This window comes from Pyrus communis, chromosome 17 (genome assembly GCF_041283825.1).
Source record: "Pyrus communis isolate YQ-2024b chromosome 17, ASM4128382v1, whole genome shotgun sequence".
Taxonomy (NCBI): Eukaryota; Viridiplantae; Streptophyta; class Magnoliopsida; order Rosales; family Rosaceae; genus Pyrus; species Pyrus communis.
Window position 1 is genome coordinate 1,341,994 of NC_142581.1, and position 132,586 is coordinate 1,474,579.

The 132,586-nt window shown below is 39.0% G+C and overlaps 19 protein-coding genes and 2 pseudogenes across 30 annotated transcripts; 9 read left to right on the plus strand and 12 right to left on the minus strand.

Moving 5' to 3' along the window:
- Positions 1 to 3,046: 3,046 nt before the first annotated feature.
- On the plus strand, positions 3,047 to 5,549 carry LOC137709298 (putative pentatricopeptide repeat-containing protein At3g01580 pseudogene; annotated as a pseudogene).
- Positions 5,550 to 10,244: 4,695 nt separating this feature from the next.
- Positions 10,245 to 14,457, minus strand: LOC137709296 (uncharacterized). The gene is made up of 3 exons (XM_088689082.1): positions 13,383 to 14,457; positions 12,569 to 13,204; positions 10,245 to 11,348 (listed from the first exon to the last, which is right to left on the minus strand). The coding sequence occupies exons 1-3, from the start codon at positions 14,006 to 14,008 to the stop codon at positions 11,066 to 11,068; spliced, it is 1,545 nt and encodes a 514-aa protein (XP_088545208.1). The 5' UTR covers positions 14,009 to 14,457; the 3' UTR covers positions 10,245 to 11,065.
- A 1,352-nt stretch (positions 14,458 to 15,809) lies between these two features.
- Positions 15,810 to 17,508, plus strand: LOC137709295 (putative pentatricopeptide repeat-containing protein At3g01580). The gene is made up of 5 exons (XM_088689410.1): positions 15,810 to 15,881; positions 15,993 to 16,371; positions 16,602 to 16,785; positions 16,940 to 17,016; positions 17,159 to 17,508. The coding sequence occupies exons 1-5, from the start codon at positions 15,810 to 15,812 to the stop codon at positions 17,506 to 17,508; spliced, it is 1,062 nt and encodes a 353-aa protein (XP_088545536.1).
- A 309-nt stretch (positions 17,509 to 17,817) lies between these two features.
- On the minus strand, positions 17,818 to 21,894 carry LOC137708276 (disease resistance protein Roq1-like). The gene is made up of 5 exons (XM_068447319.2): positions 21,154 to 21,894; positions 19,875 to 20,976; positions 19,422 to 19,703; positions 18,680 to 19,243; positions 17,818 to 18,607 (listed from the first exon to the last, which is right to left on the minus strand). The coding sequence occupies exons 1-5, from the start codon at positions 21,888 to 21,890 to the stop codon at positions 17,996 to 17,998; spliced, it is 3,297 nt and encodes a 1,098-aa protein (XP_068303420.2). The 5' UTR covers positions 21,891 to 21,894; the 3' UTR covers positions 17,818 to 17,995.
- Positions 21,895 to 25,445: 3,551 nt separating this feature from the next.
- Positions 25,446 to 30,283, minus strand: LOC137709294 (uncharacterized). Its single transcript, XM_068448380.2, has 2 exons — positions 28,141 to 30,283; positions 25,446 to 28,030 (listed from the first exon to the last, which is right to left on the minus strand). Exons 1-2 carry the CDS (start codon positions 30,169 to 30,171, stop codon positions 27,929 to 27,931), a joined length of 2,133 nt encoding a protein of 710 aa, XP_068304481.2. The 5' UTR covers positions 30,172 to 30,283; the 3' UTR covers positions 25,446 to 27,928.
- On the plus strand, positions 25,659 to 27,993 carry LOC137709403 (putative pentatricopeptide repeat-containing protein At3g01580). The gene has a single exon (XM_068448497.2). It carries the CDS (start codon positions 25,659 to 25,661, stop codon positions 27,783 to 27,785), a length of 2,127 nt encoding a protein of 708 aa, XP_068304598.2. The 3' UTR covers positions 27,786 to 27,993.
- A 1,947-nt stretch (positions 30,284 to 32,230) lies between the features above and the next one.
- On the plus strand, positions 32,231 to 33,708 carry LOC137709293 (ARM repeat superfamily protein). Its single transcript, XM_068448379.2, has 2 exons — positions 32,231 to 32,569; positions 32,780 to 33,708. Exons 1-2 carry the CDS (start codon positions 32,355 to 32,357, stop codon positions 33,576 to 33,578), a joined length of 1,014 nt encoding a protein of 337 aa, XP_068304480.2. The 5' UTR covers positions 32,231 to 32,354; the 3' UTR covers positions 33,579 to 33,708.
- Positions 33,709 to 33,814: 106 nt separating this feature from the next.
- On the minus strand, positions 33,815 to 37,869 carry LOC137708002 (uncharacterized). The gene is made up of 5 exons (XM_068446962.2): positions 37,296 to 37,869; positions 37,081 to 37,166; positions 35,296 to 35,601; positions 35,129 to 35,212; positions 33,815 to 34,493 (listed from the first exon to the last, which is right to left on the minus strand). The coding sequence occupies exons 1-5, from the start codon at positions 37,719 to 37,721 to the stop codon at positions 34,085 to 34,087; spliced, it is 1,311 nt and encodes a 436-aa protein (XP_068303063.2). The 5' UTR covers positions 37,722 to 37,869; the 3' UTR covers positions 33,815 to 34,084.
- A 2,071-nt stretch (positions 37,870 to 39,940) lies between these two features.
- On the minus strand, positions 39,941 to 43,842 carry LOC137708570 (protein kinase PVPK-1). Of its 4 annotated transcripts, none has more exons than XM_088688892.1 (4): positions 43,328 to 43,684; positions 42,586 to 42,790; positions 41,618 to 42,507; positions 39,941 to 40,986 (listed from the first exon to the last, which is right to left on the minus strand). In XM_088688892.1, the coding sequence occupies exons 2-4, from the start codon at positions 42,766 to 42,768 to the stop codon at positions 40,113 to 40,115; spliced, it is 1,947 nt and encodes a 648-aa protein (XP_088545018.1). In that variant the 5' UTR covers positions 42,769 to 42,790; positions 43,328 to 43,684; the 3' UTR covers positions 39,941 to 40,112. The 4 variants fall into 4 exon arrangements, with proteins under 4 accessions (XP_088545018.1, XP_088545017.1, XP_068303781.2 ...); XM_088688891.1 differs by having other exon boundaries at positions 42,586 to 42,803; positions 43,328 to 43,467; XM_068447680.2 differs by having other exon boundaries at positions 41,618 to 42,803; positions 43,328 to 43,842.
- A 3,065-nt stretch (positions 43,843 to 46,907) lies between these two features.
- On the minus strand, positions 46,908 to 49,358 carry LOC137708571 (uncharacterized). The gene is made up of 3 exons (XM_068447682.2): positions 49,192 to 49,358; positions 48,960 to 49,073; positions 46,908 to 47,236 (listed from the first exon to the last, which is right to left on the minus strand). Exons 1-3 carry the CDS (start codon positions 49,234 to 49,236, stop codon positions 47,057 to 47,059), a joined length of 339 nt encoding a protein of 112 aa, XP_068303783.1. The 5' UTR covers positions 49,237 to 49,358; the 3' UTR covers positions 46,908 to 47,056.
- A 1,025-nt stretch (positions 49,359 to 50,383) lies between these two features.
- On the minus strand, positions 50,384 to 52,899 carry LOC137707984 (uncharacterized). Of its 2 annotated transcripts, XM_068446943.2 has the most exons (6): positions 52,606 to 52,899; positions 52,454 to 52,494; positions 52,197 to 52,360; positions 52,017 to 52,116; positions 51,753 to 51,922; positions 50,384 to 51,226 (listed from the first exon to the last, which is right to left on the minus strand). In XM_068446943.2, exons 1-6 carry the CDS (start codon positions 52,740 to 52,742, stop codon positions 50,687 to 50,689), a joined length of 1,152 nt encoding a protein of 383 aa, XP_068303044.2. In that variant the 5' UTR covers positions 52,743 to 52,899; the 3' UTR covers positions 50,384 to 50,686. The 2 variants fall into 2 exon arrangements, with proteins under 2 accessions (XP_068303044.2, XP_088545021.1); XM_088688895.1 differs by lacking the exon at positions 52,454 to 52,494 and having other exon boundaries at positions 52,606 to 52,861.
- Positions 52,900 to 53,400: 501 nt separating this feature from the next.
- On the minus strand, positions 53,401 to 65,574 carry EMB3012 (embryo defective 3012). 2 transcript variants are annotated; one of them, XM_068446624.2, is made up of 36 exons: positions 65,150 to 65,574; positions 64,641 to 64,906; positions 64,366 to 64,526; positions 64,047 to 64,263; positions 63,310 to 63,656; positions 62,795 to 62,974; positions 62,527 to 62,662; positions 62,303 to 62,451; positions 61,906 to 62,017; positions 61,211 to 61,806; positions 60,984 to 61,107; positions 60,604 to 60,881; positions 60,244 to 60,354; positions 59,963 to 60,025; positions 59,665 to 59,856; positions 59,178 to 59,237; positions 58,964 to 59,032; positions 58,601 to 58,747; positions 58,365 to 58,484; positions 57,876 to 57,995; positions 57,540 to 57,695; positions 57,410 to 57,472; positions 57,187 to 57,317; positions 56,660 to 57,074; positions 56,433 to 56,535; positions 56,224 to 56,345; positions 55,945 to 56,016; positions 55,791 to 55,866; positions 55,576 to 55,683; positions 55,299 to 55,440; positions 55,084 to 55,161; positions 54,774 to 54,990; positions 54,561 to 54,627; positions 54,379 to 54,470; positions 54,116 to 54,176; positions 53,401 to 53,983 (listed from the first exon to the last, which is right to left on the minus strand). In XM_068446624.2, the coding sequence occupies exons 1-36, from the start codon at positions 65,455 to 65,457 to the stop codon at positions 53,619 to 53,621; spliced, it is 6,024 nt and encodes a 2,007-aa protein (XP_068302725.2). In that variant the 5' UTR covers positions 65,458 to 65,574; the 3' UTR covers positions 53,401 to 53,618. The 2 variants fall into 2 exon arrangements, with proteins under 2 accessions (XP_068302725.2, XP_088545020.1); XM_088688894.1 differs by having other exon boundaries at positions 55,084 to 55,164.
- A 1,414-nt stretch (positions 65,575 to 66,988) lies between these two features.
- LOC137749490 (ABC transporter B family member 26, chloroplastic) lies at positions 66,989 to 72,428 on the minus strand. Of its 2 annotated transcripts, none has more exons than XM_068489589.2 (20): positions 72,289 to 72,428; positions 71,707 to 71,836; positions 71,205 to 71,594; positions 70,900 to 71,027; positions 70,740 to 70,782; positions 70,594 to 70,638; positions 70,361 to 70,483; positions 70,169 to 70,272; positions 70,010 to 70,064; positions 69,855 to 69,925; positions 69,636 to 69,738; positions 69,167 to 69,377; positions 68,878 to 68,951; positions 68,725 to 68,781; positions 68,568 to 68,642; positions 68,379 to 68,453; positions 68,026 to 68,307; positions 67,893 to 67,957; positions 67,321 to 67,381; positions 66,989 to 67,236 (listed from the first exon to the last, which is right to left on the minus strand). In XM_068489589.2, the coding sequence occupies exons 2-20, from the start codon at positions 71,710 to 71,712 to the stop codon at positions 67,156 to 67,158; spliced, it is 2,049 nt and encodes a 682-aa protein (XP_068345690.2). In that variant the 5' UTR covers positions 71,713 to 71,836; positions 72,289 to 72,428; the 3' UTR covers positions 66,989 to 67,155. The 2 variants fall into 2 exon arrangements, with proteins under 2 accessions (XP_068345690.2, XP_088545420.1); XM_088689294.1 differs by having other exon boundaries at positions 71,268 to 71,594; positions 72,289 to 72,416.
- A 117-nt stretch (positions 72,429 to 72,545) lies between these two features.
- LOC137749492 (large ribosomal subunit protein uL15x) lies at positions 72,546 to 73,237 on the plus strand. The gene has a single exon (XM_068489591.2). It carries the CDS (start codon positions 72,623 to 72,625, stop codon positions 73,070 to 73,072), a length of 450 nt encoding a protein of 149 aa, XP_068345692.2. The 5' UTR covers positions 72,546 to 72,622; the 3' UTR covers positions 73,073 to 73,237.
- A 1,584-nt stretch (positions 73,238 to 74,821) lies between these two features.
- On the plus strand, positions 74,822 to 77,986 carry LOC137708524 (uncharacterized; annotated as a pseudogene). Its single transcript, XR_015958657.1, has 6 exons — positions 74,822 to 75,075; positions 75,184 to 75,264; positions 75,384 to 75,483; positions 75,765 to 76,623; positions 76,764 to 76,900; positions 77,083 to 77,986. The product of XR_015958657.1 is annotated as an uncharacterized LOC137708524 (transcript).
- Positions 77,987 to 79,652: 1,666 nt separating this feature from the next.
- LOC137708855 (F-box protein At5g51370-like) lies at positions 79,653 to 81,436 on the plus strand. The gene has a single exon (XM_068448012.2). The coding sequence runs from the start codon at positions 79,792 to 79,794 to the stop codon at positions 81,223 to 81,225; it is 1,434 nt and encodes a 477-aa protein (XP_068304113.2). The 5' UTR covers positions 79,653 to 79,791; the 3' UTR covers positions 81,226 to 81,436.
- Positions 81,437 to 89,680: 8,244 nt separating this feature from the next.
- On the minus strand, positions 89,681 to 90,603 carry LOC137709517 (cyclin-dependent kinase inhibitor SMR3-like protein). The gene has a single exon (XM_068448602.2). It carries the CDS (start codon positions 90,274 to 90,276, stop codon positions 89,944 to 89,946), a length of 333 nt encoding a protein of 110 aa, XP_068304703.1. The 5' UTR covers positions 90,277 to 90,603; the 3' UTR covers positions 89,681 to 89,943.
- Positions 90,604 to 97,220: 6,617 nt separating this feature from the next.
- LOC137709290 (uncharacterized) lies at positions 97,221 to 118,512 on the plus strand. Its single transcript, XM_088689630.1, is given in 34 exon segments — positions 97,221 to 97,380; positions 97,383 to 97,703; positions 97,852 to 98,367; positions 98,457 to 98,579; positions 98,680 to 98,835; positions 98,919 to 100,199; positions 100,289 to 100,411; positions 100,511 to 100,666; positions 100,751 to 102,202; positions 102,409 to 102,537; positions 102,632 to 102,787; positions 102,873 to 104,243; positions 104,461 to 104,589; positions 104,685 to 104,840; positions 104,930 to 105,454; positions 105,538 to 106,989; positions 107,212 to 107,340; positions 107,439 to 107,594; positions 107,684 to 108,208; positions 108,432 to 108,560; positions 108,656 to 108,808; positions 108,897 to 110,723; positions 110,849 to 111,124; positions 111,206 to 111,694; positions 111,776 to 111,904; positions 111,999 to 112,154; positions 112,243 to 112,605; positions 112,708 to 113,001; positions 113,080 to 114,483; positions 114,592 to 114,762; positions 114,841 to 117,057; positions 117,153 to 117,275; positions 117,365 to 117,601; positions 117,792 to 118,512. Coding segments are annotated over 34 exon segments (17,283 nt in total). The 5' UTR covers positions 97,221 to 97,353; the 3' UTR covers positions 118,224 to 118,512.
- Positions 118,513 to 119,120: 608 nt separating this feature from the next.
- LOC137707773 (pescadillo homolog) lies at positions 119,121 to 122,929 on the minus strand. The gene is made up of 13 exons (XM_068446692.2): positions 122,748 to 122,929; positions 122,538 to 122,623; positions 122,119 to 122,367; positions 121,898 to 122,020; positions 121,692 to 121,776; positions 121,488 to 121,598; positions 121,283 to 121,376; positions 120,919 to 121,202; positions 120,617 to 120,724; positions 120,341 to 120,462; positions 119,861 to 120,074; positions 119,521 to 119,730; positions 119,121 to 119,409 (listed from the first exon to the last, which is right to left on the minus strand). Exons 1-13 carry the CDS (start codon positions 122,796 to 122,798, stop codon positions 119,332 to 119,334), a joined length of 1,815 nt encoding a protein of 604 aa, XP_068302793.2. The 5' UTR covers positions 122,799 to 122,929; the 3' UTR covers positions 119,121 to 119,331.
- A 791-nt stretch (positions 122,930 to 123,720) lies between these two features.
- On the plus strand, positions 123,721 to 128,204 carry LOC137749475 (uncharacterized). 2 transcript variants are annotated; one of them, XR_015958478.1, is made up of 17 exons: positions 123,721 to 123,988; positions 124,085 to 124,188; positions 124,296 to 124,404; positions 124,509 to 124,573; positions 124,950 to 124,988; positions 125,269 to 125,365; positions 125,482 to 125,578; positions 125,671 to 125,734; positions 125,805 to 125,881; positions 125,977 to 126,055; positions 126,367 to 126,446; positions 126,717 to 126,801; positions 126,895 to 126,963; positions 127,038 to 127,105; positions 127,188 to 127,236; positions 127,485 to 127,977; positions 128,071 to 128,204. XR_015958478.1 is itself a non-coding variant. In XM_068489574.2 (16 exons), the coding sequence occupies exons 1-16, from the start codon at positions 123,922 to 123,924 to the stop codon at positions 127,872 to 127,874; spliced, it is 1,539 nt and encodes a 512-aa protein (XP_068345675.2). In that variant the 5' UTR covers positions 123,721 to 123,921; the 3' UTR covers positions 127,875 to 128,002. The 2 variants fall into 2 exon arrangements, 1 of the variants encoding a protein (XP_068345675.2); XM_068489574.2 differs by lacking the exon at positions 128,071 to 128,204 and having other exon boundaries at positions 127,485 to 128,002.
- LOC137749474 (protein MAIN-LIKE 1) lies at positions 127,328 to 131,225 on the minus strand. Of its 4 annotated transcripts, none has more exons than XM_068489571.2 (7): positions 131,022 to 131,225; positions 129,990 to 130,387; positions 129,643 to 129,898; positions 128,953 to 129,545; positions 128,451 to 128,868; positions 128,197 to 128,370; positions 127,328 to 127,820 (listed from the first exon to the last, which is right to left on the minus strand). In XM_068489571.2, the coding sequence occupies exons 2-5, from the start codon at positions 130,383 to 130,385 to the stop codon at positions 128,500 to 128,502; spliced, it is 1,614 nt and encodes a 537-aa protein (XP_068345672.2). In that variant the 5' UTR covers positions 130,386 to 130,387; positions 131,022 to 131,225; the 3' UTR covers positions 127,328 to 127,820; positions 128,197 to 128,370; positions 128,451 to 128,499. The 4 variants fall into 4 exon arrangements, with proteins under 4 accessions (XP_068345672.2, XP_068345671.2, XP_068345670.2 ...); XM_068489570.2 differs by having other exon boundaries at positions 127,328 to 127,941; XM_068489569.2 differs by having other exon boundaries at positions 127,328 to 127,955.
- Between the last annotated feature and the right edge of the window lie 1,361 nt (positions 131,226 to 132,586).

Consider the following 132,586-nt stretch of genomic DNA (forward strand, 5'->3'; position numbering starts at 1 on the left):
TGGTCTTGGTGGTTGTGGTAGGGGTGATAGCCTCGGCATTGTTGGCTGCTCCTCTCTTGTTCTTGGGCTTCACATTTTTTCCATGCCATTTGTGTCCTTCTGGGAACCCAATGATGTAATAACAACGATCCACCAAGTGTTCATCTCCATCACAGTAAGTGCATTTGAGTGACTTACGTGAAAATGTGTTGGAGGTCTTGCTATTGGATGAGGATGATGCATAAGTTCGCTGGACGTGCATCGCATGCGAGGATGTCTCCATATCGCGACGACTAGCCACATCCATCTGCCGTTCATGTTGAAGAATAAGGCCATGGACTCTGCGTGTATCAGGTAGTGGACTCATCATCAGAATCAAGCCTCGTACAGTTGCATAGGATTCGTTCAATCCCATCAGAAACTGCATAACTCTTTCTTTCTCTTCCCGTTCAGCAAGTCCTCTCAAACCTGTGCAAGTGCAATCTAATGGATCATGATATGACGATAACTCATCCCATAAGGCCTTCATCTTTGTGTAATAGGCAGAAACAGAGAGCTGCCCTTGATGATTTTCAACAATTTCTTGTCGAATCTGGTAGATCCTCGAGTCACTACTCTGTGAGAATCTGTCTCTGAGATCGCTCCAAACTGCAGCAGCAGTTTCGGTGTACATGATGCTGCCGGCTATGTCTGAGTGGACTGAATTCACAATCCATAATGTAACCATGTCATTGCATCTTTTCCAGGCCGCATAATTTGCGTCCAGTGATGAGGGAGCCTTGATGGTTCCATCAATGAACCCAATCTTGTTCTTTGCGCTGAGACCCATGCGCATGGCACGGCTCCATTGCCCGTAGTTGTTTCCATCAAGAGTTTTGGAAACCAGGACAAGTCCAGTGTGATCTGAGTGATGAATGATGTATGGGTCTGAGAACTCCATGAGATTCTCATCTGATTTATTGTTTTTGGGTTTGACTGGTTCTGTCATGTTATGGTCAATGGTATTTGTGGGTGAGCTGTAGAGATTACGGAAAGTTGAAGGTGAAGGAGCAAGAAAACTACTTGGGCGAAGGTGAATGTGAAAATATTGAGGGTGGCAATGAGACTGAAAATGGCTGTGGAGATTATTGTGTTTGTGGTGGCGGAAGCATGAAAGAGTCACCGGAATTGGTGCTCTGAAATAGAAGAAGGATGTGTCATGCCCATACTGCAGTTCTCGGTTTGTTCCGGACCAGGAAGGGATGGCTCTGATGCCATCTTGAGTTTAATATTTTGTTATATATTTCATTCACTGCTGCAATGGTTTTATATACATCTCACACACACACACGCATGCAATAAACTACAGACATGAAACAGGCGTGCTTGCTGCCCATATTGTAAAGCATCAGAGCACATGATCTGACACCATGTGCTAGTCTGCTGCTGTACAACCTTACTGTGCTGTCTGATTCTTTCCTTTAACAAAATGCCTGATCGTTTCCGACTAAAGAAAGGAAGTCTTCCTATGATCCTATCCTTTTCCTATATACATCCAGATATCCCCAAAATTCCTCAGCGTGGGCGGCATTTTCTATCCCCATATACGTACAAATATCCCCACGATTCCATAATGTAGGCGGCAGTTTCTATCCCTACATAAGTACAGATATCCCCAAGATTCTCCAATGCAGGCGACATTTTCTATCCCTATATACGTGCAGATATCTCCAAAATTCCTCAACGTAGAGGCATTTTTAAAGCTTTTGCATTGGTCAATGATGTCAATAACGCGTGAGTGCTTTTCTTCCCACATTTTAATTTGTCAGAAGCCATACAAAAAATAAAATAAAAACCCTAAGATTCTCTTTCCCGTCCCTCCCACCTCTCTTTCGTATTCTCAATCTCCATGTTGTAATGGAGGTGTGAAACAACTCTTATATAAGGGTTTGGAAGATCCCAATTTGAGGTAATCGCATACAAACCCATTATATTTACTTGAGTAAATATGAATTAAAAGTTTTAATTTGTTACGTAAATTTAGGTTTTCAAGTAGAATAATGCTAAGAATACAAAAATTTTAAATTAAATTTGCAAATCAAATTATCTATCATCAATAGATAACAAACACGTTAATCAACACTTAAGTGATAATCCAATCATTAACAACCACATTATTTGGTTCACAAAATTAAGTTTAAAATTTTGGTCTCCCTAGCATTATCCTTTCAAGTGAAAATCAATTCAATGAGTATTTTTCTTCTTTACGATTCTTATATAGTTTGGACCGCTAAAATATTACATTATTGTGATTAAATAGGGAAAAATACAAATTAAAAATGAATGTGTAACACATTGAAACACAAGAGCTCAAGGGGATCGGATCATATAGATATCCCTTCAACACAACATAGGTGCAAATTCTGACATCACCACAGCCCACTTGGTTCTTTCGCTCCTTATTGAGCTGACGGAAATGATTGAAGTACGACATGAGAGAGTTTGAGAACCATAAAAAATTAAAGAACAAAAACAAATAAAGAACGAAAGTAAAACTCGGCGACAAGTTTTATGTATCTGTTTCTTCCAATATATTTGGATTATTTTGCTTTCTTCAGTGTTGGCCAGTAACCTTCCAAAGAGGTTTTATTGTTTTGGGGGAAACTTCTGCCCGACTTTAACCCTACTTACCCAAACTTTGGATCATGTTTGACTTTACCCTTGCAACTTCAACCTGGCTTTAAGCTCCTAAAGCTTTCAGATCCATAACTTATTTATAAGTAAGCATCCATTCTTATCCTTTTACATTTGAGGGTTTTAGAGCAAGAGTTTTTGGATTTTAACTCAATTGAAGTTTTGGCTTGAATAAAAAAACTTCGTGAGTATTAGTTTATGAACTTGTTGTAATACAGAGCAATAGTTGTTTTGGCTAATTCCATTAAAAAATTTATTCAACCTAAAGAGTTCAGAGGGACAAAAAAAAGAGAAGAAAATTATAAAGAAGTTAGCCAAAAGTAATAAATTCAGAACCAACACCCACGGATTTGCCAAAATTCAAAAACTATTTGCTACAATTTTCTTTATGTTTAAAATTGAGATAAAAACATACCACACAAGTGAAAAAGCGAAGAAAGACGACTTGATTGGATTTGACAGAGGCAACTTATAGCCACAACCACTAACGAAACTCGATCTGGTTTTATGACGTCTATTGCTATGTGGAGATTGTGAGATTCTTTTGGGTAACCAAGTTGTTGTTCTGCATGAAAAGCAGGGAAGTCCTTGCTCATCTGTTCGCATCATGTAACAGCGGCAAATTAGTGGCGCAATTGCACTCTCAAACCCTCAAAGCCGGCCTTTCCCAAGACAGCTTCTTTGCCACAAAACTCAACGCTCTCTACGCTAAATATGATTCCCTCGGTCATGCCCGCAAGATGTTCGACGAAACGCCCCACAGAACTGTATATCTCTGGAACGCCACGCTCAGGAGCTACTGTAGAGAGAATCAATGGGAGGAGACCTTGTGTCTATTCCGTAAAATGATGTCTCACTCAAGAGACAATGATGAAAAGCTCGATAATTTCACCATTCCCATTGCTCTCAAGGCGTGTGCAAGGTTAAGGGCGCTTGCGTGTGGAAAAATAATACATGGGTTTCTGAAGAAACATGAAAAAGGTAGCATTGGTTATGTTTGTGGGTTCTGCGTTGATTGAATTGTATTCCAAATGTGGAGAAATGAGCGAGGCTGTAAAAGTGTTTGACGAGTTTTCGCAACCGGATGTGTTTTTGTGGACTTCTATGGTTACTGGATACGAGCAGAATGGTGATCCTGAAGAAGCATTGGAGTTTTTCTACCGAATGATGATGGATGCGAGCATTACTCCTGACCGAGTGACGCTTGTTAGTGCTGTTTCAGCTTGTGCTCAGTTATCAAATTTTGCAATTGGAAGTTGTGTGCATGGTGTTTCTATTAGGAAGGGATTCGACTCTGATTTATCCTTGGCTAATGCGTTACTAAATCTCTATGCAAAGGCGGGTTCTGTCAAAACTGCCGCTAGGTTGTTCACGAAGATGACAGAAAAAATGTGGTTTCTTGGAGCTCCATGATTGCCTGTTACACTCATAATGGGGATGTAATAGAAGCGCTAAATCTTTTCAACGAAATGATTGATATGAGAATCGAACCCAATTCTGTGACGCTGCTAAGTGCATTGCAAGCATGTGCACCGGCAGGTAATTTAGAAGAAGGTAAGAAGATCCATGAAATAGCTACTAGGAAGTGGTTCGAGTTAGATATCAAGGTAGCTACGGCCCTGATTGATATGTACATGAAGTGCTCTGCACCCGTAAAAGCAGGTGATCTCTTCAGTAGAATGCCAAAGAAAGATGTGGTTTCGTGGGCTGCCTTGTTAAGCGGGTATGCTCATAACGGAATGGCATACAGGTCAATTGGGGTCTTCCGTGACATGCTGTCAGACCACACTCAGCCTGATCTCGTTGCTATGGTCAAGCTTCTTACAGCCAGTTCGGAATTAGGGATTCTTCAACAAGCTCTTTGCCTCCATGCTTATGTGATTAAACGCGCCTTCAAAAATAACATCTTTGTTGGAGCTTCACTCATGGAGTTATACTCGAAATGCGGCAGCATAGACAATGCTGTCCTATTATTTGAAGGGATAACAGACAAAGATGTTGTTATCTGGAGCGCAATGATTGCAGGTTATGGAGTTCATGGACAAGGAGAATAAGCTATAAATGTATTTGATCGGATGGTTAAGCACTCAGCTGTGAAGCCTAATGATGTAACATTTCTCTCGATTTTATCTGCGTGTAGCCATTTGGGTTTGGTTGAAGAAGGCATCGAGATATTCAACATGATGTTGCATGAATACCAATGTAAGCCCGGACCTGAGCACTATGGGATAATTGTTGATCTTCTTGGCCGGACAGGAGAGCTGGACAAGGCAATGGAAATTGTTGAGACAATGCCCAATCCAGCTGCACCACATGTTTGGGGAGCCTTTCTTGGTGCAGGATTCATAACAACACAAAGCTTGGAGAGGTTGCAGCAAAGAGTCTTTTTCGGTTGGATCCTAATCATGCAGGGTATTACATCCTGCTCTCAAATATATATGCCATGGATAACAAATGGGAAAATGTGACAAATTCAGAACTTCGATAAAGGAGAAGGGGTTAAAGAAGATGTCCGGGCAGAGCGTTGTCAAGGTAGGGAGTGACGTCCGTAGTTTTGTTGCCGGAGATAGATTGCACCTTGATTCTGATCAGATTTATGGAGTGCTAGGAAAATTAGAGGCGAAAATGAGAGAGGAAGGTTATATTCCCAATATCGATCTCCTGCTACACGACATGGCGGATGCTGTCTAGATTTGAAGTGTTCAGAAATTTCTTGTCAGGAAAGTTCCGACCCACATGAAAGGCGTAATGATATGGACAGACTCTAGGACTCTGATATTTTTCTTTCAAATTACTTATCAATTTCATGTAAATGTGAAGTAGTTACTTGTATCAATGAGCAGTGGCTTCTTTTCCAGAAGCAAGGACAAATTCTACATACAGATTCTTGAAGGCAATCATCACTGTCATCAGCAGAGGACCCATAATCGCTCTCTGTAATTTGATCCAAAAAACGCAATTCAAACGCCATTACGATCACTCTAATTAACATAAATGCAAGCATTAATTCACAAGAATAAGGTTTAGAAAAGAAGAAAATTACTTCCAACATGGAGGGGAAAAGAGCAATGCCCCCAAGTGTGCTAGGGCCAGTGAGGTAGGCGTTCTGTCCCGGAACCTCATCTTGGATAGCTGCTGTGCCGTATTCCAACAGAATCTGATGAACCGCCGTCACAAAAACTGCCTCGACATATCTACCTTTCATGGCCAGCTGCAGCACAGCCGGAATGGACAAGAACCAAGCCGGTGTAATTTGCAAAACAGCGCTCATAAGAGCGAGGGATGTAGGTATGTAGAGGAAATGAATCTGGTAGAATCGAAACAAAAATTACATCAGCCCCCATTCCAAGAATGTGACCCTTACAGACGCAACTTGCGTTTGTGGTACAATTGCTTATAAAGCACTACACGCTCATCCTCACTAGCCGATGTGGTACTCAACAACTTGGCTCAAATCTAAACCACTAAAACCACCAATCTCCATCTTGGCGTGATTCAAGCCATAATGTCTCACGATCCAAATGCAAATAGAGCTCCACCTTGACCACGGGCACCAAATTCCAAATGAGCTCGCTCTTCAACTTCAACAAGCATTGCCTAAGGTCTAATACCAATTGTTGTAAAAACAGATACAAAACTAATACGAAAATGTTAGAGAGAAGAGATACTGCTCTTTGACGACTTCCAGTTCCAGCTCTTTGTCTCTATCTCGATCTAGGTCTCAGTCAGAATTGGCGGTGGTTGTGGGCGGTGCGACGTCGAAGGAGGGCGCGAGAAGAGGGAGAGAAGAAAGAAGAGAGAGAAAAAAAAAATCTCTCTTTTGTGACTTGAAGTAAGCCTTTAAAACTAAAGACAATTCCTTAAAAGCGGTGGGTTATAAAAAGGATGTGATATTCACACATTATTTTTTACTTCTTTCACATCTTTTTTGTATTTAGCTGTCTATTTGAATTGAAGAAGATCAACGAACATAAATTAACAAAAAATGTGTGAGAAGTAAAAAAGAATGTATGGATAACACACCCTTATAAAAATTGGTCTAGACGATCATCTAAGCGAAGCTTAGGAACTGAACGGTGGCTGACCGTCGCGATCAGTTCTTAATCGGTCGAAAATTGGTAAACGTATTAGGCGGACGTCCGAGCAAGATTAGGCGGGTGTAGGCGGTAATATGCATGCCTAGACGCCCGTCGGTTAAGTCTCCTGAATCTGGGGTAAAAGATATTGCAGACTCGGGAGGAAAAAGATGGACCTGTGGGGACCACATCTTCTTTTTCAATTTAAATGGACTGGCATTATTTTTTCATGGTCCCACCATCTCCACTTTGGTTGCATGTTTCTTGACATTCCTGTATCTAATAACCTCATTTATAATCTTGAAAAATGCTAAGAAGCTTAAATATAAAAAATAAATTTACAAATTAAATAATAAGTTATCGATAAGAAATGACACAGTCGCGAAGAATAATATAACTCGGTTATATTTTAAATAAGCAAATATATTTTAGAAATGTTATCAATGACATAAATCACTGCAAAACCAAACCGTAGCACACAAATCATCACTGCTAAAACAGCTAAAATATCACGAGTTTACAAACATTGGGATAAAATCCACAGTTATTCATTGATAAATATCATTACAATAAGTTGATTTTTGTTGGATGGCGATGCAGCCATCCAACTACAATGTTCCGCCCAATGTTGGATTTTCAAAGGCGAAGAAACTCCTGACAGTCTCCTTTTTGGCCTTGCTGCAGTTGCTGCTACTACTGTGTTACCACTTGGAAGTTGGATGCTCAGATTTTCCGTGCATGCTGCGACTCTTGCCCGACCATTCTCGAAGACAATCACCGCATAAACTTCAATCTGAAATCACAAATTTGCATGCAAAACACGCATTGAGACATCACAATCCTCACAAATTTGAGTTTAACTCCACTACCATTCTTTCAACACCAATTTAGAACGAAACTTCACTACATCACTTTAAGATAATAAGAGTTTTTATCACAAATGGTCTTTGAAATTAACCCACAAGACCAAGATGGTCTCTGAAATTGAAAATCGATCAAAATAGTACTTGAAAATAGGTGTCGCAAATCAATGTGGTCATTCCATCATAATTCTGTTATGTGCTAATGTGGTTTAATAATTAATTAAGAAAGTTGTGAAAACATCTTTTTGCACATTGAGATTATCTCAAAGCAGAGCTTGTCATTCTCCGCATCATCAAGATCATTGGGGAGTGCCCAACAAGCTCTCCAAGATTAAGATTGAGGATGTCAATAGCCCAAATATTAATTGTAGAGCCACAAAAGTCGTCATCAAGGGTGGTCTCGATTCTAGTCAAATTCAATGAAGGGTGTTGAAGGTTGTAAAGATTGATGTCCTGCGAATTTTCTTTTTCAGAGAAGAGACACTGAAGGATACCATAGATAGAGGTAGAGGAGTATCAGTTGGGATCGAAGATGATTACGGGATCAAATCTCTGGGTTGACAACTTTTTAATTAATTATTAAATTATTAATATTTCTAATTCATTTTTTATTGAGTTAGTGTGTCACATTAGCACATAAGAAAATATTTGACAAAATTACGATGACATGATCACTTTGATTTGTTACATCTATTTTAGGACTACATTGATCGATTTGCAATTTTCGGAACCATATTGATGGTGTGGGTCAATTTCAGAGACTATTTGTGGTAAAAGGAAAAGAAAAAAAAAAAAGACTTGTGAGACCATTTATGTGTCAAATCAACACATGACAGAATTGGGACGGAATAACCAATTTGATTTGCGACGCCTATTTACAAGGATTACATTGATCGATTCAATTTCAAGGACCATCTGAATGATGTGGACCAATTTCATGAACTATTTGTGATATAAACCCATATATATTTTATAAAAGGCCTAAGTCCTCATGGTGATAGGGTATTTGCAAGATAGCCTCCATGATAAATAAATTCGGATTTAAACCTTTGTGATGAAGTTCGTTAAGATTTTAGTCCAAAAAACAAATTTCCGTTATCTCTGTTAACCCCAAAAGCAAAACTTCGTATTTCTATTAAGTTCTGAACTGCCTTTATTGTGGCTCAATAGAAATGCTCCCATTTTTTGTTTTTTGTTTTTTCGCTTTTTAATAGAAATGCCCCAACTAAAAATGTAATTCTATACTGATCCCTAGTGGTTTGTTTATTCCTAAGTTGTTTGCGTGCATGTTTTGGAGAGGAAGGAGGCTCTGCATCTGTCTGTAATGGCCAGGCCCTCCATCTCCTTCTCTATGATCTCATTTCTGTTTCTACATAATGTGAGATGACATCGAAGAACCAGTAAGGCCCCTTTTAACAATTAAAAATCAAGTCCCTCTTTCTATTCAAAACACACATGGAAAAAGAGGGGCAATGATTACTGATTGAAGAAGATTTTTTCAACCACGAGTGAATTTCCAGTGAGTCATAAACATGAGAAGGAACACCAGTGAAAGGAGGAACACGATGAAAATGCACGAAAGTAACAAATGATGAAGGGGAGCAAAACCCAACGGCACATAATGAGTTAAATGTAGTGAAATGCAGGGAAATGTATGAACCGTAAATGTAGAGACGCATGATTCCTAATCCCTTAAGAAAAGGGAAGCTTAATGGAGAAATTAACGAAAATTTGGATTTTTGGCTTAATTCCTAGTGGACTTCACCACAAGGGTTTAAATCCTTCTTTTTTTTCTTTTTTTTCTTTTTTTTAACCACAGAAACCATCTCAAAATACCACGATGATCATTTATCAAATTAGGCTTTATAAAATGTTAGTTCAGTTCAGAATTACTGAACAAAGGCATATGGGATCCTGAATCCAGTATCCAGTACCGAACTTTTCAGTTCGAGATGTTTTCGGTCTGGTTTCGGGACTTCTCAGTACCGAACAATTTATCGTGCCAATAACTTATTTATAAATAAGTGTTCATTCTTATCCTATTATATTTATACAGCTCGTCACATAAAGAGAGAAAACACGCCCCACAAGTGAAAAAACGAAGAAAACTGACTTGATTGGATTCGACACAGGCAACTAGCCGCAACAAGTGTGACTCCTAACGAGATTCCATCTGGTTTTATGAAGTGTATTGTTACGTGGAAATTGTGAGGTTCTTCTGCATGAAAAGGAGGGAAGTCCTTGCTAATCTGTTTGAGTCATGTAACAGCGGCAAATCAGTGGCGCAATCGCACTCTCAAACCCTCAAAGCCGGCCTTTCCCAAGACAGCTTATTTGCCACAAAACTCAACGCTCTCTACGCAAAATATGAGTCCGTCAGTCATGCTGGTAAGGTGTTAGACAAAACTCCCCACAGAATTGTCTATCTCTTGAATGCCCATGCTGAGGAGCTACTTTAGAGAGGATCGATGGGAAGAGACCTTGTGGTTATTCCGTAACATGATGTATGAGTCAAGAGGCAATGATGGAAAACCCAATAATTTCACCATTCCCATGCCTTGAAGGCGTGTGCGAGGTTAAGGGCGCTGGTGTGTGGAAAAATAATACATGGGCTTGTGAAGAAACATGAGAAGGTAGCAATGAAATTATAAGCTTTTTAAACATGTATCAATGACATAAATCACTCCAAAACCAAACTGTAGCACACAATTCATCACTACCATGACAGCTGACACCTTCCTAATCACACAAGTTTACAAACATGGGAATAAAATTCACAGTTCAAAACACTCTTAAATATCATTACAAACAAGTAAATTTTTGTTGGATGCAGCCATCCAACTACCATGATCCTTAAGCGCCCAATGTTGGATTTTCAAAAGCGAAGAAACCCCAGAAAGGCTCCTTTTTGGCCTTGCTGCTGCTGTGTTACCACTTGGAAGTTGGTTACTCAGATTTTCCCGTGCATTTTCCCTTTACCTTCCTCCGTGATTTGATTTTTCTCACAACAGCCACCCCAAACCGACAACCATCACCCACACTCAACCTCGGCAGACACCCACCATACTCCGCTGCTGTACGATCTCTTCCTTGTAGCTGCCGCACCATATTTAAATCGGGATCATATCGATCCCTTCATAACCAAATCAACAAAATTGTTGATCTCACTCTTGTATGTCAGACTAATTAAGCTCCAGTCATCTGTTGGACTTGATCTCGCAGCAGTTTCCGGAGCCATGGCCGCGATTTTGAAACCCCACGCAGACATATAGTGAGGAAGTTGGGTTTTGGGTTGGGACACTTGGTTTGTTTTAGGAGAAGACAGAAGATTTAACAGTGTTTGGTTAGGTTAAAGGAACGGACAGGTGTCGCATATTTAGAAGAGCCAGAGAGGGGCTACAAGGGTATTTGGGTGCAGAAAACTTGGACTCAAAAAAGGTAATCATTTAACCAAAAAAAAAAAAAAAGTGCTGCCTAGGCTATGGGAAAGCAGTCACAATTCAGATGGGGCGGCCTTTCAATAATAAACACGAAAAAAAATATAATAAAAATAATGAACTGTTGCAGACGCGACATGGGATTCCAACCGAGTGCTTGACATGTTTGTAAGTCTCTGGTTTTTGTTAGTCCGATGATAATGAACTGTTGCAGACGCGACATGGGATTCCAACCGAGTGCTTGACATGTTTGTAAGTCTCTGGTTTTTGTTAGTTGGATGATGTCCCCAGCAACATTCTTGATGAACAATCCTTCCCGCCTGCAAATTGAAAGTCCAAATTATGCAAACAGATGATTCATCATGCAACAGGTATGAAATAATTCATCATGACTTTGGCTGATTAGTGAGACTCCCAAATGTTGGATCTTATTGGACTTAACTAATTATGATAAAGTTAAATATATGTTAAATAAAGAATTAATTACACTTAATATTTGAATCAAACACTTCCTCAATTTTTTCATCAATCGTCCATGGCTTCCTCACGTAGTTCTTCGACTACTTCTTTACACAGTTCTTGTTATTTACCTGAGATATATGTAGACTCAATGGTTGTTCTCCAACTCTTCTATTTTTACAAGACAAATGTGATTCATAGTGTGGTAATGAATTAGGGTTTGCTATATTTATTCCATTTGGTATCGGAGCCAATAATATTGGCTTGTCATTAATCCGTTAAAGGCTGATGCTTATCTAATTACTAATCATTATATTGTTCTTCTAATATGATCCTGGAATTGGATTCCTATGGCTATTATCATTGTGGTGTGGTTTCCTCAGTATTTGCAGCTAAAGGATGTTCGTGACAAACGCAAAGGTATATATATATATATATGTGTGTGTGAGTGTGTGTGTGTGTGTTGTTATATCGCTAATATCTTTCGGCTTCTTCAGAATCAGTACTCTGATGAAACTTCCCAAAAAATAAACCCATGTCTTCACCAAAGTGGGACTTTAAAGGGATTCTTTGGTTGTGGTTTATACATATAGCTTATAAATGAATAACGGTTGCAACTTAATCTTTGGTTAGGCATGATGACATATAGACATAGCTCATATCAAAGGTTATTGAAATTGACAATTTTTGAAGGAGATCCTATCATGGTAGATTATTCTTAGAACGAATGTTTATATCATTTTTCACCAAATATGAATTATTAGGAAATTTTATTCAAGGAGTTTCTTAAATGAAATTGTGATTAGTTTCTTAGATGATTAGTCTATTACACGAAACTAATCTTTCCAAAGAAAGACATAATGAGTGGTTCAAACAACTTTCTGGATAAACAATAATTCACGCCTGCCAATTGAAAACCCAAATCATGCAAACAGAGGATTCATCATGCAACAGCAAGATTCATAGGAACTAAATGCCTTATTCATCATGACTTTGGCTGATTCGTGAGACTCCCAAAAGCTAATTATACAAGATGTTGCAAGCAATTAAATTTTGTAAAAGAGGAAATTTGAATTTATACCCGACCGCCGTGGTTTTAAGATTCCGGCCACTCAATTCTGCACAAGCCTTAAGATCCTTTCTCCACTGCTCGACTTCATTTGGATCTTCATCCCTTTCATGCTTCTGAAATGCTTCCCCAAAACTACCACGCTGTTTCCTCACTTCAGAAGGGTCAACGTCGTAGAATAGTGGATAGACTACTTTCCCCTCTCTCTCTCTCATGATCTTCGACAGCTCCCTCAAGCACCATCGGGACTCCACGTACCTCTTCGAGAAGATGACGATGGCGATCCTCGACCCTTCGATTTCTCGGTCAAGCTCCCTCTGTATATTTCCCCCCCTTCTGAGCTGGTAGTCTACAAACGTGTAGATGTCGGCGTTGCTTAACGCAATCGAGAGGTGGTCTGTGAAGGTTTTGCTTGTGTCCTCGCCTCTAAAGCTCAGGAACACCTCGTACTTCCAACGGTTTGCATGGGCGGAGCTGCTGATATTCACTACTTTCAAAAAAAAACATGAAAAAAAAATAATAAAAATAGTGAACTGTTGCAGACGCGACAAGGTATCCCAATCGAGTGCTTGACATGTTTGTAAGTCTCTGGTTTTTGTTAGTACGATGATGTCTCCAACAACATTCTGGATGAACAATCCTTCACGCCTGCAAATTGAAAGTCCAAATTATGAAAACAGATGATTCATCATGCAACAGCAAGATTCATATGAACCAAATGCCTTATTCATCATGACTTTGGCTGACTCGTGAGACTCCCTAAAGCTAATTATAAAAGATGTTGCAAGCAATTAAATTTTGTAAAAGAGGAAATTTGAATTTATACCCGTCCGCCGTGGTTTTAAGATTCCGGCCACCCAAATCTGCACAAGCCTTAAGATCCTTTCTCCACTGCTCGACTTCATTTGGATTTTCCTCCCTTTCATGCTTCTGAAATGCTTCCCCAAAACTATCATTCTGTTTCCTCACTTGAGAAGGCTCAACGTCGTAGAATATTGGATAGACTACTTTCCCCTCTTGGTCTTCTCGGCACCTCATGATCTTCGACAGCTCCCTCAGGCACCATCGGGACTCTGCGTACCTCTTCGAGAAGATGACGACAACGATCATTGACCGTTCGATTTCTCGGTCAAGTTCGCTCTGTATCTTTTCCCCCCTTCTGAGCTGGTAGTCTACAAACGTGCGGATGTCGGCATTGTGTAACGCAATCGAGAGGTGGTCTGTGAACCCAGTGCGTGTGTCCTCGCCCCTAAAGCTCAGGAACACATCGTACTTCCAGCGGTTTGCATGGGCGGAGCTCCAGTTATACACTGATTTCAAGAAAAGGGAAAAAAGAAAAAGAAAAATGAAAAGTAGCGGTGGATTCTTGCACAGCTCGTACTTCCAGCGGTTTGAACGCCGAGAGGAAGACGAAGGGGCGGCTGTTGCATGGGTGGATCTGCTGATATTCATTGATTTCAAGTACAGAAGTGAAACTCCTGATCGTTTCAGTCTAAAGAAAACAAGTATCTCCCAAGATTCCCCAGTGAAACTCCTGATTATTCTTTTGGATCACTGGAAGATGTGAGATTGATTTGCAAAAGCAAACCCTCGTATATCTGAAACTCATCTCAAACAGATGCAAAACTGAAATCGAAAATAGTAGAGAGAGGAGATACTGCTCTTTAATGACTTCCAGTTCCAGCTCCTTGTCTCTATCTCGATCTCGATCTCGGTCTCAGTCAGATTTGGCGGTGAAAGGAAGATGGGGCTGCAGGGGAGAGGGAAAAGGAGAAAAATAATGAAGAAACAAATGGAGAGAAGATGCAAAGCTGCCGCTGAGAAGGAAAAAGAAGAACGAAAGGAGGAAAGAATATGCTAGCTAGGGTTTGTGGTAAGAAGGCTTTTCTTAACATGGGCTTGAAGTTTAGCTTTTAAGATGTTTGGGTTTAGAAATTGGGCTTGAAATTGGGTAAAAATTTAAATACCTAACATAAATAAATAAAATTAATATATATTTAGTTTGGTTCTGTTTCAGAATCATTGAAACTAAAATCAAACCAAATGATTTCGGTTTAGTTTGGCTTTTTTTATTCGTTTTTTAAGTTTCGGTTTGGTGTTCAATTTGATTTTTCATTTTGTTTTCGGTTTTTTTAACCCATCCTCAGTTCACGACCTTGTTCTATTTTAAGGGTGGTGTACATGTTGGTTCAATTGATGTTGGTGGACTTCATGGGTTCATTAACAAACATGACAAGGCTGCATTGGACATGGCACATGTTTGTGGGTTCTGCATTTATTGAATTGTATTTTAAATGCGGACAAATGAGCCAGAGTTTGGCAATCAATGCTCCAATTAGAACAAAATATGAGGACCAATTCTAACATTAACAAAACATAATAATAGTAATATGTCACTTATGCGATATGCTAACATTAAATTCTAATCAGAATGATTCGCATGTGACGAGTTTATCGTCACGTAACGTTTTTATATTGCATGTATAATTTATTGTGAGACGTCACGTGACGAATACCCCTTCAATTTAAGAGCTTTGCAAAACCTTAGCATTGAATGGAAAAATGTCCAACCAGTGATGGAGATGATTTGTTGGAACTAAATAGACTATAAAACAGGTAAGGGTCATAGCCTAGTGATTTATGCATTCGTTGAATGGTCCAATTTCATGAATCTAAATTATGTACTCTTTTCATTACTCAAGCAAAATAGAACAAAGATTGACTCTTAATTCATAAAATTGGTATCTTAACTTTGATAAAATGCGGAGCATTTGTCCTTCACATATTCATAACAAACAAAGCACGTAACATGAGTTTCACTTGTTTAATTTTGACGAAAATTCTCATGCAAATGCTACACTTTTTATAAAACTCTAATACCAATTCCACACACCTCGTCAAAGAGAGAAAGAAACACGCCGCACGAGTGAAGGAAAAAATAAATAAATAAAATTCCCTGACTTGGTTGGAGTCGACACAGGCAACTTAGAGGCACAACAAGTGTTACTGCTAACGAAACTCAATCTGGTCTTAGGACGTCTATTGTTACGTGGAGATTGTGAGATTCTTTTGGGTAACCAAGTTGTTCTTCCGCATGAAAAGTAGGCGAGTCCTTGCTAATCTGCTGCATCATGTAACAGCGGCAAATCAGTGGCGCAGTTGCACTCTCAAACCCTCAAAGCCGGCCTTTCCCAAGACAGCTTCTTTGCCACAAAACTCAACGCTCTCTACGCAAAATATGAGTCCCTCGGTCATGCCCGCAAGGTGTTTGACGAAACGCCCCACAGAACTGTCTATCTCTGGAACTCCACGCTCAGGAGCTACTGTAGAGAGAATCGATGGGAAGAGACCTTGTGTCTATTTCGTAACATGATGTCTGAGTCAAGAGGTAATTGATGAAAAGCCTCATAATTTCACCATTCCCATTGCTCTGAAGGCTTGTGCGAGGTTAAAGGCGCTGGCATGTGGAAAAATAATACATGGGTTTGTGAAGAAACACGAGAAGGTTGCATTGGATATGTTTGTGGGTTCTGCATTAATTGAATTATATTCAAAATGCGGACAAATCGGCGAGGCTGTGAAAGTGTTTGACGAGTTTTTGCACCCTGATGTGTTTTTGTGGACTTCTATGGTTACTGGATATGAAGAAGCATTGGAGTTTTTCTCCCGAATGGTGATGGTGGGGCGCATTAATCCTGACCGAGTGACCCTTGTTAGTGCTGTTTCAGCTTGTGCTCAGTTATCAAATTTTAGAATTGGAAGTTGTGTGCATGGTGTTTCTATTAGGAACGGGTTCAACTCTGATTTATCTTTAGGTAATGCATTGCTAAATCTCTAAGCAAAGACGGGTTCTGTCAAAACTGCCGCTAGGTTGTTCATGAAGATGCCGGAAAAAGATGTGGTTTCTTGGAGCTCCATGATTGCCTGTTACACTCATAACAGGGATGTAATAAAAGCGTTAAATCTTTTCAACGAAATGATTGACATGAGAATCGAACCTAATTAGTGACTCTGGTAAGTGCATTACAAGCATGTGCACTGGCAGGTAATTTAGAAGAAGGTAAGAAGATCCATGAAATCGCTACTAGGAAGTGTTTCGAGTTAGATATAAAGGTAGCTACAGCCTTGATTGATATGTGCATGAAGTGCTCTGCACCTGAAAAAGCAGGTGAGCTCTTCAATAGAATGCCAAAGAAAGATGTGGTTTCGTGGGCCGCCTTGTTAAGCAGGTATGCTTATAACGGAATGGCATTCAAGTCAATTGGGGTCTTTCGCGACATGCTATCAGACCAAACTCTGCCTCCATGCTTATGTGATTAAACAAGCGTTCAAGAATAACATCTTTGTTGGAGCTTCACTCATAGAGTTATACTCGAAATGCAGCAGCATAGACAATGCTGTCCTATTATTTGAAGGGATAACAGGCAAAGATGTTGTTATCTGGAGCGCGATGATTGCAGGTTATGGAGTTCATGGACAAGGAGAAGAAGCTTTAAAAGTATTTGATCGGATGGTTAAGCACTCAGACCATGTTGCATGAATACCAACTTAAGCCTGGACCTGAGCACTACGGGATAATTGTTGATCTTCTTGGCCGGACAGGAGAGCTGGACAAGGCAATGGAAATCATTGAGACAATGCCCAATCCAACTGTACCGCATGCTTGGGGAGCCTTGCTTGGTGCATGCCTGATTCATAACAACACAAAGCTTGGAGAGGTTGCAGCAAAGTCTCTTTTTTCGGCAGGGTACTACATCCTGCTCTCGAAAATATATGCCATGGATAACAAATGGGAAAATGTGACAAATCTTAGAACTTTGATAAGGGAGAAGGGGTTAAAGATGATGTCCGGGCAGAGCGTTGTCGAGGTGGGGAGTGACATCTGTAGTTTTGTTGCCGGAGATAGATTGCACCTTGATTCCGATCAGATTTATGGAGTGCTAGGAAAATAAGAGGTGGAAATGAGAGAGGAAGGTTATGTTCCCAATGTCGATCTCCTGCTACACGACATGGCGGATGCTGTCTAGATTTGAAAATTTTCCATACTGAATTTGCAGGGTATGATTAGTAACAATTAGAGTTAACCACATACATCAAACAACTAGGATTAATTATAGGAGAGAAAATGAGGGCAACAATGGGAGTGGACGAAGGGTGAAAGGGGAAATTGGTTTCAAAGAAATGGGGTAGGGAGACCGAGAGAGGGATAAACACGACACACACTTGCACGTAAATTTCTCTAATGTCACTAATGAATCAAATAAGAAATCATTAATTTATTTTATAAGAAAATAAGCTACTTATATGTTTAATTAAGAACTTGTTCGGCATTGCTTCGCTAAAAACGCTTCGGCTAAAAGTTCTTTTATTATACCCACATTGAAACTCTTATTAAAAATTCAAGTACTTTCTAAATAAGACACTTTGAAATGGTTTCTTTCATTTCCCAATTGTTTCTTCTTCATCGTCAAAGCTTTCAATATTGGGATCAGATAACCTTAACTCTGCATCGTCGTCAAAGTCCTCCTCAACAGACTCATATGGTGTAGTCTGATAGTCCTCTTCCTCATCAGTATCTTCATCAGACTCATATGACACACGCTTATAGTCCACTTCTATCAGATCTTCAAATACAGTTTCCCATTTTACGATATCCACTCCTGTTTTCTTCACCTTAATTTGATGATCATCCTCTGTTTCAATAAAGTCTGCAAGCACACGAACCCTGTCGCCACCTTTCAGATTGAGCTTCTTGTTTGTAAGATTTCCCAGCCAAAGATAACATTCATGGGAAGCAGTTACGGTGGTCACCATTGGCCAAATGTGAAAACATGTTCGCTGGGTACGATTAACAACATGAAGGCATAGGGACCCAGTACAGTCTGAGTTGTCCGAAGAATAGATGATGCACACAGCCAACCCTCCCTTATAATCAAAATTAGTCGGCACTTCAATTTCGACAGTTTCATCAGCTCGCGCAACATAGGGTAACCGGCGAGGAATATCATTTACAGAGAGAGAAAGTCCACCAATTACATCCCCCTTCCATTTCTACAACACGAGGTGCAAAGTAAGTATAAGCAACAATATGAAAATCAGAGAGGGAGAGCGAAAGTTCCATACCAATAGGATGTTCTCCTTAAAAGTAGCAGTGAGACTGGTGCACCCTTCCATATGAAGGGTACGCATGTTGCACAAGAAGTTATCCAGGTTTGGAATAACTTTGAGTTTGCGGCAGTCTTTCATTTGCAAGTATATCATTTGCGACATCTCTGGAAGCTCGGGCATTATTTCCAGTTCAGTGCAGTAATTTGCTTCCAGTGTATGCATACTTGGCGGCAAATCTGGGATTGCCTCAAGGCTTGTGCAATGATTTAGATACAAAGATGTAAGCTGGGAAAGGCCACTGAGGATGGGTAGCCTATGAAAACCATTTCCATCTAGTAATAAACTGCATAAAGAAGATAGACTCCGAAGGCTTGCAACAATGGCATCATCCGTTATATTGCAGTCTCTAAGATCTAAATACTCAAGCATCTTCAGTTGTGCAAGTAAATGGTAACCCTCAGACACACTCTTACAGCTGTTGAGGCCCAAACTCTCGAGATGTGGGAGTTTTGAAAGGTCAGGTAATTGAGTCAGGTTACGGGAATGATCGAGATAAAGAAACTTCAACTTCTTCGGCAACTGTTTGGCAAAAAGATAGAACAAAAATCATAATCCATATTAGAGAGAGAGAGAGAGAGAGAGAGAGAGAGAGAGAGAGAGAGAATGACTGTCGACTGATGTTGGTATTTACAAAACACGGGCGAGGGAAGGATTAATAATTTGGTTGAAGTTACGACAATTATATGTAGTATTGTACCTGATCGGAATCCACCCAAACTCGGACAAGCTTGCTGTTGCTCAAGTCAATAAGAAGTAAGTTTCGTAAATCAAAATCTTTGGGTATGACCTCTAGAGGAAATCCCTGCCAAAGCAATACTCTTAACTCCTTGGAAAGATGACGGTAGCGTCCAATGAGCTTTACATAATTGAGTTGGAGAAATTTCAGATGCCGCATCTTCTTAAATGCTTTTGTGCGGAAGGGATGCTCATCTGATTTTTCTGGCAACACTAAAGTTAGCCCTCTAATCGCTTCCGTTCCCTGTTGGGGGAAAACAATAACAAATCTAATTCAAGCAAAGCCATGACTATCTGTGAATGAACTACAAATGCAGCGTATACAATGCATTAGATGTGGGATATGCATATGCTTCTGTTCATTTACATACATTCAACATAACATTTTTTTATTGGGATTTGGGAAAGTACTTACAGATTCGTCTCTTAACACGCTTGTTACGTCTACACGACGCCACAATCGACTACGTTTTCCAGGTTCCATAGCACATTCTGCCCGCACAATTTCTCTTCCCATGTCTCGAATCAAATCATGCATCCTAAATTTTGGTGAATCAAAATCTAGAAGACACCGATCTTGAATGGTTTTGATTTCTGATTCTACACAAAAGCCACTGCAACTATCCAATATTGCCATGACATGAGTTCCATGCCAGTTAATAAAGAAATGAGATATGTCAAGGAACACACCTTTCACATGATCATCACTTAGCCCGTCATAGCTTAATCTAAGTGTTTCATGAATTTTTCCATGTGGAATATTTCTCAATTTATCCAATGTACTTTTCCATATGCTTTTACTCTTTTTCGTAGCCAACAAACGGCCTACGACTTTAAGAGCTAGCGGCAATCCTCCACAATAATCAACAACACCTCTTGCAAGTTCAATATATTCTTTATCAGGACAATGATTTCCAAACGCATGCCAACTAAGGAGCTCAAGAGCTTCTTCATCCGTCATCGTTTGTGCCTTATATTTTTTTTCCACCTTCTGTATATTCAGCACTTGTTCATCTCTTGCTATTAAAATAATCCTACTTCCTGGACCAAACGAGTCATGTTCTATCGCCAATTCATCTAATTGGTCCGCATCATTTATGTCATCAACTACGATGAGAACCTTCACGCTTCCAAGTCTTTTCTCTATCTCCTTGGTCCCTTCGGCAACACTACTTATTTTAATGTCAGGCCATTTCAAAATATCTCGAAGAAGTTGTTCTTGCAGACTAACCATATTTTTCTTTTTACTCCTCACCTCCTCAAGGTAACATTGACCATGGAAACTATGATGGTATGTGCTATAAATGGTTCTAGCAAGCGTTGTTTTACCTATGCCGCCCATACCCCAAATTCCAATTATTTGAACATCATGTGAACCTCCAACATCTAAGTATTTAGTACTGAATTCTTCAACGCGAAAAGCTATACCAACTGAGTGCTTGGCTTCTTTTAAGTCGCTGGTTTTTCGTAGTCCGTTGATGTCCCCAACAACTTTCTGGATAAATTCTCCTTCACGCCTGCCAATTGGAAATCCAAATTATGCAAACAGATGATTAATCATGCAACAGCATGATTCATATGAACTAAATGCCTTATGCACCACGACTTGGCTGATTTGTGAGTGTCCCAAAAGCTAATTGTACAAGATGTTGCAAGCGATTAAATTTTGTAAAAGAGGAAATTTGAAATGATACCTGTCGGCAGTGGTTTCAAGATTCCGGCCAACCAAATCTGCAGAAGCCTTAAGATCCTTTCTCCACTGTTCGACCTCATTTGGGTCTTCATCCCTTTCATGCTTCTGAAATGCTTCCCCAATACTACCGCTCTGTTTCCTCACTTTCGAAGGGTCAACGTCGTAGAATATAGGATAGACTACTTTCCCCTCTTGATCTTCTCGGCACCTCATGATCATCGACAGCTCCCTCAGGCACCATCGGGACTCCGCGTAACTCTTTGAGAAGACGACGACCGCGATCCTCGATCCTTCGATTTGTCGGTCAATTTCTCTCTGTATATTCTCCCCCTTTTTGAGCTTGTAGTCTATGACCGTGGTGATTCCGGCACTGCGTAACGCAATGGAGAGGTGGTCTGTGAACCTAGTGCGTGTGTCCTCGCCTCTAAAGCTCAGGAACACGTCGTACTTCCAGCAGTTTGAACGCCGAGAGGAAGACGAACCGGCGGCGGCGGTTGCAAGGGCGAGGCTGCTGGTATTCATTGATTTCAAGCAAAGAAGTGAAACTCCTGATCGCTTCAGTCTAAAGAAAACAAGTGTCTCCCAAGATTCCCAGCGAAACTCCTGATTATTGTTTTGGATCGCTGGAAGATGTGAGAGCAAAAAATAATGAAGATAGAAGAGGGAGAGACGCAAGATGCGGCTGCGTAAGAAATGATAGGAGGGAGAAAATAATTGCAAGAAGGATTTTCTTAACATGGGCTTGATTGATTAAGTCTAATCTACCAATATATTATATTTAAGGCTAAATAGTCAGGCCTTGAGATTTGCATATCACATTATTTTAGTTTCTGAGATAAATCAATAGAAGTGGTTCATGAGGTTGTCCACCATTCATCATTTTGGTCATTTCGTTAAAAAGTGTCCCGAAGCTCTTGGGCGAAATTTTGGTCAATTTTCAAAGTCGTAATTCAATCGTTTCTTAATCAAATTCGACCCATAATATATCAAAATGAAGATAGGAAAATGAAGAATAAGATTATACCCATTTGGAAGCCCAATGGTTGCCGGAGATGGCTGGAAAATAACCTCAAACTTTAAATGTTCATAACTTCTTCAATACTCAACTAAATCCAGTGATTCAAAAACAAAAATCATACTTCTCGACGAGACAACGAGAATGATATCTTTTTTGATGGATAATTCGCCGTGTTTTAGCCGGAAAACGGCTCAAAAGTGGCTAACACGAGACCAAGACAGCCACTTTCGAGCCGTTTTTCGGCCAAACGATGGCAAGTTAGCCATAGAAAACCATGCTCTTCGTCTCGTCAATAAGTATGATTTTCATTTTTGAATCACTTGATTTCGTTGAGTATTGAAGAAGTTGTGAACGTTTAAAGTTTACCCAGTTTCCGGTGAGTTTTCCAGTTTTTTCTCGCACCAGTCAATTTTGAGGCTATTTTCCTACCATCTCCTTCAACCATTGGGCTTCCAAATAGGTATAATCTTATTCTACAATTTCCTATCTTCATTTTGATATATTATTGGTCGAATTTGGTTAAGAAACGATTAAATTACGAAGTTTTGAAAATTGCCCAAACTTCAAGTCAAGAGCTTCGGACCATTTAACAGAGTTTTTAATGGAATGACCAAAATGATGGTGGACAATCTCAGAGACCACTTTTATTAATTTGAATTCTCAAAAAAATAAATGATGTGTTACGCAAATCTCACAAACTATTTTGCCTATTTAGCCTATATTTAATATGCCTTATTATTCTTATAGGCTGTCATTGTCGACGGCAACGCGATCATTATTCAAAGCATATAATCAGTTTTTAATTAAGGTGGATTACCGTTCTTATTGGTTTGAAACATTCAAACTATTAAAATATAGTTTTGAATAATTGCTAGTGGACGTATTAAACGAGAGTGCGAGAGGCACGATAACGGTTCTTATTGAAAAATTTGGATTAGGATCCTCTCCTGATCTAAGGATGAGGATTTTCCTGATCAAGGAGTGTGGGTCGTTGGATGAATATCCAACGACTACAAACATGGAGTCCTTTTAAAGTTATAATAATTTTAACTATTGGATTTTCATCCAACGGCCCATATTCCTTGAACAGGAAGATCCTCATCCTTAGATCAGGAGAGGATCCTGATCCGAAAAATTTAATCCATAACACATGATGCAAAATTAAATACATATTCATATAGGCCATGAAATTTATAAATCAAGACGTGCTCAGTTATCAAATTTATTAAAAATTTCTAAGTACCTCATTATTTTGTTTGGATTGATCAGTTGACCCGATTAAAATGCCCAACCTACTTGAGAACCTGCATTTACATCGAATATGAGAACTTGGCTAGGTCCCGTCCATGTACTTAGCACAACTATCCATTAATGGTCATATATAATGTAATGGCATTGAACGACCATATTTGACCATCAATAAATGATTGCAATAAGTACTTCAATCCCTAGCTAATATTATTAAACTCGAATTGCAACGTTTACATCGAAAGTTAGAGTATTAAACAATCCTTGCTCCACGGCTACCTAGTGTCTCCATTAAAATTGAAAGAAGGCTAGATGTGCTCTTAGCAAATGTCCCCAATAAAGGGGATTATTATTGGCACTCCAAAATCTCATTTTGCACTCCAAACTTTCTATAATTAGAAAGAAAAATATATTTGTGAGGCGTGTATAATGAGATTATTGGAGTGCTAATAACAGTTCCCTAAATAAATAAATAAAATTCATATATATTCGGTTTGGTTTTAGAATCATTGAAACCGAAACCAGACCAAATGATTTTAGTTCGATTTGATTTTTTGTTCAGTATGTTTTTTAGGTTTCAATTCGGTGTTCCGTTCATTTTTTTCCCTGTATTTAATCCACCCTTAGTTCACGACCTTATTCTATTTTAAAGGGTGGTGTACAGGTTGGTTCAACTGATGTTGATGGACGTCATGGGTTTATGAACAAACATGACAAGGTTGCACTGGACATAGACAAGGTTGCATTGGACATGGCACATGTTTGTGGGTTTTGCATTGATTGAAGTATTTTAAATGCAGACAGATGAGCCAGAGTTTGGCAATCAATAATCCAATTAGGACAAAGTCCGAGGACCAATTCTAACATTAACAAAACATAATAATAGTAATATGCCACTTATTTGATATGCTAACATTCAAATCTGATCATAATGATTCACATGTGACGAGTTCATAATCACGTAATGTTTTAATATTGTACGTATAATTTTTTGAGAGACATCACGCGACGAAAGGCCTTTCAGTTTAAGAGCTTCGCAAAACTTTTAGCATAGAATGGAAAAATGACCAACCAATGTTGGAGATGATTTGTTGGCAGGAACTAAATATAACTATAAAGCAGGTAAAAGGCAGTAGCCTAGTGAAGTGCGTGCTACTGCTTTTTACTAGATTTTTTCGTAATAAGAGAAAAGGAAAACCAATGAAAATGATTTGAAAACTTTGAGTTTTAATAATAAGGATAAAATAAATGGTAAAGTGAATAGTATCAAGTTTGATTTTTTAGTATAAAAATATGGTTTTTCATTAAAGTGAACAATACTATGTGATTTTCGTTAAAACTCCCTAAAAAAATGAGCGGTGGAAAGAGGATGAGAGCCTACGGACCCTAATGAGCTTGACCACTGGTTTGATTGATGACTAAGAATTAACATCTCTTTTTTTGTGACCTGAAACACAATTAGGTTTGATATAAGTTAATAAAAGAAAGTATGAACCTAAGAATTTGTAGTGGAAAATACAAAAGATTCTTAATATACCAAAGAAATAACGTATCAGTCATGAGTTGTACGTTGTTTTGTATTTATCATTGATAGATTAATCATCGTCATCGTCAATGTTATCATCAAACTCATATGATATAGTATGATAATCCTCCTCAATGGGCTTTGTATAGTACACGTTCATAATGCACCTTATTCACTCCTAAATGAAAAAACTATAGGAAAACAAAAATCGGTAGAAAGTGAGAGAATTAGTGAAAAAAAAAAAAAGTGGTATTTTGGTAGAATGATTCTATGGTATGTATGTTCACATAGCTATGAATTATACATATTACAAGTTGACTTTGTACAAATATTTAAGTGATTCATGTATTTGCTGAATGGTCTAAATTCATCGTACTTTTTCTACCTCCTCAAGTGAAACAAAACAAAGATAGACTCGTAATTCATAAAATTCGTATCTTAATTTGATAAAATGTGGAGCATTTGTCCTTTATATATTCATAACAAAAGAAGCATGTAACATGTGTTTCACTTGCTTAATTTGACGGAAGTTCTCATGCAAACGCGATGCATTTTATAAAATTCTAATACCAATTCTATACATCTCATCGAAGAAAACCGACTTGATTGGATTCGACGCAGGCAACTTATAGGCACAAGTGTGACTGCTAACGAAATTCGATCTGGTTTTATGAGATCGTGAGATTCTTTTGGGGTAACCAAGTGAGTCTTCTGCATGAAAAGGAGGGGCGTCCTTGCTAATCTGCTTGCATCATGTAACAGCGCGAAATCAGTGGCGCAATTGCACTCTCAAACCCTCAAAGCCGGCCTTTCCCAAGACAGCTTCTTTGCCGCAAAACTCAACGCTATCTACGCAAAATATGAGTCCCTCGGTCATGCCCGCAAGGTGTTCGACGAAACGCCCCACAGAACTGTCTATCTCTGGAACGCCATGCTCAGGAGCTACTGTAGAGAGGACCGATGGGAGGAGACATTGTGTCTATTTCGTAGCATGATGTCTGAGTCAAGAGGTAATGAGGAAAAGCCTGATAATTTCACCATTCCCATTGCTATGAAGGCGTGTGCGAGGTTAAGGGCGCTAGCGTGTGGAAAAATAATACATGGGTTTGTGAAGAAACATGAGAAGGTTGCATTGGATATGTTTGTAGGTTCTGCATTGGTTGAATTGTATTCCAAATGCGGAGAAATGGGCGAGGCTGTGAAAGCGTTTGACGAGTTTCCACAACCGGATGTGTTTTTGTGGACTTCTATGGTTACTGGATATGAGCAGAATGGTGATCCTGAAGAAGCATTGGAGTTTTTCTCCCGAATGGTGATGGTGGGGCGCATTAATCCTGACCGAGTGACGCTTGTTAGTGCTGTTTCGGCTAGTGCTCAGTTATCAAATTTTAGAATTGGAAGTTGCGTGCATGGTGTTTCTATTAGGAACGGGTTCAACTCTAATTTATCTTTAGGTAATGCGTTGCTAAATCTATATGCAAAGACGGGTTCTGTCAAAACTGCCGCTAGGTTGTTCATGAAGATGCCGGAAAAAGATGTGGTTTCCTGGAGCTCCATGATTGCGTGTTACACTCATAATGGGGATGTAATAGAAGCGTTAAATCTTTTCAACGAAATGATTGATATGAGAACCGAACCTAATTCAGTGACTCTGGTAAGTGCATTGCAAGCATGTGCGCTGGCAGGTAATTTAGAGGAAGGTAAGAAGATCCACGAAATTGCTACTAGGAAGTGTTTCGAGTTAGATATCAAGGTAGCTACAGCCCTGATTGATATGTACATGAAGTGCTCTGCACCCGAAAAAGCAGTTGATCTCTTCAATAGAATGCCAGAGAAAGATGTGGTTTCGTGGGCTGCCTTGTTGAGTGGGTATGCTCATAACGGAATGGCATACAAGTCTATTGGGGTCTTTCGCGACATGCTATCATACGAAACTAAGCCTGATGCCGTTGCTATGGTCAAGCTTCTTGCAGCTTGTTCGGAATTAGGGATTCTTCAACAAGCTTTTTGCCTCCATGCTTATGTGATTAAACGTGCCTTCAAGAGTAACATCTATGTTGGAGCTTCACTCATAGAGTTATACTCGAAATGCGGCAGCATAGACAATGCTGTCCTATTATTTGAAGGGATAACAGACAAAGATGTCGTTATCTGGAGCGCGATGATTGCAGGTTATGGAGTTCATGGACAAGGAGAAGAAGCTTTAAAAGTATTTGATCGGATGGTTAAGCACACAGATGTCAAGCCAAATGATGTAACATTTCTCTCGATTTTATCTGCATGTAGCCATTCGGGTTTGGTTGAAGAAGGCATCAAGATATTCAACACGATGTTGCATGAATACCAACTTAAGCCTGGACCTGAGCACTACGGGATAATTGTTGATCTTCTTGGCCGGGCAGGAGAGCTGGACAAGGCAATGGAAATCGTTGAGACAATGCCCAATCCAATTGCACCGCATGTTTGGGGAGCCTTGCTTGGTGCATGCCAGATTCATAACAACACAAAGCTTGGAGAGGTTGCAGCAAAGAGTCTTTTTCGGTTGGATCCTAATCATGCAGGGTATTACATCCTGCTCTCAAATATATATGCCATGGATAACAAATGGGAAAATGTGACAAATCTCAGAACTTTGATAAAGGAGAAGGGGTTAAAGAAGATGTCCGGGCAGAGTGTTGTCGAGGTGGGGAGTGACATCCGTAGTTTTGTTGCCGGAGATAGATTGCACCTTGATTCTGATCAGATTTATGGAGTGCTAGGAAAATTAGAGGTGAAAATGAGAGAGGAAGGTTATGTTCCCAATGTCGATCTCCTGCTACACGACATGGCGGATGCTGTCTAGATTTGAAGTGTTGAGAAATTTCTTGTCGGGAAAGTTTCGACCCACATGAAAGGCGTAATGATATGGACAGACTCTAGGACTCTGATATTTTTCTATCAAATTACTTGCATCAATTTCATGAAAATATGTAGTAGTTACTTGTATCAATGAGCAGTGGCTTCTTTTCCAGAAGCAAGGACAAATTCTACATACAGATTCTTGAAGGCAATCATCACTGTCATCAGCAGAGGACCCATAATCGCTCCCTGTAATTTGATCAGAAAAACGCAATTAAAACGCCATTCCAATCACTCTAATTAACATAAATGCAAGCATTAATTCACAAGAATAAGGTTTAGATAAAAAGGAAAATTACTTCCAACATGGAGGGGAAAAGAGCAATGCCCCCAAGTATGCTAAGGCCAGTGAGGTAGGCGTTCTGTCCCGGAATCTCATCTTGGATAGCTGCTGTGCCGTATTCCAACAGAATCTGATGAACCGCCGTCACCAAAACTGCCTCGACATATCTCTCTTCCATGGCCAGCTGCAGCGCAGCCGGAATGGACAAGAACCAAGCCGGTGTAATTTGCAAAACAGCGCTCATAAGAGCGAGGGATGTGGACATGTAGAGGAAATGAATCTGGTAGAATCGAAACAAGAGATACGTAAGGCTCCCTTGAAAGAATGTGACCTTTGCAGCGGCCAACAGCACGCTGCTGACAGCGTGATCAAGCACTTGAGCACACCGAACCCTTGTGGATTTTGAAAGGGGCAGCATTCCAAGGACATGATCCATAACGCCGCCGGAATCAGTAGTGATTAGGTAGTACAAAAGCCAGAAGAACACCGTCAATTCGAAGAAGAAATTGAACAATCCTGCAGCCCCTGAAACGAGCGAGACTGCCATGAAAAACAACAGATTTGCTCCTCCGGCCACAACCATTGTTCCGCTAGCGAGTACTCTTCTGGAAAGGTCTAACCCCTGCAGCAAGAAATCTTTCGTTTTCTCCGCTAAGTCTTCCCTTGTGATCGATGACATGAATTCTCCAAACAAGCCGTCGATATCTCTATGGATCACGCCCCATTCTCTGTTCCTCACCCGGGATTGAATGCCACGAAACTTCTCCGAAAAATTAGGCTGATCATCACCATTAGTACTAATACTACTCGAAAAATGGCGGCCCGATTCATTACTATTCGACATGGGATTATGAATCTGATCCTGATTTGTACTCAAGTAATGCCTAACACTGTCAACAACCTCCGTCACATTGTAATGCGCCGCCAGAGAATCGATGTTCTGCGAAACAGTTTCGAAGAACTTGGTGGCGTAATCGTCGATCAATTCCGGAACCTGATTTGCATTCATCCATTTCTTTAATCCGACCCTCCCGGCGTAATCGTAATTCATCTCTTCCAAATGTGCTTTGAGTGAAATCACAGCTCCTTTCCCTTCAATTGCGATCTTATACGAAAAGAAAAAGAATCCCAACACAGATCCCACGATCATCACCGTGATCAGGCCAATCGCCACCGCCGTCTTCAACCTGTTGAGCATCATGCTCGTTATGCACCGGCTAATTTTCCCGCCAAAATTAGCGGGGGAGTTACTATTGCTGTTAGTATTATTGGTATTTTTGAATTTTAATCTGCCGCTGCGGCGAACAGAGGAGATGGCGGAGAGAGTGGTGGCGACGCCTGGATCGATCAGAATGCTTCTGTAACCGAGAGCGTAGGCGACGAAGCAAGCCATGGCAAAAGCTGGGACGGAGATAATGCCAATGCTCTCGTATACGATGACGAAGAGAGCGAAAGAGATGAGCCATTGAACGAGCTTGGAGAATCTGATCTGCCTCTTTCTGCAGTTGGGGCGGCGGCGAAGGAGGCAGCACTGGATGGCGGTGTGGGAATCGACGAGGGAGGCGGTGGTGGCGCGGAGGGCGGCGATCGGGATGGCAATTAGGGTTTCGAATAGGCCGAGGTTGAGGGAGTGGGACCAGAAGGAGACGAGGGCGGTGTGGAGCTCGCGGAGAGGCATCGAGCAGAGGATCGCCCAGTGGATCGGCCGCCAGTAGCCTTGGAGGAGCTTCGTGACGCCGTAGAGGAGGGCCAGCGAGAAGGCGAGGCCCGCGTGGGCCATCGCCACGTACATCGCGATCCGAACGTGAGGGTCATCGATCGGCAATGGCGACGACGGTGATGGTTCGGTTTGGGGTTTGGGTTCGGGTTCGGGTTCTGGTGCGGCTGGTGGTGGAGGGTGGGAGGATTCGGGTTCGGAATGCGGGTCGGGATCGGGATTATCGAGGATGGGGTGAGTGTTTTTCTTCTTGCGACGGTGGCGGCGGTGGCAATTGAGGTTTGTGGGAGGAGGGGGAGGATTAATCGGATGATTAGAGGTTGATGACATTGGTAATCTTGATTAAGGGAGTAAGGTTAGGGTGATTAGCCATGTGTTTAATTTTTAATTAATTAAGGAGGTGATTAATGGGGAGAATTCGGACAGTCTATTGTTTCCTGGTCGCTACAAGTGTTCAGCTTCCCGCGCGAAGGCGCTAAGAGCTTCATATGTTTGAAAAAAAAAAAAAAAAAGTTAAAAAACAAAAATAAAATGAACTCAAAATTATTGGTTCTGAGTTTGAAAAATAATTAAATGACCAAAATCCCCATTGAATCAAATTTTGATATCCACCTTTTGCGATTAACATATTTTTCAAGTACAAATTTTAATATCGTTTATTTTTTAAATTATCATGTAAATATTATTTTTATAAAAATTAGATAAAATTAGAGATTGTTTACTCATATATGGATTAAATAAGTTGACGATTCAACATTAATATGTTACTTGATATTAAAATTGTCTAGATGTTCAACATAATTGGTACATATAAATTACTAAATATCTCACATTTGAGTAATTTTTTGTAAATATTTTTTAAGCTGATGAAAAATAAACAATTTATATTGTAAAATTATACAATAACAATACATTATCCCAAATAATAGACAAATAATACAAGTGACTGACAACTTTTGTAAGACCCAAAACATGATACAGTGCGCTACATATCATTATATAATTCGATAAACACATGAAAAAAAAAACAAAAACCTTTCCTCTAATTATATAATATGATGTATCCCTCGTAGTACAAGATATTGAAAATTTTCACAATCGATCACAATGAATGCAAATATTCTCTCACTTAGAACAAAAATTAGAATAAACATAAAAGTTCGTGCGTTGCCTTAAAAGTAAATCTAAATCCCGCCGTGTAGCGGGAAAGCAAAAGCAAAAACATTATCAATTCAATTTGTTTCACTGCCACAGTGCCACTTTAGAAAAATACAAATATATACATATTATATGCTATTATTTACAAATTTCTTGCGTAATTTGAAAATCGAATCTAATCATGCGTTCTTAGTGGCAGACATTTTTTAAAGAAAAAAGAAATATCATTGCTTTTCTGCTATTCTGCATGTTTTTAATAAAAATGACAAAATAAAAGTGTAAGTGAATAATACCAGAAGTGATTTTTCAAGGTAAAAATATCTTTAGCGTTATAAGTATACAGTATCAGAAGTGTTTCATTAATATTTCCTTTTTTTTAAGGGTCATGTTCTCTTTTCTACTAAAAAAAAAAAGAGAAATGCTAAGGAGACTAATAGGATTCTCCATAGATTTATGTCATCCCACATTTTAATGTTAATTTTCATATTAACATTATAAAATATTATGCAAAAAATATAAGGTGATAGACAATCTATGAAGTAGTTCCATTTTTAAAAGAGTCTCAGTAACATTTATCGAAAAGAAAAGTAAAGATAAAGAAGAGTCACATTTGTATATACTATATCCAAATGAACTACTTTATTATACCAGATGGCCTTGGATTACAATCCACAACCATATCATAAGAGTACTTGGGGTATGAATATTACTTCATTTGAATCCGTTTTAGGGATCAATATCAATTCACCATAAAACCCTAAAAAATAATAAAAAAAACATGTAATCACTAAACAATATCGTAAAAAAATGAAGTTGCACGTCTTCAAAGAACCTCATTATCCGTACGCCTAAACATAACTAGTGTTGTAATCAATAAAAGCAAGTTCGTTGTAAACTCCAATACACGAGAGTCCTCTTTAATCACATGCGTGGTATACAGATGATGTGGTGTCCTGACCAGACACAAGAATTTCTCTCATTTTCCTCAACTTTTTGCCACAGAAGGTGTTCATTGGTCAAAAATTCCAATTGGCCAAAAAAGAAGGATAATAACTAATTTACTTTGCCCAAAAAGGTGATGCCGTTTGCCTCAAATAAAAGGAAAGTTAAAGATTCATCCTCAAGGAATCGTTTTTTTGCATTTCCAAATCAGAAACACTCAGAAAAATAAAGGAAAGAAAGAAAGAAAGGGTGACAAAAAAAGAATTGTTGAGTTTGCTTCTAACTGAAACAATGGATTCGCACAGCCCCAATTAATACCGCTTCTTGAAGCAACCAATCCCCCCAATCCCCAATGCCAAATTATTAACCTACCTAGTTGGTGAGAAACTGGTGCTTTACTGCTTGCTCTGATCATGGAGGAGCTGGTGCTGCACAACCTGTTTTCCGGCGACCGGGCGGCGCAGATTGAGGCAGCCACGGAGCTGGGTAAGCTGAAGAGCAAGCAGAGGCACAAGTTGGCAGAGAGGGGCGTTATGGTCCCGTTGATTTCGATGCTGCATTCGGAGGATGCCGAAGCCATTGAAGCTTCTCTGTTTTCTCTACTTAGTCTTGCCTTTGGTAGTGAAAGGTTAGTCCATATACTGTATGAATCCTACAACGTCATTGTTGCGCCAAGTCTTTCGTTAACTCCAAGCATTTCATATTTTTTCTTAAAGTCTCATGGATCGTAAAATTTGTGAAAAAGCCTAAAACTTTTCTCTGTTATGTATGATTTTTAATGGGGACTCTTCCTTGTGCTGTAAGATTGAATTTTTCCTTCACTTTTCTAACTTTGCAGAAACAAGAGTAGAATTGTGAAGTCCGGGGCTTTACCGGCGTTGCTAAACCTCCTCCGCTGCGAAAGCAAGGCGGTGATCGAGCTCACGATAGCGGCTTTTTTTATCCTTTCGTCTTGCAAGGGAAACAAGCTACCGATTGCATCGGCCGGAGCCATCCAACTAATAGTTGAACTTCTCAATCAAGACTATGCTGAAGGCATCAGCCTGCAAGCCAGACTCGACGGCATAGCCACGCTGCACAACCTCTCGACCTGCCATCAGATTATTCCGTCTTTGGTTTCTTCGGGCATAGTGTTTTCGCTGCAACAAATATTCCACGGCTTGGAAAAATCAAACCAACTGGTTGAGAAGGCAATCGCGCTACTTGACGACATTGTTTCTTCATCCGAGACTGCGCTCGAGGAAACTGCAGCTACGTGCGGTGCAATCCAGGCACTAGTTGAGACAATTGAAGAGGGATCGACGAAATCCAAGGAGCACGCAGCAAGAATCCTCCTGCTTATATGCCAGAGCTGCAGAGAAAAGTACAGAGGACTGATACTGAGGGAAGGAGCAATGCCGGGACTGCTTCAGCTGAGCGTCGATGGGTCGTGGACGGCTAAAACCACGGCACGGGAGTTGCTATTTCTTTTGAGAGACTGTTCCAACTATGGTTCGAGAAACATGCAGTCGAGGAACAAGGTTATAGAGCAGATTATGGAGGAAATCGATGCCGAAGGAGAGAGAGTTGCGGGGACAAGTACATCGGCACAGAGGCTGGTGGAGGAGATGCTTTCAAAGATCAGCATCGGACGATGATCGCGACCAAACCCTGAGCTTTGCCGTTAGCGATGTAAATATAGCCGGAAAAAATAGTTCAACCAGATTAAGATGTTAACACATAGTTGTTTATCTCGTTTATTAAAATTTAACAGAAAATTTAACAGAATTGACGGTTGAATTAAAAGTCTAGCAGGCAAATCGAAAACAATCACAACAACATAGAAAATACCGCTTCAACAATTAGCAAGCCGTTTCATACAAATCTCTCGCTGTTAAGACAAAACCATTCAACAGTATATTGGAACAACGAATTTCAGTTGTGTAAGCAATCCACGGAAAAGAACAGTGAAAATTTTTGTTACTACATATGGCTTAGCTTCGGGGATTCATCCCACCCTCCGAAAAATAACGTATAGTGTACATTCTCCTTTCATATAAGAGAATGGCTCGGAGGATTATTTAACTGACGTTTATAACATCTTTCTACAAGAAAATAGGGTCTCTATGCCGGTGGCAAAACCCAACAAGGATTTGATTACGTTTCAGCCTGACCTTCTATAAAAGCTGTAGGCCACAGCCACTGTTGCCACTGCTCCAACCACCGCAGCAGCTGCAAGAACATCACTTTGCTCCCATTTCCCAATCAAGCTTGACAGCTTCCCCGAGGCATGCTTCCTGGCACACGCCTCTGTGGTCTCTTTCAGCTTCTTTTCCTCACTTCCACCTTTCTGCTCCAAACTTACTTCTTTGCAGCATGTAAATCCATTACTATCAGCACCCTGGCAACAGCCCGAAAAGTTCTCATTACTCTGAATCTGATCGACGTTTTCTTGGTGAGTCTGGTTGCCATTTTCTTGGGGCTTCTCCTCGATTTTCTTACTTTCTCCTCCATTTGGAAGCCTCTGGCCATTTATTTTTATAGCTTCATCAGAAGATGCTCCCATTTGGCCCCTGTAATGAATGAAATTGAATTTCGTGTTCAGCTATTTAAAGATTCAATTCTAAGTTTCGTTAATAGCAATTAAGTAACGCAGACTAGATCTGCTTTGCTTTCCCCATCTCTGTCTAGTGCCTCCTTGACCCCATCTCCCCTTCCTGAAAACCACTCTGGTTTGGTTTATTAATAAAAAGAGTTGTCTGATTTGGTTCACTGAGATGATCTAGCTATCAACTATTCATCCCACGAAGGTAACACACACCTTGACAGAAAGAAAAACGTTACCATTTCCTTGCATATGAGAATCTAAACAAAATGCACTCATCCTATGAAATAGAAATAAGAACAAATATCTCCTTGACTGTTTGTTTTTCAATGTGTGGTGATGATACTTCTGACAAGTTCACTTACCTAAATTTCCTTACGATTCTAATCTTCGCAGAATCAGTAACATGATAGTCAAATGTTATATACCTAATACCCAGAGGAATGCTACGCTCCATAAAAGTTCCTCCATGTTAATGTAACTCTATATCGCTAATCTATCATACAAGACTAGAAATAATCAGCCGTAGAAAATAAAACAGAAGCTTCAGTTTCAGTGAAATTTTCATCGGAAGGCAGTAGGCAAAATTAAAAACACACAAACCTCCAAAGTCGCTCTATGATCTCTCCCTTCCCAATATGCTGATCAAGCAATTCCGGCACATCATCAGGAGTGACGTAGCCATACCTGCAATTTGTAATACAGACTACTCAAATTCCTTCATCCAGTCCAATATGATAAATTTTAAATTGTTATGATCCGGATATTACCAGTGGCCTGTTATGCTTCCATCTGAACCTGGGCTGTAAATAATCAAGTTTCCAGCATACTTGTGGCCTCCAATGTGAGAGCAAGGAATAACAAACACCTGATTCGTCAGTCCTCGCAACTCAGTCTCCTCTTTGAACTTATCAATCAGAACAGGTCCACAAACACCACATCTTTTATCTCGACTACCATGTGCACATACAAATACATGGGAGCCAGTCAATGCCTCTTGCACTCCAGAAGCCCATGGTTTATCATTCACAAGGACATCGTCAACAAAGTTGTCCACATCCGACTCTTTCAAGCCCCTTTGATCAAGAAACAAAAGCAACCTCAGAATCACAAAAAGGAATTTACAGGAAACAATAACGAAAAACTCTTCAATTCCTTGTAAGACAAGGAATTAGTCATAAACTTAGCATTAAATTCAATTTCTATAACTAATTTCAGAAGCTAATACATCTAATTATCTATTTAGTTCAGTAAATTCAGCACAATTTCGTAATCAAAAGAAAAGTCGAAACAGAAATAAAACACTAAATGCGGTCGTAACTTGCATTCAATCAATTCCATGAAAAATCTCCAAAACACACTAAATTAGGTCGATTTGTGACTTGAAATCGGAAAATCATAAACTCTATCTCTAGCCAGTGGCGGATCTATAGAGGGACCTAGGAGGTCCCAGGACCTCTCGGCAACCCTAAATCGCTGCTAGAAATTTTTTGAGGACCCCTCGTACTCGAACACGAGGTCTGTTCAGGGTGTTCTGTAACTTCTGGGTTTGGTGGTTTTGTTCTTGCGAAGACGAAAGCAGGAAGAAGATGATTAAATGAGTCTCTCTCATCCCTTCATTCCCACGTGACCACCCTCAAACTTTCCCATTTAATGCATTTTTTAATTGGTCCAATCACGTTTGGACAGCTAACATCAAGTTGATCTTTCCAAAAAAGAAAATGGGTTGTCAGTCCCTAGGTGTATTTTTGCTAATTGGTGTGGCTGCCTCTTTATGCGTCCAGTACCACATTTTACTTTCTACACCCACATATTTAACACACTTATTTGTCTTAAAATTCAATATAAATCAATATGATCTCTAAAAATATTATGTAAATTATTATGAACTTGTAATTATTTGAACTTTTATCTTCTACCTTAAATTCACCAAAATACTAAAGGTATATAATAAATTTACTTAAATTCACCTAGTCCGCCTAGATCACAAGCGAAGAAGAAAGAAAATAGGACCGTTTTTAACAATTGGTATATGTTTTGTGTTTTTTTTTTGTTAAATGCGTAGTTTAGAAATAAAAAATATGGAGAGATTTTTCAAGCCAAAGACAATAGCACCATCTATTTGTTCATTGAGAAAGATAGTTGAGTGACTTAATTAGTTATTTATATTGAGAAATATGTTTTTTTATGTACTGGTAATGAAGCTATCATAGAACATTTTCATACTATGAAACCCCATTGTGGACGCTCAAATTAGGATTTTATAACTTGTAATGTTGTTTTGCGTATGATTTTTGAATGAAATGTATTATATTTAACTTTTCATTGTTAATGTTGTTTATAAAAAATTTTACCTTTCTTAATGGGACCCCCCAAATTTAAAATCCTGGATCCGCCACTGTCTCTAGCTAGCAATCATCGAAATCTCCAAGTCAAATAAAGCAAATCTGAGGCATCAAAACACCGCTCACTGGTCAATTATCTAAATCCTATAAATTCCGATTAAAATTAAAGCAATACAGAACAAAAACCTCAAGAAATCAACGTGAATTTACTTGTATTTGATCATTTGCGGGAAAATCAACACATCGCCGTCGGAAAACTCAGTTCCTTCGCGTCCTTCAATTACTGTCAGCAACGTCTATCAAAAACAAAGAAACAAAGTAACGGAGTCAACTCAGCTCAACACCAGAACTCAGTATCTCCAGGAAATAAGAAACGGCAAGAAAAAGCGATCAGAAACGCCGACGAATTGAGCTGGAAAACGGACCTTAACGGCTATGTCGTTCTTGCGAGCTTTGAGAGCGGAGGCGAAGAACTTAGGGAGCGGATCGGACTCAGAGCCTTCGACGCGCGACGGCCAGGCCTCGGGGCTCTTGTAGCAGAGGAAGACGTGGTGGTCGTAGGCGTTGACTGTGCCGGCAAGCTTTTCCTTGAACATCTCCGATCTCTTGAAACCGTACGTCTCGTCTTCTGCCGTGGGAACGGCGGCGGCGAGGTCGTCGGAGGCCATTGCTACAGTTGGAGGAGGCGGAGGCGGAGGAGGAAGGGGTTTTGAGAGGGTTGAAGTTGGAGGAGTAGACAGGGAAAAGATGAGAGAGAAAGAGCGTTGTTGTATGGTTGTTGGTGTTGATAATATGAGGAGGCTGAGGAGGGAACGGTGGTGTCGGTATGGGCGTAGGTGCGCAGTGCGCATACGGCTCACGATGAGGTTTCTGAAGATCGGGATCGGGACTTGTGGGACTGGACGGTGAATGGGAGTGGGGTACTGTGCTTGGGGATCAAGCGCGTGGTATAGTGTATGAGAGCGTGTGCACAACTCGCTTCAATAGCAATTATTGCTGAATTTTCGGTTTCAATTAAAAATGCAATAAATAGTCAAAAAGCCGTATACGATACGAGTCATTTTTTTGAATAAGCCGTATTCAAGTGATTGTCCCTAACACATGTCAATTATTAAGAAAAATTTGTAAAAATGATATTTTACCTTACTAAAAGTGCAGTTATGGTCATTTACGTTAATTTCATCAAAATGAGTCATATTGAAATGATATTGCTACAATTGAGTTAAAGTTGGGGCGCCATTACTCCAATTGGTATAAAATTGAAGGACTATTTTTCTAAATGAGTTAAAGTTGAGGAACTATTGCTTCAATTCTTTTCATTTGGTTTTTCATATTTGCTCATTGATTCAGCTTTGTGTGCATTGCATGTGACTCATTTTGAAGGAAGTTATAACGGAATTGATAAAAATGATCATAGTTGCACGTTTTGATGAGTTAAATAACAAATGGTTCAGATGAGGAAACATTACTTGAATTGGATTAAAATTGATGGACCATTAGTACAATTTCTTCAATTATTAACTAGTATTTGTGAGACCCCTACAAGCGTTTGTAACTTTTATCAATTTAAAATGAGGTTGTTTTAAATAAATAATTTGTTATGCCTCACGTGCCACTATTGACATATACCAACATAAATATTAAATAGTAATATATATATATATATATAAATAAAGGGAGAAGACAAAAATGAAGAATCTAAAACCTAAATTACCCCTCTCACATTAAGATTCAAAAAATAAGAAACAAAATTTACAAAAAATAATCTCATATAGTGGAGCTGTGAGTAATTCATTTATTATTTTTGAAACACAACTAACAAAAATAATAAATAAATAAATAAATAAAAAGAACCACTTGCGGAATGCTAATTTTATTCGAAAGTAAACTTGTAACACAAGTAAACTTGATCTATAGATCTTTAAACTTCCCATTTGATTTGTTGTTGATGTTGATGTATATTCCTCCTTTTAATCTCTCCGAGATTATATAAAAAGGAGCTAAAAGATATTTCGTGCACGCAAAAATGGAAAGTCCTACAAACGGAGGAGGACCCACTCTCTGCACCCGGGCAGTGGGGTACAAGCGCGTCGGTCTAAATCACCCAACGGTGCACCACCAATTATATTTTTGTGATTCCCTGCTGCCTGTAGATTCCTTGGTGACGTGGCGACCAGCAATTGGGCCTCCACATTCTGTCATGAAACAGCCCGGTCATTTCGTTGATTAAGTCGAGCCTTTAGCCCAACGTGGACAACTTCTAATTGTTTCTTTTATTTATTTCTTGAGATCGACTTTTAATACTCGATTTAATTTGTTTATTTGGTGAACTAATATTCAATTTAATTTGTCAATGCAATGACGTTTTTATTTTGATTTTTCACGTTTGAGTTTTGGATGCTCAGGATCTTGTCTCAATTCGGTGCGATAAAGACCAAGCAAGACGTGAGGAGAAGGGCAAAGCTTGTTCCAAAGGTTTCATTTCGCTTTAAAGGATAACGGGGAGAGAAGCATACTAGAAGGCCCTACTCGAGCCGTAATATATTATATTATTCTTGTGATGTTTGTTTCAATTAAATAAAATATTAAACCTCACACATATATGGGTCAGTCTCCTATCCTTGCCGTTGTTGACCTCTCTCTTGTTATTTTCAACAATAATTCAATAAAATATAGGGGATGGTCGACATTTAAGGGATTGTAAAGAATGTATGTCTATGAAAGGAAAGAGATGCGTAAAAATCATTTCTGTTAAATAATGTGTAAGATTTAATCCTTGTTATATCTTTGTGTCTTCTTTTTTGAAAAACAGTAATATTAATAGGTTAAATTGTTAAATGTTAATCGAACCTCCGTACCCGGGTGCATAGACATTATAGCTTTCCGCTGCTGCGATAAAGCAACATCTGCCTGTATTGTTTAAGTTTCTCTTTCAATTATTTATGTTGAGAGCAAGGAAATAGTATTAGCAGTGTCAAATTACAACCCTAATCGGAAAACATCTTGTTCGCCGGACCTATTTGACTGTTCCGAGCAGTATACAGGCCAAAAGAAGGACAATACGGTAACGAATTGAATTAGGTATTCATTCCTCATTTTTCCAATGCAATTGCATTTCTTCAATCTCAGGAATTTACCAAATTGTAATCCTTGCAATGGAAAGGAACCATTGTGTACATGTAGCAACCACAGGAATCAGTTGGGAGACTTGTTTTTCATCAAAGGGAAACAAAGGTTAAGAATCAAAAGAAATCGATCTCTAAATAATTACCAGATGGCTTCAGATCAACGCCCGGCATGTTCCCGTTCATGGGTTCTTTTTGAGTACCAGGAGTCTCGAGAATGTAGTGCTTTGGCACCTGAGGTGGAGTTGTACAGCGAATTAGTGCCCAATTCACGCTTTGGAAAAACGGATGCTGTTTAACTTCTGTTGCTCCCCTCCTATATGCAAGACGATGCTGTGGTTCTTTTACGAGTAAACCTCTGATCAGGTCCCTGGCTGCAAAGCTGACAGAAGGCGACTCTGGAAATCTTAACGGCTGGCCAACCACATTAAACAAAGTAGCCCGGTTTCCTTGCCCCTTGAATGGAGTTCTTCCGAACAAAAGCTCGTAGAGAAAGATCCCAAAGGTCCACCAGTCCACAGCACTGCCATGGCCTTCACCTTTAATGATTTCAGGCGCCAAGTACTCGTGTGTTCCCACAAAGGACATTGATCTAGCACTCGTTGGTTCTGCAACGAGCTCAGGGAGAGGGCTCGCTTGATTGTGTACATCATTGTTATTCTTCTTCACTTTGGTCTTTTTATCTTTTTTGGGCTTGCCCGTGAAAAAGCGTGGACCAAAACATGTGGGGGTAATGCAATCTGGCTGCATCACACAAGTTGGCTGTATGCATGCAGGCTGAACACAATATGCTGACTTCTTTGTCTCCAAGCTTAAGTTTGAAGATCTCACCAGGGTGGGGGAAACGGCGCATCTTAAAGAAAGGTCGAAATCTGAAAGCATTATATGTCCATCTTCCCTCACCAAAACATTCTCTGGTTTGAGGTCTCTGTAAATGATCCCGAGCATATGCAAATACTCCAATGCAAGAAGAACTTCAGCCACATAAAACCTGCAAAAACAAACAGGAAATTAACACACTAGAATTGTTATCATCAGCATGTCTCCAGCCCCGGCAAATAAATGTGTGCAAACACTTGATATCCTTCCAGTTTATAGGTTTACTCCATTTTCTCTCAAGGGTTTTATTGAAATATGATTCCTCTTGCAATCTAAACTGAACTGTGTACGTGTGTCCTAAATTAAATGTGTACGTGACTCTGCGAGAGAGGGAGGGATGACGGGAGAGTTCTACATCCGGACCATCAGTCCTACAAAGACAACCTTAGTAATCACCGAGATACCACAAATTTCCTTTTATGATATAAACGACAACGAACAATATGTTCAAACAAGTTACAACGGGGAGCTGCATAGAGTTATATTTTGGAATGGCAAAGCATATACGAGTTGATAGTCCATACAATATTTTGAGCATGGTTTCAAGTTTAACTTGTTTTTCCACCAAATATTTTCCTTGGCTAAAACAACTGTTTCTATATTTGTAAGAACGTAATGGTTTAGTCAATAATGCGTGTGCTTCTTCATTTTCTTCCTCGTTCGTATAGAGAATAAGGTAATTCGGTGGTTTAATAGACATGGTCATTGTAAACTGAATGGATAAGAGTGAAGGAATATCTAACCTGGCAGCATGCTCTGGAAAATGCTTCCCGGGTTGTTTTTGTCTGAGTGCATGAAGATCACCCCCGGGACAAAACTCCATCACCAAACAAGATACCTTCTCTGTCTCAAAGTGTGTATACAATGTTGGCAGGAAAGGATGATCCAGAGATTGCAGTATCTCCCTCTCTGTCTGAGCCCTAAGAAGCTTTTTCCTACTTGCCAGTAATGCTTTATCCATAACCTTCATGGCGAAGTAAGTTTTAGTGCCAATCAGTTCAGCTAAATAAACACTGCCTATATCTCCACATCCCAGTGTCCTCAGCAACTTGAAATGCTCCTTACCTAGCGTTCCATCATGATGAGATCGTGCAGCTTGCACCGCTTCCCATCTAATATCATTTGCCTTGTGGGGCTTGTTCATGGCATTGCTCAAACTACTGGAGCTGCTCTCATCGCTAACATCGCTGCCAGTGCTGCCTCTGTAGATGCTGGTCGTCCTGCTCTCAATAAGATCACACGAATTAGTAACTTCGCCGCTTTCAACAGACTTCTCCACACTGCTGGTACATTCACTGACTTCTGTGTTGGTGAAACTCTGCTTGGCTTCACAATACAGAGAGGCAGAATATAAACTGTTCTGAGGGCTTGCACAGTGAGAAACGAAGTGGCTATTTTTCTGCCCGGCCACTACTTTATAAGGAACCAAACCGTGATTTCTAGATTCCAGATATCTACTCGAATCACAATCATTAACCGGATTCTTGTCACTTGATTTTGCTTCCAGCATGGAAACCTTGTTCAGATAAGAAGTTTCGGCTGATTTGTTAAGAACATCATTTGGGCCTCCATTTTCGAGTTTTCCTTTATTCGAACTGTGGTAATGTTTCCCCATATGGAGAAACTCTTCCTGCTGCATGCTATGATTAGTTGCCTTGTTGGGATTCTTTGGAATGTTTACAGAACCATTTGAATAGCTAACTGTCTTTACCGAATAAGTATGCGCAGTCACACAAGATGGCGACAAAATCCCTTCACTTCTCGATTGTTTTGGAGATGGGGGCTGAGAAGGACGAGCAGTCCCAGTTGTGGAAGGAGGGTTGTTGCCTACCTCCGGCGGTGCAGAATAGCGAATCTTCGGCAAAGAACTAACCCCATCAACCAGTGACTCCATGGCTTTCACACAGTCACTGTCACTGTAAATTCCAACTGAGCACAGTGATTATATGAGATGTAATTATCTCTCTACTAAGGGCATTTATTACACAATCATCAACTTAAATGTCTTCCAAAAGTCAAATTAACAAGGCAGATTGCATCAGAGACGTCGATTCGAAACAAAGAATGCAAATTAAAATTTAAAACAAAACATAATCAACAAAAAATCTGCAATAATATATACAATTAAAGAAAATCCCAGATGAACCGAAATTCAAGATACGAGCTTTAATTCACAATCAAAAATAGCAGCAAGAAAAGGAGGAAAATCCATTCCTTTGACAATCCAAGGCTGCAAGAAAATGATTAATTGACAAAATTTTGAACAAATTTCTCTTCTTTTGAAAACCCAGAAACCCAAATTCTCCAGTGATTGAACCCAAGTTCTAATTTTGATTCTTTCCAAAACCAAACCCGACTTTTCATTTTCTTTCTTTTCCCACAGTTTCTCGGTAACCAAACAGCACAGCAACGCAAAAGAACCCAATTAGTCAAGGAGTGCTTAGAAAAATTACCTGATCAGAGGAGAGAGAAAGCAGACGAGAGAAAGCAATCTTGCATGGCTGGCTGGTGGGTACAATGAGAGAGAGGGGGAGAGGAGAGAGAGACCCAAAGAGCGAGAGCTCACAGAGAAAGTGAAACACCTTTGGGGGGGGTCTCTGCTTTCTGTCTGTTATCCTGTTATCTTTTGGATTTCACTGAAGAGCTTCAGATCCGATCGACCAAGAAATCCAGAGGAATCAAGCAACGAGGCAACAATGCGAAAAAAATATAGTAATAAACTTATGAATTTTTAATTTCTGGGGAGAGCAGAAAGTTGGAGTTTCTCTGTTTTTTCCGTCGCGGTGTGGATTTGAGAGAAATACGAAGCCAAAATTCGCAAGCAAAGCGTACGAGCTTAAAAAGCCGTCTTTGTCTTCGTATGTTTGTTTTTTTTTCCCTCTGTTTTTTGTTCTCTAAGAAAAAAAAAAAATGGAGGAAAGAACGTCTCTCTTTTTTTTTTTTTTTTCTTTTTCTTTTTCTTGTTCTTGTTTTTGTTAAAAAAAAAAAAATCAACTTTTGGGGTTACTATTTTCTGATTTTGGGCACCTTCCTTTTTGATTTTGGGGTCACCACTTTTAATTTGTGATTATCAAAAAAACAAATGCGTTACTGAGTTAAATAGAAATATTTAATTGGTAGGAATAGAGAAATTTGGAGTTTGAACCCGCATCAAGATACATAAACACAATTATTTTCAACATTGCAGTAAAGAGACATCAGCTCATACATCTTTTTAAAGACAATTGTGTCATCCATTTTATCCAATATATGATAGAACATAGGTCCTCACCATTGTTGTCATATCCTGGCCCGGGACGGATCACTTCCCTGACTCACTCCACCACCGTAGTACGATATTGTCCGCTTTGGACTTACCATTCCCTCACGGTTTTGTTTTTGGGATCTCACGAGCGACTTCCCAGTGGGTCACCCATCATGGGATTGCTCTAGCCCATTTCTCGCTTAACTTCGGAGTTCCTATAGAACCCGAAGCCAGTGAGCTCCCAAAAGACCTCGTGCTAAGTAAGGATAGGAATATACATATAAGGATCACTTCCCTGGGCGGTGTGGGATGTCACAATCCACCCTCCTTAGGGGCCCGACGTCCTCGTCGGCACACACGCGGCCAGGGTTAGGCTCTGATACCAAATTGTCACATCCCGCCCCGGGACAGATCATTTCCAGGGCCCACTCCACCACCATAGCACGATATTGTCCGCTTTGGGCTTACCATTCCCTCACGGTTTTATTTTTGGGAACTCATGAGCAACTTCCTAGTGGGTCACCCATCATGGGATTGCTCAAGCCCCCTTCTTGCTTAACTTCGGAGTTCCTACGGAACTCGAAGCCGGTGAGCTCCCAAAAGGCATCGTGCTAGGTAAGGATGAGAATATACATATAAGGATCACTTCCTTAGGCGGTGTGGGATGTCACAATTGTCACATTATCAAGCGTTCTTTCTTCTCAAATATTATTTTATTTTCTCCCTAAATTCTAATTATACAATGCTTATTATTAAATTTTAATTAAATCTAATCTAAAGAGTGGAAAAAATCCAACATATGCTTGGCTACCGAAAGAAGGCCAGCAAGGCCTCCTGAAATGCATAATGCCCAATTATAATTGAACACGTGGTCAAATAATTAAGTATTTGAAAATTTGAACTGACATTTTTCTAATCAAAGAAACATGCGTCTAATTTTAATTGGATTTTCAGGAGGACAGTCAAACGTTAAGCCAAATGTAATTGGACAATGTTTTGATTGGGCTGCGACACCAAAATTCAGGGAGTAGATGGAGGACATAATTTTCATTTTTAAAACATTATTTAGGTCCAAGATAATTAAATTAAATTAAATTGTAATTAGTCGTAATCACATGGCGGTTAAGTAACATCACAAATCTCATTGATTTCTTTCGCGGGAACCAGGTGAGAGGCTCCACATGCATGCACGTGAACTGCAGCCACAAAGCACGTGGACGGCTGTCACGCCCGGCGCATGAATCTACGGTATGCCCGCGGTGAAACTAATAAAAATGTTTCATCTGGAAGGACAAGGGCGCCCTTTATCAAATGTTACCGAGCTTTGGCTGTGCGTGCCCACAATGCCACGCCGTTGGGTCCCATTACTTCAGCACATGGGTGGGCGAAGAGAAATTTTTCGAGAGCATGACACGTTACATCAACTATTTAATTTTTTAACCAATTATATTATTATATTTCATGTTTCGGACTGTATTTTCAGCACACTAAATTCACGGTAAGATGATTTTATGTACTTTAGACGGTAAGCACACATGGAGGTTGATAGCAACTTACATAAAATAGATATGGTAATTGTAAAACGATAATGTATCATACTATATTATTTGAAGATAAATTTATATTTGACATTGTATTTCGGAACATATTTTATGTAAGTCATTCTCATTATTTTTTCATACGGTAGTTGAGTGGGTGCCACATGATGGTGACCAGATACACGTAACATGCTTTCCTAAAAAATGTGGGTCCCGGTAGAAGCCCACTTCCACAAACTTTGATTCCCATCGGACATCGGACGGTTTTAATTGCTTCCGGACAGTGATGGATGCTTTGCACCGGAAACTCTATGTGATGCAGAACACTTGGTTCTTGACACGTGTAATTATTAGGAGGGAATTTAGACAGGATCTTAACCAGTGGGGACCAACATGCTTTGGGCAAATCATTTTCAATTTTCTCCAATTAATAAGGGGAAAAGATATTCTCTTCGGATTTCTTTCAATAAATTCACCCAATCAATTAATCCGAGTTTTAAAAATTTGATCCAAATATTATAAACATAGGATTTCTTTAAAAGTTATAATAACTTTAACCATTTGATCAAATTTCAAGCATCAGAATTGATTGATTGAATGAATTTAGTGGAAGGACTCCGAAAAGGATCCCTATCCTTGATAAGGATTGGTATTAGGAATCTTTCAAATATCTAATAAAGTCACGTGATGTCACTATTTTGTTCAAATTACAATATCGATATTTTTTTTTTAACTTATAACATATAAAATAGTAAACTACACAATTTGCGTTTTTGGTAGGCATAAAAATTTATGAGTGATATAGAGGATGCATAGACTTGTTTCAAACTCAAAAATCTTAACTTCCTTCTTAGCATTAGAACATATTGACTCATGTTTGAAACTCATTGACCAAACATGCTTAGCATACAAACAAATAATTTTCTTTCAGGCACTCACATTGTCATGCGGTTTACCGATCCATATTTGTTATAACATACACAATTATGAAATTTCAGCATGATCAATTATATTGTAGCAAGTGAGCCACGACAGAGTGGTCCAGTGGTTGAGAACAAATATCAAGCCCATATTCCACAAGGCACATCCTGAGTTCAATTCATGACGTTGCGCACTAAGGTAGACTGCAGTGGTGAAGCCACCGCTTTGTCCCCTTTTGAAGGAAAACAAAAAATTGTATTGTAGCATGTGAATTAGTAACATTACGATGTACATCCCACTAAAAAAAAATCTCCATACAAACTAGAAGCATTAATAAAGAAACATTCTGCATTCTGATGACATTATAAACATTCCTTTCCTTCTCTGTAAATGGAGGGCAAGGAATGTGATGAGGAAACTAAAGAACAATCCAGTTCAATTATTTTGAGATTGTGTGGATGGAACTTAAACGAAAGATGTCAAGATTGTTCTAGCAAATTATCTAGGTACAAATTTAAGATGTATCTCGCTGTTGACAAAACATCGAGCCTCTTCTCGCTCGGTTCATACTTCCCCTTCCGGAGCTGGTACCGATGAGTTACGGCTGAGATTGTGTATGTTTGGCCTTCTATTGTCACACTGTCCCCACAATGTAGGTTCTGCAGCATGGAAGGTGCAATAAGAATATACACAAGGAAAATCAAGAGAAAAAAATAGCTACCTCAGCAGCAAATTCGACTAATCATGCATCTGTAGGGCCTGCTGCTCCCCCATAGATGAACAAACAGAGTAATATAGACAACAAGACACACTTAATCGAACTAATCATATATATTTCCATGAGTGAAACCAACACAACAGAGTAATAGCAACAGCATGACAGACAGAAACAATCAGTTTGGACGCACATATAGTTTGAGGGAAGTTCCGGTGCAGTTTCCTGGTTTTCTGAACTCGTGCATAGGGGTGTCCTCTCCCCGCATAAATGTGATGAAGACTGAACGATGTGAGAATAATATAACACGGCGTCCACAACTTCGGATACAACCCATAAGGGCTTGCTTGTCCTTTGCACATAAACCCTGATGACAGTTTCGTGCAGCTTCAATAGTTCTTCCGCTTCCAAGATAAAAAAGACACAAAAAGAAACAAAAACGACCCGAGGCAAAGACTTTGATCACCTCGTCATCTCTCTGCAGAAATCGGCAAACTATGTCTTCGTGTTCTTTAAGCGTGTGCAATAAGGACTGAAACTTATTTCTTCCAGCTTCTTACAGTTTTTGACAGATCTAAGTCGATTCAGTAAAGGGTCTACGCTATTCCTATATGAGTTATAGGAAGAGACCAGGTTTTTACCCAAGAGAAGTACTACTTCAGAAAGGTTTTCACACATTCAAAATCCGACTAATACCAACATGCCAAGCTGTCGATACACATTTAAAAGTGGACGTCTCACAGCCTCAGTACGGTTTTGCCTTTCTCGACGGCACAGAGATGGGTAAAGTGGGATGCATTGGGGTTCAATCTCCTCCAGAAACTATAAAGCGCTTCCTCTTCGGGACACTTCCCAAAATCATCGCCAACACCAATCCATCGGAACAAGCGTATATGCCACTCCTAGAGCAAAATGGCTTTCAGTTACCAACTCTTTCAAGTTTCAATACATCGATCATGCAGCTTCTACCAAATTGGCACTCGAAAGACTTCCTTTTATAAAGCCAATTTGTACATCTGTGTCATCCTAATCGACGTCATTCGCGCTTAATCATTACACTAATCGAGTTTAAACAGCTCATAATACAATTAAGATAATAACCAAGAGCAAATGCAGCAGCAGCACATGCATACTCCCCACTCAACAGACATTCACAGATTCACAAATTATTAGTTGGATTTGAATCCCTTTTGCCACAAGTTCCAGTCTGTCTAACATTTTTAATATCATAGGGATTTGAGTAGGAACGGAATGCCGACTGTCGACTAATTGACCCCCTCCCCTCCTTTATACCGGCTTGGGATCGGACCCGGCAACGTAAGATAAACTTATTTGAATCCCTTTTGCCACAAGTTCCAATCTGTCTAACATTTTTAATATCATAGGGATTTGAAGTAAGAACGGAGTGCCGACTGTCGACTAACTGACGCCCTCCCCACCTTTATCCGGGCTTGGGACCAGGCCCGGCAACGTAAGATAAACTTATTTGAATCCCTTTTTGCCACAAGTTCCAATCTGTCTAACATTTTTAATACCTTTTTCATATTTTACTTTCTTATCCAACTACGCAATTGCAATTCCTCAGACAAAAAATAAATAAAAATAATTCGCAGAAAAAGATTAATAATTTGGAGCAATAATATCTGAGCAAAAATTTAAGGACTTACGGATGGGAAGCAACGAACGCCGAGGTTCTTGGGCGGAGGAGTAATTTCGATGACTTTGTAAGGGTCATAGTTATCTCGATTCTTCTCCCTCTTTCTGCAGGAGACTTGAACCAGCTACAAGAACAAACAATGGCGACAGAAAATGGAGATTTTAGCTATTTATTTATTTATTTATAACTTTATAAATAAATAGAAAAAAATAAAAAATAAAAATCTATGAATCTGTGTGCACCTTTGGACGTGGACTCAGGCTTAGATTCCAGGACGCCATCGCCATTCTCTTTCTTTCGCGCGCGCGCCTTCTCTATCTGTGGCTAATACTCGACGTAGACCAGCTCGTAGAAAACGCACGCCTGCCAGAAATATAATGGAAAGAGATCCTCGGATCTCTTCCACTGTCTAAATGATTCGAGACCATTCAAATTTTACCCAACTACACTTATTTTGATTTTTTTAAAATTGTAATAATTTTTTACCGTTCAATAAAATTTGAAAGATCTGCATCGTTTGATTCAATAGCTAGAAGAGATTGGGAGAGAATCTCTTCTCAAATATAATTTCTATCTTTTTTTTATTTTTTATTTTGGGTTAATTTGATAGGCACCATTAAGTTCAGTTTATTTACAATCGAACACCACCATTTTTGTACACTCATATTTTACCAATACAATCATAAATCTCCTTTTAGTAACTTTGAATAGAAAATTCGGATTTTTGATTCGATGCTAGAGAGGTTATTTATTGAAATTATATTTTAATGAGGTGCGATAGTTGATGATTGAATACTTTAGTTGATGATTGAATAATTTGTTTAAATGATCAAAGAAGCTATCCAACTATTAACCTGCACATTATATGGCTTCTATAGCATTTTCTATTCTAATATCAATCTGAACAATGCGAGAAATATTTGAATCTGAATACAGAGTAAAAGATATTGCTTCTTTGAAAGTGTATGTAAAATAACTGAAAACATTTTTAGAGAGAATATTTTTAAGTTTTAAAAGCACTTGAAGTGTTTCTTGCAAGAAGTACCAACCATTTCTACATAAACACTTTTAACTATTTTTAAAAACACTTTAAAAAAAAAAACCCCCTTAACTATAACAGTCTATGCCAGCTGCTTTTGAGTAAAAACCTTTTCACCCTCATGACATGATGTTAAAATTTTATTTTGTTTTGAGTAACAAATTACCCTGCCTCTTTTTTGGTTAACGGAAGATGAGTGATTCGAACTTGAGATCTTCCCATATTATTATTGTTTTGTGGGACGTGCTCGTGTGCTTTTAACGAAAAATACTTCGGACCAGGAAAGTAATAACGAAATGGCTAACCCAACAGCGGATTCTGCAAAAACTAACTGAAGAAAATACCTCATGGCAGTCTCTCAATGCCGTCACAAGGAATAAAAACCAGTGCGGGAATGCAAACATCTGCACCAATGTGCAGACAGTTAATGTCAATTGCCAGGTCCCTTTAATCTCATAGTCCCGGTACAAAAAAGAGCTTCAAAGAAATATAAAGAATTCAACAAACAATTATATGGAACATCTTTGACACAAGGTTGCTCAGGCTCTATTGCCGGCAGTGCGAAAGTCTGAACGAGAGAGAAATGAGACCACGAGAGGAACTGAAAACGTAAGCCTGTCGACTTGAAGGCAAGAGCTACAAGGTTAGGTTCGCATTTTGGCTGCCGAGTTCTTCCGTTCTATGATACAACAAGCCTCTTACCTCCCATATGGATGATATCGACCACTACCTGCACCACCATATCCCCCTCCTCTACTACCGTAAAAGGAAGCTCCACTACCACCTCCGTAGCCACCTCCAAAACCTGCTGCATCATAGCCACTCCCGTAACCACCGCCACCAGCTGCCCCGCCAGCACCTCCATATCCCCCATAACTCTCACCAGCTCCACCATAACCGCCTCCTATATCATAACCTCTGCTGTAGGCTCCTCCATAACGGCCTGAATATCCCATGGAGGATTCTCCCCTATAAGCCCCTATACCACCACCGCCACCACCGCCGCCATATACTCCATATCCACCAAATTCACTGCCACCATATCCTCCATAAGCACTCCCTCTACCACCATAGGCAGCAGCTGACCTATAAGCACCAGCACCACCATAACTGCCACCTCCATATCCACCATAGCTTTCTCCATACCCACCACCATATGCAGGTCTAGAATCATTATAACGTTTCGATGGTGGTGCAGGTTGGTTTGGCTTCTTTGGCTCTGCCTTTTTTATCTCCACCTACAAGAAATAACAGATGAACCTAAATTATCAAGCTTCTTGAATGATCAAAGATGCATTTACTATATGGCCAGACCGTCTAAGTACACGTAAACTATTTTCTTGTACATGAGTGAATTCCACCTCAGTTTTGCTTAGTCAAGCGTATTGTGTCATGGTTTCTTTATTCATCACTTCAAAACAGAATAAAGCAATATGAACATTTTTTTGGTAATTAAAGCAATAAGAACTTTTAAGTAATATGCAGGTACTACTAAACCAAGCAACAATATAGTGCAACCCATTATGAAACCATTATTCCACATAGATCAGCGAAAGCAGAAAATTAAACAGGGAGCAAACACTTGATTGACAGATGAGACAACACATCAAATAGACACTGCAAAATTCGACACACCATAATTCTAAACTACAACAGATAATGCATATGATAACTATTTCGGAATTCGCTGCATGTGGCATAATCATAAAGCATATAAGGGCACAGACAAATGCAAGCACAGCCTTTTATCAGTAGACAACTCACCTGAGCTCCAGCAAAATCAAGCTTGTTCCCCTTGTCCAAGAGTTCATCAACTGCTTGATCTGTATCAAAGGTGACAAATCCAAATCCACGGGAGCGACCGGTGGAGTGGTCCCGCATAATCTGATGTTCCTTAACCTCTCCGTACTGTGAAAAGAAGTCGCTAAACTCCTCTGCCCATTTACAAAGAACATAAAAGTACCTCATTAACTATACTCAAAGAAAAACTAGAAACGGAAAAGGGCAAAAGCAACCAAAAAAGGGCACCTTCATTTACGGTTGTTGGAATTCCACCCACAAATATCTTCTTAGTCTTGAAATCCTTAGACCCCATTGCTCCCCGGGGTATTGTTCGCTTGATTTCGACCTACAAAGTATGAAAAAATTTTTTATAAAGCAAGCTCCTTTTTTACAAACAAAAGAAGCATACAGCTTGAAAATACCTACTTGCTTGCCATTGATAACATGAGTCTCCTCAATGACTCTATCAACCACGGAGGGGTCTGCATACGTCACAAACCCGAAACCACGGGGTTGCCCCGTCTTCCGGTCCTTCATTATCACCGAATCTATAATCTCACCGTACGCACCAAAATACTTTATAAATTGCGCTGCATTACCAGAAACAGATCCCCAATCAGAAACCCTAAAAACTACAAAATCACAGTAATCAACTCAGCAGAAACGAAAATTGAAATTCCTACCTGTAGTAGTCTCTCTTGCCAAACCCCCTATAAAGATTTTCCTACGGAATTACAGAAAAATAGCTAAGCTGAGAGTAGTTTTTTAACTGGGTTTTCCCTAAATTTTCTCGGGAACCAAACGGAGTTAAAATTAGAGGACAAAGAGAGCTTACCCGGGGCTGGCGCCGTCGCCAGTTTGAGGCTGGGACCTGCTGTAGTCGTCATCCTCCGCCGTCTCGTGTCTATGGTCTGGCTGGTTATTGTCCTGAGCTTCGCCATCGAGGTTGGGATCGTTCGTCCGAAAATCCATGGGGGTATCGGATTCTGAGAGGAGGAACTACAGAGAGCGTAGAAGAAGTTTGAGCCCTAGAAAGTAGACAGAGAAGAGGAAGTACTAAGAAGGGTTGGCTGCCGAGGATCTTAAACCTCTCAACTCTCACGAACTAAATATATATATGTTCCTTTTCTTTTTTTTTTTTTTTTTTTCCTTTTAAAGAAAGAAATAAATCTCCGATATATTTATGAAGAAGCAATATTGAATTTTAAAATCCATTAGGAGCTAGTCGGGTGACCGACATGAGCCTAACTATTAGGCTTCTAATGAAATTTTTACAAGATTAGGAGTATGAGATACATGTTTGGTATAAAGATTTGTTATTTCGATATAAAATGATATTTATTTTAAAAAAAAAGAAGGTAAAACTTTGGTCGTGTACGACTTTTTTTCACACAAGTAGTATTGAAAAAGTAGATTTGAAGTTTCAGACTGTGGAAAATAAATACTCTTAATCACTCAAGTTGTAAGTTGTAACAAAGTGAAACGAGTTGGTCGCGAGGAAAAGTATAAGAGTTGCGTTAGAAAAAATGTGAAAAACGTAGTGGAAAACGTTTGGATATCTTCGTCAAACAGAAAATTCCTATGCACTCACCTACTTTTGGCATGAACAAAAGAACATCACAGCATAATCTTAGGCTTCAAAATCTTAATCGATTACTTAATCCGTAGAAATACATCGTATAAATACACTAACTGAACCAATGTACGTGACATACACCAAAATTTGGTCAAGAAACGCCTTGTTTGGCTCTCAACAGAGTCACAGAAGGACTTGAATTTACATCGTTACATGGTACATCTTTCCGAGTGAGAGTCCCCTATCTAACCTCCAAACGACGGTCCAAGAAACTAGAACGTATTCTGTGGATTAACTCTCCTCCGCGGCTCTCGCCTGTAGTATGGAGTTTCATCTATTGTTCTTCTAACGTAATCTATGAACGGCTGAGGTGTTCGAGGAGACTGTTCGCTCCCAGCAGCTGGGCTGCTAGTACGTTCGGGTGTGGCTGGGCCTGCAGTGCTTGGAGTGGCTGGAGCGTTAATGGATGTTTGAGATCTATCCAGTCTATTCGCCGAATAACATATGGTGAAAGCAACTGTCAAACCCGATAGAGCAAGACATCCAAGCACCGTTGCCCAAAGTGTATGATTGATGATAGTTTCAGATGCCGTTTTATCTCCAGGGTCGCCGCTGACATCAATTTCCACACTCTGACCTGCATACACGATATAAAATTTTATAGAATCTCGTTCGAGAGTACCTAAAGATTCACCTTCTCTGCTTCAATTACTTTTTGTAAAATTTCTTCTGGAGTGTAATATGAAGATTTGGGATAAAAAAGACTCACCACTGGCTGGAAGTGTAATGAAAATTGTATCTTTGAATCTCTTGGATCCTAGCATTCTGACCTGAAATGGACAAGTTGCATAATCCGTGAAAGATATCAAAATTCAATATACGAAAATGAAATCAAACTGTTGTGTCAATCGGATGGACTCAGTTAAGGAAATACGATATGGAACCAAGGAAACGCTTATATGTTACTTTTAAACATTTTCAAATTCAAACCTTCACTCACCAACCTAAAGGACAAATTTTACCAGTACTCACCTCATATTTTGCATGCCCACCGATCCCAGAACCTTCTTTATGGATGAGAGTAATGAGTAAAGAATCCCGCTCATGCCAATAGATTTCAACATCTACAATTAGAAGAAATCAACCGATGATGTCAGAGTCCAGAGCAAGAGGGGAGAGAGAGATGGTCAAAGCGCCGTCTTCTTAGGTCTTACCTGTGTTTCCCAGGATTGTAATAGTAGTCTTGTTAGAGTCTGGGGTCAGCTTCAACTGCATTGAATCCTGAAACATTTCAAGAAACAGCCACATCAAATACTATTAACATTATGATCTCGTTCAAGGGGAGTCACAGTATAAAAACTTATAGGTGCACCATACGACAATGTTTCAGAAGAATACGAAATACATGCTGCGAGATATGTCGCTACCTTGCCCATCTCTAAAATGGAAAACCCTCCAACAAAAAGAGCAGAAGCAGATCCGGAAACATGATCTGCTTCTCTCAGTGAAGCATTGATGGAAACAGATATATCTGATTTCATATCCTTTGACTTGGGTACCAAACGAACCAGATGCTCCGGTGAGTAAGGAAAAAAGCGGCAGTATGAGCTACCGGTATCAAGATCTAACCATGGTTTTGCATACCTTTAGTTCATGAAGAGAAAAGGAATATTACCACACAAAAATGATTATTCAGCATATTTATGAACGAGTGAGGCTAGAGCAAAAGAGTTGTACCCAACAAAAGGCGGGTCAACTCTACAGTCATACTGGAGTTCCTTAGTGTTTCCAAGCGCCTTAAACTTGTTGTCAGTACTGCTTTGGGTTTGGAATCAAATGGGAAAAAACAAAACATTAGTCTTCTCCTACAGAATTATTACTTGTGTTCTTCTGTCCCGGAAAGCATAATGTAACAACCAAATAATGCATATAGAGCATTCATGGTTACAAACCTGATCTTCACATAGAAGTTATATCCTTTAGTTGGGAAGGGAACATTTGTTAGTGTCTCAGTTGGAGCATCCACAGAAATAATGTCCTCTGTTGGCACTATAACTGTTGTTCGCAACTTCAAACTTGAAGCTTCAAAATATACTGTTCACAAAAATGAAACCACGAATGAAATCTTGTGTCATCATATATTATTCACAAAAAATTACAGGGATAGGATAAATTTACAAAATTTTGTCTAGAATGGTAGATTCAACAAAACGTAAAATTGTTGTTTACCTTGAGTTGTACCTTCCCCAACTACTTCAGCCACCCCAGACAATGGGGATACAGATATGACACTTCCATTTGCAGTTCCCCAACGGCCAGAAATTTCATCATTTAAGCCTATCCACCAAGGTAAAAATTGTAACATGGTGGTGAGCGGGAGGGGGAAACTTGCCTACACGATATATAGTAAATGGATTTCAAAGTAAATTTTTACCATAACTTACCTTCTATACTGAAGTTAAGATGGCTTCCTGTTCGAAGAACTGGGTTTTGAGGATGTATATGAGCACCCACTGATATCTGAAGAAATCAAGTGTTCAGTTGATCTTAAACAAGCACACAGCAGTTTAACAAAAACAAATATCACAAGAGCTCTACCAGGATATAGTCCGACTTCTGAGGCATACGATGGATGGATATTCGCACAAGAGCTCTACCATGTCGCATCGCCTTCAACCAGAAATTAGAAAACAAGAGTCAGTCTACGGCTCAGGAAAATCAAATGAATACTAAAATATTCTGCTGTCCTTTCACTAGTCTAGATCTTGTCTATACAAATGCATGTTGCTTGTTGAATACTCTATTTCCTTTTTGAAAGACAAACAGAAGAAATCCTTAACACAGCTTCTTGCATGGAATTATTTGAGTGAAGCAAACCTTGAGATGGATATTTCCACCGCCAACATGCGTGTTGCTGCTGTTGTTTATGGACACAACATCAGGAGAGTTGGTTGCAACATCAAAGAGAACGGCACCGTGTGCTTCATAGAAAGGGTTTCCTAGTCCAAGAAAAAACACAAGACTTTTAGAATAAATTTGAAACTTATCAAGTACCAATATTGATTAAATAACTGAATCATTGATACCTATCACATCAAGGTAGACTACTGGAAGAGAAATTTCAGCACCAACAGCAAGATTGATCCCGTGAAATGGTAACTCCTTGTTCGTAATTCTTATTTGAGACACCTGACCAAAATATGTAATATGTTTTTCTCTTAGATGTTAAACCTTTTTCTTGTCTGTGAGTAGTATTTGAAATAAACCTGCTACCTTATATTTAGTTTTCAATCAGCAGAGATTATATTCATACCTCAGCAACTTTGATGCAAGCAGCAATCTCAATTCTACCCGTCATACGATCTTTTGCCTGAATGCATGCAAGATTGTTACTCTCTGATGTCTTTATTCTGTCTCCGTCGATGGAAATAGCATCCTTTTGCACACCTTCATTCTTTTCAGGGAGATTTTTTAATAAGGAATAGATAATAATTCCTTTATGACTCTGACTATCCCTTTGGCCATGCAATTCTGAAGATGAAGGTAAAATACTTGTTGTAGTATAATGAGGAGGAAGAACCCAGGTTATTGGGACTCCAAGAGCAAGAGGGAGATCAGGCACCACCGATATTGATAGAGATGCATTGTAAACTCTTCTCCATGATTTGGAACCAGAAGATATAAATTCACATGAGAACGAGACTGCAACATTTGTTCTCCCTGCAAATCTGAAAATTGAAAGACAAATGCTACTAAGAAGAAGCCACAGGTATTTTTTGTAAATGAAAATGGCAAAAGCATATATGGGTTATAACGACGGAAATAGAAAACAATGTATACCTTCCAGATATGACTTTGATAAAACCAAGCTCTTCCTCACTCATATGGCTAGGGAATTGAATCTTTTCTGAAAGTTCGAACTGAGAACCATACTTCTCACCAGTGAAGTGCTCTAAATAAAAGCTCAAAACCTACACAACAAAAACAGACACTCTTTGTAATTTGATGACATAATATATGTGTCATGGAATGATTTACGTGTAGCAAGAATATGAAAGAATACCTTTTCATCTTCTATAGTCCACCGGTAGTTTTGGCAGAGCTCATAAATGGAAAACAAATCACCCTGATGATATGCACAAGTAAGTATCTGATAAGAGTTCAAGCATAACCCTTCATTTTGTAAATTTTACCTCAGAAAATAAAGGATATATTGGCATCTCATGGCCAACACCAAGCAGATCACTTTGTGCATTCAGTGTCACCGAAGAAGGAACTCCAACTTTAACACTGCCATATGCTTCACAAATCACAATATCTCCATTTCTGAAGAATGTGGCACGAATAGTCTGGTCATGCATAAAAAATGCATTTGATTAGGAAAACTTTTTGCATTCCCAGCAATGCTGCTTCAAAGTATTAGACATCACACCCTTTTCTTATTATAATTGAAAAGGTAAAATCATATAATTAACATATGCGAATAGCTAAAAAGAATACAGTGAACTTGAATCAGCTATTTATCTTACAGTGTTTCCAGGTGACAAAGCAGACAGCCGTCCAAAAGATCTATGCATTGTCACTATTTCATCATCCAGACTCATATATTCAACATTTACACCAACTGTTGGTCCTCCTTTCACGGTAAGCTAAGCATAAAGAATTAACTTGTCATTACAGAAATTAAACATGAAATCGGCAGTGAACAATAGTGTGTTTGTGTGTGTGCCTAAAAGCAAAAAGAATATTAGTACATTTCAAAAATACTTTCCTCCTCAGTAGTTTTTAAAAATGACATACAACAACAACAACAACAACAACAAAGCCTTTTCCCACTAAGTGGGGTTGGCTAAGTCTTTAAAAATGACATACAATTAAAAAAAATTAGCATAACCAAAATCCACCTTCATCCCCAGTGGTTGCGGACAGCTAAAAGATAGCAACTACACCAACTCATTGTTTAAAAAAAATGCCGAAAAGGGTAAAATAACAAGGTCAGATTCATATTGGAAACATACCACATAAGATGCTCCAGGTACAAGGAAAATTTCTTGAGGGTAGATTACAGGTGGTGCATAGACTTCCACCATTATTGGTTGACTCAAAATTTCATGTCCAGATTGTTGTACAGCACTCACCTAATTTCAAGTACTTTTAGAAAACTTTCAACATTCATAAATGCAACAAATGATTTGACAATGTGAAGAAAATTAAAGATGGTAACACATAGGTATAAGGCGAACGGTGAACTTACAAAGAAAGTGGTGATCCCAAGATGTGTAGCCAAAATCTTAAATTTCGGGATATTAACAAATCCACCACCTGGGCTTGAGATATCATTAATGTCTAACACCTCAATAATATGATCCTCAACATGCACATGAATATTCATGTAGGCAAACTGCACAATAGGTTCCAAATCATCAAGCCTCTTGCATGCAAGATATAAAGCAAGAATATGGCTTGCACCATGTGCTCTTACACACAGACAAGAAGCCAAAGAGGTCAAGATCTACACAATTAAACATCTAGACCATAGATAGACCATAGATGTGTTCACCACAGGTCACTTGTCAACACGCAACAGAGAAGCCTAATAAATCAGGTCAATTCAAACCTGATAAGCATCGAAAGTCCTCCCATCACTAATCCCAGCCATCAAATCAATAGTCTGCGAGTTCCCTTCCTGAAATTGTCAAAGCAGGATACGGTAAGATCCATAATGGATGCACATTGAATTCTTTTAATTGCCCAGTAGCTCTGCAGTGTAACAAAAATAAAAAAATAAAAAACCAGAGAACCAGAAAAATAGTTACAATGGGAAAACATACCATAAGGCTTATTTCCTCTGGTGACACAATCTTTATCCAGTCAATGTCTACAACTTGTACCTAAATAATACACACACCTTCATGAGAAACTAGCCTACAAAAGCAAGCAATATTTAACATGAAAGATGAAGGCTTGTGACCAGAAAAAAGGCATAACAAATGAGAAAAGAAAATGAAACAATGGGCACTAAGAGTTTGATGGCACAATTTCAAGTTTCAAGAATCTGATTAAGTTTATATTTCACGTATGTGCAGTTTTGAAGTACCCAAAGACGAGGTACATGTCGTACCATTCTCTTAGAATCACAAGTTAGGATCCATTATACATTGAATCAACAGTTCCATTTCATAGAACATATTAGTCGAGGAAATTTATCGTGCATCTACACTCCTTGAAAGATCACCCAAACTGAAACTAAATTTGTTTCTCTCAAAAGTTAATCACCGAAATCAAACAATTGGCACTTCAGCAGAAGAAAGAAATTACCACAGCAGAAGCCGCAAGGGGAGGAGCAAGTCCAATATCATAAACTGTCACAAGTGCCGTCCCCATAGCTTTAGGAGACAGGATCAGTTGTGAGCACTGTAAACCTGTTGGGGGTTGAACGACTTCCAGTACTCGAGAATTATTCACAGTAGCTTCCAAGAAACAGCTCCCACCAGTAATTGACAGGTTTAACTGAAAGATGATAATAAATGCATTTTGTAGTTTATATGCCCAAAAGTAAGCACACAAAAATTTATAAAATGCGAGATAGAGTATTGATGAGGAGTTCAGGGCCTACCTTAGCATTGGGATTGAAATACACCAGATTGAACTCTGGGCTGACAATTAATGTAGAAACAAGCTGCACAGTTTTAACAAATCTAAACATGAGATTTTACAGTTTTAGAAAATTAAAAAGACCAATATACATAGCATGCATTTAAGAAATTTTAGTAGCAAGTTCAAAAAGAAAAAAAGGACCATAAACCCTGAATATAAAGTCATCCCATCCAAACACCAAACACCATATACCTGCAGTAGCAAAACTTTAAATATTCATCACATCCAAACATGATATACCTGTAGACGAATTGCATCTGTAAGAACATTATCTGAATCCTCAAGCAGTGGAACAGACTTATGAGCACCCATGTTATCTCTGAAACCAATGACAGTAGCACGAACTATACACTAAGACGCAAAGGATACAACGTGTTAGCTCATATAGCATTGCTATACTATGAAGTGTTCTAGAACTGAAAAGAAACCCTAATATCCAAAATGGAGGAATTTTGAGACTTTAACATCATGAGTCTAGAAACAATTCAGTTGATGAGGCTTCACTTGATGAGTTAAAGCTCCAGAACAAAATTTTGAGAGTCAAAAAGCATAATTAACAAGATACCATAAAACGAAGGACAATGAAATTCTAGGCAGTACCAGGCCTGACTCATTTTTCAAGCTCAATAACCTCTCCCAACTGTGCTCCAACCTCTCTAAATCATCAGCATCATCCCAACTAGCCATCTCGCCACAATTGATAAGTTCCCACCTTAAGGAAAGAGAAGATGAGTTTGCAAATGCTTCTCCAGAGTTACTAATACCAACAGCAGCTAATCTAATGGTGCGCCCATTTGCCACAGTAACAGGGGTGACACGGATTTTCCCAGAACTGCGATCAGCCTGAATTGCAGTCCGTATAACTTCACGTTCATTTACTGCAGAGTGGTCATTCACCAATAACTTCAAATGTGGATCTCAATATCACTGAAAGTAAATTTTAACTACTTGTAGTTTTAACGCAAGGAAATCATTTATACCATGTTCATCAGCTAGCAGAACAATTGAGGTAGGAATGCTACACGTAAGATACAGCAGAGCTTCTGCTACTGCAGGTAGAGGATGGCCATCCCCCACCAGATTACCACGTTTGAAAACAATTTTCTGAGTCATTGCAAGATAGAGAGATATTATATTAATAATATTTCACAAAGATAATTATATTAGAATTTAGAAAGCATCTGAAAGATAAAGAGAAGAAATTTACATAGGTTCCCAGCATTTGACATGAAACTCTGTACAGACTCTTATAGCTATCAGATAACCATTGCACAGAAGCCCCATTGTCAATATGACCATGTCCTTCATTTAAGATATCCATAGTTTCAACAAAGTCAATACCATTGTTCCACTTTTCAGGTCCACCAAGAAGCATAACATCCAGATGCGTTCCAGGGACAAGGTATATTTTGTCCAAATTTACCAGCTGCCTATCAGTTTCTGTTTGAGCCAAATCAAAAAAGTATCCACCAAAATGGTTTCCATCACCTGCCTGACGAATGCTAAGCGGTGAATATGCCGCAATAAGTGAAGATGCTTTTAAAACAATGGGCCCACTAAAAGAGCTATCCAAGTTGTGATATTCTTTTGATAATGTAGCATGAAGGGTTGCCCGACCAGAAGCCGAGGCATACAAATATGCCCGTGAACATGCGGGACCAGAACTTGATGCATAGAACTCAGCATTCCCTAAAATGTCTAAAGTAGGTGCCTCAACTGTTGCATTGACAATAATGAAAGACTCACTCCCTGCTTTCCACTTTATGAAGGAACTGAATGCATCACATCTATAAAAGTAGGCACCTGCAAATTAAAAAAAAATCAAAGTTTAAAAGGTCAAACACCACTGACAGAAATTAAGTACCCTACACTTCTGGTATATCATAATTCATATGTCATTACCATTTGATGCTTTCATTGTTACAGCAGCTTGAAGATGTGTTCCTACAACAGTCTCAACAGGGAAGTTCCGGAGCATGACCATAGATGCTGGAACAGAGACTTCAATGGCAACCTATCACAGCAGACTAAATACTATAAAAACTAGTACAGACAATAGGCTTGTGAGAGAGAGAGAGAGAGAGAGAGAGAGAGAGAGAGAGATAAATTTCTATGTAAACAGTGTATAGCATCTGAGGGTTTGGATGTAAAATCTTGAGGTTCAAATGTACGGTGTGCAGAGTACATAAGTTTAAAAGATTCCAATTAAGCACAAGATATAATAAGTATGAAGCAGGTCAGTAGGCATTCAGTTATATGAAGACGAGAAAAGAATCACAACATATTGAATACCCTGTACCTCATCATAATTAAATGAATCAAAAATGGATAGCACTTTAATGGTAGCTTTACCAGGCTTCTTAGCCTGGACAACCCCAGAAGCAGATACAGACACGATACTCATGTCTGAAGAGAACCATTTGTAGTCACTGGATGCTTTAGCACAACCTGTATAATTTGATGGTGTTCAGAAACCTAACCTTAGAGTCAAATGATAAAACAATTATCTAAAAAGCTACCAACCTCCTGTAGCCTTTAGCTCCACCTCCTGATAAACAGAAGGGGCCCACGGAAGGAGAATGGTTGGAGATGCACCACTTTTATCCAAAGTAAACTGGACTTGATCACAAACCACGACTTCTTGCATGACCTTGAGAACCTGCAAGGGGGAAATGAATGCATTTAAGCAAAATAAAATTTTGAAAAATGGAAAAAGCGAATAGAACAAAACTTAACAGCATAATAAACCGATCAGGAACTAGGAAAATGGCAATTAAGATCAAGTCATTACCTCCTTCTTCTCATTTAATGCACTAAAGTAAGTCAAAGAAGCTGCCAATTTACCCTGTCCCTGTGAAGTTGCCTTCAGGATCATAGAATTCTGCCAGCCATGTTTGATTGCAATATTGTTTGATACAGGAGAAAGTCTCCAGTAGTCAGACTGGTCACTGGACAACTTTAAATCATCACTCTGCAATTCAGGGATGGAACTTCAGAGCGGAAGGTAGCCAAAAACATAACAAGCTACCATATCAGAATAAATCAAAGCTATAATATAAAACAAGACAAACGTTTGCATCAAATGAGAACGAAGGACATCTGAAAGAAAGTATAAATGGACAAGAAAACATAGAATGCTAGAACATTATTCAACAGAGAGAAACAATCGATACGACAAGCACTACCTTGGATAAGACAATTATAATTCACATTGTGGAAAGGAAAACAAAAATGGAAAGGTCAAAAATGCAAATTAACTGGATAGATCAATGTTCAAAGAAGATACTGGAAGAATGCATGGGTTACCTCTGTAAGATAGATTTCTTGTGCATCTGGACCTTGTGAGAAAACCTTCATTTGAATGAGGTACTGACGGCCAGAAACACCATACCAACGTGTCATGGATGGAATTGCTTCAATTCCCTCAACAAGATCGCCAGAAGTAGACAAAGGTACCATGTATAAAGATAAAGAATCTGGCAGAACAACATTAAGTGATGACACTTGTATGTGGCCAGCAACCCTTGTATCTTCAACTATGGTGTTTGTAATTCCTAAGCTAAACGCATTAGCCAAGCCCATCATAGAGTCCACATGAGCAACAGAAGAGTTTGAAACAGACCATCGATGATGTGGAGACGGCAAAGTTACCACTGCAAAGGTCCAATGAAGAAAGGTAGCTTAGATCAAATAGTGCAATTTTTCACAATGGTTCTCTTTGAACTCTAAGGTTGAGCTTTAGCACTAGTTTTATTTTATTTCTGGAAGCTCCCAGAACCAACCATACTAGCAATTTACAGTTTTGAGTATCTATTCACAAAAGAAGCTTCCAACAAGCTCCAAAACAAGCATCCATCAATTAGATTTACCTCACCGATGAAGGTTGCCACACTTTTATGCAATCACAAGTCTATAAAATAAAAGCAAGTTTCCTGTAATGCAATCCATATTTCCGGGTGGCAGAATCAAGAAAGTAGACAACATACAACAATAGAAAATAAGATTGCTACTTTAGAGCACACGCATAAAGAGGGAGTAAAAACCTTGAGCTTTGTTCCCACGGATAATTTTTAGACTATACTGAACAGCTGCACCAACGAGGACAAAAACAGGTGAGGGAGGATCAAGTGACATGGCTTCTGCTACAGTAAGAGCAATTCTGTCAGTCATGTGCTGGAATCGTGGCTCAAGCAAATTTACAGAAACAATCTCATGCCCAATTTCGATTCCCTTTACAACGTACAGATCGGAAAATACACCCTGCACACCATACATTTGAAAAATAAAAAGGTTAGAAACAAATCGAAAATGCAGTAACCTGCTGATATTGCTCAATCACACCCAATTGAAGTATACACATACATTATCTTCAAGGCTTATTTGGATATCTAGGTCTCCACACAACCCACCACAGTCACTCAGGGGAGAATCCTTTAGAGGAACATGAGCAAGGTGGTGAGGCAGTTCATTGGTTTCCAGCTGCCACATAAATTGCAATCCCACCAGTGACGAAAACACATTTTCTGCAATGCATATCGGCAAATCTCTTAAAATTTAAGAACCAGCGCAATTAAACTAAAGATAGAACAAATGGTAAGCCCCAAATATCTCGCGATAATTAGCATTTCAAAACATACCTTCGCTGTCAAAGGCACGAACTCGAAGCGTGGCAAGCCCATCCAAGTCAAGTTTAACAGAATTATGAAATATCTGAATCCTAGAAAGCTTGTCAATAAAAACTTTGCAGCGAATCACAACTCCAGTATTTACATCAGCAGCATAAACAGCAGTTTCCTTCCGGCCACTAAACGGAGCAATTGATCTCAATAGTGCACTCGTCGAGCAGTGACTAGTTGAGTTATATTCCGGCAGAACAGACAGAACGTCGTGGTGATCCCATGACCTGCAACCATTTTTCATAAATTTCAACATTTATATACACACACACACACACACACACACACATATATATATATATATATATATATATATATATATATATATATATATATTACCAGAAACATCAATTTAGCACAAACAAGCTTGAAAAATGACGAATTCATATACTGTAAGTACGCATAAACAAATACATACATACATACATATATATATACACACACACATATAGATACGCAGAGTGGCTTACCATTTGAAGCAACCATCGCTCCCCTGGAGCCGATACTCGACCGGATGAGTCATTCTGGGAGGCAGCAGAATGTTGACGTCTGCAATGTGCGGACCGGAGCCCAAATGCGACGCCGTTTGGCCCGCCACCAGAAGAAGAGACAAACCGAGCAGAACAGTGTATCTCAACATGTTCATCCGCCGCACTGAATCCATCTGAAAGCTCCAAGTTTCAGCTTCAGAGAGCTTCGCATAAAAGTGAAACTCACCAGAGAGATCGCCAGAGTCGGAGCTTGAGCATCGGAGCTTGTATTCGAGGTGAGCAATCATGGACCGTAGAAAAATGGAGAATCGAAGGGTTTAGGGTTTTTGGGGGTTAGTGTAGTGGAAAAGAGTGAGGGAAAAGTACTTGATTCAGGTGGTGGGAGACGTGGCGACGAGGGATTGGTGGTGACGCTAAGAACTGTCAGGTTAGTGGTTTATATATGGGAAGGATGTCGAGATGTCTGTTTATTTTTGGGGACAAGGAATGTTTACCCTTTCACTTTTGATGCCCTCCTGCCTTCTGTTTTGTATGATCACGATTAAATCACGTCAATATTTTATATTATTTTTTTATAAGAATAATAAGACAAAATAAATAGTAATATAAAATGTTAACATGATTTAACTGTAACCACACAAAACAAGAGGGCACGGGAGGGCACCAGAAGTGGGAGGACAAAAAATTCTTGTCCTATTTTTGGAGGGAGTGTGGATGCGCACCGAGGTTTATCAACTTTAATCCATTTGGAGAAATTATCTCTTAATTTTAACCCAATTGAAGAAATGGTTCATCAACTTTAAACTAATTGTAGCAATGGTCATTCCAACATAACTCATTTTGTTAAAATTTTGACGAAATTGATGAAAAAGATCATATCTACACGTTTTGATGAGTTGAGGGACTAATGGTAATGGATTTTTAGTTGAGTGACTATTGCTCTAATTTGATTAAAGTTAAGGGACTATTACTACAATTTACTTTTAAAATTAAATAGTCAAAGATTTGGAAATGATTTTGAAGCAATACGTTTGTGTTTGAGTTACTTGATTTCAAAACCCTCCACGCTACACATAGGCTTGGCAAATGGTCGTGTGTTGTTATGTTTGTATTGTTTTCGCTTTTTAATGGATCGAATCATGTCAAGCATGTTATCTTTAACGTGTTTTTAAAAGATGGGCCGATAACGACTCGGTTCATTAATAGATCATGTTATTTCGTGCCAGATTAACGAATCATGCAAAAAATTATCATGTGTAAATTTTAAATTTAACAAACAATATATTATCTCTTAACAGCTAATGTGACAATGATCGGAAATTAACATGTTGACTTAAAACTTATTACTTTCGTGTCATAATTGCAGATATACTCAATGTGCAAAACACGACGACTATGGGAACACGTGGCGCAAGAAAACCTCCTCGCTTAATCCACGTGTAGCACCCCTTGATGGCTTTAATATGCATACTTCATTCTTTAGTGTACTCGTAAATATCTTTCCAGTTTTCGCCTTTACATGCGAGTTACTAGTACTCCTTCCATGGACGAGCAGAAGAAGAAGAAAGCTACGCAGAGGTCGGAAGCTGAAAGCAAGGTTAAGGTAGCCAAGGAAATTAAAGGCGTAGCCGACGAAGAGACGAGCAACAGGAAGACGGGGAACGAAGAAAAGCATGGAGAACCAAAAGGCCTTCCTCACCAACAAGTTCCCCAGCCCGGATTCAACACTGAAGCCCTTGAGCGACTCTAGCGAGTCTCGTCCAGGTTCGTTTAATAATTATTTCGTTTTTAGTTTTTATTTTCTTGTGATGGCAAGAATTTCAACAAGAAAAAATGTACTACTTCTATCTTTTCCTTTTTGAAATGGGAAATTTAGCAAATAATTGACAGTGGCAACGCGTTAGTTGGCGAGGACAGTGTGCCGCCTTTTACTTTGAGTTCGATATTAAGGTAATTACAGTAGCTTAGAATATCGGATTGACGAGTCAAGCCAAGGCGTCTGTTCGAGCTTTAACCAAGTTTGCATATAATCCATCCATCTTGAGGAGCTCTGTGTGCTTTCCCATCTGCATTTTTACCATTACACAACTTATAAATTGATGAATAATTTTGTTTTTAATCCACAATTAGATGAAAAAATGACACCCGACCTCGGTGATTCTTCCGCCGTCCATCACAACGATCCTGTCAGCAGCATCTATGGTTGAAAGCCTGCGAAAGAACACTCAGTGTATTGCGGAAGATCTCTCGAAAACAAAAGAGAAGAACGTGGACGGGGAAATGGTTTCCGCACGTCCATTTTCTCCTTCTGCATGCCTTCCTTTCTTCTTTTGAATAAATCAAAAGAGAGTAGATATAAAGAGAGGTGAGCATAGCGTGCGAAAATCATTTCCCATGCAGATTATGTAGTTGTTGTAAGCAGTGTTTTAAAAAAAATCCTTGAGGCGTGTCTAGGCGGTTTTGAAGGTGGGGTGATGATGGAAACGCCTTTTGTCCAGGAGTAGGCTTAAACTCGCCTAGACATGGTTGAGACGCGCTTGAGGCGTTCAGCTTGGGCCTTTTAAAAAAAAAAAAAATTGCCCAAACCCAAAACAAAAACTTCAAATGTTTGATTTCGACTCTAGATATTTGATTGTTGATTAATGTGCTTGAAGAATTATATATATAATTATGAAACGACTTGGCTTCGCCTTCGCAATTTAAAACATTGGTTGTAAGTTACCTGTGTGCTATGACAACGACAGTTCGTTTTGCTTTAATGTCATTCCTCATTGCATGAAGAATCCCCTGCAGATGAAAGAACATGAGGAACACTGAGCCAGCTTCAGGACTTGCATGGGGATAAAAGGACTTGCCTTGACATAATGTTCAGTTTCAGAATCTAGAGCGCTGGTGGCTTCGTCAAGGATCAGTATGGCCGGGTCTCTGAGAATCGCTCGGGCGATAGCAATTCGCTGCTTTTGACCCCCGCTGAGCAAACCATCATCAACGATGGTTTCGTAGCCGTCAGGGAGAGAGGAGATGAATTCATGAGCATAGGCCTGCTTTGCAGCCAGTTCTATATCTTCGTCTTCGATTTCTCTAGAGCATCCGTACATTATGTTCGACTTGATGCTCATACGAAAAAGATGAGGTTCCTGTCTGAGACGAAAACTTAGATTACGATTCTAGTTAGCTTAAGTAAATCTTGCAGTTTGTGTATGCTAACCTGTGGAACAAATCCAATCTTCCCTCTCAGCCACCTGATATCCAACTCTCTGAGCGGAAAATCGTCGATGTAAATCTGCAGATCAAATTAGCTTCAGAAAAATGTGATGACAGTCCATGACAGAAAATATACTACGAAACAGAATGTACTTCGAGCGATGGATGAAACCTGCCGGAAGAAGAAGCTTACCTGACCGGCAATTGGTTCATAGAGACGCAGCAAAAGATTGACCAACGTACTCTTTCCGCTACCACTCGGACCAACCTTGGCATCAGATGCAAGTCAGTCCTTAAAGTTGCCTGCCCTATAGGAGGGATCATAACGAAAGAGCAAAGGTATGTCTTACAATTGCGACGACTTCATGTGCTTGAATGGAAAGATTTATGTTCTCTAGTACGGGGACCTGTTAAAATTTTCGAGAGATGTCAATAGTTATCTGATGAACATTTGTAGCACAATGGGAGATGAATCGGATTATTTAGGCCGAAAAAAGACATACTTTTGCTCTTGCAGGATAGCGAAAAGAAACATTTACGAACTGAATATGTCCCGTTACCCTCTGCAACTCCACACCTGTACACAGTGGGACATTTGAAACGGGGTTATATGAAATCATTTGAAGATATAGGCGATTCCAGATAAGTTCATATCTCTAAGAGCAACTGTGATATCCGGAAGCATGAAACCGATGAAAAAGAGATGCCAAAACTGACTTTAAACGACATATACAAAACCTGAGATAAAAAAAGGTTATACTTCCCCTTCATGAGATGGAGTGCTACTACTACCTTTCGATAAGACTTGGTCACTGGGCAACAAGTCCATTAACTGAAGAACCTTTTCACTTGCTCCAACTGACTGCATTAGCGACGATACGTTATCCGTGACCCTCCAAGTTGCGAAAATTAACCACTCGCAATACAGTACGTACTTCGTCAGTTGCTCAGCTGATACACGACCGCTCATGATTGAAATCCCTCCTAACACCACTGCGATAACCTGTTAAATGTGATTCGAGAAAATGGCGTCAAAGAACAGATTTTCGTTTAATCGCAGCATGCAAAGTACAATTTAGTTAGGGAATTGTTATTGGCACGCCAAAAATCTCATTTTGCACTCTAAACTTACTATAATTAGAAAGAAAAATACACTTATGAGGAGTGTAGAATGATATTTTGGGAGTGCTAATAACAGTTCCCTTTAGTTAACTTAAGACCCAAAACCTTGGGATTTAGTTAACCAGAAAAGAGGACAAACCTGCGTCGCACGATAAAGAGTACTGAAACTCACACTCCAGAGTCCATAAGCCACGCTCTCTCGAATGTTTATAAACGCTACCTTGTCTAGCCATTGCTCGAACCTAATAACACAAAGAAATGCACGCTTTGGGTGTCCGAATTTCATAGTTCCTTATGTTTATTAGAACAACAACAGTAAAAAGAAAGATGAGTGACAGGAAAATAATAGTAAAATTGCCTTCCAAACTCCTTCTTTTCAGTTCCATAAACCCGGACAGTTCTCATTAGGGAAAGTGTTTCTTGCGCAGCCTACATTCAAATAGGAAAACGATCAATATAGGAAGATTGCCAACAAATTTCGGAGCAATTTGGATCAATAGTCTGCCTATGTACTTCATTGGCATCAGCAGTGAAGTCTTGGACTAACTTTGCAGCTTTCTTTTGGTACCTATATGTAGTTATCAAATATTAAAAAAAAAAAAAAATCAAATATATAGCTTCAAAAAATCCAATCAATCATATATCAAGTAGACTGACGGTACAAGAGCTTACCGGCCATAACGAAGAAAAATCAGAGATAATACACAGCATATAAACAATGCAGATACTGCGAGAGGCCAAGATAACATCAGCAAATTGATCAGTGCACCTGTCCCCTGAATATTTAGAGAAACCTGCAACTTAACTAGATATCGAAATCAAGTGCACACATTGAGGAAGGGGAAGGAGGGTAGGAGTCACAACCTGAAGAACATTGCGTAATATTAAATGAATATCATTCGCAATAACAAGCGATAATCGTTGACAATCAGCCCCGAGTCTGCTCGTCAAATCACCAACTGCTTCTCTGTCGAAAAAGGATATATCCTACATCAAAGATAACAGCAAAATAGAGTACCATATCGAATAAAAACGAGGATCAAGTGCGTCAATATCGTACATGAAAGATAACACCAACTGCTAAATGGAACACAAACCTGGGAAAGAAGAGCGCAGTATAGAGTTTCCCTGAGGCGCTTCACCTGCAGTATCATGATTCAAGCAGCAGACGGTGTACAATAAAGATTAGACGAAAAAATATAACCATTCTTGCAAATGGAGAAGGAACGAGGGAATGACGCACCAAAATAATATTGGCAATTCCAAAACAACCACTTCGCAGGCCGCTGAAATTTAAATGAAATATAGTAAATAATCAGGCATCTGAATTCCAACTCTAGCACTAACAAGAAAAGAGATATTGTTTTCAGGTTTTGCAATCACAGAGAAATATAAGGACTGACCTGCAGATCCCTGAAGTGATACACAAAAAAGCCAAAAGCTTTGAGTTCCTATAGAAAACAACAGCATCGCCACTCTGAGCAGCAAATATGGATTCTGTCAATATACTTGGCATTGAGATTTCAGAAAGCTGCAGCAGAAAAACATTGCAAAATGATGGTCAAATCTCAATGTCAAAGTTGATATCTTGCTGATACAAACTATGCAGTAATGTATCGTAAACAAGACACATATCCCAAATATGAAATCCTCACTTAAACAATAGAAACATAAACACATTCAATATAAGGAAAGAATTGAAACGCACTGCAGCGATAATCAAAGAGCTAAATGCAATGAAGATAACCCATCCTGAGCTACGAGTCTCCACCAAATCCCACATTCGACAAAGAGCGTGCAGCAGTGTAACCGGCTCCGCGGCTGTGCAGCTTCGCTCTTCCTCATGCTCGTTTAAACTCCACCAGCTACAACTACCTCCTGGAAATGCAGACCAGGAAACCCCAACCCACTTTTCAACCACCTCCGAAACACCAAATTTGTTCTTTGGCCTGCAGAACCTGTGTGCCCGCGATAAGTTTTTGAGGTTGGAAATTGAAATTTGTTTTGTATTTAATGATGAGATTGGGAAGAGCTTTCCGTGATGGAGATAAGGGGGACTGAGAGTGCAAAGGTTTCGACTGGAACACGTCCATGGAAACTGGAATGGAATACAGCAGCTAATCAGCTATCCCAATTCCAAAATTTACAAATCTATTACACACAAACAAAATATTTTTTTCTCAGATTTTGCAATCAAAGTGATATATCACCTGCATATCCCTCAAGTCATACAAAGAAAAGCTAAAAACTTTGAGTTCCTAGAGGAAACCACAGCATCAGCACTCTCAGTGAAAAATACGGATTCCGTAAATATATTCTTGGTATTAAAATCTCAGATATCTGCAACAGAAAAAACATGAACATTGGTTGAACACATGATAAATTGTGTCTAATTTCAACAATTCAATCTCAAAGTTGTCATTTTCTGATACAAACTATGTAGCAATGTGTTTTATTTTATACAAACGATATTCTACTTTAAATTAATCTGTACAGCGGAATCTAAACTGCAGGAAGAGGATTTCGAAGCCGGGTGCAACAAGGGAGAATGTGACTCCGATCATGCCGTAACGTATCTTAAGCATTGACAAATAAACAAATTATGAAATTCTCACTTGAAAAATTTAAACTTTATTAACTCAAATATAAATAAATTAAGGAGGAAACAAGCAATTGATCAAAGCAAGTTTATGATATTCATGGGGTTTGCACTTTGCAGGCAGGGAATCAAAACGCACCGCATCAAGCAATAATCAAAGAACTAAACGCGACATAGACAAACCCGTCTTCACCTGAGCTCTGATCAGCTGTGCTGGTCCACTCGGAATCCCTGCTGAAGTCCTCTGCTCCGTTTGCTGTTGAGATAGAGATTGAGTTCCGGAGAGGGGAGAGGCAGGCAGGAGGTAGTGACCGTGGTGCCAATACTTCAAAACACGTGAGAACGTAAGTTGGGCCTCACTTGGAATAAGCAACGGCCCATACTCAAAACGCAGCGTTTCCCCTCGTTCGACAATCCATTTCCTCCTTTCTTCCCTATTTATTCTTCCATTAAAAAAACCCTAGCTCCCAAAGCCCCTCCATTTCACTCCTTAGCGGCCGCTCTCCAAAAACCCTAGGCGGACAACGATGACGACGAGGTTCAAGAAGAACCGCAAGAAGCGCGGCCACGTCAGCGCCGGCCACGGGCGTATCGGCAAGCACCGCAAGCACCCCGGCGGTCGCGGTAACGCCGGAGGTATGCACCACCACCGGATCCTTTTCGACAAGTACCATCCAGGGTATTTCGGTAAAGTCGGTATGAGGTACTTCCACAGGCTGCGCAACAAGTTCCATTGCCCGATCGTCAACCTCGACAAGCTGTGGTCGCTTGTACCCCAGGAGGTGAAGGACAAGGCCGCCGCCTCCAAGGGAGGAAGCGAGGCGCCGTTGCTCGACGTCACTCAGTTCGGGTACTTCAAGGTGTTGGGGAAGGGCGTGTTGCCGTCACATCCATTGGTGGTGAAGGCCAAGCTGATTTCAAAGACTGCCGAGAAGAAGATCAAGGAGGCTGGTGGCGCCGTCGTGCTCACCGCTTAGGTTTATTAAACCGATTTGATAATTCTGATCGTTTTTCCGAGTTTTCGTTATCTTATAAAATCTGCTACTTTATTTTTGAGATATGGTACTAAACTTTATTGCTTAATTTTAGATCGTCTTTGTTGTTCATGCAAACAGAGAATGAAATCGATTTTGTTGACTCCATCTTTTACCTGCATTTCGAATTCGTTTCGATTTACGGGTGTTTGATTGGTTGTGTGATTATGTGTTTGCTTGCTGGATTTAGGTATGACTTGAAAATAAAACGATTGATATCTTAAGATATGTGTACATCTTCGGGATGTTCTAAGTTTGGCAATAGTCAATGACTCAATTCCTATTTTGATTTAGAATTTGTTGATTGTATGTGTGATTTCGTGTTTGCTTTACGAACATGAGACTGCTTGTCTTTAACCGTCATTGCTAGTCAGTTTTGATTATCCGGTGCTTGCTGGCAAACTATTAGTGTTTCTGTATAGTCAATCTCGTGGTTGATCTTTGTTCCTAAAGAACTGTATGGAACTGAGTTTATTGTTTAGGTGCTATAGGGGTGATCTGCTATCACTCAAAAATCGGTTCGTTTATGTTTGCATTCTGATTTCTTGGTACGGTTTCTTTGCTTGAGCATCTATTTCGTTGTTTGAAGTATTACGCAGTTGTATATGCGTAAGTTAAATGGGATATGTACTTCTCGGTTCTACCCTGAGCTGGTGTTGAGGCCCTTTTTACTTGCTTTATATGCATTACACACGTTTGTAAAAGTCGTTTTTTCTAATTTTACAATTCATCTGAATCTGATGTCCTGAATCAGAACCCGTCGAGGATGGGTTACTGTTTTTCTTCTCAAAGTGAATAACCGTTGCTGCTGCGTGTTTGGATGATTGATTTAGTTTTGTGACCGTAGCGTCAGCGTGTAATCCGATTGACATGTAGTCTTGTTTTGCTGTTTTCATGAGATGTGAATGTAGTTTGGTGATCGATCAATTGCTCGTCAAGAAGTTGACGATTGTTATCGCGGGGTCTGCATCCGAGGATCTGGCCACGGTTGCCGGGGTATTTTATACTCCGATGGATGTTAGAAAATTCCGTTTTGCTGATGTTGTTTTCTAAAACGTAGAAGAAAAATGAGGGAACGGGAGGAGAGAAGAAAAACTGAATAAAAATGGAAGCCGACCAAACTTAGATCGAAAATCATGTCACTTCTATATTGAGCTAGACTAGCAGTAGCACGTTTATTAAGTAAATGTTAAAGCTCTAGACCGAATTACAGGTGTGGATGTAATCACATTAATTATATCGTATGTGTTTCACGCATCCGAGTTTTAACTCCCACTTTCTACATTTTAGAAAATTTTAAAATAGAATATCGCTTGTATGACAAAATTTTAAAATAGAATATCGTTTGTATGACAAAACGCTCCGCACCAAAGACTGCTGATCATGCTTCTTGCCAAGAGGCCCATTTTAGATGAGATCGAAGCCCAAATCGGCTTTCACGTCTTCTACCTAACAAAGAAGCCCAAAGCCCATAACTTCCCCAAGTCCTCGAATCCACCCGCACGTGGATCTTGTCGTCTCTGACTCACTCACTATCCGCTTTCAGCCTCGTCGCCGCCGTGTCCGGATCCTCCTAGGAAAATTTTAAAAATTCGCGAATTATGTCGTTAATTATATATTAGAAATTATTTTAAATATTTTTATTTAACAATAAATATAATTAACAAAAACTGAGCATACGGAGAACAACACGATTCACTACCTAGATCCTCACCAAAGGGAGAGGATCCTGTTGGGTCGCTCCCGACAAATGGAGTCCGACTGATTGACTGAGAAACTCACACTTACCCTAACAGAAACAACCGATCCCAACCGCCATCGGATTTCGAATCCACTCGGAGAACAATGGCGGAGAGTGGGAGCGAGACCGCCGCCGGAGCTAAACCTAAACGAAAACCAATCGTATGGCTGGGGATCTTCCTCATCTCCCACAGCTTCTTCTTCAGGTAATTGAATTTAATTTAATACAGTATAATTTATTAAATTTTGATAGTACATTATTACCGGCGAGCACTGATTGTGATGAATTGGCGGTCGTTTTTCTCTTTTGTCAGTGTCGTTTTCTCCGCCGCCGGGGTCGTGGCTCTCTTGCTGCTTCCGGTTCTCGCTAAGAACACTTAATGCCCTCATGCCTGGTCATTTCTCCATTTTCATCTAATTTTCAGTTCTGTTTGTGTTATTATTTGTTGAAATTAATATTCAGTTATTAACATTGCTCTGTTGCTTGCTGCTGATGCGGTTGCTTACTTCGCAGGCTCCGCGGCGTCTATGCTTTCAGATCAGGAGGTTGCAGAGGCGAGCAGATTGGTTACTGATTTGACCTCTTCGAATTCGAAGCCTCTCTGTTCAGCAATGTATGTCCTTTATTCGAATTTCGGCTGAACTTTGTTGTTTATGTTGGTTCTAGTCTGTAGAGTGTAGGCTTTGCTGTTTTAACATTCAATGTTATGCAAAAACGCAAAATTTAAACTTTTTGCCTCTGGCTCTGGCACTGGATAATCTTGTCTAATATTTATAGGGTGATTTAAGTACAATGGTAGGTGCTGGTTCGGGCACATCACATCTTAAGTTTTCGACTGTGAAAATAGATTAGTTAATTGTGTCAAATTTATTAAATTTTTATGGTATGTTTCAGAGGAAGTCAAAGAATCCTAGCACAGCATATGTCAAACTTGGGTGCCGAAGTTAGTTTTCACAAGTTCCACTCTCAGAGAAATCAATTTCACTCACTCCACTTCTTTTCTAGCCCTGATTCTGGAAGAGTTGAGCAGAACGTCAGTGGTTCAATGCACGGTGTCAACACTGTTGGAATTATAAGAGCACCTCGTGGTGACGGGAAGGAAGCTATTGTCTTGGTTACACCTTTCAATTCAGCGAAAGTGAGCCCGAATGAGGCCTTTTCTTTGGGCATTACATACTCAGTATTTTCCTTGCTCAACAGAGTTCCTTGGTTGGCCAAGGATGTTATATGGCTTGTTGCTGATTCCCAATTTGGAGAGTATGCTGCAGTTTCTGCTTGGCTAAGAGACTATCACACACCTGTATTTAGCGGACTGGGCACGCTAGATGCAGAAATGTGTACCGAAAACAATAATCTTTATGGAATGAATGAGAACCCGTCAACAGGAAGGGCGATTTATGATGGATTTAAACGTGCTGGAACCATGGCTGCAGCTCTTGTCATCAAGGTTGCAGATCAAAATGAACAATTTGAGGATGGTCTAAGCATCTATGCTGAGGCATCCAATGGGCAAATGCCAAATCTTGACCTCATCAATGTTGTGAATTACTTAGCAGTACATAGGCAAGGTTTGCGGGTAAAGGTGGAGAAATTTTGGTCTATACTTGGCGTGAAGTGGCTCAATACTTTGGGTGAAATATTTGAATCACTCGGACATTTTGCTAGAAGCTTGAATCCCGATTGGAAATTTGGTATCCCAGCTACTGATTATATCGAGGGCGGTGCTACACTCGCAAGTTCATTGTACAATCAGGTTGGCCTACTTTTCTTTTTGTTTCAAAATTTTTGGTACTTAAAATTAAGTAGCTCAGAAGATTTGTTTATAATTTTTGTTGGATGAATAAGGATATAAAACAAAGGTACACTTATGTCACCTATTCTTCATGACATCAGGCTTTGGGTGTCCCCACTGGCCCCCATGGTGCCTTTCGTGACTACCAAGTTGATGCAATTACTTTGGAAATTTCCCCTAAGTTTTCTTCGTTGGATAACATAGCCAGGCGAAATGACTTACTTCTACGAAGTGGCCGGTTAGTGCTTTGATCATATCTCTTCCCATGAAAATTTGTACTCGCATTAACATCTTCTTTTGTAGTCACGTTTTCAGTTTCATTTGATGTGTTTTCTTGAAGAATTTTTCTGTTACTTAAAGTTTTTTAGTGTCCTTACTGCTTTTATATTTTTGGTTGAGGTTTTCTTGTTCTCTACGCAGATTAATCGAAGGAGTCATTCGGTCAGTAAACAACCTTCTAGAGAAGTTTCACCAGTCATTTTTTCTGTACCTATTAACGTCTCCTGGTAAATTTGTGTCGGTGGGAGTCTACATGATTGCTTTTGCACTCTTAGTTGCACCACTCCCCTTGGTGGCAGCTTCTCTCTATGTTGATGCTAGTAACTCTGATTCTAGTGTGAAAAAAGAGAAACCTTCTCCTTCGGCCATTATCACTCGCGAATCATGGAAATGGCTATATGCAGCAAAGAAAGCTTTTATTGTCCACTTGTGGGGTTCTGTTGTTTCACTACTCCCGTGTTTTATCTGTCAAATACCGAGTTGCACCTCGACAACCAGCTTTATAATCTGGGTTTTGCTTTCAGTACTCAGCCTTGTGGTTATGTACATGGTTTTGGCTTCTCCGTCATCTCACGCCAATTAATCTCAACCTCAAAGAGTAGATTGGCCCATCTTGAAATCAGTGACTCTTTCAGCTGCCTTCATTGGTTTGTGTCTCATGTCAGTCGTTAACTTTGCTACAGCAGAAATTGGGGGGTTACTGATGGTACCAATGTGCTTGATGGCTCATCCGTTGAAGCCCAATGTTAAAGATAGGAGCAAGAGAACACTTTCAAGGGCGGTTTGCAATCTTGTCCTGGGGTTTATTGGGTTCCCGCCAGTTGCTTTTATAGTGCTGAAAGGCGCATTTGAAGGTTTTGGCAGCACTAATGTTGGTGACTACTGGTCCTGGGTGGAGTCTCTCTGGGCTTGGAATAGTGCTACTTACCTCTACATAGGTATGGTTCACCTGCCATGCTGGGCGTTGTGTGTTCATATTTTGTTTCATCGTTTTTAACACGTTATGAACGACTTTCACATGAATTTGTAGTTGGTTAGACCTGCAGAGAATAGTGACTGTTATATGAGCGTGGGATGGGTTTAGAGAATGCATCATTCGGCATAAAAGTGAGGCTAGTTTCCATGTAACACAGGAGAAAAACCTACCTGGAACGGGATGTCATTATGCCGGCATCCCACATCAATCACTCGAAACAATGAGTTTGAACTTTCTCATAGGCCAGGTCAATGTGTGATTGACTTGGGATACTAATAACTCCGTTGAACAAATAGGATGGGAGATTAAATGAAGTAAAACAAACTGATGAGGACCTATTGCCCATTGTTAAAAAGCTGAGTAATGCTACACTTATCACATTTTTTATATCACAATTATACTATCTATCTAATAAATATAAAGCCCATCAACACGTGTATCTCATCTCTAAGAGTAATATTTCTTGCATAATTAGATGCTACAAATTAATTAAGGACCATATTTTGAGACTCACCCAAAGCCAAAGGTAAAGGAATTTATGCCATGGAATAAAGATGGTTGTGATTCGAAATTCCTACCCAATACGGATGAATGGGTATGGTATTTTCTTCTTTTTGTATTTATTGGTAAAGTGTCACTTTAGATACATAGGTGCACCTTTCAAGAGTTCGACGGCTGTGATTGCTCCACTGTCTTAATAAAAAATTGGAAATAGTACTGCATTTCGGGGTAAGTTAAACGCTACTACCCGTTTGAGCTACAAGTTTCATGTAAATATTATGTATTGTACATGTTCTTCTCTAGAGAGGGTGTTTTTTTCATACAATCAAAATTTAGTCTCGACAATGTTCGTATTACATGTACGTGGTCTATGTCTGCAGAGCTAACCTTTGCTCCATAGATTTGATGGTTGCTATCAATATGATTTCTTTATACCTGTCGAGATGCTAATTCATGAAAAACGATACGATAAATTTGAAAAGATGTACTACTCGTATAATAAACAATTAACACATAATAAATTAGCAAGGTAAGAGAATTTCCGGACTTAATCATACTTTCGTTTTGTACACTTTCCTTTTCGGTGATTGAATTTGCTTGTGACGGCCTACTTGATAATCATGATCATAAATCCTTAAAAAGTATAAAATGGTGACGGCCAAACGAGCGGCTGCCGTTGGATGACGTTTGAATCTTTCATGTCATTGGTTACTTTTCTAGGACCCACTCCCTCCACTTCACACGCCTTGCAGCGCGTGTGAATCACATAATCTCTCGAGAATGTTTGTATGTGTCTGTACGCACTTGAAACTTGGAACCGCGCTTCAAGCAAACTCCCTAATCTTTAGTAAGCAAAACCAAAGGAATACAAAGCACCAGCAAAGCAAATGAAATAACCAAATAGTCAATGTTGCTAATACGAGAGAGTTCTTCTCCGAATCTTATTGTCCGATCTTATCAGGCAATTCAAACCATTCAAATTAAATTTGATAGTCTCTATTAACTCATTTTGCTGACCTATCTCGTTCTCTCTTTCACAAATCAAAGACCCATATTTTCTGGTCTTAAGCTCTCAACACCAAAGTGCGAAAAAAATTCAAATTCGTGCTAAAAAGCCTTTAGACTTAGACAACTATTATAATGTCACATGTCAATAATATATTATTTATGTATTATAATGATGTTTTGTGTTAATTTTATTATATATAATTGTTTTATTTTATTAACACGAGTTGCTACAGTGACGATAAACTGAAAGTTGCTCTCCTAATAAGATACTCGTTTCCATTTTGGTAGGTGGTGACCCCAAAGTTTTATAGAAGAATATATGTAGAAGATGCAGATTATGAAAAATTGAGCCTCAGAAGAGAGAAATGGACAAGTTGCTATGTGATGAACTTGTCCAAGAAATCTTCCAAAGGCTGCCACCATCAACCTCCTCCACCGTTTCTCTGGTCTCCAAGCGGTGGCTCCGCATCTACCGCACCTCCACGACTACCCTCTCTCTCCGCCTCACCGCTCATCCTTCCACCCTCCCTTCTCTCTCCTCCCTCCTCTCTCACTACCCTTTCCTTTCTTCCCTCTCTCTCCTCTTACCTCCCGACCCCACCACCTCCGCCACCGCAAAAACCACCGCTTTCGCGGACCACCTCCTCTTCCTAGTCTCCTCCTTCTGCCCCCAGCTTCTCAGCCTCAGGTTCTTGGCCGGCCCTGTCTCTCTTTCCTCCCTCGCTTCTCTCTCCTCATCATGTACCCAGCTCACCTCTCTGTGTATCAATCTCTCCAGGCCTCTGTTCCTCATGTGGGTCCTCAAGTTTCCGTCTTTGAAGGAATTGTCAGTCATGGTTTGCTCCGGGGACGGCGCTGACCATGCCGTTGACCCCAATTGGGGATATGGGTTTTCTGCAGAGGAGGATTCTGCTGCAGAATTGGGTTTGGATAGTCTCTGTTTATCTGGAATCGGAGCCGGCGATTGGGGTTTTGGCTGGCTATGGAGGAGCTGCAGAAAGCTGAGGAAATTGCAGTTGAAAAGCTGTGAAGGGATTGGGGATGGAGGGTCCTTTTCGTCATTTGAAAGGTGTTTGCAGGGTGTTCAGGAGCTGGAGCTCTGGACTTGTAGGGCAATAATCGACGGTGTTCTGCTGAAAGTGGCGGAGAATTGTGATTCTCTGACTTCCCTTTTGGTTTATGATGGTGGCAGCAGTGAGGGCCTGCTCAGATTCTTTAGCCAAAGTCGTTGTAACTTGCGAAAAGTCGATTTTCGATTGCCCCTCGACCTTAATAACGATCATCTTTTGGCTGTGGCGATGAATTTCAGAAGCCTTTCGAGTATTAAGCTTCAAAGTTGCTGTCTTGTCAGCGGTGAAGGCCTCAGAGCTCTTGCTATCGCCGCGAGTTCAGGCCTCGAAGAATTGGCACTGGTGAATTGTGATGTGGTTGAAAGAGAGCCGGGGTTGTTGGCCACATTAGGACAGATTTTGAGGAAATTGAGGAAGTTGGATTTGTCTTATAACAAAATGCTGGTGGATAAAGAGTTCATGTCGATGTTAGTTTCGTGTAATGATTTGGTTGATTTGAGGCTGAGAGGTTGTAGACGGCTTACTACTGCAGCCATGGTTTCGATTTTTAAGAGCTGTAAGCGTTTGGAGAGTGTTGATATCATGCACTGTCGTGGGATTCAAGCGGAGGCGATTGAGTTTTTGGTCCTCAACTCTCCTCAGCTGAGAGAGGTGCAGGTTGAGCGAAGCAAGATATCGGATGCAGCAAAGACTTGTGCCTCAAGTAAGTTCATTGAGGCTGATGCTTGATTCGGCGAAGCTACAAATGTATATTTATGTTAATAAAATGTTTCCAAGGAAACGAAACAGGTATTTATCGATTCTCTGTACTTGTTCAATTTTAAGTTGTAAATAGGTTTGTTGTCTGGAAATGAACTCCAGAAGAGCAGCTTATGCTCTCTCTAAATAATGATACTTGTATATGAATGTTAATTATTAATAAATCAAGATTATTATATCAGTTAAGCTTTGATTATCGTACTGTACATAGATTTAATTACCGAGTTTGGTTGGAAGCAAATCGATCGAAACAAAATATACGAGTTTCCTGAGGTGTTGGAGCGGAACACATTGGTTATGTAGTTAAGAAAGTACTAGGTTGCTCAGGTTACACAAGATTTTGGACTTGTCTTAAGAACAAAAATGCTGCTGGTTGGACTCAAATGATTCGCTTAAGTTTCATTCTGATTCCGCTCTTTCGCCAGTACTTGTCACTAGTTCGTAGGGAGTTCTTAGAACATTTCAAAACGCATAACTGAGCATCTGTTTCAGTTCTTAAACCCCCGTTCGTGCAGCTGCAAGGTCGATCCACTAGACCATGTTGAATTGTTGCTGGACACAAGACTGAACTTTCTAGTTTATGGTATAGTTTAGGGTGTAAGACGCGTTATTAGTGAGATAGAGAGAAGGGCGTATATCTCCGGTTACACGGTAGAATCTCTCCCTGGTATGACAGTTTCAGATAGCTTTGAGCTCTCCCCTACGAAATGTAAAACTCTGTTCTCGGCTTCTTACGTGGTTCCGTCTCCATTAGTTTTGATGGTTGTTTGTTGAACTTTCAGATTCCTATTTAGTTGGATTTCTGGATAAAAAGTCATTCTCTTGGTTGGTTGGTTGGTTGATTCTAAACACTCAACCACTTCACTTAGTTGTAACTTGTGCTTGTTAGTTAATCCTAATAATAAGTAATCGATTGCCATTTTGCGAAAGATTAAGACTTAATTGTGTTGCTAAAACCATTGTTAAGTGAGATCGAGAAAGGGTTTTCGTGATCTTCTTTGGATTTCTTGAGATTATGTAAATTAATGTGGGTTTAAGCAGGTCTCTGTCATAGGTTGTGCAAGTTAGAACAATGCCTTCAATTCACCCTTCTATTTGTATTGTACCATTAAATTGACATAATATTTACCTCCCTATCAAATCAAGTTTACTGCAGCTGCAATGTAAGCTTTTATTTTATAATAAAAAGAGAAATTTTTCAGTGTATCCAGCACACGGCCAAGGAATTATGTTATTATGCTTAGTGTACCTAGCACACAGCCAAAACAATTTCGAAAAGAATTAGTTGGTCAAAACTCTAACGGAAGCACTAATAATTTGACCAAAAAATAATAATAAAATAGCAAATTATTTAATTATTTTCAAAATGGGGTTGCTTTATGTGAGGGAGGAGGATTCTCTATCCTTCCATGCCCTCCTATTTGAACGGTCACAGTAAAGCCACGTCAACATCTTATATTGATTTTTTTTATATAGAGATAATAAGACAAAAAATAATGTGTGAGAGGAGGAGGATGAAAGGAGATGAGAATAGGAGGGTAGATAATCCTCCTCTTCTGTGAGAGCACACAAGTCCGGATTCCTTATTTATTTATTTAATAATACGATTCTTTAGTTGGATAGCATGACCTTTGTTTTTATCAAGGTATGCATGACTAAACAATATGTAAAATATTATTATTTTTAATTAATATTAAATGGAGATGAAAACAATGAATAGCTTAAGATGAAAACAATGAATAGCTTAAATTATACTAACATTTGTACGATAAACTCAATAATCTTCTAATAAATGAATTATATTATTTTGAGATTAATACTAAATGACGATAAAAATAATGAACAACTCAAATAATAGTAATGTTTGTTCGGTAAACTAAACAATCTTTTTATATGTAACAAGCCAAAGTATTATTTCACTTTAATTAGAAGTCTAGATTTTATTTTTTTTTTGGTTAAATAAAAAGTCTAGAAATTTAATCTAGGCTTTCATTGACACCTTTAATGTCCATTCAATTCAAGTGCATTCAAATTATGATTTTCAATTTTTCTGCATGGCTTAAATGTTAAAATAGTTATATGTTTTACTCTATTGGTCAATTTAGTCTCTATGTTTTTAATTTGGCCCAATTGATCATTGTGTTTACATCCGTTAGCTAATTCAAGACATTTTGTTAAGGTACCATTAAAATCAAGCACGTGAGAACACAAAAACGTAATTTTATGTAGACCGAGTAAACAGATACGATGCCTATCTTTAGAAATTGACGATTCGTTCAATTCACTTGAGTACTATGCGATTTATGACATGTCAATTTTAATTGTCTTTTAACGGAATGCTTAAATTGGCTAATGGATATAAACACAGGGACCACTTTGGCCAAATTGACATACAAAGACTAAATTAACCGATAAAGTAAAACACAAAGATCACTTTAACATTTTAGCCTTTCTGCAATGCAATGGAAACGTTGGATACTCTCGTAAAATAAATTATTCTAAACAAAAGATAGATCATGCGACTACAAATCGAGAGCAGTCAATACCACTATTACCACATGACATCCTGGCCACATGAAATCGTCGAAAGTTTAGGTGTATGAAAACTAAGGGGCACTAGTTTGCCGCTCTCCATGGAGGTCACCGGCGAGCCGTCGCCGTCGCCGTCGCCTCGGTATCTAGATTGATTTTCCATTAAAACTCCATAGCAACCTTATTTGACCCCCAAAAAAATGACAACAAAAAAACCTCCCATTGGCTCAAGTCTGTCGATTACGAATTAAACATGAATCAGAACTCACAAAACACGTTTAATGCATCAAATACAATATAATACTATGACCCAAATACATTACCAACAATTTCTTGGTGGAAAAACAAAATATATGCATACCTGATAAACTTAATTGATAAGATTCATCGTTTGGGTCGGAAACTCCATGGATGGCATGAGAATAGAAACCAAAAAACAAAGGTTTTTAGTTAAAATGATCTATGAGATTGACATAATTAATCACTTTAGTCTATGACAATGAAAATCAATAGAAATGGTCTTTTAGTTTGTCCACCGTAAAATATTTTGGTCATTTCGTGAAAAAAATTGTCCATATTCTTGTTAAATAGAGGGGTTGATTGAAAAAAAAAAAAAAAAAAGTGATCACATGGTCGATTAAATGACAATTTAACGAAATAAATTTCTTTTGGAGTTACACCATTATAACCACGTAACCTCGACGGACGCTCGGTCCAAAAACCTTTAGAAGAATCAAAATTTAACAAAAATGATAGTTCCTACATGAACCAAGGTCCTAAAGATTGAGAAAAATCATTTATTCACAACCATTGATGAAGAATTTCTCGAAAAGTTAAGGATTGGTAATCTTTTTTCTGGAATTGAATGTATTTAGTCTTATACATACGCGAGGAAGGTAGTAAAAAAAGAAAGAAGATGAGTTATTCTTTCTTTTATTATTTAGGAGCTGTGTGATATGAAAGTCTCTGCACAGTTTTGAATGAGAGAAAGAAGTGAGGAATCATCTTTTAGACTCTGACTCTCCCATCCAGTTGTTGCTCTTCTTCCTGATACTTCAAAAATTGCTGCTTCAACTTCAGCCACTGGAATTTTTTATATTTCTTTTACTTCTCGTCAAACAAATGGCATCTTCTTTTGAAAACCTATAAATTATCACCAGCCACGAACACCCAAATCGGGACACCAGACCACCCTTTTCCTGGACCACGGCTGGACATGGTTTTGGGCCACGTTGGGCAAAATGAGGCCCTTTGGGCCTGTGCATCGCAGGGGCCCACTTCTAGACTAATATTTTCAACGGCCAGAAATGAATCGGTGGGACCCAGTGGCAAAATCAGCGGTGCCGTGACAGCTTAGAAAAATATAGAAAAAAAGCATCTAGCCGTCACACAGCTCTCACTTTTAGCGGGCAAAACTTTTAGCGGGAAACGAATGAATCCAAATGTTGGAGGTTTAAAAGGGCAAGTTCCCGCCAAAAGTGTCGGGCAGTTCGGGCAGGCAGCAAAACAGGTTGGGTCTCTCTCTCTCTCTCTCTCTCTCGGGACATAGGGGGGTTGGGCAAGGGCGGCCTGAAACCGCGTAGAAAAACAAAAGTCAGCTTGTGAGGGCCAGCGGGCCGGACGGAACGACATTCGATGAAATTAATTAAAAATTTGCATTAAAAAATAATAAATTGTTAATTATGTAATCAGTAACCTTATTAATCCACACATTAGGATTAGAATCTTAGATTAGTCTTAGGATTCCTTGGAAGGGCCACGTGTACGCGTTTACCACCTTTCTTACCCATACATTGGATTCCTTCCTAGTTTTACCAATGTATCTAACCTTTTGCCTTTCTCAATTCAAATTTAATAGTGTAATGCGACACCGACTCTAACCCTATCTCTACTCTCTTTCCCCGTTCGCCTTTCTCACGACAATCATTTAGATGCAACGAGGTGTATACCCTTTTAATAACATATTTCTATCTTTACGAGACATTAAAAGATAAGTAGTATTATCCACGCACTTTTTGTTAATTACTGTTCTTTAATCTTCTTCAATTCATTCAATTCGACAGTCGTTAGTACATGAAAGGTAAACAAGAACGTATGGATAGCACAACCTTAGAAGAGATATAGGCACACCAAAATATACACCTCTAACAAAGAAATAACCTGACTATTTTGGGTATATGTATATTTTGATGTCATCTGGCGTATGTATATTGCTTTTTAAGTATAAAACTAAATCACGCAGTGAGTCTTATACTTACGGGGAGATATACTTTAGTAGCATGTGAAAAAAAATACCGTATCCAATACTTTTCTCTCTCTCTTTCTCTAGAGTATCAGATAGAGCATATACTTAGTATAAGCATGTATCTCTCGCTCAGATGCAGGCAATGTATTATTCGCATATATGTTACTATGATGCTTAATTAGTGCTATGTTTCACTAACTACCATGCATTATATTTTGGTATTTTCGTTGAAGCCCGCTTGGGTTATGTATTTGTTGAGGTTAAGGAAGATCTTTGTGATCTTGTGTCTCAGTAATGCATACATGCATGTGCACTCCTCCTATCATTATGCATTTGATTAACATATTTGCTCTTTACTAATCAAAATTTAAAGTGCTCAAGCCAACTTTGACCACCCTAGAAGCATGGTTCATGGAACAATTATTCTATACTGTTCATAAACTATATTGAAGTGCGAACAGGGACAAATGGGCATTGGGACAAATTAAGGTAGTCCTAATGGTCCCAGCATCACCTAGAGTTTAAGAAATATATATGTGAAGTTATACCGAGGACCTCCGAATGTTTGGTACGGATCTCTTTTGTGTTTATTTAGTGCTGATGTAATGTCTTGACAGGTTGCTCAACATCACTTGACAAATGTTCTCTATGTCACTCATCATATTGCTTCAGTATATGTCAATATTTGTTGACATGTGCACAACATGATTGGCTGACAACAACCAACCAAATGCCTCTGTGACTAAATTGAATTTTTTTTTGTGCACTTCAACCTCTGTTTTTATCTAAAAACTTATATTTACCATGGAACCCCTTAGGTTCGAATCTTGAATCCGCTATTGAGTGCGAATCACTAATATATCAATAATTGAATTAATAACACCTCATAATGATATTATAGCAAATCTGAAACACTCTTAAAATCAACAAATCAAGTAATTATATCCTTGATCACGAGTCAATCCATCACTAATTTGACTATAACGAGAAGTAAAATAGTTTATTCTGGCTAGGAATACTTGAAAGTGAATTTAATGATGTTTCAAACCCTAATTAAGTAAGACATGAGGGAGAACAAAAAAAGGGTCAATCACTTTAATTAGTTGAATTGAAAGTTTGTGGATAAGTAACATTCTTGTTGTCTTCTTCCAAGGAGACGATTTATATATATTTTGATTCCTCACAGTCCATTTCACCAGATTCTTGCCTGGTCAAGAAAACTATATTCCAAATTTGTGAACAGTTTTTATCTCTCAGAATTTGCCAATTGCCCCATTTGAAAATGATTGTGTAGCCTTGGTGCTATGCCGTGGTAAAATACCAAAGGAAAAGACAATGACTGTCAATTACAATTTACATGCAAGTTATGAATTTGAAACAAGCGGAGAAAAACTCTCATGTAGCCGGATAAATCCCCCTGTTTTTCTCTTTCAACCGATGAGCGAGGAAAAGAGAGAAGGGATATAGTCTAGGGATAGAGACGTATTTCTTGAACGAGTGACACGTACTCTATTTTGACTTAGATTACAAATGCTAACGAGACGGTTTTTTTTTAATTTGGGACAAAATGGTATTCTAATCTAATATAAATTAAAAAAAAAAAAAAAAAAAAGGGGATTTGAACTCAATGTACTGATGTGAGAGCATATTGTTTGAACAAACTTAGCTACGTCCAGTCCCAAATACAAATGGAAACATTCTTGAGAATATGCAATCAAATATTGCATCTTTGTAAAATTCAATAAAAAATAGAAACCAAAAAAGAAAAAAAATTAAAAGCAGAAAGTCCAAAATTAACAATCTGACTTCTCATTAGAAAACCCTAAAAGTCAATCAACTTGATGTGGTATCCAAGTTTAACCACACCACTAAGATGTCTATTTAATCCAAAAAATATCCCCAATCTGACAAAAAATGGGACCTTAATTTTTACTAAAACTTTGCTGTACACTTTCTTTAAAGCCAAAAAAATAAACCCTAAAAGGATCCCCTTTGTCTAATCTTGCATAATCACTTGTTAAACAAATCCCTTGATCATGCAAAACATATCCTCCCTACTCCATAAACAAATGCGTTGTTACCTGTTTTTTAATTCTTTTGCCAAAGAATAGCTGGTAGTTTCGCAATCTACTTTTTCTAGGCTGAGAAGACTTACAGAGGCATCTTGATTTCTTCCTGGCTACCATCATATGATTCACCAGCATCAAAAATCGAACCTGAGACGTGTCATGTGAAATACGGGTCTGAAATTCAATCCAACCACTATATCACCCCGTGATGTTTGGTTGTTACTTGTTTGGGGGCATGATAAACATGATTTAATCTTATCCAAAAACAGTACAACAAATTGACAACTTGTCTATGTCGACTCATCAAGTGCCGCAAACACGTTTAACTTGAAGCTCTTCCAAACAAGGCCTTCCAGCCCCACATAGGATTTTAATCTATCACCTTGTACTGTATTGTGCTTTGTCTTTTAACAGTGAAAGAAGCATTTCAAGGAGCTAGGGTTTCCAGGTGAGGTGGGGACATGTGATTGGAAGATTAAGGCAGAGCGTGGAATTAAAAAGGTACGTGAGGTTGAAAAACAAGCATCCGTGCAGCGGTATCTCAGCCATGGAAAAAGATTCACTTTTACATGCATTGGCCAAACTCTAGGGTTTTCAGCCAGTTTTTTCTGGACATATTATCGAACATAAAACCGTAGTTTTAATAAAGAACAAACATCTTATGCTGATTTAGCCGATAAGACAGCTAGACATTGACAAGTGTATGGTAGGAATTATGAACCCTCAATGTATACAGTACATGTGTGTTTGTGAACTAAAAAGACGAAGGTATTGGAGGCACAGGCTTAGCTACCTTCCTAGCTGTCTCTCAGTTGAACTCTAAATATCTCTGCTCAAATGCCAATCATTCATTTGTTTCTGTGGGGGGAGAGAGAGAGAGAGAGAGAGAGAGAGAGATGGAGGCACTATGGCAGCACCGCTCGTTTCAGCTTTACAAAATTCTGCATGTAAACCAGTGAGAGAGCTAACGGTTCTGGCCGTGGCAGGCAGCCAGCTGCCATGTTTAAGCAATCTCAAGAACTACAGTGACTTGAATTTTTTGGAAACAATACATAACGAAAATATCCCTGAAGAAAAATTAGAATATTTGGTACAACTTTTTGAAATCTGAACTTTGAGTTCTTGTAATTAAAACCCAATTTATTTAATGTTTTCACTTGCATAGTACCAAATATGGATAATACCTTGGTTTTTCACCTGATGAATAAATGCTATTCAAAATTTTCAAAATTTTAGGTTTTCCAATCTTCAACTTTTAAAGATTTTACGATAATCTTCGACGACGGCAAGAATAAGCGTTTAGATTATACATAATGAATTATATATTTTTTAAATTAATTTTTAAATTAGTCAGTATAGTTCGATGTACCAAACAAACTCAGAAATTGAAATATCCATTACATGGATGAACACCTCCTTTGAACAGAAGAGTTTCTGTTAACTGAGAGCGGTGCTGCAAAGAAAAGCAAGCACCCTTGCAAAGGCATCCAATTCCAAGTCCCAAGACTAACAAAATAAGTCTCAACTCAAACTGCAAAATTATCAACTAAATTAGAAAAAAATAAAAAACTTGTCAAAATATATGAACTTATCTTCACTATGGGAGTAAAAACTTGGCCTAAACGCTAATATGGAAATAAACCATTACATAAAAGATTATTTCATCTTTGTACAACACAAGCACCTCTGCTTTGACGAGCGGCGTCAAGATTTAGAGAGACAGACCAACTACCCACTAATCAACACTAAAGGGGTGAAAACAAATAAATAAAGGTAAAAATCACAACAAAAACTCCTAATGTCTGCTCTAATTCTTTTGCTCTTGCAGCCTAAATATTCAACTCAGTTTGCTTTCTCAACATGGAGCTTGAACACCGTTTCCAAATCCGGCGGCGTGAAGAACTCCTTCACGCCGCTGAAGTTGCATCTGGAAGGCGGCCGGCTCTTTCTCGGCGCCGGCGGGCATGACAAAATCTCCGGTATTCTTGTTTCTTTCGCTGTTGGGGTTGTCGAATACTCCTCCTCTTCTTCTACGTCGTCGGTCTCCTTCCCCCTCGCCGATTTTGTGTTTACCGGCTTTAAGCAAGTTCGTACCGAGATTCCGGCGATTACCCACTTCTTGCCTTCGGATTCCATGCCTCCGTCCACCACCTGGGACTTCTTCGAAAAACCCATGTCTCAATTTCTGAAGAAATCGCTGTTTTCTTCGTTGAAATCCAGCCAAAACAGAGCAAGAACAGAGCAAAAAAAAGAGCAAGAACAGAGCAAAAAAAGGTAGGATTTTGATACGAGAATCAGAATAAATCGAGGAAAAAAAGATGGGTTTTGATCTGGGAATCGGAACAAACCAAGAGAACAAGCTCAAAGAATCGGAGAGAGAAAGATTGAGAGAGAAAAGGGTCTTTGTTTCTTCTTTGAATAAGCTAAAGATTTTGAAGGCGGCTGGAGAGAGAGAGAGAGAGAGAGAGAGAGAGAGAGAGGAGGGAAATAGTACGGTTTGATTGGAAAAGAAAAGTTTTTTAGAGAGACAAAATAAAGATGTGTATATATATCTATATAGATATGTAGGAATATATGTATAACATAGGCAAAAGTTAAAAGAAGGCTAATCAGTGTGGAAATTCATCAAGAGAGAGCTGCCCGGTATTTTGCGGGCAGCCCCAAACCGAGTGAAATGGATTTTGGCGCCAAAAGTTTGAGGTTTGGTTAGCAACGGCTCTTTTTCCCGCGTTAGGGTTGAGTTGTATATTACGGTTGTGCCCTTGTTGAGAATTATTATTTTCTGGGGACTGGTGCTGGCCAGTCAGGGCCACAATCACCGGCATATGAAACGTTGTCGTTTTAAGGTTAAATCAACGGTGTATTGTTGTCTGGTTCTGACCAGCCTGGGCCTGGGCCAAAATTAGCAGGCTTCAGACTTCCAGTTCAGCCTTTTGGTTGTATTACCTAGGAAGGTCCAAAACAGGAGAAACAGATGCGACAGCATTACGTTATCCCAAGTTATGTACAATATATATGTAGCATTGTATGATTGAACTGAGATACTGATAATCATACGAAGTACTTTTATCATAATGGACCGCTTTATAAATATTAATTTTTTCAGAAAATAGAATGGCCAAAAGGTAGAGTAAGACTGAGTAACTAGCCTTTTTCAGTGGCGAATGGTTGTTGAGCGTGATTCATCATGTTGCCTGCATACTCACAATAATAGTATTCTTGCTTACTTGAAATGGGAAAATTATGCTGCAGTAAAGAAAAGGGAGGAAAAGTGTGTGATCAACTTGCCCTCTGTATTGACATAATTCTTGATTTTTCATGTATTTGATTACATATTTTATGATGGTTGTCACACTTTTCCACTCCTACATGTCTTAGTAAAATCTTATAAATTAGAACAATTCAATTTCTTAGAATTTGGTGAATGCAGAAAAAATAATTGAAAACGAGTTCAATTTTTCATTTTTTACAAGTAAATATATCATAACTACGTTTTTTTCACCATTGTGTTGAGTTTGATTCACTTTACGGCCAAAAAAACTCTTGTATTAAAACCTCATAATAGTATATCGTATGGTTCTAGGAGTAGGATTATCTATTCTCCGAATTCCCTTCCTTTCGGTCCCCTCCTCTCTCACTTTTTTCCTTTTTCTCTTTATAAAGAAAATAACAAAAGATGTTAACGTGGCTTAATCGTGATCGTTTAAATATAAAGATACTAAAAAAAAAAAAAAATTTGAAGGCGAGAAAATCTTACTCCGTTTTAGAATCTCTTAATTTCTGTGTTTCCATCGTGAAATCAGCAAAGAATATATGGTTTTGTTTTTTGTTGGGAAAATTAGCAAAGAATTTTGCATGCTGATTTGCAACTGGATGGTTCATACGGGGAAAAATCAGAGGCCAGATTTTCCTCGACGTCAGATGCGGGGTCCTCCATGGGCGGCCAGCCATCTCAGCCACCCAATGGGGAACGCCGTCCTAAATCAGGGCTGACATGGTACCACGTAAGCACAGTCTTCAGTCTCAGAGTCTACAAGACCTTTGGATCCTGTAGTCGCCGATTCATGTGCGCCTTACATAGTAGGGCCCACAAGCCTCTGGCCAATCGGATATCTTGGAGGGTGGTGTCGGTGGGCCCATCTCTGCGCCTGATCTCATCTTTTAGCTGGTACAACATTTAGTTTTTCTCTGGACGGTGCTGATCCACTTAAGTGACATCACCGACCGTCGGCTCAACGTCGTGGAGTGAGTGGTAGCCGTCGGATCGTAGAGATCAGAATATTAGTAGAATAAAGAATAATATGGCGTATTATATCTGGATCAACTTTATAGAGTGGGGCTGATTCATCAGGGCAACATTAGCTTGGTGAACTGTGACGTGACATCAGTTCTTCTTGTGTTTAGTTGGACTAAGACAAATATGTGGGGACAGCGACCATGGTTTGACCACCTTATTGTACAATGTCTTGGGTGTTCATTTTTTCGGGGGATTCTAGTAATAGGCAAAATATTGGCTTTTTTGGTTAAACCTACTTCACTTTAGCTTAAGCGAAAAAAAAGAATCGTCAGCATCTACCACTATAATCATTAACTTTACATTTCAATTGCCATAACCATCAACATTGCTAATACAACTGTCACCGCTATAACCACAATTATTATTACTATAACCATCGTTGTTGTTATCATTGATATAATTGTCACCACCGCCACCAGCATCACTGTCACTACAACCACAATCGCCACCATGTCACCACAACCACAATCACCGCCACGCTCCACTATTGGCACCACAACTATACTTTTACAATTGTTGCTACCATCACGATTATCATGGTCGAACTCACTGCTCTTGCCATTGCTAGTATCTTCGTTATCGCCACCACCTACGACTGAACTACCAATGTTACACTACTACCATCTTCACCACAACCATCGTTGCCCCCCACTAAAATTCCTACAGTCGCCACTTTTTATGCTGCCACCGTTGCACCTCTGCACCAAAACCACAATACCCTATTATTAGCACCAGCATTGGTGCAACCAGCCACCAATGTCGTTGCTACTATGACCATTACAATGTCTATTTTTATCATTATATATAATTATATCATTTTTACATTAAAATTTATTGAATACTTTTACTTTACTTTCCATGCTCACAACATTTTTGAAAATATAGTTTATCAAATGCTCAACTGCTTTATTTTATAACTAATTATTCTTAAAATGAATCAAAAATTGCTTTTTACAAAAGCACAACAATCTCAAACCAACCCTAACTATTCTGATACAGTAAAATATAATATACAACCATTTATAATATGCAACCACTCTTTAAACTCTTAAAGTGACGGGTTCACCCTTTTCTTTTTAGATATGGAATGAAAACTACCTAAACAATATGCATAGAAAGCCTTACTTCCTACTGTTTCAGCCAACCTTCAAGCACTGCACAGATTATGAATTTTTTAATTTCATTAAAATATTTCAAAGCATTTTAAATCAAGATGTATAACACAATGCTGCATGCCATAAGCAGAGGCGCAAATTTCTTTCTGAATGAAGTGATCAAATTGAAAAATAATACTATTTATTTTTCTTGTATATAAAGATTATTTTCGTTGAAAAAATACAGCCAAGTTGCAGTCTCTTTTGCTTATCCAAATGGGGGCGGCAATCGAAAGCAATAATGCTTTTATTTGGTCGGTTTTGATGGAGATTGTTGTCTTGTAATTTTATGCTATTTTTCTCATAAATCTTTATTATGGGTTTGTTTAAAAATGTTTTTAAAAGACTGAAAATACTTTTTGTAAAAATATTTTTGAAATTAATTTTACTAAAAAAAGCAAGTGAATCTTATAAATGCATTTGAAGTACTTCCTGAAATAAGCACATAACTAATGTTTAATTTAGAAAACACTTTAAGTGTTTTTGGAACCCAAAATTATTATCTAAAAGCAGTTTCATCTCATTTTAAAAGCACTTCTAAACGAAGTTATTATATGAATTCAAAGTTAGGTATGGTCTTTGAATTTTGAGCAAATTTTCATTTGACACAATTATTCTAGCCATTTGGACGGCGTATATGGTCCTAAATACAGATCATCTGGCTGGATGATGCGCCAACTTGGCATGCCAAGACTAAAAAATCCACCTGAGCATGATACTCTTTCGGTGTACGGTCCAAAACTTGTATTGAGACAATCAAATCAGGTTATTCACAAGTTACATTTCGCAAAATTTGTTTTCATTTGTTGGTGGAGAAAAGATAGAAAAGACATGAGGATAAACAAAGAACGTTGGATGAAAAGTAGAAGGAACGTAAAAGAAATATGTGTAAACTTTCTTCGAATTCACTCATAACTTTAGTAAGATGATAAGTAAAATATTTATCAAAAGGGAGAGATATATAATGGAGGGTAACAAATGATATCATTGAATAATTTGGTCCTAATAGCACCAACCTCTCTAAACATAATTAGAGAAATGTTCAGGGACTTTCTTGAAAATAGGATTCTCTGTGAAATTTTTATCGTCTCATATTTTCGGCAGAATATTATATAATCTTGGCGTAAGAATTAACGTTAAACTGTGAGTTAGCAAAATTTTTACAAAAAATGACAATTTTGAGAGAATCTCTTTGACATTTTCTAATATAATTAACAACAAAAGTAATATATTCCAATCGGATGTTGAGAATCAATGAGATGGTTTCCTGGGACACCAAAGCAGTGGGCCCCCTCCACGCTTGCCAACGTGGACCTTCATTTTATATTGTCTCGTAAATCCTCAGATGAGTGTTTTTTTAAGTTTAAATATCATAATCACGGTCGTTATCGTGGAGAGAATATTGTCTTTGGACTCATTAGAAAGGCAGCCAACCAGAAGCACTTGCTCCAAAATTGCTTTTTCATATTTTCTTTACACTAATTAATTCAGTTTAAGGCGGTTTGAAAACTTACCCCCATGCGTGAGCTTCTACATTGATGTCTGCAACTGTTTCTTAACAAAATTGAAAGATTAAATCTACGCCTTAACCCCCACAGTGATCAGGCATTGCAAGACCTTTTCTGTTCATTGGACGTATCGGTCTAGCGGCGTTCAATTTTTACTTTGTTAGAATAAGTTGCATGTTTAAAATTTAAATATCATGAACGACACGTAATGTAATTTAAAATGAAAGTTCAAATAATCTTGGGATCAACAATCAACGGTAGTAATTATAGTGAGTAAGGTATCAGAGTAGGTTGCCTCACATATGAATTTCAAGTGTTATACATACTTCAAGTCACTCAATATACGTTTTTTACACGTTTAACTCTCCATACAGAAAATGACTTCTAGCAATGTCGAACCTCAACTTCCTCCAGTAACACAAACTATAAAAGTTCAATTCCTACAAAAGATTTTCCGCAAAAACAAATTGTAGTACGCAGATTGGGGAGCTGTAAAGGTGTAAACCCACATTATATACAGTGGTCAGACAAAAAGGAAACTGTCAAAAAGTCAAGCTACTTCCGACTGTAGGTGGATTAAACATCATAATCAATCTTAATAACCTAAACCACCACAAGGTGGCCTAGTGGTTGAGGTGAATTCTAGGTCCGTATTCCATATAGCTTGTCTTGGGTTTGATTTCTGACATTGATGAATCACACGACAATGGCCAGAAAGAGGCTAAAATACCTCTGTGAATCTATCCGATCCCCAAAAAAAAGTAAACTACCGTGACTTCGCAATTAGCTGGTCCTTTTTAAAAAAGAAAATCTTAATAACCTAAGAATTATTGATCCTAATTGAATTTTCCCAGCTTCTATAAAGCTGCATTAGTGTTACTTACAAGGCCATGTGGAGGATCAATCAATCAGTAGGACCATTGCCTTAGTGGCCAACTCAGACTAATACAACACATTCATAATATATGAAGAAAAAAGTTGCAATTTTGTCACTTCTTTGGCTGCCTTATTCCAATATAACAATCAAGTGATTAGTACAGATATCTAATGATCAAACTTTCAACTTTAAATCCCACATCGACAGATTCAACTTAAAGCTGCAGACTTTTAAGTTTGGTTTTGAAGTTCCGAGGTATTGTAAGTTTTGATCAGAACAAAGTTTCTTCATGCGACTCAGAATCCAGAATCTGAACGCTGATGGCAGCGGAAGCTGAGGTTCCGGAATCTGTATCCGCCATGGTACGGTTTCTTCATCACTCTCAGTCAAATTGCTTACTGTTCTTTTTATTCTTGTAATATTATGATCGATCTTTCTATGTATGTATGATATAATTTTATCTTGTAAGATGGTTTTTAGTAGTTTAATCACGTAATCGAAAGATTGATCCGCTGTAATATACGGTATTAAGTAAATAATTAGTAGGCAAGATCATGTGTTGTTACTAGTTTCAGTTTGTTTTTTGAGCAAGAAATCCAGATAGCAACGTAAATACGCGAAAAAAAATTCAACGTAAACTAGTATGGCTATGCTTAAAGCTTGTTTGGATTGATAATCAAAGATCAAACCGTATTGAATCTGGGAAATAGTTTATAAACTCGGATTTTCTCGTAGTATTTTCGATTTCGTAGTATTGAATTCAGGATGGCCTGATGTAATGAAAGAAAAGAAACAGACAACTATGCAAAGTGAAGATATTTGTTCTGAATGAACGCTACGTTGAGCTACTCCGTTCATGTGTTGTGGAAGAATGAACTCTTAACGGTACATTCTGCGCAACGAAAAATAAAGAAATAAAACATTGGTGTGTGTATAAAGAACAGAGAAATGAGGGGATTCTAGTTTCGAATTCCATGCTTAGATTCGTTGTACGACAGTTAAAATCTCTCCTTTCGCTGAGCAACGAATGATCTCTTGCAACAGCTTCTTCGTAAAATAAACACGAAAAGTATACGAGTTATGAAAACGTTGAAGCTTTACATTCAATGTGACTATGTTTCTTTTGTTTTGCCTCCTACTCCTAGTTATGAAAATTTGAAAAACGTAATGTTTCCTTTGTAATGCAGGCGGAAGGGGAAGACGGATATCTGACAACGGGGAAGTTTGACATAACTGTCAATCAATTTTCCCCAGTACAATTGAAAAAATCCGAAGGCGAGGAGTGTCAACATCCTGAACCGGTGAAATACTTTGTAGAGGGTGAAATTGCGCAAGTTGAAAGCAAGAACGGAATCTCAGAGTGCGGAAATCCTTTAGAAACACTCTCAGATTCAAAGGTTGACAAACAAGAGGAAGATGCATGGAGAAAAGGTGAGGCACTGGATGTAGGAGAGGCTTCAGTGGTGGAGGAGGAAGATAGTGATGGATTTTCCGCTGTAGAGCACAGCAAAGCGAATTCAACAGATCACAAAGGAGAAAGCGAGACTAACTTATATGAGAACATTCAGCCAGTCACCTATGAGCTTGCTAGACCGAAGTTAAATTCTGAGGAAGACGAAGCAGCAACTTCGAGAGAAAGTTCAGAAACAATCACCACTGCTGAAGATGAGAGACTGGTTGTAGAACAAAGCTGCGAGGAAGAGGGGAAGGTCGAGGAAGCAAATACTAGTTATGACACCATTGAAGATGAAATTCCTGACGAACAGGTTAATAAAATACTTGCTTGAACCCTTTTCATTTTAACTAGAAAGTGTTTGGAAATTTGTTGAGTTTCTTGGCTGCATAATTCAATTGAAAATATATCTCAAAACCTTTTTATCAAAAGACTTGGTTCGTGTTCTATTGATGTTGCAGAATCTCCCAGTGGCAAGTATCTTGATGCAAATTGTTACGGAGTCAGAGATTGCTGAAGTAGGCGAGAGCACCATATCGGAGCCAAATGAAAATGTTGAAAGATCTGAAGGAGTTCTTAGTGTTTCAACGGTGAAAGGTGACGAAGGTGATCAGGGAGATGGTACCAACCTAACTAAGGATGACAAAGATGTAGATACATTTACCACCAAAGTGGCTGAAGATGATGAGTATAGTAGTGCAGTCACGATTAAAGAAATGAGCGCAAAAGTAACACCAAATGATGATGAAAGTTCACCACAGACCTTGCAGAAATGTGATTCAGGAGAGGAGCTTCAACATTCGCGGGATGTGTTGCCTGAGGAAACTAAGACAGAAACATCCCGGGAAAATGCAGAAGAAAGTAACTGCACAAAAGAGGAAACAACAATTCAGCATACGCAAGAATCCTTGGACGAAGAAAAGAAAGAAGCGACTGAAAACACAAGTAATTTAGAAGATGACAATGCAAGGGAGGAGGTAAGATTGGAATTAACGCTTTTCATGAGTTTTTATTTCTGGTTTATGATCTGCCATTTCAGTTTATGATGGTTTCGTCGCTAATGTAGGTGCTTGAGACTTCCGGTACAAAACAAGAAACCGGAGAACACTTGGCTGGGGAAATTCATACGGAATCCGCTCAAGATTTCGTTGATAAAGAAACAAATGAAGAAACCTCAACAGAGTATCAGGTTTACTTGAACACAAAGATAAACCCTACCAAAAGTGCTACCCTATTTCTTTGTCTCCAAGTATATGACCTTTCGTTTTTTTTTTTTCTTCCAAATTTAGGCATGTGTTGAGGCAGCCGATTTGAGTACAAATACAGAGGAAAAGAACTTAAAGGAACAGGCCATTCCGGAACTTTCTTCTCCGTTGGTAGTAGAAGAAACAGCTAAGGAAATCCCAAGGGAAGAAGAAACCGGTGTCTTGATTCTAAAAGAAGAGGTTAGCATGATATCAGAATTTTCGATTTTTGCATTAAGTCTATTGTATTACATATTCCAACCAAGAATTGGTATCCCCTGCAGAAAAAGGAAGAAGATGCAGAATGTAACGAGCCCGCTGAGGTAGCGAGTATGACACATGAAACACAATCTGAAACCACAGAGGACACAACAGAGCCAAATAAGGACCTCAGTGCTCCAATTTCAGAAGAAAGCAACAAAACATTTGTTGAAAATATTTCCACTCTAGCTGAGGTATCTGAGACGGAGACAGAGAAAAATATTCAGGAGAAAGATGGCCTGGCGGCTAGCAATTCTGACTTTGCGTTGGGTGAAGCGAGTCATGCAACTGGTATGACGGAGGAAGCTGAAACAGAAAATGACGAGCAGAAAGAAAACATTGATACTGCTCCTGAAGAGAAGGGTCAAGCAACCATCTTAAAAGACGAAACAGCCTCGGAAGTTGAAGATATTGGTGTACAAGCAGAGGAAAATTGTGAATCAAAAGAGAAGTTGGAGGAGCATATTCCAACAGCAGCGGATGAGGGTGAAGCATTCTCGAAGGAAGCCGAGGCAGAAATTGAGGAGCAGATAAACAATAGTGATGTTGCTTCAGAAGAGAAGGTTCTGGGAACCATCTTAACAGATGAAAAATCCTTTGACGTGGAAGATACCTGTGTGCAAGCAGAGAAAAGTGTTGAATCAAATGAGAACTTGGAGGAGAATTTTCCAACAACAGCAGATGAAGGCGAAACATGCCTGCAGGAAGCTGAAGCAGAAAGCAAGGATGAGATTAAAAGTACTGATATTGCTCATGCAGATACTGATGGACACGGAGATGATATTGATAATTCTGAAGAGAACTTAGATAAGCAGATCCCAGCAGGCGAACGTGAAACAAGCTTGAAAGCAGCCGAAGCAGAATATAAGGAGCAGGGAAAACATGCTGATATTGTTCCTGAAGAGAAGGGTCTTACAACCATCTTAACAGATGAAACACCCATAGACGTCGAGGATATTGAGGTAGAAACTGAGGACTGTGTTGAATCAAAAGAGAATGTGGAGGAGCAGATTCCAACAACAGCAGATGAAGGCGAAAAAAGTACTTACATTTCTCCTGAAGGTATTGAAGTACAAGATGAAAATTTTATTACACTAGAGAATTTGGAGAACCCGATTCTAACAACAACAGGTGAACGAGAAACAGGCTTGGGAGAAGCTGAAGCAGAAATTAAGGAGCAGATCAAAAGTATTGATATTGTTCCTGAAGAGATGGCAACCATCTCAACAGCCGAGACACCCTCGGATGTTGAAGTTATCGGTGTACAAGCAGAGGAAAGCCTCAAATCAAAAGAGAACGTGGAGGTAAGATTGGAATTAACGCTTTTCATGAGTTTTTATTTCTGGTTTATGATCTGCCATCTCAGTTTATGATGGTTTTGTCACTAATGTAGGTGCTTGAGACTCCTGGTACAAAACAGGAAACTGGAGAACACTTGGTTGGGGAAATTCATACGGAATCCCCTCAAGATTTCGTTGATAAAGAAACAAATGAAGAAACCTCCACAGAGTATCAGGTTTACTTGAACACGAACATAAACCCTACCAAAAGTTCTACCCTATTTCTTTGTCTCCAAGTATATGACCTTTCGTTTTTTTTTTTCTTCCAAATTTAGGCGTGTGTTGAGGCAGCCGATTTGAGTACAAATACAGAGGAAAAGAACTCAGAGGAACAGGCCATTCCGGAACTCTCTTCTCCGTTGGTAGTAGAAGAAACAGCTAAGGAAATCCCAAGGGAAGAAGAAACCGGTGTCTTGATTCTAAAAGAAGAGGTTAGCATGATATCAGGATTTTCGATTTTTACATTATAGTCTACTGTATTACATATTCCAATCAAGAATTGGTATCCCCTGCAGAAAAAGGAAGAAGATGCAGAATGTAACGAGCCCGCTGAGGTAGCGAGTATGACACAAGAAACACAATCTGAAACCACAGACGACATAACCGAGCCAAATAAGGACCTCAGTGCTCCAATTGCAGAAGAAAGCAATAAAACATTTGTTGAAAATATTTCCACTCTTGCTGAGGTATCTGAGACGGAGACAGAGAAAACTATTCAGGAGAAAGATGGCCTGATGGTTAGCTATTCTGACTCTGCGTCGGGTGAAGTGAGTCATGTAACAGGTTTGAAGGAAGCTGAAACAGAAAAGGAGGAGCAGAAAGAAAACATTGATACTGCTCCGGAAGAGAAGGGTCAGGCAACCATCTTAAAAGATGAAATGGCCTCGGAAGTTGAAGATATTGGTGCACGAGCAGAGGAAAATTGTGAATCAAAAGAGACGTTGGAGGAGCATATTCCAACAGCAGCAGATAAGGGTGAAGCATTCTCGAAGGAAGCTGAGGCAGAAATTGAGGAGCAGATAAACAATAGTGATGTTGCTGCTGAAGAGAAGGTTCTGAGAACCATCTTAACAGATGAAAAATCCTTCGACGTGGAAGACACCAACGTGCAAGCAGAGAAAAATGTCGAATCAAATGAGAACTTGGAGGAGAATATTCCAACAGCAGCAGATGAAGGTGAAATATTCCCGAAGGAAGCTGAAGAGGAAAGCAAGGATGAGATTAAAAATGCTGATATTGCTCATGCAGCTATTGATGAACACGGAGATGAAATCGATAGTTCTGAAGAGAACTTGGATAAGCAGATTCCAGCAGTGGAATGTGAAACAAGCTTGAAGGCAGCGGAAGCAGAATATAAGGAGCAGGTCATACATGCTGATATTGCTCCTGAAGAGAAGGGTCTAGCAACCATCTTAACAGATGAAACACCCTTAGACGTCGAGGATATTGAGGTAAAAACTGTGGACTCTGCCGAATCAAAAGAGAATGTGGAGGAGCAGATTCCAACAACAGCAGATGAAGGCGAAAAAAGTACTTATATTTCTCATGAAGAAATTGAAGTACAAGCAGATGAATATTTTATTACACCAGAGAATTTGGAGAACCCGATTCCAACAACATCAAGTGAACGAGAAACAGGCTTGGGACAAGCTGAAACAGAAATTAAGGAGCAGGTCAAAAGTATTGATATTGTTCCTGAAGAGATAGCAACCATCTCAACAACTGAGACACCCTTGGACATTGAAGACATCAGCGTACAAGCAGAGGAAAGTCTCAAATCAAAAGAGAATGTGGAGGAGCAGATTCCAACAGTAGCAGATGAAGGTGAAAATTTCTTGAAGGAAGCCGAAGCAGAAAACAAGGAGCAGATTAACGAGGAAACTTTGAATTCACAAGAATCCTCAGACAAAGAAAAAGAAGAAGGGACTGAAATTACAAACACAAAAGATAACACTGAAAGGGAGGAGGTAAGATCGGAATAAACTTTTTTATGAATTTTTCTTTGTGGCTTATCATCTGACTAGTAGTCTCCCTATACAGTTTAGTTATTGGCCGAAATGCAGGATTCATAACATATCACTGATAAACACGATGGTTTATTTTCATATGGTACAAACGATTTCTAAAATATATTTTCTCCTTATATATTTTGACGGTTTCATCTCTAACGTAGGTGCTTGAGACTACCAGTACGGAGCAAGAAACTGGAGAACATGTGGTACACGAAATTCATACTGTCCCAGAACCTCCTCGAGATTCCATTGCTAAAGAAACAAATGAAGACAACTACGCGGAATATCAGGTTTACCTGGACACAAATATAAAGCCTACAATTGCTATCCTTTTGCTTCGTCTCGCAGTTCATAACCTATGTTTTTTTTCCCTTCCAATGTTAGGCATGTACTGAGGCAGCTGATTTGAGTACAAGTGCAGAGGAAAAGAACTTAGAGGAACATGACAGTCAAGAACTCTCTTCTCCTCTCGTAGTACAAGAAGCAACTAATGAAATCCCGATGGAAGAAGAAACCTCCGCCACGCTTCTAGAAGAAGAGGTAATCTACCATAGATATCAAAATTTTAGATTAGTACATTAGTATTATCTTGCAAATTCAAATTTACAATTCATATCCACAACAGGAAAAGGAAGGGCATGCAACATGTAACGAGCCGACTGAGAAATATGAGGCAGAGATTGAGAAAAATATTCAGGAGAAAGATGGCAACACAGTTAGCAATTCTGAATCTCTGTCTGGAGAACTGAGTCATGTAACAGCCTTGCATGAATCTGAAACAGAGATTGAAAGGCAGGACAAAAACATTGACACTGCTGCTGAAGAGAAGGGTCAAGCAACCATCTTGAAAGAAACCATTGATACTGCACCGGAAGAGAAGGTTGAAGCAACCATCTTGAAAGGTGAAACGGCCTCGGAAGTTGAAGATATTGGTGTACAAGCAGAGGAAAAATGTGAATCAAAAGAGAATTTGGAGGAGCATATTCCAACAGCAGCAGACAAGGTTGAAACATTCTCAAAGGAAGCCGAGGCAGAGAAGGAGGAGCAGATAAACAATGGTGATGTTGCTGCTGAAGAGAAGGTTCTGGAAACCATCTTAACAAATGAAAAATCCTTCGACATGGAAGATACCAATGTGCAAGCAGAGAAAAATGTCAAATCAAATGAGAACTTGGAGGAGAATATTTCAACAGCAGCAGATGAAGGCGAAACATTCCCGAAGGAAGCTGAAGCAGAAAGCAAGGATGAGATTAAAAATGATGATATTCCTCATGCAGATATTGATGGACACGGAGATGAAATTGATAGTTCTGAAGAGAGCTTGGATAAGCAGATTCCAGCAGGGGAATGTGAAACAAGCTTGAAAGCAGCCGAAGCAGAATATAAGGAGCTGGTCATACATGCTGATATTGCTCCTGAAGAGAAGGGTCTAGCAACCATCGTAACAGATGAAACACCCTTAGACGTCGAGGATATTGAGGTAAAAACTGAGGACTCTGCCGAATCAAAAGAGACTGTGGAGGAGCAGATTCCAACAACAGCAGATGAAGGCGAAAAAAGTACTTATATTTCTCATGAAGATATTGAAGTACAAGCAGATGAAAATTTTATTACACTAGAGAACTTGGAGAACCCGATTCCAACAACATCAGGTGAACGAGAAACAGGCTTGGGACAAGCTGAAACAGAAATTAAGGAGCAGGTCAAAAGTATTGATATTGTTCCTGAAGAGATAGCAACCATCACAACAACTGAGACACCCTTGGACATTGAAGACATCGGTGTACAAGCAGAAGAAAGTCTCAAATCAAAAGAGAATGTGGAGGAGCAGATTCCAACAGCAGCAGATGAAGGTGAAAATTTCTTGAAGGAAGCCGAAGCAGAAAACAAGGAGCGGATTGACGAGGAAACTTTGAATTCACAAGAATCCTCAGACAAAGAAAAAGAAGAAGTGACTGAAATTACAAACACAAAAGATGACACTGAAAGAAAGGAGGTAAGATCGGAATAAACTTTTTTATGAGTTTTTCTTTGTGGCTTATCATCTGACTAGTAGTCTCCCTATACGGTTTAGTTATTGACCGAAATGCAGGATTCATAACGTATCACTGATAGAATATGCGAAAATACGATGGTTTATTTTAATATGGTACAAATGATTTCTAAAATATATTTTCTCCTTATATATTATGACAGTTTCCTCTCTAATGTAGGTGCTTGAGACTACCAGCATGGAGCAAGAAACTGGAGAACATGTGGTACACAAAATTCATACTGTCCCAGAACCCCCTCGAGATTCCATTGCTAAAGAAACAAATGAAGACAACTCCGCGGAATATCAGGTTTACCTGGACACAAACATAAAGCCTACAATTGCTATCCTTTTTCTTCGTCACCCAGTCCATAACCTATGTTTTTTTTTAACTTCCGATGTTAGGAATCTACTGAGGCAGCTGATTTGAGTGCAAGTGCAGAGGAAAAGAACTTAGAGGAACATGCCATTCAGGAACTCTCTTCTCCGCTGGAAGTAGAAGAAGCAACTAACCAAATCCCGAAGGAAGAAGAAACCTACACCACGCTTCTAGAAGAAGAGGTAATCTAGCATTCGATATCAGATTTTAGATTAAAATACACTATAGTATTATCTTGCAAATTGAAATTTACAACTCACATCGACAACAGGAAACGGAAGGGCATGCAACATGTAATGAGCCCAATGAGGAATACGAGGCAGAGATTGAGAAAAATATTCAGGAGAAAGATGGCAACACAGTTAGCAATTCTGAATCTCTGTCCGGAGAACTGAGTCATGTAACAGCCTTGAAGGAATCTGAAACAGAGATCGAAGGGCAGGACAAGAACATTGATACTGCTCCGGAAGAGAAGGGTCAAGCAACCATCTCAGCAGATGAAATGACCCCGGTAGTTGAAGATATTGATGTACAATTAAAAGAGAACCTTGAGTCGGAAGAGAACTTGGAGGAACAATTTCCGATAGCAGCAGATGAAGGTGAAATACTCTCGAAAGAAGCCGAAGCAGAAAACCAGGAGCAGATAAAAAATGTTGATATTGCTCATGAAGATCTTGATGCACAAGCGGAGAAAACTGTCAACTCAGTAGAGAATATAGATAAGCAGATTCCGCCAATAGCACATGAAGGTGAAACAAGCTTGAATGAAACCGCTGTCTTGATTCTAAAAGAAGAGGTTAGCATGATATCAAAATTTTCGATTTTTACATTATAGTCATTGTATTACATATTCCAATCAAGAATTGGTAACCCTTGCAGAAAAAGGAAGAAGATACAGAATGTAACGAGCCTGCTGAGGTAGCGAGTATGACACATGAAACACAATCTGAAACCACAGAGGACAGAACAGGGCCAAATAAGGACCTCAATGCTCCAATTTCAGGAGAAAGCAACAAAACATTTGTTGAAAATATTTCCACTCTTGCCGAGGTATCTGAGACGGGGACTGAGAAAAATGTTGAGGAGAAAAATGGCCTGGCTGTCAGCAATTCTGACTCTGCGTCGGGTGAAGTGAGTCATGTAACAGGTTTGAAGGAAGCTGAAACAGAAAAGGAGGAGCAGAAAGAATACATAGATACTGCTCCAGAAGAGAAGGGTCAAGCAACCATCTTAAAAGATGAAATGGCCTCGGAAGTTGAAGATATTGGTGTACAAGCAGAGGAAAATTGTGAATCAAAAGAGAAGTTGGAGGAGCATATTCCAACAGCAGCAGATGAGGGTGAAGCATTCTCGAAGGAAGACAAGGCAGAAATTGAGGAGCAGATAAACAATAGTGATGTTACTGCTGAAGAGAAGGTTCTGGGAACCATCTTAACAAATGAAAAATCCTTCGATGCGGAAGATACCTGTGTGCAAGCAGAGAAAAATGTCGAATCAAATGAGAACTTGGAGGAGAATTTTCCAACAACAGCAGATGAAGGCGAAACATCCCTGCAGGAAGCTGAAGCAGAAAGCAAGGATGAGATTAAAAATGCTGATATTGCTCATGCAGATATAGATGGACACCGAGATGAAATCAATAGTTCTGAAGAGAACTTGGATAAACAGATTCCAGCAGGGGAATGTGAAATAAGCTTGCGAGCAGCCGAAGCCGAATATAAGGGGCAGGTCATGCATGCTGATATTGCTCCTGAAGAGAAGGGTCTAGCAACCATTTTAACAGATGAAAGACCCTTAGATGTCGAGGATATTGAGGTAAAAACTGAGGACTGTGTCGAATCAAAAGAGAATGTGGAGGAGCAGATTCCAACAACAGCAGATGAAGGCGAAAAAAGTACTTATATTTCTCCTGAAGATATTGAAGCACAAGCAGATGAAAATTTTATTACACTAGAGAATTTGGAGAACCCGATTCTAACAACATCAGGTGAACGAGAAACAGGCTTGGGAGAAGCTGAAGCAGAAATTAAGGAGTTGGTCAAAAGTATCGATATTGTTCCTGAAGAGATAACAACCATCTCAACAGCTGAGACACCCTTGGACGTTGAAGATATCGGTGTCCAAGCAGAGGAAACTCTCAAATCAAAAGAGAACGTGGATGAGCATATTCCAACAGCAGCAGATGAAGATGAAAAATTCTTGAACGAATCTGAAGCAGAAAACAAGGAGCAGATTGACGAGGAAACTTTGAATTCACAAGAATCCTCAGACAAAGCAAAAGAAGAAGTGGCTGAAATTACAAACACAAAAGATGACACTGAAAGGGAGGAGGTAAGATCGGAATAAATTTTTTTATGAGTTTTTCTTTGTGGCTTATCATCTGACTAGTAGTCTCCCTATACGGTTTAGTTATTGACCGAAATGCAGGATTCATAACGTATCACTGATAGATATGAATATGCGAAAATACGATGTTTTATTTTAAAATGGTATGAACGATTTCTAAAATCTATTTTCCCCTTGGATATTATGACGGTTTCATCTCTAATGTAGGTGCTTGAGACTACCAGTATGGAGCAAGAAACTGGAGAACATGTGGTATACGAAATTCATACTGTCCTGAAACCACCTCGAGATTCCATTGATAAAGAAACAAATGAAGACAACTCTGCGGAATATCAGGTTTACCTGGACACAAACATAAAGCCTACAAAAGTGTGATCCTTTTTCTTCGTCTCCCAGTACATAACCTTTGGATTTTTTTTCCCTTCCAATGTTAGGCATGTTCTGAGGCAGCTGATTTGAGTACAAGTGCAGAGGAAAAGAACTTAGAGGAACATGACATTCAGGAACTCTCTTCTCCGCTGGTAGTAGAAGAAGCAACTAACCAAATCCCGAAGGAAGAAGAAACCTACACCACGCTTCTAGAAGAAGAGGTAATCTAGCATTCGATATCAAATTTTAGATTAAAATACACTATAGTATTATCTTGCAAATTGAAATTTACAACTCATATCGACAACAGGAAAAGGAAGAGCATGCAACATGTAACGAGGCCAGTGAGGAATATGAGGCAGAGATTGAGAAAAATATTCAGGAGAAAGATGGCAACACAGTTAGCAATTCTGAATCTCTGTCCAGAGAACTGAGTCATGTAACAGCCTTGAAAGAATCTGAAACGGAGATCGAAAGGCAGGACAAAAACATTGATACTGCTCCTGAAGAGAGGGGTCAGGCAACCATCTCAGCAGATGAAACGGCCTCGGAAGTTGAAGATATTGATGTACAATTAAAGGAGAACCTTGAGTCGGAAGAGACCTTGGAGGAACAAGTTCCGATAGCAGCAGATGAAGGTGAAATAATCTCAAAAGAAACCGAAGCAGAAAACCAGGAGCAGATAAAAAATGTTGATATTGCTCATGAAGATGTTGATGCACAAGAGGAGAAAACTGCCAACTCAGAAGAGAACATAGATAAGCAGATTCCACCAATAGCACATGAAGTGATTGAAACTACAAACACACTAGAAGATGACACTGCAAGGGAGGAGGTAAGATCGGAATTTACCTTTTCATGAATTTTTCTTTCGGCCTTATCACCCGACAAGTAGTTTCCTTACGCGGTTTAGTTATTGACCAAAATGCAGGATTCATAATGTATCACCGATAGATATGAATATGCGAAAATATGATGGTTTATTTTAATATGGTACAAAACGATTTCTAAAATCTATTTTCTCCTTATATATTACGACGGTTGCATCTCTAATGTAGGTGCTTGAGACTACCAGCACGGAGCAAGAAACTGGAGAACATATGGTACGCGAAATTCATACTGTCGTGGAGCCCCCTCGAGATTCCATTGATAAAGAAACAAATGAAGAGAACTCCGCGGGATATCAGGTTTACCTGGACACAAACATAAAGCCTACAAAAGAGTTATCCTTTTTCATCGTATCCCAGTACATAACCTTTGTGTTTTTTCCTTCCAATGTTAGGCTTGTACTGATGCAGCTGATTTGAGTACAACTGCAGAGGAAAAGAACTTAGAGGAACATGACATTCAGGAACTCTCTTCTCCGCTGGTAGTAGAAGAACAAACTAATGAGATCCCGAAGGAAGAAGAAACCTACGCCACGCTTCTAGAAGAGGTAATCTAGCATAGGATATCAAAATTTTAGATTATCACATTATAGTATTATCTTGCAAATTCAAATTTACAGTTCATATCCACAACAGGAAAAGGAAGGTCATGCAACATGTAACGAGCCGACTGAGAAATATGGGGCAGAGATTGAGAAAAATATTCAGGAGAACGATGGCAACACAGTTAGCACTTCTGAATCTCTGTCTGGAGAACTGAGTCATGTAACAGCCTTGCATGAATCTGAAACAGAGATCGAAAGGAAGGACAAAAACATTGATACTGCTGCTGAAGAGAAGGGTCAAGCAACCATCTTAGGGGATGAAACGGCCTCGGAAGTTGAAGATATTGATGTACAATTAAAGGAGAATCTTGAGTCAGAAGAGAACTTGGAGGAACAATTTCCTATAGCAGCAGATGAAGGTGAAATAATCTCGAAAGAAGCTGAAGCTGAAAACAAGGAGCAGATAAAAAATGTTGATATTGCTCATGAAGATGTTGATGCACAAGCGGAGAAAACTGTCAATTCAGAAGAGAACATAGATAAGCAGATTCCGCCAATAGCACATGAAGGTGAAACAAGCTTGAAAGAAGCCGAAGCAGAAGATAAGGAACAGGTCACATATGCTGATATTGCTCCTGAAGAGAAGGGTCTAGCAACCATCTTAACAGATGAGACACCCTTGGAAGCAGAAGATATTGGTGTAAAAGCAGAGGAAAGTTTCGAATCAAAAGAGAAGTCCAAGGAGAAAAATCCAATTGCAGCTGATGAAGATGAAACATTCTTAAAGGAAGCCGAAGCAGAAAACAAGGAGCAGATAAAATATAGTGATATTGCTCCTGAAGACAAGGGTCTAGCAACCATCTTAACAGATCAAAAGGCTTCGAACATTGAAGATATTGGTTTACAAGCGGAGGAAACTTTCAACTCGAGCAAGAACTTGGAGAGTAAGATTCCATCAACAGCAGATGAACATGAAACAAGCTTGAAAGAAGCCGAAGCAATAAATACGGAGCAGTTCAAATACACTGATATTGTTCCCGAAGAGAAGGGTCTTGCAAACATCGTAATGGATGAAACATCTTTGGACGTAGAAGATATTGATGTAAAATCGGATGAAGTTTCCGAATCAAAAGAGAACGTGGAAGAGCAGATTCCAACCGAATCACATGAGCGTGGAACATTCTTGAATGAAGCTGAAGCAGAAAGTAAGGAGCATAAATACAATGCCGATATTTCTCCAGAAGAGAAGAGTCTAGCAACCGTCTCAACAGATGAGGCAACGTTGGACGTGGAAGATATTGGTGTACAAGTAGAGAGAAGTTTTGAATCAAAAGAGGACTTCGAGGAGAAAATCCCAATGGAGGATGAAAGGTTCTTGAAGGAAGCGGAAGCAGAAACCAAGGAGCACATAAAATGCAGTGATATTGCCCCGGAAGAGAAGGGTCTAGCAGACATCTTAACAGATGAAACATCCTTGGACGTCAAAGATATTGAGGTAAAAGCAGAGGAAAGTTTTGAATCAAATGAGAATCTGGAGGAGCAGATTCAAACAGCAGAAGGGGAAGGTGAAACACGTTTGAGGGAAGCCGAAGCAGAATCTGATGAACGGGTCAAAAATGATATTGCTCCTGAAGAGAAGGTTCTGGAAACCATCTCAAAAGATGAAATGGCCTTGGACATTGATGATGCTTATGTGCAACTGCAAGCAGAGGAAAATTCCGACACAAAAGAGTTCTCGGACAAGGAGAATCCGACAGCAGCAGATGAAGGTGAAGAGAAGATAGCACATGGAAATGTAGTTTTGAATGACACCGCTGGAGTGCAAATTCTTGAAGAAGCAGAACCGAAAGTGGGAGTCAAAGAGGAGAGTTGCAAATCAGAAGCTCAAGCTGAAAAGACTAGCACGATAGTTGAAGAGGTACGCAATATAAAATATGAATGAATGTATGTCTGTGACACAAACACACCGAATTATAAACAAACAGTCAATAACATATTTTCTCCATGTCTCCTTAATTCTTCACGAAACTTCAATGTTTACAGGTCTTTGATGAGTCAAAGATCACAGGCAGAGATTTCAACACAGAAGAAATCGTAGAAGCCAATGTCGCATGTTTTACACAAGAATCAATTGGAGAGGATACAGTTAAAAAATCCCAAGAAATTGAAACTGAGAATAAAAATTTAAAGGAAGAGGGAAGCTGTATAGAGAGCTTAAAAGAAGGCAGCGGTGATGATCTCTCACCGGAGTACATTCGAGAAGATGAAAGTGAAACGCTCAAAGATGACCAAAAGAATGAAGTGAAGTCCAGAGGAGAGGTCAGCTTAAAAGGCGCACACTGTCTCTACGGGAATTTTCTTTTATCTGTATGTCTATAATAAGGTTATATTTTTTTGCAGATTCTTAAAGAGTCACAAGCTGATGGAGTAGATGAGAGCATCACAGGTGAGACAACTATGATTGCTGAAAGGTCTGAACAGATTGTTACTTCACCGGTGAAATATGAAGAAGGCAAGCAGGGAGAAAGTAGCAGTCCAGTTTCGAAGGAGGAGGGTAGCAATGAGGACACATTTTCTACCAAAGTGGCTGAAGAGGGCGATGGTGATATTGGTGCAATCACGGTTATAGAAACAAGTGCAGACGCAAATCGTGAAGAAGGTTTACCACAGGCCGTGCAGAAATATGAACCAGTCGAGGGGCATGAAAAGATGCTCGACCTGATGCCTGAAGAAAGTAAGACAGAATCGAGCGAAAATGCTGAAGTAGTTACCTGCACAGAAGAGGAAATAAAAATTCAGAACATACAAGAATCCTTGGATGAAGAAAAGAAAGAAGAAGAGACAACACCCGTGAATGATACGAAAGAAAATGAAACTGAAGTAGAGGAGGTAAGATTAGCATAAAAAATCTATGACACTTTATTTTTGGAACTTATGTCACAGTTTATAATCCTTTCATCTCTGACATAGGTGTTTGAGATTGCGAGTACGGAACAAGAAATGGGAGAACATGCAACGCGGGAAATTCATACAGTTGAGGACAACACTCAAGAGTTCAATGACAAAGAAACAACCGAAGAAAATTTGAACGAATATCAGGTTACTTGAACACGAAAAACAAAAGTCTACTGAAATACATGATCCCTATATTTGGTCTTCTTCAGATATGAAACTCTTTTTTTTTACCATTTAGGTGTCATCTGAGGCAGCTGATTCGAGTACAGATATTGTTGGAAAGAACTCAGATGAACAGGCCAGTCGAGAACTCTCTTCTTCGCTGGTAGGAGAAGACACAAGTGCCGAAAGCTCAAAGCAAGAAGAAAACTATGTTTTGAGTCTGAAAGAAGAGGTCAGCTTGCATACAATATAGAAATCAGATATTAGATTGTTCGATTATATCATAACTTTACAATTGTCGATTTACACATTTATACTAGGAAAACGAAGCCACACATGCTCCTACTTCAGAGGAACAAACCCACACAGACTTGAAGGGAGCCAAAGCAGAAACCAAAGAGCAGGTCAAAGATATTGAAATTGATCATGAAGAGAAGGGTCTAGCAACCATCTTAACAGATGGAGCTGCCTTGGAAAATGTTGACTCAGAAGAGTTTTTAGAGAACCAGATTCCAACAGTAGCAGATGAAGGCGAATACAACACTGAGCTGGCGGGAGATAAGGCCGTGGATGAAAGCTTTCAAGTGCAAAGCCTTGAGGAAGCAGAACCAAAATTGAGAGTTGAAGATGAGAGTCGCGAATCAGAAGACCATCCCGAGAATAACACCATGATAGTTGAAGAGGTATGCAATATACAATATGATGACCATAATCATTAACAACCATGCACAATCATATAGAAACACTAATTTCGCATTTTCTAACTCGTCCTTTTCTTTGTAAAGCCTCAACTGCCAGAACAGGTCCTGGATGAGCCAAAGAGCACTGGCGGAGATTTCAGTGAAGGACAAACCACAGAAAGCAATGCTGCAATTTGTACACCAGAAAGAATTCAAGAAGAAACTGCTAAGAACTCTCAAGACAGTGACAAAGAGACAGAAAACTTAATGGAAGAGGGAAGTAGTATCGAGAGCGTGAAAGCATGCAATACTGATGACCCGTCACAAGAGTTTATCCTGGACGATGGAAGCAAAAACTTCGATGATAACAAACAGGATACAGTGAAGTTTGAAGGAGAGGTCAGCTTATAAAGCTTACTTTGTCTCTAGGGAAATTATTGTTTGTCTATTTCGAATATAAACTTATTTTTTGTACAGATACTTAAAGAGACAGAGATTGCTGGAGAAGGTGAGAGCACCACATATGAAACGAATCAGATTGCTGAATCATCTGGAGAAATTTCTGGTGCTTCACCAGTGAAGTATGAAGAAGGTCAGCCGGGAGAAGGTAGCAGTCAAGATTCAGAAAAAGCTTCAAAGGATGAGGATGTTACTGAAGACGATGACAATAATGGTGCAGTCACAGTTACTGAATCAAGTGCAGAGGTTACATCAAAAGGGGAAGAAGAATCAGCACAGGCTTTGGAGAAATCTGAACCGGAAGAAGAGAAGGTACCGGTCAAAATTAGTGATGTAGCGGATGTGAAAGAGGTTTGCGATTTGGAGGACAAAGCTTGTTTCGCTGAAAAGACAACAGAAGAGACAAGGTTGCAAACAGAAGGGCATGCGGAGGTTTCTGAATTGGCGCCGGAAAAGCTAGATGTTGAAGCTACTGAAGAAGAATTCAAAGAAAGTTCTGAAATAGTTCCTGAATCCGATTCTAGGAGCATTGATGTAGTTTCGAAAGATGAGATTGTTACTAGTCAGACACTCGATGAAGGGATATCACAAGAGCAAGTTGAAATCCCATCTTCTACATTGCTTACTGAGGCAAAGGAGATCGAAGCTTCTCAACATGAGCATGAAACTCCAACCAAAGACAAGAATATAGAAGAAGAGCATGAAAAGGAAATCCCGGCTGATGAAAACGAGAGAGATTTATCTGCTGAGAGGTCAGAAGATGAGACACCCTTGCAAAAGGAAGAGTCTAAAGAGCTCAAAGCTTCTGAGTTGGCTCTGGAAAAGCTGGATGCAGGTGATACAGAAGAAGGAATCAAAGAATCTCTTAAGACAATCTCTAAGTCCGATTCTCAAAGCACTGATGCAGTTTCGAAAGATGAAATTGTTGCTGACCAAACACACCTTGAGGCATCTTATGCTTTGCTTCCCATGGAAGAGGAGCTCAAAACTTATCAAGACGACCGTGAAACTACAACCCAAGACAAAATTATAGAGGAAGAGTATGCCAAGAAAACAGAAGTGCCAGCTGATGAAAATGGGGGAGATTTAGTTGCTGCAACGTTGGGAGAAGAGACACTGCTGAAGGAAGAGCCCAGGGAGCTCAAAATTTCTGAATTGGCTCCAGAAAATCTAGATGCTGATGAAACGAAAGAAGAAATCAAAAAATCTTTTGAAAAGGTGTCTAAATCTGATTCTCAAAGTGCTGAAGTTGTTTCGGGAGATGAGACGACTGCTTACCAGACAGAGCTGGCGGGAGATAAGGCCGTGGAGGAAAGCTTTCAAGTGCAAAGCCTTGAGGAAGCAGAACCAAAATTGAGAGTTGAAGATGAGAGTCGCGAATCAGAAGACCATCCTGAGAATAACAACATGATAGTTGAAGAGGTATGCAATATACAATATACAATATGATGACGATAAGCATGTGACCCATGTACAATTGTATAGAAACTCTAATTTCGTATTCTTTAACTCTTCCTTTTCTTTGTGAAGCCTCAACTGCTAGAACAGGTCCTGGATGAGCCAAAGAGCACTGATGGAGATTCCAGTGAAGGACAAACCACAAAACGCAATGCTGCAATTTGTACACCAGAAAGAATTCAAGAAGGAACTGCTAAGAACTCTCAAGACAGTGACAAAGAGACAGAAAACTCACAGGAAGAGGTCAGCTTATAAAGCCTACTTTGTCTCTAGGGAAATTATCGTTTGCCTGTTTCGAATATAAACTTATTTTTTGTACAGATACTTAAAGAGCCAGAGATCGCTGGAGTAGGTGAGAGCACCACATATGAAACGAATCAGATCGATGAAACATCTGAAGAAATTTTTGATGCTTCACCAGTGAAGTATGAAGAAGGACGGCCGGGAGAATGTAGCAGTCAAGATTCAGCAAAAGCTTCAAAGGAGGAGGATGTTACTGAAGACGATGACAGTAATGGTGCAGTCACAGTTACTGAATCAAATGCAGAGGTAACATCAAAAGGGGAGGAAGATTCAGCACAGCCTTTGGAGAAATATGAACCTGAAGAAGAGAAGGTACCTGTCAAAATTAGTGATGTAGCAGATGCGAAAGAGGTTTGCGACGTGGAGGATAAATCTTCTTTTGCCGAAAAGACAACAGAAGAGACGAGCTTGCAAAGGGAAGGGCATGCGGAGGTTTCTGAATTAGCTCCGGAAAAGCTAGATGTTGAAGCTACTGAAGAAGAATTCAAAGAAGGTTCTGAAATAGTTCGTGAATCTGATTCTAGGAGCATTGATGTAGTTTCGAAAGATGAGATCGCTACTAGTCAGACACTCGACGAAGGGATATCACAAGAGCAAGTTGAAATCCTATCGTCGACATTGCTTACTGAGGCAAAGGAGATCGAAGCTTCTCCACATGAGCATGAAACTCCAACCGAAGACAAGAATATAGAAGAAGAGCATGAACAGGAAATGCCAGCTGATGAAAACGCAGGAGATTTATCTGCTGTGAGGTCAGAAGACGAGACACCCTTGCCAAAGGAAGAGTCCGAAGAGCTCAAACCTTCTGAGTTGGCTCTGGAAAAGCTGAATGCAGGTGATACAGAAGAAGAAATCAAAGAAACTTTTAAGACAATCTCTAAATCCGATTCTCAAAGCACTGATGCAGTTCCAAAAGATGAAATTGTTGCTGATCAAACACACCTTGAGGCATCTTATGCTTCGCTTCCCAAGGAAGAGGAGCTCAAAACTTATCAAGACGATCGTGAAACTACAACCCAAGACAAAGGTGTAGAGGAAGAGTATGCCAAGGAAACAGAAGTGCCAGCTGATGAAAATGGGAGAGATTTGGTTGCACCAATGTTGGCAGAAGAGACACTGCTGCAAAAGGAAGAGCCCGAGGAGCTCAAAGTTTCTGAATTGGCTCCAGAAAATCTGGATGCTGGTGAAATGGAAGAAGAAATCAAAGAATCTTTGGAAAAGGTGTCTAAATCTGATTCTCAAAGCTCAGAAGTTGTTTCGGGAGATGAGACGACTGCTTATCAGACACTCCATGAAGGTATATCAAACGAGCAACTTCAATTACCATCTTCTACGTTGGTGCCTGAGGAAAAGGAGATAAAAATTTCTCAACGTGAGCATGAAACTACAACCCAAGACAAGAATAAAGAAGATGGGAGCACAGAGAAAAATGAAGTTCCAGCTGATGAAAACACTAGAGATTTATTTGTTGCTGTAACTTCTGAAGAAGAGACATTCTTGCAAAAGGAAGAGCCTAGAGAGTTTAAAGCTTGTGAGTTGGCTCCGGAGAAGCTACATGCTGGTGAAACTGAAGAAATCAAAGAAACTTTGGAAACAATCTCTAAATCTGATTCTCAATGCATTGATACAGTTTCCAAAGATGATATTGTTGCTGATCAAACTCTTGTTGGGGCATCTTATACTTCACTTCCCAAGGAAAAGGAGCATGAGGCAGGTGAAAATGAAGTGCCAGCTGATGAAAATGAGGGAGATTTAATTTCTGCAAGGTCAGTCGAAGAGACAATCTTGCAAAAGGAAGAGCCCGGGGAGCTCAAAGTTTCTGAATTGGCTCCGGAAGAGCTGAATGCAGGTGAAACTGAAGAAGAAATCAAGAAAACTCCTGAAAGAGTGTATAAACCTGAATCTCCAAGCACTGATGTAGTTTCGAGAGATGAGGCCATTTCTGAACAGACGCTCCACGAAGGAATATCAACAGAGAAACTTCAAATACCATCTTCTGTATTGCTTCCTGAGGAAAAGGAGATCAAAGCTTCGGAAGAGCTTGGAACTACATTCTCTGACAAGAATATAGAAGACAACTCGAGCAATTTGCAAATGCAAGATGATAAGAACACAAAAGCTATAAGCACAGCGAAAGAGACAAGCTTGATAAAGGAAGAGCCGAGGGAACTCAAAGCCTCTGATTTTGAGCTTCACCTTACTCAAGAAGTACCAAGGGAAAGTTCAAATGAAGAGGTAATATATACAATTGGACTCACTCGTCATGTATTTATCTTCCTGCAGTTATCTATATGTTGAAGCAAAAGTATTAACTAGGGGTAACTTAACAGATCACGGAGGATGAGAAACTTCCAGAAGAGTCGGAGCCAGATTCTGTCAGAGAAGAGAGCCATCATGAAAACAAAGCAAAAGCTGAAAAACAAGGAGAGCAGACCGATGAACATCAGAACAAGGTCAGTGAATAGAAAACAAATGTTCCTAATTATTGTTTTAACATAAATTCTCATTACTTACAACTTTGAATCTTTAATCTATAATCCAGTTGTCCGAGGTAGATGAAAAGGGAATTCCCAGTGAGAAGTACGAAAGACAGCTCACATTTGAAGACTTAAGTATCAAGGAGCACGACCCATGTTTTGTGGAGGATAAGACAATACAAGACGGCTTTCCAGAAGAAGAGAAGAGAGTTGAGGAGGCAGCTTTTGAATTTGACCTCAAAAATCAAGAAGACGAAATAAACTCAAAGAGCAGCATAACAGAAGAAACCCAAATCGAAAAGGTCAGATTACATCAAACCCTCACTCCTTTCTTGCCATGCAAGTCATTTGTTAAACACAAAAATTATGCTTAATTAAAACAGATATTCCTCTTATCTTTCTAAAAGAATTTTTAATCTTCTTCCTTAACGATTTTTAACATGGTTAACGAAAAAAAGTCAACTTAGAAGCTTAACCATTTATCTAAAGCAGGACTCAAAGAATTCTCCAATTGTCGAAACTTCACAAGAGGTTGAAGCAAAGGATACTAAGTCTACCAATGATACATGCGTTGCTCCGGAAATCAAAGAAAGAATACAAGTGGGTACGCACTCGCCTGAGGAGAAAGAACCAACAGCGATTTCCAAAGAACAGAAAATTGAGGAAGATGAAGAAGAAGAGCACGAAAGTTCCGATGAGGTGAAAGTGGATGAAGAGAAAGGAGAAAAAGAACACAAAACCGGAGAGCCAGGATATGATTCCCCCATCATGGTAGAAGCCTCAAGAGATGCTGATGTCAATGTGAAGGTGGTTTCACATAAGAAGTCTAACCACATTCTTTCGGGTATCAAGCATTCGATTTCCAAGGTGAAGAAAGCCATCACTGGTAAGTCTTCTCATTCAAAGACAAAGTCAGAAAAATGAAGGGAAACAAAATGCAAGGATCCAGATGGATTCCAGCGGTTGAAGAATTGGGAGCTTTAACGAATTTTGTGGGTGTGCTAGCTTGTTCCAAGTTCCGATTGTTTTCGACGATATTGGAGAGGTTTGAGTGTGAAGTGTGTGATTGTGCAGCTTGAATAAGTTCATATTCATTGATTTGTAGAGTGAGCTAAATGTTTGCAGGACTGTAAATTTGTAATTTGTGTACAGTGTAGGGCGATTGTATATGTTTCTCACTTCGGTTTTTTGAGTGAAAAGTGAAAGTTTTCAACATCTAGTCACAATTTTCATTTATTAGTGTAGAACAGACGATGGTACAAATAAGTGGTAAGAATCATATTAAATGATCCTTCACTTGTTTACTCATGAACTGTTATACTTTTAACTCAAAAGAGAAAACATTGGCTTGTAAAATTATATTTTTGAGTAATGCTAGGTAAATCAACTTTTTTAGTCCTCTGGATTTTTAAGGGCAGCGGGAGGCACATTGGACACCACGTGACGTGCGGTGCTCTTCCAGCTGCTGAATAGAAAAGATAACTCTTCCTAAGACCCCTCGCTAACGTCTCTGAACTCCCTAATGTTGACGTCAGCCACCGCGTCCCAGTTCAAGAAATTTAACCCAATTCTTTTCCTGAAGTTCGCGCGAGATGCCTCATGTGAGTCATATTTGTAAACCATGTGATGCGTGACTAATAAAAAAATAAGCAAACAAAACAACACTTGATTTAATTCTATTATCAACAACTACGCCATATAATTTACAAGTATGATTTAAATAAATAACCTCCGTAGCATTATCCTATTTTTTCACACCTCTACAGTACCAAAAGGTTTTAAGAAACTTCACTATAAAGAAAGGGCATATTATATCAACACTTGTGTAAATTGGCGATAATTATAACAGCTTCAATGTTGGGAGTTCAAACATAACTAGAGATTACAGAAGTCACTCAAGTCAACAATAAAATTAAACACAAAAATTTCCATGGCCGCATCAACACTCTCTTCAGATTTTTGTGCTCCGAAAACAGCATGTCAATAACAAAACCATACAGCGCAGTTTTCTTGACTGCCTTAGCCCTCCCGTTTACTTTTGGGATTCTATAAGTTTTCTCTTCCGTTCCCTGATGACTTCGACGTGGTCCTTCTTTCGTTTTTTGCCTTTCTGTATTAACGAAGCACCCAAGAATCATTGATTTGAAACAAGGTACAAGCAGCAATTTCTCATGTTTTCAGAAAATCCACGAAAATAGCAGGAAATTATCATTAAACTTACCTCCATAGCTTCAAGCACGCCCCTCTTCTTACGGGACATTAACATTTTAGACATATTGTCACGATCGGTATCAGGATCAAACTCTTCCGCATCCTCGGTGGTATCCTTGGCAGAGTTCTGATTATCTACATTCGAGGTAGATGATGGATGTTGGATGCCCTGAAGCTCCATATTCAATTCGTCATGATACTGCTTCTCAAGAGCCATCATCTGTATCACACCAGAATTCAGTTAGCACTTAGCATCAATCAAGACCAAGTGATGAGGTCTCTATGCACATGACGAAATCACACAGCAGAAAAATAACACATCTCAGCATCATTATTTAAAACCTGTTTACCTTCTTCTTTCTCTCAGCAGCTTCTTTTGCTTTTGCTCGGTCAATGACACCTTCAGCCAGTAAATTCTGAGGATCATCTAAATCTTCCTGTCCCACACCTGGCAGGGGGAGGACTTCACCACCAGACTTCCATTTTTTGATGGTCTCAGCATAATCTGGAACATAACCTTCGGCCTCATTGTCAACAAATGGTGACAAGTGCGGGGGAGGATCCCTGTTAAAAGAGCACCCAAATTAACGATCTTACCATCTGAAACTATTATTATCGAACTATAAAGAGAAAGGGTAAAGGTCTATCCATCCATGTAACCAAGGTGTGTACAAACAAACATATTAGCGGATGCAGTAGAACTTACTAAATGAAATAATAACTAGTCATTTCACCAGGGTCCAAGGCAGAGAGGTTAACAGCTAAACAAAACAGTAAAAAACAGAGACTTATATACAAGGAAGGCAAAGAAAAATGTCTCCTAATATTACCTTCCCGCCAAATAACCCCCAGTAGGCAAAATGATCCGAGCATTTATACAGTCATAAACCCATTGTGGTTGAACATATTCCCTGGCAAGGGTCTGACGACCATGCATTGGCCGGTCAACAATCTGGAAAATATAAAAACAGTGTTGTCAGCTTATAATCAGTTCTTTTCGGTTTTTACTTTATTTATTTATTTTTCTGTGGGGAAAAGAAACAGAGACACCACAGTACAGCCAACGACTCAGCCTTAAAAAACAAAGTAAAAATGTAAGGGTATACCTGATGGGTAATACTGTCATCCGCTTCCTCAAATGGAGCCCCTTCACCTTCCCAGGAAACAGTGCCACCAAAAGCAGGAATGATGAAAAGCAACGACTCTCTGTAAACCTGAATATAGAAAAAAGATTAACGTAATAAACTCAGACATAATTTTATTGCCCATCAACTAGATGAACCAAAGTTGCTTCATATTTCCATATCAATCAAGATGTGATTTTGCACTTTGGTTATTTTTGAAAAGATAATTTATAACTTTTTTTAAATAAGATCTACCAAGTTCAAATTTAAACTTTAAGACTCACCTCACGGTTCAAGAAAAATTTCATATCCTTGAAGAGTTGCTTACACTCCTTTGTATCATTATCCTCTTCATCCTCGCTAGAAACATCTTTAACAAGGTGCATTAATGCACCTGGTTCATTCGAAGGCAGTTGATGCTGAAGTTGGGCAAGTCTTAGTTCAGACTCTTCAACCGAAGTTTCAATCTTCTTGTTCTCACCATTCCCAGAAGACAAACTAGAAGCTTGAGGATCCAACACAGCGGACTGAGAATTTGCATCGAGGTATCTTGCTAGTGCATAAAGTTCTGAAAAGTTGAGAAAATCCATTAATAGATAGACAAGCTAGGAACTTGTAATATCATAAGCAACTAGTATAAATTCTTACCTGCTGCTAAAGCTTCCAATCGAGAATCAAGAATGGGTGGGTATTTCGCATCTATGGAACGATATAAATGACAATTCACAAAGGCAAGAAGAGCCTGCACCATAGGGAGGGCGAGAGTTCATTCCAAGTAATTGGTTAGTTGGAACGAACCACATTTTTGCAGCACGGATGACAAAGGAAAAATTGAAATGCAAAGAAATATAACCTCATAGAATTCCAAAAAGTTTAGCATGATATTGAAGTCGATATCATCAGTCAAAACTTGCTGCAAAGGGTGAGGGGTCAACCATGTAACCTTTTGCCCCTTAACTTCGGCCTGCATGGAAAAACAGCGCAAGAATTCATACCCAAATATTACAAAATGGCCAGTTAAAGATTTCAATAAGCAATGTACAGTACATAACCATACCTGATAATATATGCCTTTAACAGATACAAAGACTTTACGCAACTTATGAGTCCGAGATATATAAGCTTGCCATTCGTGACTCAACCTGGTAAGAAAGCAACATCTATATTAAGGGAAGATTCCACAAAATGATGAACTCCTAGAAGTATTTAAGCATCATATCATACTTCGGAACACCTTTTGTTTAGAAAGGTTCAAATATCTACCTCCGACAGTTATGAATGCGTTTCACATCAATTCTGTCCTCAATAGCAGGTAATGCTGCAAAGAGGTGAACCATTGTGAGGCAGTCATCTATATCTCTAAGTGCGTCAACAAATTTCGGATACCTGCAGTTCCAAACATACCAAAAAACAACAGTCAGAAGCTCTATATACAATAACACAGACACAACTAACTTTTTAACAATAAGAAAAAGTCAACAAACCTCTGCAAAATAATTCTATCTAATTTGTAAGTGGGTCTTCTCTCTTTCAGAAGAGCAGCGCGCTCCTTGTTCTTCTTCGCATCGGCTTTCTTTACTTTCCTTTCGTATGCCCTGATCTGTCTCAACTGCTCGAGCAGCGGTTCATGCTGAATGAAGGAAACATCCTTCAAGTGATAATAAGTATGGTGATTTCCTTTCACCTTTTTCTTCGGCTCCCGAGGGAACACACCCTTTAGAATACACAACTTCCTATAATTTCCAAAATCACGAACATGAATTAATTCATCACACAGCTTACTTTTCTTTCCCAACAAAACAGTAATGGTAATTGAATCGATAAATCCGAATAACACATAATTCATAAAATACATAAATAATATGAAAATACAGAAATTACAAGTTGAATACCAGAGACAAACCTGAAGACGGGAAGGCTGACTTGAAGCTGCTTGACAGCTTGTGACCTGGTGACGTACCTCGCGGCATTTCCTTCCTTTTTCTTTCCCTGCAAATTACGAGGGAAAATCAACGGCAAAGTGTGAGAAAATGGTGGAATTAAATATTGGAAATTTTAATTACATATATATATGGGTGAGCTTATCGGAGACGGCGGAGGTGTTCGAACTTACAGCAGGCCTGTAATGCTTATGCTTCACCGGGGCGGCAGGGTGCTTGACCATGGCGGCAGCGCGGGGAGGGCGGGAGTTGGAGAGAGAGAAAGAGAGCGCGCGGAGGCTGAAGAGACTGTAATGTAGAGGTTTAGGTTAAGACTTAAGCCGAACCGACTTTCATACGGGTCGGGTTGGCGAGCTCGGGTTATCGAAGAAATTGTAAATTTATAGTTTTGGGGCTGTTATGGAAAGAACTTACAAATCCATTTTGTATGGGCTTTTAATTGCAACAACAAAATTGACTTGGGCTTATCTCAGAGGTGTGCACATTAAATGGGTCTAAATTAATCGTTCTTTTAAATGATTAAAAACGATTTTAAATAAAATATTTTTAAAATTAATTTTTAGTTGGAATGGAAATTAATTCTAGAAAAAGCATTTAAGTTATGTGTTTCTTATTGAAAGCATTTAAGGTGTTTTTTTTCTTCTCTGAAAGCGCTTTCAATTATTTATGAACACTTCCCAAACAAGTTCGCAAACTGCCACTCAGTACTATTAGTTAGTAGTATTCATCTTCACTTGTAAGTAAGAGGTCTTAGGTTCGATTCTCATCAAAGATAAACTTGAACTATATTATTACCAGTCATTATAAAGTTTAGCCCATTCCCTATCCTCTTAATATAAATAATATTATTTGTTAAAAAAAAAAAATATAACTCCCACGTTAAAATCGGAACCCAAGGGTAAATTTTTGCTTTATCAAAGTTCATTTACTAAAAAGGAAAAATGATAGATAGCAAAATAGTCTTTAACAATAAGAAAATAAATAAAAGAAAACTAACAAAAAAATTTTAAAAACTTTTAATTTTAATAAAAATGACAATAAAAGTATAATGAATAGTAAAAAAAAATTTATTAAAATAAACGGTACAAAAAGTATTTCTTTAAAACTTCAAATAAATAAATCCTTGGCGCGAGCTGATATCCGCCGGACTTTCAGCAATTACATGAAATTCATTTTCCCGCCAAACTTCACTCGCGCCAAGTCCCAAAAGCACATAAACAATAAGAAGAAGAAGACAAGCCTTAATTCTTCATTTCTTTCCCGGTCGCCAGAGTTCCCTCCTCCGCAGCTCCGCCGTCTGCTGCCGTCTAACGATTCTTCAGTCGAATTTACGGTCTTAGGCTTTCGATGGAGATCTCAAAGCCCCAATCGTTCTTCCAAGACATCAGATTCAGAGAGCTCCATGGATTCAGAGGTTCTCTCTCTCTCTCTCTCTCTCTCTAAATCTACACTTTTTAGTAATCAATTTTAGGGCATCTCACGATTACTAAGCGCTGTGTTTTTGTTCCAGCTCGGAAGCGGCCGTACGTCAATGGCCTAGCATCGGATTTCTACGAAATTGGCGCCATCGCTGCAGAGCACAATGGCCCTCCGATGTCAATCTCGTTCGGCAAGGTATAAAATCTGTTCGTCTCAGCGTTTCTGAATCACGAATCGTACTTTTTTTGACACCGAGAAATTGTGGTTTTCTTGACATACTTTTGCTTTCTGTTTCTGTGTAGACTTGGAAAAGCTCACACATCATCGCCATGTCCGACGAGGATGGGTACCTGAGCCTGTTCGATACGCGCAGCAAATTCTCTGCATCTGCATCTCACCAAGAAAATGCAGGTTGATTAATTGGCGATCGAATCCATCGATTGATATAGACTGCTGATATTGATACTGTTTGTGTTGTATTGTGAGTAACTTGGTCTTTGGGTTATTGGTTTCAGATAAAACTAAGGTTTGCGATTGGGTTGCACATCATAACACTGTGTTCGATATCTGTTGGATTAAGGTATAATCCATAACTTTTTCCTCTACTTTAGAATTATTATCTCAATAACCTTCAATTATATAGAACTTCATATATGCTGCACACAATAGTTGATTGAATGGTGAAATGCGGAAGCTGGAATTCTTGTGGAATAAGATTTTACATATGAACTATTAGAAATTGGGAAGTGATATTGCTGTTACTATGTCAACTGAAAAGCGAAGATGTTGCTGTTAATCAGTTACTGACAAAAGAGCAATCCTTTGTTTTGAATTACTTTTGGTGTTGATTTGGGAGGCGGGTTAAACCGTTAAACAATTGGAGAACCAAATTTAAATTTCAAAGTTTTCATCTTTTTAGTGTTAATGTGTTTTTTGCAATATAAATATTTTTGCAGGATGATACTCAAATTATGACAGCTTCTGGCGATCAGACTGTAAGTGATTAAGTTCTAGTCCAGCCCGTTTACTTGTGTAGAGTACAATCTGAGCAATGGTTTCATTTTCGTTAACTGATAGGAAATGAGATTGCGGTAATTAGGAATAAATTCTAACTGCAATGTGCTATAAATAACAGATAACTTAGGAATACAAAGTTATGAAATATGGTATAGCTTACAAGGAAAGTTGCATTTAAGTATTTCTCGCTTCATATCACAGCTATTTCAGTTTCTTTAAGATTGTGTTTTTCCTTGGGCCTTTTCTATTTTCTCCCAGATCAAGGTATGGGATATTCAGGTAAAGAAATGTACTGCAGTACTGATGGGGCACACAGGAAGTGTGAAATCTCTGTGTCCTCATCCAACTAATCCCGGTACGTTTATATTTTCATCTGTATGTGGGTTTTTGTACTTTAATTTGCTTGTGCTATTTTGTGTTACGACTAATCAGAAATACAACTAATTTGAAATAATTCTTCTTATCCGGCAGAGGTTATTGTCTCTGGCTCGAGAGATGGCTCCTTTGCTCTTTGGGATATGAGATGTAATTCAAGCTCCAAAAATATGCAGGGGGAGGTTTCTATATGGTAGACAAGTTCTCGTAGAGTATATTTTCATTGTCGTGATCAATTTGATTTGATTTTATTTTCCAGTTCTAATTTATAACAATTTCTGGCAGCTCAACTGCAGTGGTTAAAGGGGCTCATATTGTTCCACGGGCAAAGCGTGTAAGGTGCAGAAAGGTTTGTTTCTGATAATGGCTCGTCTTAGTAAATTGTTGTGTACTCTTCATTCAGACTTCAGCTTTTCCAGGCTGTTTCCATGAGCATCACATCAGTTCTTTATCTTAAAGATGAGGTCTCCATTGCTACCGCCGGAGCTGTGGACAGGTATGTAGGAACACTGGCAATGACACAGAATAACTGAACGCCATTTTCCTTGTCAAAGTTATATCATACTAATGTGATCTTATGGTTCATTTCAGCGTTGTAAAGTTTTGGGATACCAGAAGTTTGAAAAATGTTGTCACACAGACATGCCCTCAACCGGAGTCAACTGAGAAGGTATGTCTGGAACCGTGATAGATTTTTTTCTGTCCGCCTTGATGATATCAGGATCATTGCTGGTTTATGGTTTCTTATATTATAAGGATTAAAAAACCCGAAACAAAATAAAAACAGCCAAAGGCTCATGACAGCTTAGCAGAAAGCCTGCAACAAGCAACCATCCTCTTGCTCATACACTTACTGAAATAAACAGTCCATGGTTTCAATATGTACTCAGTCAGTTGTTATGATAGTTGGACATTAGCAGCCTCCAACTATATAGATATATATGACGATGTCGTGATAGCGAGCAATTCTTTTCACTTCAGGAAAGACGATTGCACGGTATAACTAGCTTATCCCAAGATTTCAATGGAGTGTTGCTTTCAGCGTCATGCATGGACAACAGGTATATTTGGCTCTTATAAGCACATCTTTTTCTTTTTTGTGTACTGAATCGCCTGCTCAAAACACCATTATCAGAAATTTGGTGCCTTGAGATTTCAGCTCATATCCCCGGACGATCAACCATCAAATTAGTAGCTCCTAGCATAAGAAACCAGAATTGCTTTCAAGTCTTGGAGAGTTACCGTGCATCATATATATAATATGCGGACGTCGTATAAACTATCAAATTTTCAGCCTATAACGCTCATTTTTCCCTTATGTTTTCTGTCAGCATATATTTGTATAACGTACTTAAGCTACATAAGGGTCCTGTGCAAGCGTTCACCGGATGCCAGATTGAAACATTTTTTGTCAAGGTAAACGTTGCTGTTTACAAGTGCAGTGCACTAATCCAGTTTGTGCGATTTCCCACCTACTTACACGTCTTCGTTTCAATCATGTAATTGCAGTCAGTTATTAGCCCCGATGCTGCTCACATAGTCAGTGGCTCGAGCGATGGAAATGCCTATATTTGGCAGGTAACATTTGTTTTTTAAAGCGCTATTGTTACTGGTGTTGGATCGAGAATGACATTATTGGCAATGCCAACCAGGTAAACAAGCCTCAGGAAGATCCCGTCGTATTGAAAGGCCATGACAGGGAAGTTACAGCAGTAGATTGGTATGTTTTCTCTCCTACCCGAATGCTGCTGGTTTTCGATATTTCTTGATAAATGACTGAACCTTGTTGCGACTTCGAATAGGTCCCAGTTTGAGGTCGGGAAGATGGCGACGTCATCAGATGATTTTACGGTATGCAAGACAGAGTCACAGTTCATATATAAGATTGTACATTCATCAAATTTCAGAATGCATTTGCCATTTTCTATAAGGAAAACTAATGTAAAGTCTAAAAAAACTTTAGTTTTAATGAAAAAGGACAAAAAGGTAAAAATGTGGTATTTCGTTAAAAGTGAACAGTACTAGAAATGTTTCGTTAAAACTTCCTTTTCTATAACATTTTAGATTCAACTTTTGACTTGTATATTTCATCTCGATAGGTTCGCATTTGGAACTCTCAGAATAGTTACTCCACAAGCACAAGCTCACCATCTACAGTTCGAAGAAGAGTTATGGCAATCCCAAGCGCAGAGTGTAGAAAGCTTCTGATGAGTGAATCAATGATGCATACCTCAAAGGTTTCCGGAAATTTGTGTCCATCAGCCGAAGGATTAGACGAAACAAACTCACTAAATCCAATTAGTATGCCCAAAATGAGTACTCCCCCGTCACAGAAGAAACAATCTATGTCGGATCCTGACTTTAGCAAGACCTTCGAGAAGACCCCCGAAGCTGCATCGGAGAGCCCATCTTCTGTTCTGAACCCTCCCTCCTCCCTAAAAAGGAAAACAATCCGTGATTACTTTGGAGTACCTCCCTTAAACTTGTAGGCTCTCTTTTTCCTTGGGTTTATTGTACAAAGTGCTGACATTCCCTCTGAGTCTACTGCTTCATAACCTGATGCATCAACCCTGCTTTCAGATTATTTCAACAGTAAGTGCAAAAAAAATTTCCCCAACACTTTGTTTCCTCGAAATCTCATTCTTAGTTTCGAAGTTTTATTTTTTCTGGTTTGATTTTGTGCAGGTTTCTATAAGGAATTTAAAGCGCATACAGAAAGATTTTTACGGTGAAAATATCACTCTCATCGCATTGTATTTTTGTGCCATAAGTAACTGGGTGTGATTTCAAATACAGTTTTAGATTGCTTACTTAGCAAATCTGATGAGTTCTTACGCATAGTCATCCATCCGAACTTCTACCCTCTAAAAGATTTTGTATGCTCTCAACTGCCTTGTAGACATCATCAGGGAAATCTCTCAATGCAACTTCCTTCCCCATGTCCACTATACGCCTAGTGACGTTCAGGATACGTTGCACACGATCCTGTAACAAATAATAACCAAATACGAGTGAATGCAATTTCGACAACAATTTCTACTCAAATTAAAATATTTACTATTTACCTGATAGTATGACGTGTGCGAGGTATATTGTGGGTCAAATGAGGAAGTACTATGTGCTGGGTTGTGAACATAAGGATGAGATACTCTGGTACCAGTCCACGTACCCTGAGACAACATCTGATGCAACGCTAACTGGGCTGCTTCGGTTATTTTGATGCAAGACGTGATTCTGCCACCCATCCCACATCCCATCAATGTATTTATATAATACCTTGTTAACTGATGCATGAGTTGCTCTTGTGCTTCGAGGAAGGACACACGGTGCCTTTGGAATTGTCTGGACACGTCCAAACTGCCTAAGTACCCTCTCAGGACAGTAAGGCTCAACAACGTCGAAGCATTTTAACATCCCAGTAAAGTATGTTATCTCATGAAACGGATGTGCTTGTCTTCGAGATGTGTAGGGTTCCCAGGTGACCTGAAAAAGATACATATACATGCATTAGACATAATGGTATCACTACAAGTTATATTTGATCAGTAACGCCTAATATGTCCGTACCTGGTTGGCTGTCAAAGAATCTAACTTTTTCCTCATCTTCTGCAAGTCATCTGTCGTGGTTCCACTAGACGTTCGTGGCTTCCAACGACAAGCACGAGGGTCAATATCAGAGTAATTTTGGTCATAATTAGGGCTACAAATTAGATGCATGTGTTCGTACACCCATGCCTCTAACAAGGTCATATAGCCACTCATTTGCTTGACCTTAGATCTAGTCGATTGCCCTAACTGACGATATAACCAAGCTAGTGCACTAGCACCCCATGCATAGCCTCTTACAGCAACAAGATCCCTAAGTAGTCTTAGATAAGTAACATGTACCCTAGTCCCGCTTTTGTCCACAAAAAGAGTACATCCCAACAAGTACAACAAGTAAGCCCTAGCTGCACACTTATTTGCTTCCGTTGAGTCTGTATCACTCACACCTTCAAAATGTTTTCGTAACCAAGAAAGAGTCACATATTCTTCATTGAACTCGCTCAAAGCCTCGGTTGCCTCCTCGTCATTAACCCCTAATAACTCTACCAATAGTTCATGATTACTCATGACATCATCCGCTTGTAAAGAGATCGCCTTGCCTGTGATAGGAACCCCTAAAAAGGAAATTGAAATCAGTAAAATTTTAATCTGTGTAAAGATACAATTTTGATATTATGCAATCATAAAATTTTTTTCCTTCTTTTCTTATACCTATGAGGTTTGAAACGTCGTCTAAAGTAATGGTCATCTCACCAAATGGTAGGTGAAAGGTATTAGTCTCTGGCTGCCAGCGCTCAACAAAAGCAGAGACCACTATCTTATCAACAATTCGATAAGTACACTCCAGCAGCGGTAACAAACATGACTCTGTAATGTACTTCCTAAAAGCGTTATTATTTTGCTTGTCCTGCCATTTCCATTCTTTCAGTGTATTCCACTTGGACATGCACCTTAGCGGACCACGTTCCTTTTGACAAAAATCAAATATGATATTTAGATTGAAAACATGGAACAGGTAAGTTGCTAAAAATGCTATTAGGTACCCAAACTAACAATACCTCATTATTCCAAACTGCCGCAGCAACATGACTCTTAAAACTCTTTAGCAATGATGTATCTGTTGGCCCTCCTGGAAAAGGTTCTGTCGCTTTGGCATCAACCCCAACATCTATATCGTCTGTAGCTGTAGCTGAGACGTTGGCCCCAACATTTGTATCGTCTGTAACTAAGATGATGGCCCCGAAATTTGTATTGTCCATAGCTTGGATGTCGTCCACAACACCATCCACAGATGGTTTATCCTCTACAGAATCATCAACCACCTCTGATTCATTAGAGGAGGCAGCCTTTCGCTTTCGCACAGATGCAGGGGGATGTACCGGAACATTTTCCTCATTAGCATTACTTTTCTTAGATGATCTTGCAGCCTCCTTGGTTTTTCTTGCCTTCTTCATAGCTAGAATTAATTAAGAAAAGTAAAGAGAAAATACAAGGAATCATTTTCTGGTGTTCTGATAACAAATAAAAGGTAGAATATAACTGGAAACTTGAAAGGAACCTATTACACTTAATCATGCGTCGATGTAGAAATTTTGTCAGAAAGTGAAACGTTCATGTATGTATAAACAACAACAACAACCACCGAACCTTATCCCACTAAGTTGGGTCGGCTATATGAATCTTACAACGCCAATGCGCTCTGTCACACAGGTACAAGTATAACACAATCAATTAGCAGACTGCTCTGCTTTTTAATTGCTAAATCGCTGCCCTTTCAAATGATTTATCGTTTAAGAAATGTCGTTTAATTAGCCACTTGTGAGTTTAATTAGTAATACATTAATTTGGTAACCAATTTTCTACGGTTCCATAATTCAAAATTGTGAACTTTTTCAGAAACCTAAAAGCCCTAAATGGACAGAGACGGAGAAACCCAGAACCTCAAATTTGACAGAAACCCTAAACCTCCAAATTGACAGGAACCAACAAGTGCCGAGCAGAAGATGATAAACAAAGCAAACGAAGTAAAAATTGAAGAATCCAATCGACTGGTATGAAAGAAAATTGAATAGAACAAATGGGTTGCGTACCTGATTCTTCTCCAGTAACGACGTTCGTGGCAAAAGACTTCCGCGCGCTGTGTTCTACTACTAGGTGCGGACGAAGACAATTTTTTGGAAGTAAAAGTAAACATTAAAATTAAGTGTCTGACGACAGAAAATGCTACCAAATTCTGAGACAATTTTTTGTATATCGAAAGATGTGGTGACTTACAAAAAAAAAATGAAAACTCCGTTATAATTCTTGATAAAGATGACTTTTATATTAAAATCAAGTGTAAGATCAAAATCTACGTCGCTTGATACATTAATAATTTCATTTATTAATTATATTTTAATTTTTTTCTCTTTTTCTTTCTATTTTTTAATGTATTAATTTTATTTCATTGTAATTATAATTTTCATTTCATTTATCGTAATATATTTTGTTGTAAACATTTAGAGAAACTAATTTTTGTTATACAATATATTTCGATGTACTTTGTCTTCTTTATTTAGGTATATTAAATTCATTATATTACATTTCAGCACATATATTTAGGTACACATATTTCGGTACATATATTTCAGTACATACATTTAGGTACATTAATTGACTCTTTCGAAGAATGTTAAATAAAATTAATAAATTAAAAAAATTCTTTTTGGCCAAAAAATAAATTAAAATTTGTATGCTAATAAATTTAAATATTTAATAGGAGACATTAAATAAAATACACATTAATTATTTTGAATTAAGGACTACATCGGGATTATAATCAATATGTAATCTAACACTAGATTTATTTTAAATTTCAATATTCTTGAATGATTAAAGTTAAAAAACACCTTTACAAAATACTACCAAAAAGCTACATGACTTGATTTACAAAACATAATCTAAAAATTTAGTCTCTCCAGCATCACCAAAAAAATAAAAATAAAATAAACACAAGATCCTAGGAGGAAATGAATCCATTGTTTCGATGTTTTTGGAAGGGTAGTGCCACTTGTGCAAATTTTAAAAATGTTTTTTTAGATAAAATGGTTCATGAGATTAGTATAACTCTGCACTTTACTTCCTAAAATTTGAAAACAATAGAAGGATCCTGAATTTGTCCATCGTCAATTATTTTGGTTATTCTGTGAAAAATCTCCATTAAATAAGAGAAAATGACAAAAATACCCTTATTTTTTGTCAAATCATTTTGATCAATTATTTATTAAATTGATGATTTTTTTTCTTTTATTTTTTTTAATTTTTTGTCATTTTGATAATACTTTAACATAAATTTTTCATAAAAAGACAAATAATTGATTGTGGACAAATTCAGAGATTACTTCTATCGATTTAAAATCTCAAGGATCAAAGTGAGGAGTTATACTAATCTTAGAAACCAAAATGTTCCTTCAGTTTGAGGCTTTCCTCGAAGCACACTGACATATACTCGATTTCTTGGTCGTTAATCGGCATGACTGAGACTTCCAGAGGAAGCATAAGGAGGCAAAGCCCCACGCAAACCCACAAAGGCACAGCAGATCGAAATCCACACACCACTCAACCACCAGTTTAAAAGTAGGAAAGAGCTCCGATGCACTAGATCTAAGCACGAGTA

Bases quoted from the DNA above. Each gene is read 5' to 3' on its own strand.
- LOC137709296 (XM_088689082.1), bottom strand. From the start codon at position 14,008: ATGAATATCAGCAGATCCACCCATGCAACAGCCGCCCCTTCGTCTTCC. The intron at 13,205-13,382 runs GTATAAATTCAA...TTCAATTTGCAG, and splicing joins CTTAAAACCACGGCGGACGG to GCGTGAAGGATTGTTCATCC. The intron at 11,349-12,568 runs GTATAAATTCAA...TTCAATTTGCAG, and splicing joins CTTAAAACCACGGCGGTCGG to GCGGGAAGGATTGTTCATCA.
- LOC137709295 (XM_088689410.1), top strand. From the start codon at position 15,810: ATGCCCGCAAGGTGTTTGACGAAACGCCCCACAGAACTGTCTATCTCT. The intron at 16,372-16,601 runs GTAATGCATTGC...GTGCACTGGCAG, and splicing joins CAACTCTGATTTATCTTTAG to GTAATTTAGAAGAAGGTAAG. The intron at 17,017-17,158 runs GTTATGGAGTTC...TTGGCCGGACAG, and splicing joins CTGGAGCGCGATGATTGCAG to GAGAGCTGGACAAGGCAATG.
- LOC137708276 (XM_068447319.2), bottom strand. From the start codon at position 21,890: ATGTTAAGAAAATCCTTCTTGCAATTATTTTCTCCCTCCTATCATTTC. The intron at 20,977-21,153 runs GTATCATTTCAA...TCCAATTGGCAG, and splicing joins CTTGAAACCACTGCCGACAG to GCGTGAAGGAGAATTTATCC. The intron at 18,608-18,679 runs GTATGGAACTTT...CTCGTGTTGTAG, and splicing joins TTAAGGAGAACATCCTATTG to AAATGGAAGGGGGATGTAAT.
- LOC137709403 (XM_068448497.2), top strand. From the start codon at position 25,659: ATGAAAAGGAGGGGCGTCCTTGCTAATCTGCTTGCATCATGTAACAGC.
- LOC137709294 (XM_068448380.2), bottom strand. From the start codon at position 30,171: ATGTCATCAACCTCTAATCATCCGATTAATCCTCCCCCTCCTCCCACA. The intron at 28,031-28,140 runs GTAATTTTCCTT...ATCAAATTACAG, and splicing joins TTTTCCCCTCCATGTTGGAA to GGAGCGATTATGGGTCCTCT.
- LOC137709293 (XM_068448379.2), top strand. From the start codon at position 32,355: ATGGAGGAGCTGGTGCTGCACAACCTGTTTTCCGGCGACCGGGCGGCG. The intron at 32,570-32,779 runs GTTAGTCCATAT...CTAACTTTGCAG, and splicing joins CTTGCCTTTGGTAGTGAAAG to AAACAAGAGTAGAATTGTGA.
- LOC137708002 (XM_068446962.2), bottom strand. From the start codon at position 37,721: ATGCGCACTGCGCACCTACGCCCATACCGACACCACCGTTCCCTCCTC. The intron at 35,213-35,295 runs GTAATATCCGGA...TACAAATTGCAG, and splicing joins GGAAGCATAACAGGCCACTG to GTATGGCTACGTCACTCCTG. The intron at 34,494-35,128 runs GTTTGTGTGTTT...CATTCATTACAG, and splicing joins ATCATAGAGCGACTTTGGAG to GGGCCAAATGGGAGCATCTT.
- LOC137708570 (XM_068447680.2), bottom strand. From the start codon at position 42,768: ATGGAGTCACTGGTTGATGGGGTTAGTTCTTTGCCGAAGATTCGCTAT. The intron at 40,987-41,617 runs GTTAGATATTCC...TTGTTTTTGCAG, and splicing joins TTTCCAGAGCATGCTGCCAG to GTTTTATGTGGCTGAAGTTC.
- LOC137708571 (XM_068447682.2), bottom strand. From the start codon at position 49,236: ATGGCGATGGCGTCCTGGAATCTAAGCCTGAGTCCACGTCCAAAG. The intron at 49,074-49,191 runs GTGCACACAGAT...TTGTTCTTGTAG, and splicing joins GCCTGAGTCCACGTCCAAAG to CTGGTTCAAGTCTCCTGCAG. The intron at 47,237-48,959 runs GTAAGTCCTTAA...TCCATGCTGCAG, and splicing joins GCGTTCGTTGCTTCCCATCC to AACCTACATTGTGGGGACAG.
- LOC137707984 (XM_068446943.2), bottom strand. From the start codon at position 52,742: ATGGATTTTCGGACGAACGATCCCAACCTCGATGGCGAAGCTCAGGAC. The intron at 51,923-52,016 runs GTGCCCTTTTTT...GTAAATGGGCAG, and splicing joins TCCAACAACCGTAAATGAAG to AGGAGTTTAGCGACTTCTTT. The intron at 51,227-51,752 runs GTGAGTTGTCTA...TATTTCTTGTAG, and splicing joins TTGATTTTGCTGGAGCTCAG to GTGGAGATAAAAAAGGCAGA.
- EMB3012 (XM_088688894.1), bottom strand. From the start codon at position 65,457: ATGATTGCTCACCTCGAATACAAGCTCCGATGCTCAAGCTCCGACTCT. The intron at 57,473-57,539 runs GTAAAATTTACA...GCATATCATCAG, and splicing joins TATATCCTTTATTTTCTGAG to GGTGATTTGTTTTCCATTTA. The intron at 55,441-55,575 runs GTAAACAACAAT...TTTTGTGAACAG, and splicing joins TGGGGAAGGTACAACTCAAG to TATATTTTGAAGCTTCAAGT.
- LOC137749490 (XM_068489589.2), bottom strand. The intron at 70,484-70,593 runs GTTTGTGTTCCA...TCTTTGATGTAG, and splicing joins ACTGCGCTCTTCTTTCCCAG to GATATATCCTTTTTCGACAG. The intron at 69,378-69,635 runs GTTTGTCCTCTT...CACATTTAACAG, and splicing joins CTCTTTATCGTGCGACGCAG to GTTATCGCAGTGGTGTTAGG.
- LOC137749492 (XM_068489591.2), top strand. From the start codon at position 72,623: ATGACGACGAGGTTCAAGAAGAACCGCAAGAAGCGCGGCCACGTCAGC.
- LOC137708855 (XM_068448012.2), top strand. From the start codon at position 79,792: ATGGACAAGTTGCTATGTGATGAACTTGTCCAAGAAATCTTCCAAAGG.
- LOC137709517 (XM_068448602.2), bottom strand. From the start codon at position 90,276: ATGGGTTTTTCGAAGAAGTCCCAGGTGGTGGACGGAGGCATGGAATCC.
- LOC137707773 (XM_068446692.2), bottom strand. From the start codon at position 122,798: ATGGTCAAGCACCCTGCCGCCCCGGTGAAGCATAAGCATTACAGGCCT. The intron at 121,777-121,897 runs GTAGATATTTGA...CTTTCTTACCAG, and splicing joins CGCATTCATAACTGTCGGAG to GTTGAGTCACGAATGGCAAG. The intron at 121,377-121,487 runs GTTATATTTCTT...CCTATGGTGCAG, and splicing joins ACTTTTTGGAATTCTATGAG to GCTCTTCTTGCCTTTGTGAA.
- LOC137749475 (XM_068489574.2), top strand. From the start codon at position 123,922: ATGGAGATCTCAAAGCCCCAATCGTTCTTCCAAGACATCAGATTCAGA. The intron at 125,882-125,976 runs GTATGTAGGAAC...GGTTCATTTCAG, and splicing joins ACCGCCGGAGCTGTGGACAG to CGTTGTAAAGTTTTGGGATA. The intron at 127,237-127,484 runs GTATGCAAGACA...TCATCTCGATAG, and splicing joins CGTCATCAGATGATTTTACG to GTTCGCATTTGGAACTCTCA.
- LOC137749474 (XM_068489571.2), bottom strand. From the start codon at position 130,385: ATGAAGAAGGCAAGAAAAACCAAGGAGGCTGCAAGATCATCTAAGAAA. The intron at 129,546-129,642 runs GTATAAGAAAAG...TTTCCTTTTTAG, and splicing joins CGACGTTTCAAACCTCATAG to GGGTTCCTATCACAGGCAAG. The intron at 128,869-128,952 runs GTACGGACATAT...TATCTTTTTCAG, and splicing joins ATTCTTTGACAGCCAACCAG to GTCACCTGGGAACCCTACAC.